This window comes from Dama dama, chromosome 7 (assembly GCF_033118175.1).
Source record: "Dama dama isolate Ldn47 chromosome 7, ASM3311817v1, whole genome shotgun sequence".
Lineage (NCBI taxonomy): Eukaryota > Metazoa > Chordata > Mammalia > Artiodactyla > Cervidae > Dama > Dama dama.
Window position 1 is genome coordinate 29,545,962 of NC_083687.1, and position 132,363 is coordinate 29,678,324.

General features: G+C 46.7%; 13 protein-coding genes, 2 non-coding genes and 1 pseudogene across 23 annotated transcripts; 9 read left to right on the forward strand and 7 right to left on the reverse strand.

Annotated features, from left to right (window-relative positions):
• Window positions 1-524: 524 nt before the first annotated feature.
• AIF1 (allograft inflammatory factor 1) lies at window positions 525-3,111 on the reverse strand. The gene is made up of 6 exons (XM_061147100.1): window positions 2,957-3,111; window positions 2,720-2,781; window positions 2,557-2,623; window positions 1,842-1,883; window positions 1,034-1,196; window positions 525-731 (listed from the first exon to the last, which is right to left on the reverse strand). The coding sequence occupies exons 1-6, from the start codon at window positions 2,979-2,981 to the stop codon at window positions 647-649; spliced, it is 444 nt and encodes a 147-aa protein (XP_061003083.1). The 5' UTR covers window positions 2,982-3,111; the 3' UTR covers window positions 525-646.
• Window positions 3,112-18,439: 15,328 nt separating this feature from the next.
• On the forward strand, window positions 18,440-25,862 carry NCR3 (natural cytotoxicity triggering receptor 3). 2 transcript variants are annotated; one of them, XM_061147105.1, is made up of 5 exons: window positions 18,440-18,566; window positions 18,699-18,755; window positions 20,153-20,497; window positions 20,685-20,792; window positions 20,926-21,045. In XM_061147105.1, exons 2-5 carry the CDS (start codon window positions 18,713-18,715, stop codon window positions 20,970-20,972), a joined length of 543 nt encoding a protein of 180 aa, XP_061003088.1. In that variant the 5' UTR covers window positions 18,440-18,566; window positions 18,699-18,712; the 3' UTR covers window positions 20,973-21,045. The 2 variants fall into 2 exon arrangements, with proteins under 2 accessions (XP_061003088.1, XP_061003089.1); XM_061147106.1 differs by lacking the exons at window positions 20,685-20,792; window positions 20,926-21,045 and adding an exon at window positions 24,372-25,862.
• Window positions 21,638-24,322, reverse strand: LST1 (leukocyte specific transcript 1). 3 transcript variants are annotated; one of them, XM_061147107.1, is made up of 4 exons: window positions 24,186-24,320; window positions 22,675-22,795; window positions 22,392-22,414; window positions 21,638-21,851 (listed from the first exon to the last, which is right to left on the reverse strand). In XM_061147107.1, the coding sequence occupies exons 1-4, from the start codon at window positions 24,258-24,260 to the stop codon at window positions 21,708-21,710; spliced, it is 363 nt and encodes a 120-aa protein (XP_061003090.1). In that variant the 5' UTR covers window positions 24,261-24,320; the 3' UTR covers window positions 21,638-21,707. The 3 variants fall into 3 exon arrangements, with proteins under 3 accessions (XP_061003090.1, XP_061003091.1, XP_061003092.1); XM_061147108.1 differs by lacking the exon at window positions 24,186-24,320 and adding an exon at window positions 23,191-23,357; XM_061147109.1 differs by lacking the exon at window positions 22,392-22,414 and having other exon boundaries at window positions 24,186-24,322.
• An 882-nt stretch (window positions 25,863-26,744) lies between the features above and the next one.
• Window positions 26,745-29,153, forward strand: LTB (lymphotoxin beta). 3 transcript variants are annotated; one of them, XM_061147104.1, is made up of 4 exons: window positions 26,745-27,334; window positions 27,724-27,775; window positions 27,979-28,090; window positions 28,232-28,507. In XM_061147104.1, the coding sequence occupies exons 1-4, from the start codon at window positions 27,140-27,142 to the stop codon at window positions 28,476-28,478; spliced, it is 606 nt and encodes a 201-aa protein (XP_061003087.1). In that variant the 5' UTR covers window positions 26,745-27,139; the 3' UTR covers window positions 28,479-28,507. The 3 variants fall into 3 exon arrangements, with proteins under 3 accessions (XP_061003087.1, XP_061003084.1, XP_061003086.1); XM_061147101.1 differs by lacking the exon at window positions 28,232-28,507 and adding an exon at window positions 28,514-29,153 and having other exon boundaries at window positions 27,031-27,334; window positions 27,979-28,050; XM_061147103.1 differs by lacking the exon at window positions 28,232-28,507 and adding an exon at window positions 28,514-29,153 and having other exon boundaries at window positions 27,038-27,301; window positions 27,979-28,050.
• A 1,846-nt stretch (window positions 29,154-30,999) lies between these two features.
• TNF (tumor necrosis factor) lies at window positions 31,000-33,771 on the reverse strand. The gene is made up of 4 exons (XM_061147110.1): window positions 33,404-33,771; window positions 32,775-32,823; window positions 32,533-32,580; window positions 31,000-32,222 (listed from the first exon to the last, which is right to left on the reverse strand). Exons 1-4 carry the CDS (start codon window positions 33,587-33,589, stop codon window positions 31,801-31,803), a joined length of 705 nt encoding a protein of 234 aa, XP_061003093.1. The 5' UTR covers window positions 33,590-33,771; the 3' UTR covers window positions 31,000-31,800.
• A 1,251-nt stretch (window positions 33,772-35,022) lies between these two features.
• Window positions 35,023-37,092, reverse strand: LTA (lymphotoxin alpha). Its single transcript, XM_061147111.1, has 4 exons — window positions 36,962-37,092; window positions 36,464-36,571; window positions 36,284-36,377; window positions 35,023-36,067 (listed from the first exon to the last, which is right to left on the reverse strand). The coding sequence occupies exons 2-4, from the start codon at window positions 36,560-36,562 to the stop codon at window positions 35,655-35,657; spliced, it is 606 nt and encodes a 201-aa protein (XP_061003094.1). The 5' UTR covers window positions 36,563-36,571; window positions 36,962-37,092; the 3' UTR covers window positions 35,023-35,654.
• A 10,072-nt stretch (window positions 37,093-47,164) lies between these two features.
• NFKBIL1 (NFKB inhibitor like 1) lies at window positions 47,165-57,652 on the reverse strand. 2 transcript variants are annotated; one of them, XM_061147114.1, is made up of 4 exons: window positions 57,506-57,652; window positions 56,079-56,355; window positions 48,072-48,293; window positions 47,165-47,944 (listed from the first exon to the last, which is right to left on the reverse strand). In XM_061147114.1, exons 2-4 carry the CDS (start codon window positions 56,341-56,343, stop codon window positions 47,355-47,357), a joined length of 1,077 nt encoding a protein of 358 aa, XP_061003097.1. In that variant the 5' UTR covers window positions 56,344-56,355; window positions 57,506-57,652; the 3' UTR covers window positions 47,165-47,354. The 2 variants fall into 2 exon arrangements, with proteins under 2 accessions (XP_061003097.1, XP_061003096.1); XM_061147113.1 differs by lacking the exon at window positions 57,506-57,652 and adding an exon at window positions 56,756-56,914.
• Window positions 57,653-57,807: 155 nt separating this feature from the next.
• On the forward strand, window positions 57,808-59,960 carry ATP6V1G2 (ATPase H+ transporting V1 subunit G2). Its single transcript, XM_061147116.1, has 3 exons — window positions 57,808-57,984; window positions 58,283-58,383; window positions 58,879-59,960. The coding sequence occupies exons 1-3, from the start codon at window positions 57,903-57,905 to the stop codon at window positions 59,050-59,052; spliced, it is 357 nt and encodes a 118-aa protein (XP_061003099.1). The 5' UTR covers window positions 57,808-57,902; the 3' UTR covers window positions 59,053-59,960.
• Window positions 59,961-62,345: 2,385 nt separating this feature from the next.
• Window positions 62,346-73,188, forward strand: DDX39B (DExD-box helicase 39B). Its single transcript, XM_061147112.1, has 11 exons — window positions 62,346-62,706; window positions 63,290-63,629; window positions 64,797-64,924; window positions 65,205-65,297; window positions 67,508-67,691; window positions 68,781-68,899; window positions 71,147-71,278; window positions 71,979-72,088; window positions 72,192-72,336; window positions 72,470-72,617; window positions 72,963-73,188. The coding sequence occupies exons 2-11, from the start codon at window positions 63,419-63,421 to the stop codon at window positions 72,977-72,979; spliced, it is 1,287 nt and encodes a 428-aa protein (XP_061003095.1). The 5' UTR covers window positions 62,346-62,706; window positions 63,290-63,418; the 3' UTR covers window positions 72,980-73,188.
• Window positions 62,760-62,838, forward strand: LOC133060044 (small nucleolar RNA SNORD83). The gene has a single exon (XR_009693710.1). It is a non-coding gene; the product is annotated as a small nucleolar RNA SNORD83 (small nucleolar RNA).
• LOC133060045 (small nucleolar RNA SNORD83) lies at window positions 67,750-67,826 on the forward strand. The gene has a single exon (XR_009693711.1). It is a non-coding gene; the product is annotated as a small nucleolar RNA SNORD83 (small nucleolar RNA).
• A 180-nt stretch (window positions 73,189-73,368) lies between the features above and the next one.
• MCCD1 (mitochondrial coiled-coil domain 1) lies at window positions 73,369-74,940 on the reverse strand. The gene is made up of 2 exons (XM_061146256.1): window positions 74,445-74,940; window positions 73,369-73,698 (listed from the first exon to the last, which is right to left on the reverse strand). Exons 1-2 carry the CDS (start codon window positions 74,604-74,606, stop codon window positions 73,369-73,371), a joined length of 492 nt encoding a protein of 163 aa, XP_061002239.1. The 5' UTR covers window positions 74,607-74,940.
• Window positions 74,605-89,629, forward strand: LOC133059258 (small ribosomal subunit protein eS25-like). Its single transcript, XM_061146257.1, has 3 exons — window positions 74,605-74,611; window positions 80,361-80,398; window positions 89,159-89,629. Exons 1-3 carry the CDS (start codon window positions 74,605-74,607, stop codon window positions 89,573-89,575), a joined length of 462 nt encoding a protein of 153 aa, XP_061002240.1. The 3' UTR covers window positions 89,576-89,629.
• Window positions 89,630-96,575: 6,946 nt separating this feature from the next.
• LOC133059679 (BOLA class I histocompatibility antigen, alpha chain BL3-7-like) lies at window positions 96,576-101,773 on the forward strand. Of its 2 annotated transcripts, XM_061147118.1 has the most exons (9): window positions 96,599-96,690; window positions 96,935-97,025; window positions 97,105-97,279; window positions 97,553-97,828; window positions 98,734-99,009; window positions 99,126-99,230; window positions 99,983-100,015; window positions 100,162-100,209; window positions 100,357-101,773. In XM_061147118.1, exons 4-8 carry the CDS (start codon window positions 97,573-97,575, stop codon window positions 100,176-100,178), a joined length of 687 nt encoding a protein of 228 aa, XP_061003101.1. In that variant the 5' UTR covers window positions 96,599-96,690; window positions 96,935-97,025; window positions 97,105-97,279; window positions 97,553-97,572; the 3' UTR covers window positions 100,179-100,209; window positions 100,357-101,773. The 2 variants fall into 2 exon arrangements, with proteins under 2 accessions (XP_061003100.1, XP_061003101.1); XM_061147117.1 differs by having other exon boundaries at window positions 96,576-96,690; window positions 96,935-97,279.
• A 3,054-nt stretch (window positions 101,774-104,827) lies between these two features.
• Window positions 104,828-109,006, reverse strand: LOC133059259 (tetraspanin-3-like; annotated as a pseudogene).
• A 14,992-nt stretch (window positions 109,007-123,998) lies between these two features.
• On the forward strand, window positions 123,999-130,257 carry LOC133059690 (BOLA class I histocompatibility antigen, alpha chain BL3-7-like). Of its 2 annotated transcripts, XM_061147142.1 has the most exons (8): window positions 124,109-124,265; window positions 124,581-124,850; window positions 125,052-125,327; window positions 126,606-126,881; window positions 126,998-127,102; window positions 127,535-127,567; window positions 127,709-127,756; window positions 127,920-130,257. In XM_061147142.1, exons 1-8 carry the CDS (start codon window positions 124,196-124,198, stop codon window positions 127,922-127,924), a joined length of 1,083 nt encoding a protein of 360 aa, XP_061003125.1. In that variant the 5' UTR covers window positions 124,109-124,195; the 3' UTR covers window positions 127,925-130,257. The 2 variants fall into 2 exon arrangements, with proteins under 2 accessions (XP_061003126.1, XP_061003125.1); XM_061147143.1 differs by lacking the exon at window positions 127,920-130,257 and having other exon boundaries at window positions 123,999-124,265; window positions 127,709-127,845.
• Window positions 130,258-132,363: the final 2,106 nt, after the last annotated feature.

Here is a 132,363-nt window from a genome sequence, read left to right on the forward strand (position 1 = left end):
GTAGCTTGCCTCCAAAAGGACCTCAAAACTCATTTTTGCTTAAATTATCAGCCATTATAGTGTTGTGACTCCTTAATTGAATAACACTAGTTCTTTCATCTATCCATCCATCCATTCAAGTTTTAAACATTATTGAGGGCTTATGATTTGTCAGGCACTGCAGGGTAGATCCTCTTATTCTCATTTTCAAATGAAAGACTGAGAGAGGCTGAAGGATTTTCTGAGGTCCAAAGCTTATAGTAATAGAGGATGTTGGTTCAAGTTAATCTTTGCTGTTCATCATGAGCTTGAGTGATTTTTTTTTTTTTGTCTATACATGTCTTTTCATCCCACTTAAAATTCCTTGAGGTCAGGCTATCTTATACATCCCCCCTGGTGGACAAAATCATCTGCTGTGTGGTAAACATACTACAGAATTGTTGATGGACTGCTCATATGGGCAAATCCTTGCTACCCTTCTCTCAAAGATGCTTCACCCCCTTCCCAAACCCAGGGGAAAAAAATCAAACAGTGACCAAGCTGAATTCATCTGAAGGAGGATAATTTATTTAAGTTAGTTTGGCTCTGGTTCACAATTTTGTCTTCATTTTCTATGTTGGAGTCATTAGAAGCCCCTTCAATCCCACCACATCTCCCTCACCACAAATCAGGGCAACTCAGAGATAGCTTTCTTGGCTGGGAGACCCGTTGGCTTCTCCTGTTCTTTTGCTTTCTCTTCATACATCAGAATCCTGGTTGAGATGAGAAGAGACACGGGGGTCAGAGGACAGTCTTCTCCAAAAGAATAAATCTTAGTGCACTGTGAAAGTCCAGAAAAGGATGAGGGTTGTAAGGGTAGGAAGAGAAGGAGAAAGGACAGGAGTGAGAGTCCTGTGGGGACCAGAATCGTGGATGAGAATAGGATCTGGGAAGGGTCTCTCAAAAGATAGAAGAGAAATTCATGCTGGATTATGTGTAGAAGGTGAGCCTGGGGATGGAGGCAGGAGGAAGAGAAAACAGTTAAGTATAGGAGAGGCTGGAACTGGACTCTCACATTTTTAGAATGGCAGATCTCTTGCCCAACATCATCTTGAGAAAGTCAGAGTAGCTGAAAGTCTCCCCAGAGCCACTGGATACCTCCATGATTAATTTCTTTAGCTCCAGGTGGGTCTTGGGGACCCCAAGTTTCTCCATCATTCGCTTCAGGGACATGATATCTGGAGGCGCAGAGGATGGGGGTGAGAAGAGGGAAGCCTCTTTCTCTCTCTGTTACCTCCACCTCCTCATTACCATTCCCCATCCTACTCTGGTGGAGAAGGAAATGGCAACCCACTCCAGTATTCTTGCCTGAAGAATTCCATGGACAGTGGAGCCTGGCAGGCTACAGTCCATGGGATCACAAAGAGTCAGACACGACTTAGCAACTAACACACACACACACCCACCCACCTAGGTCACTGTTGTCTCTCCCAAACCTACAGTCCATGGGATCGCAAAGAGTCAGACACGAGTTAGCAACTAACACACACACACACACACACACACACACATCCTAGGTCGCAAAGAGTCAGACACGAGTTAGCAACTAACACACACACACACACACACACACACACACACACACACACACACACACACACACACACACACACACACACACATATCCTAGGTCACTGTCGTCTCTCCCAAACCTACAGTCCATGGGATCGCAAAGAGTCAGACACGAGTTAGCAACTAACACACACACACACACACATCCTAGGTCACTGTCGTCTCTCCCAAACCACTGGAAATGGAGCACTGTAGGAAAGACCTCCCTCTTCCTAGATCTGCACACTTCCCCCAAATCACCCTTTTCTCACCGATACCTCCGTCTTCATTCAGGTCAAACTCCATGTATTTCTCTGGACGAGGGGAGAAAGCAGAGAGGGTCAGCACTGGCTGGAGGGTCACAGGCAGAGGCAGGGCAGGGACGGAGAAAGGGGTTGCAGATGGGAGAAGAGGAGGAGGAGGTGGGGCAGGTAGAGGAAGCAGGGTTCGGGGAGCTGAGGGGCCCTGTTACGGTGCAGGGAACTAGAGAGGGTCATGAGAGGGACAGCCCAGGGAAGGGACTGTTACTAGGGTGGCAACAGAGGCCACCTTCCTTTTTCCCACCTCAAAAGTAGACTTTGTGTGCTTCCCTGGTGGCTTGTGGTAAAGAACCGGCCTGCCGAACGCAGGAGACACGGGTTCACTCCCTGGCCCAGGAAGATCCCATATATGCCACAAAGCAACTAAGCCCGACCGCCACAACCACTGAGACTGTTCTGTAGAGCCCAGGGAACCGCAACTACTGAAGCCCTCTTGCCCTCAAAATGAGAAGTCCATGCAGCACAACCAGAGAGAAGCCCCTGCTCCCCGAAACTGGAGAAAAGCCTCCTGAGCAATGAAGACCCAGCTCCGCCAAAATAAATAAAAATAAATAATAAATAGATAAAATTATTTTAAAAAATTGACTTTGTTTCTTCTGTCCTCTTTCTTCCTGGAGAAATCCTACCCTCCTCACCCCCTTCTCCACCCCTACAGCCGTCCCCTCACTCTTAAAGGCTTCCAGTTTGGAGGGCAGGTCCTCATCACTGCTGTATTTGGGATCATCCAGGAATTGCTGTGGGGGGAAAGCAAGAACCTGGGTAGGGCCCCGCCCTGAACCAACACCACCATCCACCCCACCCACTGCCCTGGCCAAGGCCCTTTCTTTTACCTGGTTGATTTCATTGAGTCTCTCTTCCTGCTGGGCCTTCAGCAGCCCAAAGGCTTTTCCTCCTGAAGGAGCGCAAAGGTTAACGTAGCCTCACCCCCACCTTCCTCTCCTCACCCCCAAGCTCAGCCTGAAGCCATTACAGTTCTGCTTTCATAGGCCAGCTTCCCAGCGCCCCAACCCAGTACTGTCCAGCTCCTTTTTCCCATTTTAGAATCCTGCCTATTCCACCTTCCCTACCCTGTAAATCCCTGGTTTGGCTCATAGCTCAGCATGTGCTGGTTGAGATGCTGGAGGAAACAACCCAGACTGGATGCCTCTCTGTCTGTCAGCTCCCCTCTCCCATCAGCTTCCTGGAGGCCTGCCTCCCAAACTTCCCCTTTCCCCTCGTTCCCTCCTCCTCTAAGTCTCAGGCCTCACTTCCTCATCAGCTTCTGCTGACAGTAGCACCCAGGAAAAAGGGGGAGTGGGGCCTGGAAAGGAGAGGAGAAAACAACATTCTTAATTCCTCTAAAGGAGAGCCCAGGGTGTACATGTAAGAAATGTTCTGATAAACCATGGGGGAAGGTCTGTAAGACCCCAGGGGCATTGATTCTCAGGAAGAGAGGATCTCTAAACAGGTCTGGAGTGTCAGGTGGCTGAGGCCCAGGTTTCACAAGTCTGGACACGCAGGTTTAGATAGGAAGCTGAGGAAAGGCGGACTAAATTTTTCTGTACTCTGGACCGGAGAAGAACCTGAAGTCACTAGCAGATCTGGGAGGGTGGCAAGATGGGTACAGGGTCTGGAAAGGGAGAGACACTACACTTCCGGCCTGGTGGCTCCACAGAGGCACTTGGAAATACGGAAGTGTCTGACAAGGGAGTCTTAGTTTGTTTGCTTTAGGACATGCAATGTAATCCCTTCATCTTATCTCCTTTGAAATTTTGAGTGAAGTCTACAGATCTCTGAAATTTGAGAATTTAAGTAGATTCTTTGGTGGGAGAATTCCCTGATGATTCAGTGGTTAGGACTCCAGCACTCTCACTGCCACGGACCCAGGTTCAGTCCCTGGTCGGGGAGCTAAAATCCCACAAGCTGTGTGGCACAGCCAAAAAAAACCAGTGGGTTCTTTGGAGGCCTGTGGTGCTGAAAGAGTGTTGGTGGATACAAGAGCCAAGGGTGAGGCTGACATTAGGGGTGTGAGGGATGCTGGTCACTGTGGGTTCGACAGAGTGAGAGTAACTCCCCACTCCTTACTCAACAGAGTGGGCAGTAGCCCTGATAAATGCCCTCCTAGGCACACTCCTTTGGGCTAGTGGCTCTAGGGGAGACGAGGACTGTGCGTCCCCCTCACTGAGACACTTCTGTCTAAGCTCCCTGTGCAGAGCTCTAGCCACAATTTTAGCGTTGATGGGCACACCTTTCCTTTTCTTTGCCCCCAACCCCCACCCCAACCTATTTCCCCTTCTGCAGAGGGAGTTTTCACTTATCACTGCCCTTGCCCTGACCCATATGGGTTAGGGAGATGCTGGAGAGTTCTCTGGCCTCTTGAGTTCCCTTTATTGCTGCCTCTTCCTCTGCAGAGAAGACTGCAAACCTGCCCTTCCGAAGGTCTCGGTGCCTAGTGGGGGAAATCCATTTTTTAAATTCATACGCTCATTCAACAAATGTTTATTGAGCACTTACTATATGCCAGGTGCCTTGCTTGGCCCAATGAGCCAGGTAAATGTAAACTCTGGTTCTCATGGACAATCTAGGAAAGACAGATAAGAAAAACAAGTATGTCAAAGATAATAGGTACCTATGGAGAAGAGAAAAGTAGGGAGGGGATAGGAAGGGCTGCGTGGATTGCAGATTTAAATAGGGTGCTCAGGGGGACTTCCCCGGTGGCCCAGTGGCTAAGGCTTCGTGCTCCCAATGCCAGGGGCCCAGGTTTGATCCCTGGTCAGGGAACTAGAACCCACATGCCACAACTAAGAGTTCTCATGGTGCGGTGAAGATCGATGAGCCTGTGTGCCGCAACTAACATCCGGTGTGGTGAAATAAATAAATATTACTTAAATAAATAAATAAGGTGCTCAGGGAGGCTTCCCTAAGAAAGTGGTATTTGGGCAAAGATTTCAAGCAGGTGAAGGAACAAGCCTCATGGATATGTAGGAGAGGAGCACTTCAAGCACAGGGAACAAAAAATGCAAAGGTCCTAAAGCGAGGACATGTCTGGATGTCTGAGTATTCGTGAAGCAGCAGGAGGCCAGTGTAGCTGGAGCCGGGTGTATGAGGGGAAACAGAGGCAGGAGATGAGGCCAGATTGCCTACGGCCTTGTAGGCTGTTAGGAAGAATCTGGCTTTTATTTGGACTGCGATTGCCTCCCCTAGCTGTCTTTCCCTGAAGGTGACTTGGCAGACTACCAAGGTGAGATAGAGCTGAGATGCTGAGGAAAACTTCCTAGGAAAGAGAAAGTGACAGCTGCTCTGACCATGGGACAAAAGAACAAAGAATAACAAGATGCACAAATGAGTGAAACTCAGTGTCAACACAGATGTGGGAAAGCCTGTGAAGAGCAGCGATGCAAGAAGACACCTCCCACCCAAACCCAGGGACCTCCGCCCACCCCACCCCACCCCACCCTCCACAGACCACAGACAGTCTGCAGTCAGAGCTGAAGGGGAGGTGGGGCCTCTGGGCAGAGAGCTGCCAGGGAGCCAGGAATCCACCTTGAACCCAGAAATAAGGGAAGTAGGTAACTTTCTGACAGTGAGGCTGCAAACTCTCTCTCAGCAGAGGCAAGCAGTCTCCTTAAAGCAGTGGCTCTCGATGAGTGGTCCTTCCACCAGCATATGTCAGAAATGGATCCATCCCAGACCTACCGAATCAGAAACTCTACAGGTGGCATCCAGCAATAGCCTTTCAACAAATGCCTCAGATGATTCTGACACACACTCAAGGTTAAGAGCCACACGCTCTGAAGTGACTGAGTGACTCCCACAGCCTGCAGGACTTGCTGTACTCACCAAAGGTATAAACGTGGCTGAAGTATGCAACATTGGGCAGTGGGGCTGTGGGTCTTGGAGGCAGAAAAAAGGAAGAGTCTCCAAGGCCAAAGTTGTTAGTCTTCAGCCAAGCAGTCAGGGAGAGAATGCTGAGCTGGCTCAGGAAATGGCCCTCTAGAACCCTGTGAGGTTAGCATCCTTTATGAGCCTGGTGCCTTGTTGCTAAGGGGTAGGGGGGCCTTGATATGGTTCCACACTCTGCAGGGGAACTCTTGTTAGAACTAGGGTCCCTGTGTACCTCCACAAAAAATACAGTGGCCAGAAAGCTTGTCTGTGTGTGTGTATGGGGGGTGACATGGATGTCTTCTGCTTGCCCCCTCCTTTTTCCCTCTCCCACTCTGTTCTCTGTCCCAAGAGACTAACCTGTATAGACTATGTCAAGGGCACCTCTGACTTCTAGCTGTTTTGGCCGATGGGGAGCCTGGCAGGAAAAGAGCAGGGCAGGAGAACATTAAGTTAAGGGTATTCATTCCTCTGGCTCCTTTCCTACAAGGTCACCTCAGGCTGGCTGACACCTCCATCTATGGGCAATGCTCCCCTCCAGGCAACCTGCTCTACATGACTCTGTCCTTTTCCATGTTTCAGAAGTCCAGGGAATAAGTCTCAGGAGGTCTGTGGATTTGGAAAAGATAAAAAGTATATCCTCTTCTCACATCCAGCATCACATGTGTCACCTTGTCAAAGACCACTTCACAATTTAAAGCTATTTTTAAAATTAATTAATTGTGTTTATTTTGTTGCCCCAGGCTTTTAGTTGCAGCACATGGGATCTGGTTCCCTGACCAGGGATCAAACCCGTGCCCCCTGCATTGGGAGCACAGAGTCTCAGCCACTGGACCATCAGGGAAATCTTTAAAGTTCTTACTCAAGCCAGCAACAACGTCTTTTACACTGTATATCTTTATTAAAATCTAAGTTCAACTTGCCTGCATTTTAAATCTCTTGTCTTATCATGTGGTAGTAAGTACATGGTTTATTCTATCCCAATATTTATTGATATTTTGATAACTGAAACTTAGTGTAATGATTTTACTTTGTTATGTATTTTTTAATTTTATGTACCAGAATGCCAAAGATATTTGTGGCACAAAATAAGTTAGAACCTCTGCTGTGATCTCTTCCCTGCTCATCCCTTTGGGCCGGGGTCGCAATATCCCTTGTGATTCCCTAAACCCCTCTGTGCTGTGTTGTGCGTAGTCACTCAGTTGCAGACAACTCTTTGCGACCCCATGGACTGTAGCCCACCAGGCTTCTCTGTCCATGGGGGTTCTCCAGGCAAGAATACTAGAGTGGATTACCATGCCCTCCTCCAGGGGATCTTCCCAACCCAGGGATCAAACCTGGGTCCCCCTCATCATAGGCAGATTCTTTACCATCTGAGCCACCATGGAAGCCCCTAAATCCCACTACCCCTTTGTAAATACACTATCTTCTCAAACCCCACTACACCCTTGTAAATAAACTATCTCCTCAAATTAATCAAATTTGAGGATGTGATTTCCGGCTGGGACCCTGAATGATGTGTGTGTGTGTGTGTATGTGAGAAAGAGAGAGAGAGAGTTGGGGGGACTGGGAAGTAACGGGTCTCTGGTCTCTGCAGCCTTATTTCTTATTGTAAATAAACAAAAGGGCATCCTGGTGTTTGCACCTGACAGGGGAATTGGTTAACAAAAGGCTTTCCCTGAGGCCAGAGAACAAGTGAGGATTCTGAGCCGACAGGGGACAGCTCCATAGAACCATAACCAACTCACCAAGGTTGCTACTGCCAAAGCCTTCTCTTTTCTAAAAAGCCTCCTTGTGGAGCTTTGAGGGGAATGTGGCAGCAGTTTATTTCTAAATTTCTCTTCTCGACACCTGTAAAGAGATCGGAAACACACACACATACTACATTTTCAGTGAAGCTAGGAGATACAGAGTGCCTACAAGTTCCAATTTATGCATCTGTGTGACCAAATTCCCCACTGAGCAGGCAGTCCCAGGCGTCCTTCCAGAAAACCAGGTGAATAGGGAGGGTCCCAGTGACTGCTTAAAAAAAAAAAAAGCAAATATTCCTTCCTGGGAGGAAAGGCCTAACCCCTGGAGAGAAAAGCTGAGAGCAGTGCTGACTGAGCAGATTAAATACCAGTAAAGGTGGAGACAGAGTGCTTTTGTTTTTTAAAAAATATTTATTTGTCTGTGCTGGGTCTTAGTTGAGACACGTGGGATCTTCAGTTTTTGTTGTGGCATGTGGGACCTAGTTCCCTGACCAGGGACTGAACCTGGGCCCCCTGCACTGGGAGCGTGGAATCTTAGCCACTGGTTCAGTTCAGTCGCTCAGTCATGTCCGACTCTTTGCGACTCCATGGACTGCAGCACGCCAGGCCTCCCTGTCCATCACTAACTCCCAGAGTTTGCTCAAACTCATTTCCATCGAGTTGGTGATGCCATCCAACCATCTCATCCTCTGTCGTCCCCTTCTCCTCCTGCCGTCAATTTTTCCCAGCTTCAGGGTCTTTTCCAATAAGTTGGTTCTTCGCATCAGGTGGCCAAAGTATTGGAGTTTCAGCTTCAGCATCAGTCCTTCCAATGAATATTCAGGACTGATTTCCTTTAGGATTGTATGGTTGGGTCTCCTTGCAGTCCAAGGGACTCTCAAGAATCTTCTTCAACACCATTGGACCACCAGGGAAATCTGGGAGAATGTTTTAAAGCACCCAAAGGGACCCCGAAGCAGCCGATCTCAAAAAGTGTCAGAAAAATTCTCCTTTTAATATTAAGTTCATCACCTTAGGTGAACTTGGGAGATGGCAGCCTGTGAGCTCTTCTGTGAAATAAAGAAGCCTAAGGTTGGGGGTGGTCGGTAAATTCTTGCTTAATTTGGAGAGGTTCTCAGAGGTCATGGAGGTAGTGGCTATACAGAGGTACCAAATTTTAAGGAAATTTTGCCATTGTTATGGCAAAAGAGGGGCTTCCCTGGTGGCTCAGATGTAAGGAATCTGCCTGCAATGCTGGAGACCTGGGTTCAATCCCTGGGTTGGGAAGATCCTGGAGGAAGGCATGGTAACCCACTCCAGTATTCTTGCCTGGAGAATCCCCATGGACAGGGGAGCCTGGCAGGCTACAGTCCATGGGGTCGCAAAGAGTTGGACACGACTGAGTGACTAAGCACAGCACAGGGCAAAGAGAAGGAGTCCTTGAACTTGTAAATCTGGAAAGCCATCCTGCCCCCTGCCCCAAAAGTCCTCCTGCTAATAGCTTAGAAGAATCTAGCTCTTTTTTTTTTTTAACTTAAAAGTTTCTCTCTGTTTTTTTGAAAGACATTTATTTTTAGCTCTATTGGGTCCTTATTGCAGTGTGAGGGCTTCTCTTGTTGCAGAGTACAGCACAGACTGTAGAGGGTGGTCTCAGGAGTTGCGGTACCTGGGCTTAGTTGCTTCCACATGTGGAATCTTTCTGGAACAGGAACCGTGTCCCCTGCATTGACAGGCAGATTCTTAACCACTAGACCACTAGGAAAGCCCTCTAGCTCATTTGGATGAGTAACAAAAAGAAATGACCAAAGCTTCTGTTCAATTAACCATGAAAAAAAAAAGGTAAAGAAGAGGAACACAATTTTCCAAAAGATGACAACACACCAGAAATGTATTGCCAAAAGCAGGTGGAAATTGTTTCCCAAAATTCATCATGAATTGAAAAACAGCAAAACTTAGTGTCGACTTCTAGCAGTGAAGGAAGGACACATGTCAGAAATGCAAGTAAGCCCGGAAAAGATGATGGGTAGCATGGGGTATTAACAGGAACAGGAGGAGAGGTGTAGAAGGGAAAAAAAGACAGTCATTTCAAAAATATACACTAAATTTAATGAAAGAAGGAAACATTTTATATACAGTCCTGATTTTTTAAATCATAAATAACTGTTGTGAAATATTTTCTATTTTAAAAATCTGAGTCGTTGTTTATCATGAACAGCTTTTGTAAAATGCTTTAATTATCAAACCCATGCCCCTTGCAGTAGAAGCAAGAAGTCTTAACCACCAGGCCACGAGGGAATTCCCAGTTAAGTTTTATATTATTTAGTAAATTCTGGTTTTAGGTTTTTTAGGTCTGTTTTCTGACCACTAGGAAAACAGAAAAAGTTTTGTGGTGGTCAGAAAACAGAAAAAGTTTCTCAACTTACTTCACAAGACTAATATAACCTTGCTCTAAAAGCTAGGCAAGGCTTTTGAGAAAGAAAAATTATTAAACAATTTCCTTAATGAACATAGATGCAAGAAAAAATATTAATAAAGCTGGTAAAGAATCCGCCTGTAATGTGGGAGACCTGTGTTCAATCCCTGGGTTGGGAAGATCCCCTGGAGAAGGGAAAGGCTACCCACTCCAGTATTCTGGCCTGGAGAATTCCATGGACTGTATATAGTCCATTGGGTCCCAAAGAGTCAGACACGACTGAGCGACTTTCACTTTCAGGATAATTTTTATATGATTGGAGTGACCTCTGTTTTGATGGTTTTATAGCTATCTGGGCTTGGTGATCTTTTTGGTGGTTAAATTTTAAATTCAAAATTTAATGTCTGATTCAACTTCTTGAATGGTTTTAGGTATATCAGGCTTCCAATTTTTTTGAGTCAGTTATGGTTATATATTTTTCTAGAAAATTATTTTATCTTATCAAAATTTGTAATATAAATATCTAATGTATCAGATATTGCATTCCATATAAATTATTTTTCTGTATGTATATGTATGCCTTTTCTCTTCATTCTTTACCAATTTGATGGGAGATTTTGTAATATATAGTCTCTGTAAATATGTATTTTTCTGCTCTACTGTTTCTTTGTTTTCTAGTTCATTAATTTCTAAAAGTGTATTATTTCCATCCTAAATTTTGGGTCATTATTTTGTGTACTTTTTCTAATTTCTTGAAATATCTGTTCAATTCATTGATTTTCAAACTTTCTTTCCTAATCCTCACATTTACTTTCTTCCATGGATTGTTTTAGCTACATCTCACAGCAGTTTAGATAGGCCGTGTTTTCAACCATTCAATTGAAAATAATTTTTTTTTTTTTTTGCTATGCCTTACAACTTGTGTGATCTTAGTTCCTGGATGATCCAGACCCCAGCAATGAAAGCACTGGATCCCAAGCATTGGACCACCAGGGAACTCCCATTCAAAATATTTTAAATTTCATTATATTTTCTTTTAACATTTTAATTATTTAGAAGTATGTTTTTAAAGCTTATAAATATATTAAAAGTGCATTTTTTGAAAGGAAAGTTTGCCTTCTTTTTTTAAATCTTTACTGAGTTTGTGACAGTATTACTTCTACTTTATGTCTGGGTTTTTGGCCATGAGGCATGTGGGATCTTAGCTCCCTGACCAGAGATTGGTCCCACACCCCCTGCCCTGGAAGGTGAGGTCTTAACCACTGGACCACCAGGGAAGTCCCAGAAATGCAGTTGTAAATTTGCCAAGCCCATGATAAATATTCTTTGTTATTATTTTATGTTGTCATGGATGTTGGTCAGCAATTGTGTTCTAGATGATTTTGATTCTTTTTTTTAACATCTATCTGTGTACCTGAAAATAATGGATATTTTCTTAATTATTCTAATATTCTACGTAGTCCCATTTGATCAAGCTTGTTAATTGTCTGTTTCCACTCTTTCATGTCTTTAGTAATTATGTGCTTGTTTGATTTATCAGTTTCTGACAGATCTAAGTTAAAGTCTTCCTCTAATATTAATTTTTTTAAAAAAGGAATCCTTACACAAGAGTCTTCAGGCACCCAGAAGTGGTCCCAGCCAGCTAAGTGGCAGAGTTAGGAAAGGCTTCTCAGTGGGGGTGGTGGGGGCGGGGTGATCAGTCCCCAGAGGGAAAGGTGAGCACTTTGCCACCCTTAACTCATTCTCCCACTCAAAGGTAAATCAGGGAGAAAGAGGGTGAGAGGTGGAGTAGGAGAAAGAGGTGTCCTGATGGGGAGGGACAATGTGGAGAAAGATAGGAAAGTAGGAGATGCAGCATGCAGGTAGAGAGATAGGGAAGACACCAGTGATATTAATAAAGATGGTGAGGCAAAAAAAGAGTTGTGGACAGAGACATATGAGAGACAAGGAGAGAGGTGAGAGCAAGATCAGGGAGGATGAAGATAGGGTGCCTAGCACATGGAAGGCACTCAGTAAAGGCATAGTTGAAGAGATAGATGAGCCTTGATACTCAGAGAGGGAGATGTGGAATGGATATTGTGAAGAAACCCACTGTCCATCAGAGAAGCAATGTCCTAGTTTCATCTTGAGATGATGAGGGCCTTAGCTAGAAATGAGAACCAAGAGTCAGAGAAAGATGCTTAGCTATCCCAGAGGCTGAGTGGTTAGCACTTGGGGATTGTTTGGATGGGGAAATGGAAGGAGAAGGCAGCATAGGACATATCCCAGGATTTTGCTTTGAATGTCTGGGTAGATTGTGTTTCCATTCACTGAGGTGGGGAACGTAGAAGGCTGACCCAGTTTGGGTGGACCCTAATGATTTTGAAATGCCTGTGGAACATTCTGGGGGAGATGTCTAGAGGGCAGTTAGATATTCTGGACTCAGATTTCAGAGAAAGGTCTGAGGCAAAGGTTGCAGATTGAGATGGAGATATAGGTTGAGAATAGCATTAGTTAAAACTGTGGCTATGCCATTCCTTTCTCTAAGGGATTTTCTGAAACCAGGGGTCAAACCCTGGTCTCCCAAATTGCAGGCAGATTCTTTACCATCTGAGCCACCAGGGAAGCATCTTGAGAGAACTGCCTAGGTAAGCCCATGGTAGATGCTCAGTTAGTTGAATGAAAGTAGGAAAAACAATCCAAAAGTCTACCAACAGGAGAATGGTGTGAAAGCACGTGTGGCGGGTACAGGAGCTGGGAGGGACTCAGGTCTGGCTGCTTTTGTGTCCTTGAGAAAGAAGAGGTAAGATGGAGAAAAGATCCAAGGTATAGGTCATATAGAGTCAAGGTGATAGTTGGAGTAGACAAGGCAAAGCAACTGTGAAATTGGTGTATTGAAAAATAATTGGCAAGTTATGTGCAAGAATGTTCACAGGAGATGTATACATAGTATCCAACAGAAATAACCTAATACATCATCAAGTGAATGGATAAACAAGCTGTGATACATCCATAAATGAAATATCACTCAGCAACAAAAAGGAACAAACTACTGATATACCTGGATCAACACAGATGAATCTCCCAGGCATTATGCAGAATGGAAGAAGCCGGATACAGGAGTGTACGCTCTATGGTTCCATTTGTATGAAGTTCAAGAACAGATTAAACTGGGACTTCCCTGGTAGTCCAGAGGTTAAGAATTTGCCTTGCAATGCAGGGGACTCAGGATCGATCCCTGGTCAGGGAACTAAGACCCCACATGCCTCAGAGCAACTAAGCCCATGTGCCACAAGTACTGAAGCCCATGTGCTCTGGAGCCCTCGATCAGCAACTACTGAGGAGGTGCACCACAACTAGAGGGTCTGTGTGCTGCCAGAAGGATCTGGCATGACACAATGAAGACTCGACATAGCCAAATAAATAATTTTTTTTTTTTTTAAGAACAGACTAATCTATAGGAGTATAAATCAGTAGTTGCTTCTGGGAGAGGAAAAGGATTGACCAAAGAGGGGCATAGGAGAATTTTCTGGGGTGATGGAAATGATCTGTGTATCAGTTGCAGTGCTGTTTACATGGGCTCATATCTTTGCCAGAGGTCATCAAACTCTTCACTTAAGATCTATGTCCTTTACTGTAGTTGCGGCTCGTGGGCCCTAGAGTTCGGAGCTCAGTAGTTGTGGTGTATGGGCTTAGTTGCTCCGCAGCATGTGGGGTCTTCCCAGACCAGGGATCAAACCCATGTCTTCTCCATTGCAAAGCAGATTCTTATCCACCGGAGAAGTCCTTGGACGGAATTTTTTCAAAAGAAACGTTTACCAGCTACTCAAGAAGAAAGGCAAGAAGTATGAATAAAAAAGTTGTGGAATGGATGTACAGATATCTCTGGTTTGATAAATCTGACAGTGGTCTGCCTTGAGGGTGGTCAGGGCCAATAAACTCCCAACTTAGAACAGGAAAAGAGGTGAAAAAACAAACTCTAGGAGTTGGTGATGGAGAGGGAAGCCTGGTGTGCTGCAGTACATGGGGTTGCAGAGAGTAGGACAAGAATGAGCAACTGAACTGAACTGAACTTTACTGTATATATTTATATCTGTATATAAAAATATCATATACATGGACATTAAGTCTTCTAGAGAGATGACAGAGGTTGAAATAGAAAGCTGGAAAGCCAGAGGCCTGCTCTTGGTGAATGTGGGGGACTTGGACCATGACAGCGAGAAGGAAAGGCAAGAGACTTCCCTGGTGGTCCAGTGGCTAAGACTTTGTACTCCCAATGCAGGGGCTCAGGTAGGATCCCTGGTCATGGAACTAGATCCCACATACCTCAACTAAAGATCCCATGAGCCACAACTGAAGATGCTGTATGCCACAACTAAGACCTGGTGCAGCCAAGTAAAAAAAAATTTTTTTTAAAGAGGCCAAAGGTGGGGTGTACCTCTGAGAAGTCATGGTCAGAGATTGAGAGTATAACCTGGGAGCCATTAATTGGTCAAAAATATTTATAAGGACTTGACTGGAGGAGTTGGAACAGCATGGAACAACAGACTTGTTCCAAATAGGAAAAGGAGTAAGTACATCAAGGCTGTAGATTGTCACCCTGCTTATTTAACTTATATGCAGAATACGCCATGAGAAACGCTGGGCTGGAGGAAGCACAAGCTGGAATCAAGATTGCAGGAGAAATATCAATAACCTCAGATATGCTGATGACACCACCCTTATGGCAGAAAGTGAAGAAGAACTAAAGAACCTCTTGACAAAAGTGAAAGAGGAGAGTGAAAAAGTTGGCTTAAAGCTCAGCATTCAGAAAACTAAGATCATAGCATCCAGTCCCATCACTTCATGCCAAATAGATGGTGAAACAGTGGAAACAGTGGCAGACTTTATTTTTTTGGGCTCCAGAATCACTGCAGATGGTGACTGAAGCCATGAAATTAAAATTACTTACTCCTTGGAAGAAAAGTTATGACCAACTAGCCAGTATATTAAAAAGCAGAGACATTACTTTGCCAACAAAGGTCCGTCTAGTCAAGTATATGGTTTTTCCAGTAATCATGTACGGATGTGACAGTTGGACTATAAAGAAAACTAAGCCCCGAAGAACTGATGCTTTTGAACTGTGGTGTTGGAGAAGACTCTTGAGAGTCCCTTGGACTGCAAGGAGATCCAACCAGTCCATCCTAAAGGAAATCAGTCCTGAATATTCATTGGAAAGACTGACATTGAAGCTGAAACTCCAATACTTTGGCCACCTGATGCGAACAACTGACTCATTTGAAAAGACCCTGATGCTGGGAAAGACTGAAGGCAGGAGAAAAAGGGGACGACAGAGGATGAGGTGGTTGGATGGCATCACCGACTCAATGGACATGAGTTTGAGTAAACTCTGGGAGTTGGTGATGGACAGGGAGGCCTGGCATGCTGCAGTCCATGGGGTCACAAAGAGTCAGACACAACTGAGCGACTGGACTGAACTGAACTGAACTGACTGACTGGAGAAGTTACTCACGTCTCACCCTTGCCGGGAGAAGGCAATGGCATCCCACTCCAGTACTCTTGCCTGGAAAATCCCATGGACGGAGGAGCCTGGGAGGCTGCAGTCCAAGGGGTCGCTAAGAGTCGGACACGACTGAAGCGACTTAGCAGCAGCAGCACCCTTGCCAACACTAGAGGAGGAAACACTAAGTGAGATGGGGTCACTTGTGCTATGATTCCAGAAACTCTTCTGTTTTTTCACCTCTTTTCCTGTTCTAAGTCGGGAGTTTATTGGCCCTGACCACCCTCAAGGCAGACCACTGTCAGATTTATCAAACCAGAGATATCTGTACATCCATTCCACAACTTTTTTATTCATACTTCTTGCCTTTCTTCTTGAGTAGCTGGTATAAGTTTCTTTTGAAAAATTCCATTCAAAGACTCCCTTAGTGGATAAGAATCTGTCTTGCAATGGAGGAGACACAGGTGTGATCCCTGGTCTGGGAAGATCCCACATGCTGTGGAGTAACTAACCACAACTTCTGAGCCCCAGTTCTAGGGCGCACGAGCCGCAGCTACTGAAGCCCGTGCTCCTAGAACCTGTGCCCTGAAACAAGAAAAGCCACCACAATGAGAAGCCTGCACACTGCAACAAAGTGTAACCGCTGCTTGCTGCAACTAGAGAAAGCCTGCAGAAAGCAACGAAGACCCAGCACAGCCAAAAGTAAAATGATTAAAAAAAGAAAAATTCCATCCTTGAGTTTGCTGAGCTAATTAGCACAGGTTAAAGTTCTTTAGAGGCTCTCAGAGTTATTGAAAAGGGTCCTTAAATCCACACATACACCGGGATTTATTCTAGATGGCCTTTAAAAAAATCCAAGTACTGTCTTCAGAATCCACATTTTGGGATATTGGAAATCTTAGGTAGTAAAAAGAGGTGGAAAAAGCAGAAAACCTTTGAGTTCAGGCCCAACTGTACCACTGGTCATTCTCGCCCAGGACTGGGAGGGAGATAAAGGGAGATAACATACAATGACCCTCTGCTACAGTGGGGTCTGGAAACCAACAAAAGCTACTCCCATTTTACAGATGTGTAAGTAGTGGAACCATGATTCCCATTTACGTTACCTTGACTTCTAAGCCTCATTGCCCTGAGACATGGAGTAGTGCCATGTGATTGAGCCTGTGAATGACGGAGTTTTCTTCAGGCCTGTTGCGCATTCCAGCCCTTCATCCCCACTCCACTAGTGGTGACCTTCCCTCCTTCCCCAAACCATGGGATTCTCACAGGTGAGTGGAAGAGACAGTGTACTCCACATTCACCCTTTGGGTGTGAGGATGGGTTATTGACAGGACAAGGCAAGGTATGGAACAGAGCAAAAGCTACAATTAAGGCCCTGTTGTGAAAAGCCGTGTATTGCATGCTCTGTGACCACCAGGGGGCAGGCCTTGCTTGCTCTGTCACCTCATTTCCGCACCCTCTGGTTAGATGGCCCTGAAGAGGCTGCCACTCCACTCACTGAATGGCTGAGTCAGTCCTTCCCAGACTGTGAGGTACCCGTGTTTGTCTAGGTGGTTCAGAGAGGTTCAATAATTTGTCCAAGATTAGGTAGCTAGTTTGTAGGGGACCTGGCGTTTTGAATACAGCCTGACTCCAAGTCAGCATTCTTAACCATAAAATTACAACTTATCCAAAAAAAAGCTCCAGATCACTGCTGTGGAAGATGGAGAACTGCATGATCCATGAGTGTGTTGTGAAACAGCAAGAAACTTGGTCAGACAGAAAGAATATGGACCACTATAAAAGGAGTCACAGAGAAAATGTGTGGTGAGGGCTGGGCAGATTTCACCCAGCATTCGTATATGTCATCTTTCTTTTCTATGTGTTGTGTTATCTTTTGTAGGTATGTAATACATATACAGAAGTGTGTGGCACACTTTTACTAATCCATGTGTAACCTTGGACCTATGTGTAACACAAAGTGTCTTTTTTAAAAATAATTAAGTAATCTTGGCTGTGTGGGTCTTTGTTGCTGTGCGAGAGTTCTCTCTACTTGTGGAGCGCAAAGGCTACTCTGGTTGCGGTGTGCAGACTTCTCATTGAAGTGGCTTCTCTTGTTGTAAAGCACAGGGTCTAGGCGCGTGGCCTTTAATCACTGCAGCACATGGGTTCAGTAGTTGCAGCGAGGAGGCTCTAGAGTAGTTGCTCTGCAGCAGGTGGAATCTTCCCAGACCAGGGATTGAACCCTTGTCCCCTGCATCGACAAGCCGATTCCTATCCACTGTACCACCAGGGAAGTCCCACAGTGTGTCTCCTTTCCTTTGTGTCTGTAAAAAATGTATTTCCCGCAATGGGGGCACCTTGTCATTTCTCAAGAAATATTAGCTAATGAATGAATAAAATAATAAAGATAACTGAATTTACCTAAATCTGTGTAGAACACACTTGGTCAAGTGGACCTCTTTGAGAGGTGTATTCGTTTAATGGAGATCTGAATCTGAATGAATCCAAACCTCCATCAGCTGCACCCAAGTCAACACAGCCTAAGTGAAACAGGGTGTGTGTTAGTCGCTCAGTCATGTCTGACTCTCTGCGACCCCATGGAGTGTTGCCCACCAGACTCCTCTGTCCATGTGATTTTCCCGGCAAGAATACTGGAGTGGGTTGCCGTTTCCTTCCCCAGGGGATCTTCCTGACCCAGAGATCAAACCCGGGTCTCTTTACCATCTGAGCGACCAGCAAAACAGGGTGACAGACAAAGCCCGTGGCAACTCCCTGCCGCCGGCACCAGTCAGCTGACTTCTGCTAATCCTCTCGTTTACAGAATTTCTTGAGTAGCCCTGGCGGAGGGCACTAATACGGCCCTAACTCGAGGGGAGGGAATGAATGGGGTGGACCTGGGTGCTATTGCGCCAAGGGGAGGGGAAGTGGGTTAGCTCTGGGCTCAGAAAAGCTCTTGGAGGCTTATTCTTGGTAAAGGGTTAGTTTTCTTGAACCTCAGAAGATGGGGGAACCACATCCTGATCTCACCCGTCCACCCACCCACCTAAGCATTACCAACCATCTAAGCCACACCCTTCCCCTCAAACACTTATGCAACTGGCCCCCACTCTGCCCCCTCCTCCTAGCAATGCAGATATCACCGTCCGCAGCATCCTCTTTCCTCAGGGAGGGATGCGTTTGATGTCCGAGGTCCCAGGGAGTTAAGGTCCTTGGTAAGTGATGTGTGAGTCCTGTGTGTCATAGGAAGCTCCCCATCCCCCTCCAGTGACCAAAGGCCTGGTCACAAGTAGTGGGTCATTTTCCTCCACCCAGACCTCACTGCTCATGTCCCTCCTCATCAACAGGAACACCCTCCGACATGGCCCGGTTGCTGTTTTTCGTCTTTATCACCATCCATCCAGGTGACAGGGCTTTCTCCCAGGAGCCTGAGGGGCTGGGAGGAGGGAGGATGGGGGAAGATGGACATAGATGTCCTAGGGGAGCAGACTGGGTGGGGGCTGAAAGCAGGGGGTCCCTCTGTAAAGCTGAAACCCAGTGGACTCCTCCAGTTTGCAGTTCCCTCCGTATCACCCGCTGGGAGGGTCATTCCCCAGCTTCCATACCAGAACTCGTTTCTTCCCAGTGAAAGTTAGTCACTCAGCTGAGTTCCACTCTTTGCGTGACCCCATGGACTGCAGCCCTCCAGGCTCCTCTGTCCATGGGATTCTCCAGGCAAGAATACTGGAGAGGGTTGCCATTCCCTTCTTCAGGGGATCTTCCCGTCCTGAGGATTGAACATGAGTCTCCCACATTGCAGGTGGATTTTTAACTGTCTGAGCTACCAGGGAAGCCTTTTTCTTCCCAGCCACCTTCCTAACAAGATAAAGTCTAAAGAACCAGTAGAAAGGGCTTGAAGGAAGGGGTCAGATTTTTTTAAGGGGTCAGTTTTAATTCGATGAGTTTAATAAGCTTATTAAACTAGGCTTATTATCTAGGGTTTAGATATAATTAGGAGTTTAGGAATTTAATTAAATCTAATTTAAGTTTCTTAATGAAACTGATTTTAATTATCCGATCTACTCATTAACTAAATGCAGTGTGGATTCCAGACCCACAGCTTCAGCATCAGCAGGGACCTAGGGCAAATTCAAATATTTTATTCAGAACTACGGAATAAAATATTCTGGGAGTGGGGCCTGGGAATCTGGTTTAACAAACACTCCAGATGTTTCCAGTGAGCTCTCAAGCTTGAGAATCACTGAAACAGAAGAATGAGTGGTAAATTTCATTAACTAGAGAATTTAATCAAGAATTTTAATAGTTGATGTAATTCATTGACTTAGATGAATTCGGTAGGGATCCCCATCAATTATAGCCATGGCTTCACCTGGAGATTTACTTAATAATCTTTAACAAAAAAACAGTAGTAAGATGGTATGGTGCGGAATGCTATTAGTACTAAAATAGTACCTGGCATAATATAATTAATGATATTAGTTAACTAGGAAGCCACACTCATTAATGAGCTTCACTTTAACTGTGACAAGTTAAATTTCAGCAAAATGATACTATTGGACGGAGCTAGAGAATGATGGGAGAGGATAAGAGTTGGTATGAGAAAGAATTTGAAAAACTGTTTAATAAGCAATGTTGAGAAATTAGATTGGTATAAAGGGTTTAATGAGACATCTAAAGTGCTTGTCTCTGGGGGCCCTCTGGGGGTGGGGATATAGCAAAGACATTCTACCACAAGTTCTCAGGTCTTTTCTCTCTGGAGTAACTGGGAAGGCGCTCCTCTGGGTCTTTTCTCTGCCCCCAGGATCTTGTGTCCTCTGGGTGTCCCAGCCCCCTGAAATCCGTACCCAGGAGGGGTCCCCCGCCATCCTGCCCTGTTCCTTCAATGCCAGCCAAGGGAGTATGGCCATTGGTTCTGTCACATGGTACCGGGACAAAGTGGCCCCAGGGATGGAAGTGAGGAATGAGACCGCAGAGTTCCAGGGCCGCCTGGCCCCTCTCCCCTCTTCCCGCTTCCTCTATGACCACCAGGCTGAGCTGCACATCCGAGACACCCGAGGCCGTGACGCCGGAGTCTACGTGTGCAGGGTGGAAGTGCTGGGCCTGGGTGTCGGCACAGGGAATGGGACCCTGCTGGTGGTGGAGGAAGGTGAGGTGCCAGAAAGCCCTGTCCCCTTGACTGGAGGCCCCACCCTCCCTGATAATGGAGAGTCCCTCCCTGAGGCCCGCTGCCCTCCCCGAGGCCCGCTGCCCTCCCCGGCCTCTGCACACTTCTACCCAGGGCCTCCTCTCCTGAGCCCTTCTCTTCTTCCTCGCACCCTGCCTCCTACATGCAGGACCTCCTCAGCTAGCGGCTGGCACAGCCCTCCTCCTTCGGGCTGGATTCTATGCCTTCAGCTTTCTCTCGGTGGCTATGGGCAGCAGCATGTATTACCAGGGTAAATGTGAGTGTTGGAGCCGGGACACACGGGCGTGGAGATGGGAGGGCAAGTGAGAAGGCTGGAGCCGGCAGAGATAGAGACCAAGAAAGAGGAGGAGGGCTGCAGCACTGAGTGACTCCTGTGACCTCTCCTCCAGACCACTGTCACAAGGAAACACCCTGTCACTCCTTGGATGGCCTCTGATGAGTTATTCCAGACCCCAGTGATCCCAAGTTCTTCAAGAGACTCTAATAAATTCCTTTCTACCACACCGTCATCCTTCTTATGAGTCTTGTGTATTTCCTGCTCCATCTCTAGATGCTCCAATGTGTCCCATTCTGGATTCTCCCAACTCTTACCTCCTGCTACTAAATCTGGCCTGGAAGGGTCCAAGGAGGGAGCTTCCTAGCAATCCTGCCCCCTCCCACCACTATCCTGGGACTCAGCACTCCTCTCTCTCCTGCCCAAGAGGCTAAGGCCCTTTGTCTTAAGAAGAGCGGAGTATCTGACATGACTAGTTCTACTTGTCAATGGCCCACAGGCAAATACTCTTCTCTGAGCTTCAGGGGAGCTTGGGTCCCCAAACACCCTTCCTCACTCAGTGAATCCCCCTACCTGACTCCAGAATGAGTGGGAGGGTAAATCGCTTAGGAGTCTGTTTTTGTATTTAAGAAAGGCCACTTTATTATTATTTTTGGCCACTTGACCACTTAGTTCCCTGACCAGGGATCGAACCTGCGCTCCCTGCAGTGGAAGTGTCCAGAGCCTTAAGCACTGGACAGCCAGGGAAGTCCCAGTAATTTAGGTTTTGATCTTGGCCCTGTGGAGCTGGGGCTTGAAATAGATGAAGAAGCCTGAGACACAGAGGGTGGTGAGACCATGGTCTTTACTGGGTGAACCACAGGATGGCCCTGGGTTGGGGGAGGCATCTGCAGGTATTCAGGTGGGTTTGTTCTTGGCAATGCAGGCATAGTCCCCGCTGGGGTCCTCCTTGTTGCCTTCCCTTCCTTGGATGTCAGGTCCCTCGCGTTCAGGCAGCCTCAGCAAGGATGCATAGTGGAGCTCCTGTTTTGAGGCCTGGACCTGGGGCCCGGACAGAGGGCACTGACAGGGTCCCCAGGAGCCTCCCTACCCTGGCCACCCCCCTCCCTAAGTTCTTGCCCTGCCCCCACTGCCACTGTTTTGTTTTTTTTTTAACCTCATTGCCTCTCTTTGTGCTCCATCTATAGCTCTCTCTTCATCGCTCTTTCAGTCTATCTTGTCCTTTTCTCTTCGTGTCTCTCTCATTCTCTCATTTTCTCCCCCTTCATCACTCTTAATCTCCTTCTCTTCCTTTTTCTCTTGGTTTCTCTCATTTTCCCTGTGTCTCTCATTCTCTGATTTCTCTCTCTCACTCTGTCTCTGATCTCCCTCATTTCCTCCCCCTCTCTCTCCTTTGTCTTATTTCCTCTTTCCATCTCTACACCTTTCCTTTCCTCTCTTTTTCTCATTCCTTATTTCCCTCTTTCTGTTTCTCTCTTATTTCCTGTCTCCCTCATGCTCCTGTTTCTGTCTTTTCTCTTGCTTCCCCAACTCCACCCACTCTTGTTGCCCCATCACCCACTTCCCTGCCCCCAGACTCACCCAGCTTCTCTCCAGCCTCTTCACTGGAAGAAAAGAAGAAGCTCAGCTTGGCCCTGCCCCCACGCCCCTGGTGCCACTTCCCTGCCCTCCTCACTCACTCTCTCCACACCCACCAGGTGTCTCCTCACTTGCCACCCTCCCTGGGGTTCCCACGGCCAAAGCCATGGCCTCTCTCTTTGGACTCTCTCCGCCCCCCTCCATCTGACATCTGCCCCCTTCCTCACACAGGCAGGGTGAGTCAGGGTTGATGAGGGGAAATGAGGGAGGTGCGGGTGGGGCTCACCTCTCCTGTAGAGCCGATACAGGCAGATGGACAGAACGACCACAAGCAGGAGCAGGAGCAGGAGCACCCCCAGCCCTAAACCCCCATATAGGTAAAGATCCAAGTTTTCACAATGGCATTGCTGTAGGGAAAAGGGGTCAATATTAGAGGGACCTTTGTTCGCTTCATTTCACCCCATCCCCCTCGTCTGTTGCGAATCTCAGTTTCTCCCTCTAACAGTTTTAGAGACAAAAAAACATTCTCTCAGAGATTCTTCACCCCAGACTGTGTTGACTCACGTCTTACCATAGGTGGCCATCCCTCACCAGTTCCCTCACTCGTTCCCAAGACCATTCACCCTTCAGGAGCTTACCACTGCCACCCTTGCCATCTCTGGGCCTCCTCATGAAGTCTCTTGTTCCCCAGCACTGGTTGGTCCCCAGAGGCCCTGACCACCTACCCACGAACCGCACACACCACTTTTCACCCACTGTTCCCTGTGCACAACCACCCTCCCTGTGCAGAGGGCTACCTTACCGTATTCCCCATGCTTTCAGGACTGAAGACTGGCCTGTACACTGGGAAACCCAGCACACCTCTTCCAGGCTAAATGGCCTGGGGTGAATCACGTGCCCCAAGTTCCTCATACGTAAACTCGGGTGTCTCTGTTACAATAGTTTCCCAGGCTGAGGAGCCTTAGCTCTGTATTAACCCTGAACGGGGCACCTTCTGTTTGTCACTGCTAATCTGCATAACAATGTAGGGTACTATGGTGCCCATTTCCCTGGTGAAGCACCTGAGACTCAAGGCTGGATCCTGACAAGGACATCCAGCCCAGAAGAGGCAGAGTTGGGGTTCAAGGCCAGGTCTGTCCAGCTCCAGAGCCTACCACCTTTCCCCTACCCTAAGCTGACGAGCTGGTTCATAGCAGCCTTTCCAGCACCAGGTAGCTCTAGGTTCTGATGAGGGGGCTGAGGGAGGAGCCGAGGCCTGGCAGGAAAATAGGGAGGGCGGTGTCCAGCACCACCTGGCAGAGCAACTCAGGAAAAGGGGGGCCCCTGCTTGGCTGGTGTGGAGAGCCGCTTCCCTTGAGCAGATATTGCTGGGGCTAAAGTGGGGCATGGAGAAATGTCTGGGGCCCATAACTTCCCCTAAGACACTTCCTGTCCTACAACCACTGGTTCCTGTTTGAGGGCAAAGAGGGGGCTGCTGACTTCACCCAGAGCCAGATGCACTGACCAGTGTGTGGAAACTGAAACCAACCGGGTTTCCAGAGGATTCCTGGGATGTGTAGGGGTGGGGAGGCGAAGCACAGGTGGAGAGGAGGGCCTGAGGTGGCCATGCTGGGAAGTGGGGGTGGAAGAGGATGGTTTATACTTCTTTGGGGAGCAAAGACAGAGGCTGGACAGAGGGGTCCTCCAGGGCCCGGGGAACCTCAAAACTATATTTTCCCTTCCCTTATCTTAGACTCACCTCACTCTGGAGTATGACTGCCCTCTCCCTGGATTTCCTCCCTGAGGGTCCCAGCTTACCCAGAGCCTGTGGTCTGCGGGTGAACTGACTGCATGGCCGGAGCTGCCTTGGAGTGGTGTTGCTGCCTCAGACATTCCTGCCCCTCCCTTGGTTTAACTTCTCCCCCAGCCTGGGTGCCTCCCCAGCATGATCAGGAGAGGAAGTTAGGCTCTGAGGGTTGGGGTTACAACGTCTTTTCCTTTCAGACTCCCAGGACTGTAACTCAGCCTGTCATCTCCTTCCACCCCAGGCATCCTGTTGATTCTGCAAGTCGTCAGTGATCATGTACCTTCTAGATGCCTGCCCAGATTCACTTTTCCTAATTATACTGGGTCCCTGAGAACCATGATCCTGGTATGTGTGGACATACACCCCCAGCTCCCAAGACAAACTGGGAGTGCTGGTTGGTTTGGGTAACTCTCCTGATATTCTGGAGCTGTATCTAACAGGGCACTTGATTGACTGATGAACAACAGGAGAGTCAGAGACAGCCAGACTAGATCTACATGAGCACTGCTGATAGATCTAAGACAGAAAGTTGATGACAAGGTGGTGTTGGGAAAGGAGGTGCAGGTAACCCAGGTGGATTTCCTGCAGGGAGCAGCATTCTGATGTTGAGCACATAAGTAAGTAACGGCAGTAGTCGAAGGCCTTCTGGACAGAGACCTGGATGAAGGAGAGGGAGATGGATGCTGGAGGATGGCACACCTAGTCCTTGAGGAAGGTGAAGACTGGGGAGCTCACGTGGAAACAAGGACTGGAGAGAAGATCTGGTGCCTGGACCCATAAACATCTGCATTTCCTTCTCCAAATTCAGAAACTTTCTGCTACTTCTTTCCCTTCCGCCATCCACAGTGTTCCCCATGCAGGACAGTAGGACAATATTTTTTTTTAATGTTTTATTAAAATGTTCAAACAGAAAAAATTTGAAGGAATTATACAGTGAACTTATTCCTACCATCTAGATTCTACAATTAATATTCTTCCATATATTTGCTCTATCACATATCAATCCATTGCATTTTTGATGTTTTTCAAAGTTGCAGACATCAGTACATTTTACCTCTAAACACTTTACCATGCTTATCATTGACTCGAGTTCAGTATTTGTTTCCCCATTTCTTTTTTAGGGGGTTGGTGAGGAAGGCAAGATTTACATACCCTGAAATGGACAAATCTGAACTCAGCACTCAGTTCTTAAACTGTCTTGCGGTTAAGGGTATAGAGCCAGACTACCTGGGTTCAAATCCTGACTCTGCCACTCCTGTGTGACCTTATAGAAGTTCTTTAACCTCTCTGTGCCTCAGTTTCCTCTTAGAGTTTTTATCAGGATTAAAAGCATTATTATATAGGACTTCCCTAGCAGTCCAGTGGTTAAGAATTTGTGCTTCCACTGCAGGGTGCATGGGTTCCATCTCTGGTCGGGGAACTAGGATCCTGCATGTTGTACATTGTGGCTCCCCACAAAAAAGCATTATTATATATAAAATGTGTAGATCAGTGGCAGGCACACACCAAATGCTGTTTATATATATTATATAAATACATAATATATATATTAGCTACTTTATTATTATTATTATCTGAACATACAGAGTACCTTTGCCAACAAAGGTCCATCTAGTCAAACCTATGGTTTTTCCAGTAGTCATGTATGGATGTGAGAGTTGGACCATAAAGAAAGCTGAGTGCCAAAGAACCGATGCTTTTGAACTGTGGTTGGAGAAGACTCTTGAGAGTCTCTTGGACTGCAAGGAGATCCAACCAGTCCATCTTAAAGGAAATGAAAAGACTGATGCTGAAGCTGAAACTCCAATAATTTGGCCATGTGATGTGAAGAACCGACTCATTGGAAAAGACCCTATTGCTGAGAAAGACTGAAGGCAGAAGGAGAAGGAGACGACAGAGGATGAGACGGTTGGATGGCATCAATGACTCAATGGACATGAGTTTGAGCAAGCTCCAGAAGTTGGTGATGGACAGGGAAGCCTGGCGTGCTGCAGTCCATGGGATCGCAAAGAGTTGGACATGACTGAGCGACTGAACTGAACAGAACTGAACCCACAGAGATATCAAGAAAGGGAAATGATCTGGGACCATTTCCAACTCCCTTGACATGGTCTTTCTTCTCTTCATCTCCTACTGCTCTGCCTCCTATACCATTCATTTTGTCCTTACTGCTTTCTTTTGCTTACTCATTCAATCTTCTGTCCTTTCTTCACTAACACTTAGTCAGCATGGGGTTCATTCTAGACTGCAAAGCTCTTTGTGGGTGGGTGCTCATCGCACTCCTGTCTACACTCTGCGTAACAAGGAAAGTGATGCTCTATTTCCATCCCTCATCAGTGAGTTAACAGCCAGTGGTGAGGCTGAGGACCTCTTCAGCTGCCATTACCATGGACTGGCTTAGCTCTGTCTTTCTCACCCAGGTCTGGGGGCTTGGAGGGAGCAAGGAAATGGGAAAAGGAGGTCAGTCGAGCATGGGGACAAGTTCTTCTTAGGGACCCAGACACCCATCCCTGAAGACTCCAGTTCTCGTCCTCCTGTTCCAGCCCTTGGTGTCAGGGGTGTGGATGCAGCCTTCCCCTCAGCACCCACCTCTGCGGTACAGAAGATTGCAGACTCCACTGGCAATCTGGAGCAATCTATGTGTTCTCACTGTAGCCGTCCAACTTACAGCAAGCTAGCTTCCCTCCCAGGGCCTCAGTCAGTTTTCCTTCCCACTGAGTCAGAAGATCTCACAGTCCCCCTCTGGCTCTACCCTGAAAACCTGTCTCTTCACCTCCGACTCCTTCCCCAGTTCAGAGAACCCAGGCATCCAGCTGCCTCACCCCAGCTCTGGGTAAACAGGAAGCAGGGTCAGGGGAGCAGGGGTGTGCGGAAAGTCCCAGCCAGGTGTATGGGTCTTTGGGGAGAGGGTGGCCCCACCCCTGAGGTATGAAAGCCCCCCTGCCCTGGCCCTTGCTCAGTCTCCATGGGGGAACGGGGGCTGGAGGGCCGGGGTAGGAGGCCCCAGCGGAAAGGATGCCTGCTGCTGGCTGTGGCAGGAGTCACTTCCCTGGTGACCCTCCTGCTGGCTGTGCCCATCACTGTTGTGGCTGTGCTGGCCTTGGTGCCCCAGGAGCAGGGAGGATTGGTGAGTGGCTACAATAAACCCTCCACGAGCCAGGTATTGCCAATGCTCACTCACCTCTGGCTATGCCCCTTGCCTTATCCTGCTCAGCTGGCTTGGCTGTCCCCAGTGTGGGGATGTCTTGTCTGTCTCTTTGCTGGCCCTCTTTTCATGTTCGTGTGATGCTGTCGTGTCCCGATGTCACCAAGCCCCTTCCTGGTCGTCTGTATGTCTCTTCTCCTCCTCCCAAAACATACTAGGGCCTCTGTCTCTCTGCGCAAGTACAGCCACCTCGCTTGCTCTCCATTCCAGGGAGGTGTGTGTGGAGGCTGGGGCTGGTGGGAGAAACCCCAAGTCTGGAGCTTGGATCTATGCTGGGAATGGGAGGGCTGGTGGTTGGCATCAGTTAAGAGGGAACTCTGGGCGCTGTGACCCCACCCACTCAGGTAACAGGGACGGCTGACCCCGGCATCCAGGCACCTGCCCATCAGCGATTTGGTAAGAGCCCACCATTTTACCCTCCCTCCCCTGGCTCTGCCCCTCAGGGACTCCCAGGTCCCAATCATCTGCTTCCCCAGATACTCTCTTCCTCCAGGAATCCAGATGCCCCATCCCTGGGCCCTGGCACCTTGTCCTCTTGGGGTGACCATGCGTGGGTGGCCGCCCTGCCCCCAACCGTGGACTCATCCTACCCCTTCCAGAGTCCGGGGAGCTGCCTGAGGAGGACTCAGAAACTGATCTCAGCCCTAGGCTCCCAGCTGCCCATCTCATTGGTAAGGATCCCATCTCATTGATAAGGATCCCATCTCATTGGTAAGGACCTCACGGACTTGAAGGGTTCAGGGGTGCCAGTTCTGCTCACCCAAGGTTAGAGTCCCTTTGCTCTGTCACTGCGGTGCTCCTTTGCCCACCCACCTGACCGCAGCTATCCTGCCCACCCTTCGGCTCCACCAGCGTTCTAGCCTCCTGCTTCCCCGCCCCACTCCCGGGAGGAGGGAAAACCCGGCCTGGATCTCCCCACCTTAGCACTCCGCACCGCACACCCAGATGCCGTCAGTCCCAACTCGTACTCATTACAGGGGAGCGCCATCAGCCCGCTCCCCGACCCAGCTGGCTCCTGCAGGGGGTTAAAAGCCCCCGGTGTCCCCCATGCCCACCCTCCCAGAAGCCTCCGGCCTGGATCACTCCTTTCAGGATCTGATTTCCGAGAGAGCCGATGGGCCCGTTTCTCTGCAGGCGCTTGGACCACGGGGCAGGGGCTAGGCTGGGAGGCGAAGAAAGAAGAGGCGTTTCTGAGGAGCGGGACGCAGTTCTCGGGCGCAGAAGGGCTGGCCCTCCCGCAGGACGGCCTCTATTACCTTTACTGTCACGTCGGCTACCGGGGCCGGGCGCCCCCTCCCGGCGTGGACCCCCTGGACCGCTCGGTCACGCTGCTCAGCCGGCTGTACCGGGCGGGGGGCGCCTATGGATCGGGGACCCCCGAGCTGCTGCTGGAGGGCGCGGAGACCGTGACACCTGTCTCGGACCCCGCCAGAAGGCACGAATATGGGCCCCTCTGGTACACGAGCGTGGGGTTCGGTGGCCTGGTGCAGCTCCGGAGGGGCGAGAGGGTGTACGTCAATATCAGTCACCCCGACATGGTGGACTACAGGAGGGGAAAGACCTTCTTCGGGGCGGTGATGGTGGGGTGAAGGCTACCTGCATCCCTAAAAGCAACTACTGCCTGATGAGAGTATGTGAATGAATCAGCCCAGTTACTGGGGACCCAGACACCAGGGACCCCATGGCTATGTGGAAAATGTAGATGACTGTTTGGAAACTGATTTTTGAGACCGATGAAAATAAAGAATGTAAACTTTAATGCTGCCAATACAAATGCTGAGATGCTAAGTTGTCTTCATTCAGGGTAGGTACACAAGTGTGGGTTAAATATTCTCCATATTTTTCTGGTTGCTTGAAATAATTCATAGCACTTGGCATGGCCTCTGTTCCCTGGGGTGGGGGATCTGTGGGTTCCACCCACCCTTGCCTCTGAATGACTTTTCCCCGACATTAGCCCATTTGGAGAGTAAGAAGGAAAGGGCCCTCCACAAATGCCAAAGCATCTCCCAGCACCCTGATTCTCAAGGCCACACGGTCCCCCCAGACTCAGCACTGCACTCTTCTCTCTTGGGTCCATCCCAGTAGTGGGGGGGGAGGGGGGGTCATTGCAGGGGAAGGCAGGCACCACTCAGAATGGCCCAGTCAGCAGAGTAAACCTGAATAGGGCTGATAGTGAAGCCCTGAGCAGATCAGCACTTATTCTCTGCTAGCTGCCCCATTAGCCACAGTCAAGAGCCACAGCTGGGGGGTGGGGTGGTGGAATGGTGGTGTGTGTGTGTGTGTGTGTGTGTGTGTGTGTGTGTGTGTGAAGGGTGGGGTAAAGGGAGGGGGCTGAAGGCGAGAGTTGGGAGGGTGATTGAGAAAGGGAGATGCGGGGTGGGGGGGCGGTTAGTGCTTGAGGACACCAGGGAGAACCTGGAGAGGAGGGGGAGGAAGAAAAACTGATGCCACTTGGCCCAATGAGGGATGGCACTGCCTCCCCACTCATTCACACTTCCATAAGTGTGAATTCACACTTGTCCATAAGTGGGCAAGTGTGGGGGCCTCAGGGTGAGCAGCCCCCTCACTCCATGACTGACTTTCAGCCTGGGGCTGGAGGAGATGGAGGAGGAGCCAGGGCTCTATCTAGGTTACCCCAGTGGGTCACCCCACCTCTGTGGCACACCACATGGTTTTTCCCCTTGCCTGGCAACCCTAGCAAGAAGGAAAGCCCAGCCAGGGGTCCCACTCTCCGAGTCTTTATTTCTAACTCCATATTTGTCTTTGACTCTGTGTCCGGAAGAGGCTTCCTGGAGGGGCAGAATGCATTTCTCTTTCCACTTTACCTACCTCACGTCCCTTTCATCGTTCACCAAAAATCAGGGAGACCAAGCTGGCGTGGGGTGGGGAGCAGGGTGGTCCTTCACCTACATCTTATTCTTTGTTTTTTTTTTTTCTTTCTTTGATTTTGAATCTTCTTCCTCCTCTTCACTTCCATCCACTGAGAGATGGAAGCGGGTAGAAGATTGGAGCCTGGAAAAAGGGAGAAAGCCAGAAAGCACAGAGCGCTCCGTGAGGTGCTCTGGTGTAGTTTAGGTCTTTTGTTCATGTTTCTCATGTGGCCCCATGTGTGGTGGGGGTCCCTACTTCTCTTTGATAGATGAGGTTCGGTGACTGATACTGAACCTTTGGTAGACCGAGGTCCAGTTCAGTTGCACAGTTAGGACTGGATTGGAAGGGGGAGGGCCGGGGGCAGTCGATTCAAGAGCTCAGTTGCCCAATTAACTGTCTGAAAGTCCCTTGGCTGTGATTCAGGTGCCTGAGAATCTGGCCGCTCCCTGGCTCTTTCTCTCGGGCCACAACAGCCGGAAATCTCACCTGAGCAGGATTTGCCCCACCTAGATAGGAATTCCCAGAGTTGGAAATTCCCATGCCTTCAGGGAGAGGTAATTAAGTTCAAGTTCCTTTCTTGGGGTAGGTGCATATTCAGCTGGGCTTTGTCTTAGGTAGGATCTCTTGAGCCCCAGAAGTACGAGGAGTGAGGTCCAGGGATCTTAAGCCCTGTGGAGAAGAACTTCAGTTAGCAGCCTCTCACCCCCAAGAAGAGGCCCATGCAGAATTAATTTCCAGATAGAAGCATGTTTCTTTTCTCAGAACACTTTATTTCTCGCCACTGACCAGTAGGGCGGTTACAGGCATGACTCCCCTGGGGAGCGGAGGTTCGGTGATATAGCGACGAATCAGTCACCAAATCAGCATCATTTAGACAACTCGATCAGATAAATATTTTTTAAAAAACATAAGCAAAAGGAGGCACAAAGGCCAGGAGGCATGGTGGGAGCAACCTGCAGTTCAGCTCCGTTTTCACAGAAAACACATCTGAGCCAAGGCAGCCCTTAGTTTGTGTCTCCCAGGACACCTTGACCTCCCGAATAAATACATTCATTAGTAAATAAATAAATAATAAATAAATAATAAATAATCACAAGTGCAAACATAAACAGAGGGAGTTGGCCCAGTGGGGTTGGGGCTGGGCTTCCCACCTCAGGGGAGTCTGGGAACATTGGCAGGAAGGGAAAGTTGAAGTCCACTTATGTCAAGTTCTAGGTGAGATCTTCTCAAGGAATGTTGCGAAGGGTCCGGGTAAGAGCCCTGGCCCCCACATTCTGGGTGTCCCAGGTTGCATCCGGGAACCCAAACTTGTGGACCCCAGGGAGTTCTGGAAGTTCCAGTTCCAGTCCTTGATGGTGGTTGGTGCCCCGTTGTCCAGGTCTCACTTCCCTATATCCCTAATTTCTAAGTGCAGCTGTTATTTAAAGTTGTAAGCTTGGAGCCCAGCCCTGAGCCCTCAATTCCCTTTCTAAACCAGAAGGGGATGAGAAGGGTCTGAAGGATTAAATAATAAGGTAACTGAGGTGGGAGAGGATGGATGTCCTGTGCCCTCACAGAGCAATTATCCCAAAGTAGACCTGTCCAGACTCGGCATAGTCCAGGTAGTCCGGCAGGTTGATCTCAGCACTGAGGCGATCTCCCTTCTCCAGCTGGAAGACCCCTCCCTGGTAGATGGGTTCGTACCAGGGCTTGGCCTCAGCCCACTCTGGGGTCTCCCTGTGGCAAGGGCTCTTGATGGCAGAGAGGATGTTGACCTTGGTCTGGTAGGAGACTGCAATGCGGCTGATGGTGTGGGTGAGGAACAAGGGGGTGGAAGGGCAGGACTGGCCCCTGAAGAGGACCTGGGAGTAGATGAGGTAAAGCCCATCAGTAGGCACCACCAGCTGGTTGTCTTCCAACTTCACACCGTTGGCCATGAGGGCATTGGCACACGAATCCAACCACAGGAGCTGCCCCTGAGCGTTGATGTTGGCTGGAGGGAGGGAGAAGAACGGGGAGGGGTGAGTCAGTGTGACCCTGTCAGTTCTACTCTCCACATCCTGGCCCTCAAGTTCTGCCCACCCCCCACATCCGGTTCCTGTCCCCTCTGTGTTCCCACATCCCATCTGGCCGTGAGGTTCTGAGTATCCCCCTCAAGTTCTAAGTATCCTCCACCCCTCTTGAGCTCATGAATACTTCTCACACTGTCTCTGTCTGCCCTCAGTCTGGATTCAGCCCCAAAATCCTACCCCTCCCTGTCTCTCTGCTTCTTTGTGCCCCAGAGACATCCTCAGAACTCTTACCTACAACATGGGCTACCGGCTTGTTAATTGAGGCTTGAGAAGATGACCCTGAGGAGGAAAGAGGAAAGGAAAAGGTGAGACCCTTAAGCTTCCCAGAAAATATCCCATACTTTGACCTCCATTCCTTCTCCCCCCAATCCCAAACCCTTAATTTCCCCTACTGCTTCCATCCCAGGACTAAATCCCACCCACCCCCACCCACCCAAGTCCAGCATTAGAAGAGAGGTTGTAGAGACACTTACTGAGGGTCTGAACCAGAGGGCTGTTGATGGAGAGGCCAGTTGGGGATTGCTGGAGAGAAAAAAGGAGGATGAGTGTTAGAGCAAGTCACCCCTGAAGGAGAAACTGCTGGCTGCTTCTCTAGCTTGTACTCTATGCCCTGATGGGTCTTGTCTTCTCTCTCCATTCATCCATTTTTTTCATTCATTCATCCATTTAACACCTCTTTCATTGAGTTACTTCCACGTGCCAGACACGCTTAGCTTCATCTTTCCTTCTCTCTCTTTCATAACGTCTGTATCTTTTTCTGTCTCACCATCTTCATCCAGATCACTTGTTTTGAGTCTCCATCTTTCTACTCACACCCCTTATCTGTCTACACATCTCTCTTTATGTCTGTATCCCTGCTTACTCATTCGTCCAACAAATATTTAGAGGGCATCCCCCCTGTGCCAGGTGTCTTATTTCTCCGTCCTTCTCTCTTTTCCTCCCATCTCTCTCCATGTCTCCTCCTGCCTCCCTATCTTTCTCCACTATTTTCCTCCCCATTCTTGCCCATCAGCACACCTCTTTCCCCACCCCATCTCTCGCCCTCTTTCTCTCTCATTTCTCTCTGGGTGGGAGAATAAGCCAAGGCCGGCCAGAGACTCACCTCTTCCCTCTGGGGGCCAATTACCCCGAAGTGCAGCAGGCAGAAGAGCGTGGTGGCTCCTGCAACCAGGAGGAAGGAGAAGAGGCTGAGGCACAAGCAACTTCTGGAGCCCTGGGGGCCCCCTGCTTTCTTGGAGAGCGCCTCCTCCGCCAGCTCCACGTCCCGGATCATGCTTTTGGTGCTCATGGTCTTTTTCAGAAGGGTTCAAGTCCAGACGGGAGACAGGAGAGCCTTGTGGCAGGGTGTGTGAGAGAGAGCGAGTTGCCTGGCTGTCTGTCGGGGGTGTGTGGTCTGGGAGGTTATCTCCAGGGGGCTCTGCAGCAGCTTGTCTCTCTCTTGGCTGGTCCCCTGGTGTCCCCGCTCTGGGAGCTTCTGTTGGCTGGGTGTGCAAACAGCTGCATTTATACGCTCTGGGGTGAGAAGAGGGCGGGGAAAGGCTCTCATTCAACCAGCGGAAAACTTCCTTGGTGGAGAAACCCATGAGCTCATCTGGAGGAAGCGGTAGCGGGCCCTACACCTTCTGTCTCGGTTTCTTCTCCATCACGGGGGCGGGGGTTTGGAAAGTTGGGGACACCCAGGCATCAAGGATACTTCCTACATTCCCCTGCTCGGATTCTGAGTGGGCTTCAATAGGCCAGTTACTGCTGTGAATATGGGACCCTGGGGGCTGGACCCATTTCCCCTCTGCCCCCCAGCTCCCACTGTTTCCATTCCTTTGGGGTTGGAGTGAGTTCTGTGGTCTGTTCCTTCTGATTTCCAGACGGGACTCAGGTAGGGGTAGAATTAGAAATGGGAGGGGCTCTACAAAGCTTAGTCCTTCATGGAGAGAAAACTCAGGGGAAACTGTGCTGGGTCCTGAGATGTGTGTTTGGGACCCTGGGGGGGGGGGGGCGAGAGGAGCTGGAGAAAGGAAAGCTTGAGGCTCTGCAAGAACTGGGGGCAGATGGCAGGACCAAGCCTTGGATAGCCCCAGGGGCTGAAAGTAATGCTGGGAATTCATGAACTCCAGCACGGCAGGGCTTCTCCTTTCACTCTGACCAGGGACTCACCGAAACTCTGGGGCTGGTTTCAGTCTTGGTTTCCAAGGGAATGTGACTCCCCAACTTTTGCATGAAGCCCCCACCCTTCAGAGTCCCTGTGTGTGGCCATGTATCCCCAAGGAATCCCTGCTCCCTCCAGTTTTCTGGAGACAGCACTGCCCTTGAGAGCCCCCATGTGTGTGACCAGGTCTCCTGAAATGCCTCCTGTGTTCTCCAACCCCCAGCCTTGGAGGTTGTCCCATTTCTCGGGGCCCTGGCATGGCCATGTCTTCCAGGGGGCCCCATGATCCTCCCCCATCATCCTGAACACTCTTTAGCGTTGTCAGTGCTCCTTAGGAACCTCCTGTAACCCTCATTCCTCAAGGGGCCCCTGACTCCTGCTCCTCCAGACCTTGGACCTGCCTCTGTCTTTTCACCTTATCCTCTGGTTCCCCTGCAGTGGGCTGGCTGCACCACCCCGTGAGCCCACCGTGTGTCCCCAGAGGCCCTCAGGCCTCTCTGATTCCTGTCCTCCCTCCATTCCTCAGAGACATCTGGGGAATTCTCCCCTCCCCGACAGACAGAAACAGGCAGACAGCATTTCAGAGAAAAGAGGTTTATTTGGCTTCATCGAGGGTCAAACATCTTGTGGGGTGTCCAGTTAAGCAGCGGCTGGCTCTTAAGAGCTTTTCACTTCCTTCCAGAACCCCTTGGTCCCTCAGAGCCACACTTTCTATCTCTCACTGGGTCATCCTTGTGCCCACGCCCTCTCACTTGTCATCTCTTGGGTGTATTAGCTCTTTCTTCTGATGTCTCGCTATTATTCCCTTCTCTCCACGCTCCATAAATAAATAATTTAATTGTTTTCCCTTCATAAATAAGCACCCCCCACTGGCTTTAGTCATCCACCCAGGCTCCCTCATGTGTCAGCTACCCTCTCCATGTCCAAGACGAGGCCCCCTAGATGGCCAGGGCCGAGGAAGGGATCTGGGCGGGCATTTTGAGGCAGGCTTGAAGTCCTCAGCTGAGCATCTGGGGTGGTCCAGGGAGGTCTGGTCCCCTGGTGGGCCTAGAATTTCTTCTTTGGAAGCTCCAGTGCTGAGAACCGGGGTGGGGAAGACTCAAGACTGTTGGAATGGTCAAAGGAGAGGTGAGGTGACCCCTGAAGTGTTCAGAATGGAGGCAAAATGGGGAGAAGGCCTTGAAGCCTATTTGTTTCTTTCTGGATGTTTCTACAGAGCGAAGGCTCCAAAGAAGACACTACTGGGGCTGAGGAGCAGGTGGGAGATGCCGTCTGTGTGAGTGGATAGCTGGTCTCCCCGGGTGAGCAGGAATACAGCCCCCTGGTACACCGAGCGCACCCACGGTCCCTGTGGCCCTGGGCACACGGACTTCTGAGCGCTGAGGAGAGGCACATGGAAGGGGTACTGGGGGGAAAATAGCTGGACCTCATGGGCCAGGTAGAGAGGGGTGGGGGCGGCCGTGGGGAAGCAGCCTTTCCCAGAGAAGACCACTTGGGAGTAGACAAAGTAGAGGCCACTGGTGGGGACCAGGAGGGAGTTGTTGCTCAGAGAGAAGCCGTGGCGGAGGAAGGCGCGGTCCGTGTTTGCTCTCCAGCGCAGCGAGTCCTGGGTGCTGGGGTCTCCTGGGAAGAGCCAGAGGGGATGATGCTCAAGGACTTGGGGGTCAATGGTCTCAGTCCCCGAGGCAACAGGTGCTGGACTGAGTTCCCAGGGATGGCTGGGAGGACAGAGGGAGTGGGAGTGGGGTGAGCTGGGGGGGGGGGGTTGGATATTGGGTCTCTGAAAGGGGCAGGAGGAGGGCTGGGGGCTACGTGTTGGGAGGGCCGGTGGATGTTTACCAACAAGGTGAGCGGCGGGTTTGAGGGTGCCACGGGTGAAGGGCTTCGAGGGTTGCTGTGCAGCTGAGGGTGTGAGGCCAACGCCACGGAGCCCCTGGGGGAGAAGAGAGTCAGACAGGCTTTAAGGCCCAGGGTTGGGCTGGGCCGCCCCCCACGGCCCCCCTGGTCCTGCTGCCTCACCTGGGCCTCGGGTGGCAGGGCCAGCAGCAGCCCCAGGAGGAGGAGGAGGGGTGGGGTGCTGCACACCCTCAGGAGGTAGAGACGTCCAGGTGGTGTCATGGGGAGAACCTGCGGGGAGAGAGACAGTGAGCGGGGCGGGGCGCGACGAGGAAGACGGGCCTCCTGCCGGTGGAGACAGCCACCCCGAGAGACACAGCGCGACAGACAGAGAAGGGGACAAGGTGCAATCAGGGAAACCCCGAGGTGAGCAGGGGGAGAGAGAGAGAGACAGAGATGGGAGGGGAACAGAAAGGGCTCAGAACGTGAGACACAGACAGGGAGAAAGAGACTGACAGATGCAGCCAGAGAGAGGGGAACCAACCAAAACCAGGCCCGCCAAGGCCCGGGCCCTGGCTGGAGGGGCAGGAGGGGTTGGGGTGTAAGAGGAGGGACTGAACGCCCCCGGGGAAGGAGTCCACCGCCCCGGCAGCCCGAGGAGATGGGCTGGGAGAGTCTCACCTGCTGTGCGGGGGCCCCTTGGCCCGGACGCCTGGGTCCCTTTATAGAGGAAGCGGCAGTGGCAGCGTGGCAGGCGGCGGGCGGGTTCTAGGCCGGGGCTGGGGCCTGGGGAAGCCCCCAGGGCTTAGAAGATGCTGCTGTTTCAGTCGAAGGCAGGAAAGGCTGAGGCCTAGGACAGAACCGCAGGCTGGGGGCTCAGACGACTGAGTTCTGGGAAAGGGAGTGGGGTCAGGGGAACCGTGGGCTGGGAGGGCCAGGGAGCGGGGTCAGGCTTAGGAGTTCTAGAGAAGGGACAGTAAATTCAGAGGAGGAGAAGGGGAGCTGCTGGGGCGTGGGCTAGAGGCCCGGTTCCCTGAAGAGTGATTTTGTGTAACACCTCTGCACCCTTGACTGATTACAGCCTTCTCTGTGTGCAAGTTTCCTCCTCTCGTACCCCACATCTTTGTCCCAAAAGATTCAAGTCAACTTGTCCCGGTCTGTGTATTTTCCAGGTCATCTGGTGGGTTTCACATCAAGAAGTTTCATTATATACCCTCCCGCCTGGGACATCCTGGTTTATGCCTGTTGTCCTGGTGGAAACATTCATGGAGCTCCGTTCTGCTCTCAGAAGTGTCTTGGTTTGGAAAGTCCCACTCAGGGATGAGGCTATAAATTCACGTATGATGAGGTCTCATCTTACTGAAGGATGCCCTCCACCTCATCCCAACCTTAGGTGGGCTCGAAAGATCAGATTTATATAACCCCAAACAAACACATTCCAGCATCAAGGAGTGTGGCAACTGCTCAAGTTCTCTACACCGCAGGCTTCAGAATTCCATACAGGTGGAGCTCAAAGGTGGTGTTCTAGGATGGGGTGTGGACAGCAAAATGATCTGTCTTGAAGCTGCATTTGTAAAGTCAATACATTGTTTTATTTTTATAATTTTCTTCCTTCCTTTCATTATGGCTGCGCTGTCTTTGTTGCTGTATGGATTTTTCTCTAGTTGCGGTGAACGCGAGCTCTCCTCTAGTTGCAGTGCTTCTGCAGTGCAGGGCTTCTCACTGCAGTGGCTCCTCTGTTGTGAAGCACCGGCTCTAGGGCGCATGGGCTTCAGTAGTTGTGGCTCCTAGGCTCTAGAGCACAAGCTCAGTAGTTGTAGTGCATGGGCTTAGTTGCTTCATGGCATGTGGGATCCTCCTGGACCAGGAATCAAACCTGTGTCTCCTGTGCCTGTGTTGGTAGGTGGATTCTCTGTCACTGAGCCACCAGGGAAGCCCCAGTACACTGTTGTGAAATCATTAAGGATTTCCCATTTCTGTCAATATGGAACTCGGGTATAGTGAGGTGCACTTCTCCTTAGTAGACAGCCTGATGAAGTTTTCCATCTCTTTATAGCCATGCAGCCATCATCCAGTTCAACATATTTTTAGAACCTTCCCCAGAAGGTTCTCTCATGCCGTCTCTCAGTTCAAACCTCCCAAAGATAACCAACCAGTTTTTGACCTCTACAACTACAGATTAGTTCTTCCTATTTTTTAAAAAAATATTATCTATTTATTTAGCTGTGATGGGTCCTAGTTACAGCACATGGAACCTTAAGCTGTGGCATGTGGGATCCAGCTGCCTGACCAGGAATTGAAGTCAGTCACCGTGAACTGGGATCTTGGAGTCCTAGCCACTGGGCCACCAGGGAAATCCCAGTTCTTCCTATATTTGGACTTCATATAAATAAATCACACAGACAACTCATTTGTGTTTGGCTTCTTTCTCTTGTGTTATATTTGTGAGATTCATCTACATGGTTGTGTCAGTAGCAATTCTTATTTCATTGCGATGTGATGCTGTGTGAATATACTCTAATTTATTTATCCATTTTTCTGTTGATGGGCATTCAGTTTGTTTCTAGTTTTGGGCTAGTATGAAAAATGATGATATGAATATTCTTGAACACGAATGAGTTTTCGCTTAGCTTGTAGGTTGCAGGTCAAAAAAACAGCAACGTTTCTAAAGATGATTTTAATCACATTTCATAAGACTGAGAAAACAATTGGCCCCCTCAAATATTATTACTCTTATGACTTGTTATGCTTTCATGTGGAAGGTTTTGGAGGGGCTGGGGCTGAGGACGGTGGTGATGGAAACTCAAGCCCTTCCTCTGTTGCATTGGCAGAAAGTCCCTGAGGGGTCTTGGTGTCCTGTGGCAGTTAAGTCACATTTAGGGTATGTATGAGCTAGTTCTCCTGTTTTTCCCTTCCTACTTGAGGCCCTGCAACTTTGCCTTTCATGCCTTCCTAGTTTAATCTAATTACTTCTTTTCATTCTTTTTTTGGGGAGAGGGCATGCCTCGTGGCTTGCAGGATCTTAATTCCATGCATGACCAGGGATTTAATCTGGGCCACAGGAGTCAAAGTGCAGAGTCCTAACCATTGGACTGCCAGGGAATTCCCTCATTCCATCTCTTCAGCTTTTTCTCTATTCCACAAACATTAATCAAGCATCTGCACAAGGCATTTGAGGAAACATGTGTGGAAGACAGTCTCCTAACCTCTGGGAGCTCAAAGACCAGTGTGGGACACAGGTTAGTTATAACTACAGTAAAGTGTGGTTTTTCTGACAGCATGCTTATGGCAGCCCACAGTAAAGCCATCAAACTTGACCTGGGGGAGAGATGATCCAGGCATGAAGTATCAGGGTAAAGAAGATGATGAAGGGCATTCTTGATAGAGGGAACAGAAGGTGCAAAGCCTGGAGGTAAAACAGAGTACGAAGTGTGCTAACATGTGCGAGTGAATACAGATAGAAGGAAGAGAGATGAGGCTTGGGAGGCAAGCTAAGAACACATTCTGAGGGGTTTAGAGCCAAGAAAAGATTTCATTCTAATTGGTTTGGCTTTCATTCTGAGGGGAAGCCACCAAATTTTTTAAGTGAGAGAGGGATCCACCCAGATTGGTATATTTAAAACACGAGTCTGGAAGCTACAGGAGGAATGAATTGAGGTATGGGAGCTGGGGTCTGGAGGGGAAACCAGACAAGAGAAGACCAGTTGGGAAGGTTTTGCAACTCAACAAGGAGGTGACAAGAGCCTGCAGTATATAAATTGAAGCAGTAGCAGGAGAATGGGGAGGAGAGTTTCTAGGCAAAAATCTACAGGTCGTGGTGGTTTACCAGGTTTGATGGTGGAAGAAGGGTAGCCATAGGTGCCTCTTTTTAAGTATCTTGGTCTCTATTGGTATAATCTTATTTCTTTTAACCTTACTGTGTCCTGTGTCCCTGCTGGCCTCCCTCCTGATCTCTGTTCCTTGCCTTTGCTCTGTGCCCCTCTTTCTCTGGAGTCCCTTTTCCTTCCTGCTGTCTTTTTCTGCCTCTCCAATAGTAGCAGCTGATGGACTCGGCGACCTTAGCTGTATTATTAATAAAGTGTAAAATGATGTTGCAATTAATGGTGAAAAACAGAAGTGAGGAAAACTGGGACATGGAAGGGCGAAAAGGGGAAGGCAAGGAGGAGATATAGGGAGACATGAGAGGGAGGAAGGAAAGGGGAGAACTGGGTCTGTGCCACAGGCATTTGCGATGCGCTGAGGGACGCTCCTTGAGATGGACCAATCTTGGTTTCAATCTTAGTTTCGGAGGTTGTGTGAAATTCAGTTTCTTTCTTGAGGAGGCCAGCAGTTGGTTTGGGGCTTTCCCTGAGTGGGAGGGGTGATGACTAGAGTCTTGTGCTCCAAACCCAAGGAAGTACAGTTTCTACAGTGGTCTCTGTGGAGAAAACCAGTGAAATCTCTGAGCCTTCCAAATGAGGTTGAAATGATACCAGCCTCAAACCTGAACTTAGCCTCAAAACCTAAACTGGGATTTAACATCAACTTTGATCCTAACCCATATTTAACCTCAACCCAAATCACAACTCAAAATCAACCCTAACCTCAAATCTAAACACATCTCAATAATGAACCCCCTAAATAAACTTATGCACTAAACTAACCCAGCCCTGTTTCTAGAGCTCATCGTGGAATTAACTCATCTCCATTCTTAATCCTATAGTTAAACCTGACTCGAAACGTAAGTTCAATCTGAGCCACAAACCTAAAGTTGAGCTTTATCCTGCTTTTCCCCATTATTCATTCATGCTTCCATTTAATGAGTCTTTTTTGGGAACTTAAAGCATTGGACTTGACTTTGACCACCAGACAGTGATATTGCTGGTTTAGCCCAATCGCTTCACTCTTTCTGGAGCTGTTTCTCTGCTCTTCCCCAGTAGCATACTTTAACACCTATCTATTGGGAACTTACTGTTCCAGGCAGTAAGGATACAGTGGTAAACAGGTCAGACAACGTACCTGCCATCAGGGAGCTTCCCTTCTAGTGAGGCAAGGTAGAAAGGAAATACACTGAAGAAGAAAGCAGTAAGTAGTGCTACGAGGAAATAAGATAGGGATGTGTGCTAAGAGCGGCAGGGATCTACTTTAGACACCATGGTAGAAAAGTTCTTCCCGGGTAAATGGCATTTTAAGCTGAGACCTAAATGACAAGAGTGGCTGAGTGAAGATTTGGGGGAGAAGCAGTCCAGGCAAAGGGAACAGCTAATGCAAAGGCTGGAAGATGGAAATGAGCTGGGGGCGCTGAGGAACAGAAAGGAAGCCAGTGAGGCTGGAGCAGAGAGAGTGGGAGATGGATAAGCTCAGAGAACAGGGGCATGGCAGGGACCAGAGCACGCAGGGCCCTGCAAGGACAGGTAAAGCATTTGAACTGTCGTCAACCAGGGGAAGCTTTGGAAGGTGTCAGGGTGTGTCCATGTATGTGGGTGAGTGGGGGGAGGAGAGAGGGAGGTGTGAGGTAAAAGTGATTGGATTCACGTTTTTAAAAGATCACTGTGGCTCCTGTGTTTAGACTGGACTGTGGGGAGTAAGGCTGCAAGCGGGGACACCAAGACTGCCCAGGTAGTGCCTTAGGAGATCCATACACACCCCTAAGATCCCTTCGAGGTATTCATGTTTTCCTTCGTGATAAATGCAATGTATCTCCTATTCTAAATGTCAGAAGCAGCAACCTCTTCCTTCCGGAAGCAAAACCTTCCAGACTTAAGTTTTCTCTAGAACTCTCACTGGGATTTAACCTCCTTGAATTCGATCCCCTATCCAACAAAGGATGCTTGTAACAATCCATTCCACAATATTTTATGGAACTCCTCATATATTCAAATCCTCTATTTCACTTTTGAAAGCATCTTCCTCCGGGACATTGAAACCTGGCTTTTCCCTAATAGCTTTCATTCTGTGGTAAAGGCAGCTCTTTCTTCCACACCCATCACTAGGAGCTGCGGGCAGGAGTGGACACTGTTCTCCTCTCTCCCCTTGGCACCACTGATAACCTCCTCCTTTCTTGAAATCCATGCCTTTGCATCTTCCATGTTCTTCTGGTCTTCATAGCACAATCTCCTCCACCACCATCTCTACCACACATCTAACAATTTGTGTATCTAGATCAGTCTTTCTTCACCTCGCCTTCCCTACCTAATATTCTACCAATAAGATCTTGAGAAGCTTGATTTCCATTTACCCGGGAAGAAGTTTTCTACCATGGTGTCTAAAGTAGATCCCTGCCGTTCTTAGCACACATCCCTATCTTATTTCCTCGTAGTACTACCTACTGCTTTCTTCTTCAGTGTATTTCCTTTCTACCTTGCCTCACTAGAAGGGAAGCTCCCTGATGGTTTATCATTCTTGGGTCCTTCTCCTGGACTGCCAAGCATTGCAGGAGAGTCACAGTCTCAGAAGAGGCCTATTACGAATCCTGGTCATCTAACCTCATGAAGCCCTTAGGGTCCCCTAATCTTTGCTTGTTGACTTCCTTGTTCTACTCCTGCAGGAGTACTAAATCTTCTCCCCCATGTTCTAAATCTCCACACCTCCCTAGCTCTTTACTCTCAGTGACACTATCATCTTTTTATCGAACTTAAGGTCACCTAAGGAGTGCCTCTTTATTGCCTTATTTTCCCTTCATGTTTCCTTTTTCTTCTCAATTCAGTAGACTCGTTCTCCTAAGGTAGACTCTTTGTACTCTGATTTCACATCCCCATGTTTACCATACCCTTTCCCCTCTTCCTCGTTTTCAGTATCTCTTTCCACACACCTTCGTTTTATATACTCTACTTCTCAAAAATAAAAAGCCTTTCCTGGACTCTCTCTCCCCCTTAAATGTCCATTCCATCTCTCACCTTCCTTTTCTGTGTGATGTCTCAAGAAACTAGCCCTCTAACTAACCACTTTTTCGGGAACTGGTAAAATTTTCCTCACTGTAAAAATTGTGGGTTGAAATAGAGATGATTCTCGGTTACCTTCAGTATTCACCAGTCTGACTTTGTACTCAGCTCCTCCTTTTCCTCACCTCCCACTCGTTCCTTAACCTATGTAAAGCGGTTTCTACCCCTCCGATAAGTGGAAACTGTTTTCTCAAAATTTGTAATTGTCTAGTCCTGAACACAAAGGATCTTTTGAACTCTCACCTATTAGACTTCTTTGAAGTATCAGATGTGGCTGCCCGGTCTCTGCTTGGCACAGCTCTCTTGCCCTACTTTTCTGTCCCTTCTACCTCTCTCCTTTATTGGTTTCTCTCCCTTTGATCCTCCTCAAGGTTCTTCTTATCACCCTGTATTGGAGGGATCCTGTCCACTCAGAAAAGGATGCCCAAATCTGTCTCCAGCAGCTCCAACTTTCCTTTTGAGCTCCAGACCTGCCTGCTGGAAAACTGCACCTGAGTGTCATGCTGTTACCTCAAACCCTGCAGGACATTCTTGAGCACTGTTACTCTAAGCAGGTGCACCTCCCGTCATCACGTGGCTGGTGCTTATTTGTACACGGGAGAACCCTGGAGAAATCCCTAGGATTTCTGTTAGCTTGTTCCACCCACATTAGATCGTTTGGTTCATTGTAGCCTAAATGTGAAATGTGTGCTCAGCCACATCTGACTACCACCCCATGGACTGTAGCTTGCCAGGATCATCTTCCATGGAACTTTCTCCGTAAGAATCTTGAAGCGGGTTACATCTCTTGCTCGAGGGGATCTTCTCGACCCAGGGATCAAACCTGTGTCTCTTGCATCTCCTGCACTGGCAGGTGGATTCTTTAACACTGAGCACTCCTGGGAAGCCCAATTGTTTGTATATCATTTCATTAGACTGCAAGCCCTTTGAGGGCAGTGACTTTATTTCATTTATATTCATTGTCTAGCAGAGCACTCTGCTCCTATCAGGTACTTAACAAAAATGTGATTGTCTGAAATCAACTCATTTTCCCCTCAGCCACATACCTCCTTGGTTTAGGTTATTCTGGTCTTTCTTATGCCCTTGGCTCAAAACTTGGAGCCATCTAAGGACTCTTCTTCCCTCACTCCCACCATCCAATCAGCTAGCACATCCCAATGACTTATCCCTCTCAAAGTTATAAGATTTGTTCCTTCCTTTAATGCCACTTGGAGTTATTGGGACCTAAGTAGAGAGTACACAGGCTTTGGGGTAAAATGAGTTTAATGCTAATTCCACTACTTTGTAGCTGTGTGACTGTAAGTTACAGTACATTTACGAGCCTCAGTCTCATCTGTATAACGGAGATCTTCTGGACAGTTGCCGGCAGGATTCTGATGTTGGGAAAAGGGTGTGACATGGTTAACACATAGTATGTGTCCCCCCCACGGCCCAAGGCATCTGTTTCCTTTACTCCTTGTCTGTACACCTGAAGCAGCCCCTGTACCCCGCTTCTCTACAGCCGTCACTGCCACTGCCTGCCAGGTCCACACCCCTTACCATGACATTCTTTGTCCTTTCCTCAACACATGCTCCCTCACACCTGCACTCCACCTACCTCAGGATGCTCGCCTTTCCTGAACATACACTGTTTTCTGACCCTAAGCCGCTGCTCAAGCTGTTCCACTCCTCTCTGGGGCCCTTTCACTCACCCCCTCCCCCAGAAATCCCACCTGTTCATCAAATGCCCTCTCCTCCTTCAGAGCCTGCTGGGTGCTTACAGATGGAACACCCACCCCACCATCCCACCTTCTACATCCACTGTACCTTACTCTATCTAGTTCACTCAGCATGCCTTGAATCAGTTGATTAGGTCTGCCTCCCCTACTGGACGGCAAATTTGAAGCAGAGTTCGCATTTATCTTTGGGCTACTTGATGCTCAGCTGAACTGCACTGAAGACAGTCCCTCCCACACCCTTTTCCAGACTTAACCAGACCTGCCCCAACCCCAATCTCCCAAGGGACCCTCTTCAATCTCATCAGTCTCTTTCCCAACCCCGTGTCTCTAACTGAACCCCAATACACCCTCCACTGAGAAACAATTCCTCATCCCAGCTCTAGAGCAAGGCTGAACATGTCCATGTCCCCAGGGTTGCACAGAAGGCCCTGAGTCACCCCTTGGGGATCCCTGCTTCCCCTCCCCACCCCAACTGTGGAAGACAGGATGCCTGCCGCCTGGCCCCAGGGGGTCAGAGGAAGCCAGGGCCTCTAGGGCTCAGTATTTTTATCAGCTTAGGAAATAAGAGACACAGAAGCGGAAACCATGTGGTCAGAGAAAGTGAACAGCCCTCATCTCAGGGGAACCCCCAACCGGGCTGGGGGCCAGACACCAGGGAGAGACGTTGAAAAGAGGGAGGTATGGGGGCCAGACAGTGGGACTTATTTTGCTTTGGTTTGATGTGACTCTCACAGAGAGGCCAATGATGTGCTTAAAAACCAGACTGTGTCTCCTGGGTGAAGGAAGAAATTTGGACACCAGCGTTTTCTGTTGCTCACTTCTCAAGCCCCAGCTTAAAGATCCTCACCCCACCTCCGCCCCCGCCACTTCGAACTTGAGCTCTTTGCATGCTACTTCCGAAATCTCCGGCCTGAGAGGAACCGGACGCTTGGGTTGCTCACAGCTCAAGTCTCTTCTCTGAATCACGGCAGCTTCCTCTCACAGGATCTTTCTCATCAGCCCTCCCTCCTCCTGCCCCCTGAACATCTGCCGGGTCCTGGGAGACCTGGGGCCTGCTGGCTCTCTGTCTTCTCTGAGGGCCTCACACACACCTCATGTGCCCATACTTTCAGAGACTTCCCCTCCCCGTCCCCCATCACCCTCTGCTTCCACACCTGGGATTCTCCTGTGTAGACCGGCATTCCATTCCAAACCTGAAAAATAAGTTCTGATTCACAACATTCTCTGATGCAGACATGTGTGGACTGCGCACGTGCCGGCGCACGCCCATATTCTCCTGAGTCCTGCCCTTGAGTTCCTGCTGTGTCCCGCCAGTACTGTGGGATTCCGCCGGCGGCACAGGGTCTGGCGCCGTCTCCAACTTCCTACCCTAGTTCAAGGGAGCTGAAGAAGGGACTGAGTTTGAAGAGTAGAAGTTGGTGCTCCCCCCACCCTCCTGCCTTAGAAACCCTAGACCCTCTCCCACCACCGCCAGGACCTTTTCCTCAACCTCAGGAAAAGGAGATGTTTATCTGGAAGGTCAAGACTGGGCTGCCCAGAGATGGAGCCCAGGTTTGAGATGGGGGCAGAAGCTGACTGGAGGAGTTGAGAACTGGAGCCCTGAAGGAGGAGAGTCAGGACTGAGAAGCCCGAGGGGACTGATGGCTTCGGGTGTGGATCTCTGGTTGCCCAAGAACAGACAACCCAGGTTACATAATTTGGCTCTTTCCGCCTCCTTCCCCTGCTCCTAATTTTAGTAACTGAAATTCCACTCCCCCACAAGGACTCTTCCCCTCTCTTCTCTTCTATCCCCCATCCTCCCACCACGTTCTCATGGTCCCCCAGCTCCAGCTGCCCCCAATTCAGATCATTCAATGACTCAGCAGAGGGAAAGCCCTGTGTTGGGGGAAGAGGGTGTTAAGTGGGGAGGAGGATGTGGTTCCGGCTGGGGAGGGGAGGGAAACTAGCTTTGTTCCCCTTTTTGCCTCTGTTCACATCTATTTCTCCAACCGCTGACTGAAGAGTGGAGAGGAGCCCAGCATGGGAAGTGGAGAGACTGGAGGGCAGGCAATCCAGGTCCTCTTAGCACCACCCTTCTCGGTGGGTGGGCAGGGGGCTTCTAGTCTGCAGCAAAGGGCACCAGTCATTGTGTGCCTGCACGGTGCAGGTGAATAGGAGCTGTGGGTTTTGGCATGTGGAGTGGGAAATGAGAAGTCATGGGTGATGAAAACCACAGTGATGGAAAAAGGCAGAGGAGACACCGGGTGTGCAATGTGGAACCAGGTCTTATTAGGAAATGGCAGAGTCAAGGAGCAGGGTGGTGGCCCGTGTCCCCCCACCCCCACTCATTACAAGTTCTGCTCCCACCCCATATCCTCTGCCCTTTGGTACTGGCCTCCTGACCTTAACCTTCCTACTGTTCTGCCCTTCCTGCAGTTTCTCACTCTCCCCTCAGGGTCACTTGAGGGCTTCTGCGTGGCGATTCAGGGCCTGAGAAAGGGCTGTCACGGCTCCCATCACTCGGCCCAGCTCCCAGGTCTCAATCTGGCTTCGGAATCGCTGCAGGAAGCGGTCAGGGTGCCAGCGGACCTGCTGGACCCTCAAGTACCTCCTCAGAGCCCCCTGTTCCTCCAAGGGGGGACCCCTGGCCACCAGTGCTGCAGCCATGGCTTCTGGGTCCCCTCCCCCAGGGCAGGGCCAAGGCACATCACCAAAGCGCCAGAGTCTGCCCCGCCCTGCGCCTCTGGGGTGCTCTGCCCGGGGCCCGGCTCTGGCTGGCTCCGGAGCTCGATCCCCGAGCGCCTCCTGCGCCCTCCTGGCTCGGCTCTCACGCAGTTCTTCCTCCTTGGCCCGGGCTCGCTCTCGGAAGAGCCGCTGCTCCTCCTCCTGCTGCCGCCAGCTGTGCCCGGAGCCCTCAGCCCGTGGGGGTCGGCAGGCTCCCTCTGTCTCACGCTGCTGCTGCTGGCGCTTCTGGGCATGTTCCCGAGCCATGCGATCTGACCAGGCTGAGAAGGACTCGGGTTCCTGGGTCTCATGGGAAGCATCATCTGTTTGGGAGGGCAGGTGGGGGTGGTCTCGGAGAGGCCGTGAGGAGGTGATGGGCAGCACGGGAGAAGGGAGCACAGGAAGCCAGTGGGGAAGAAGGGCGGCTGTGGATGGAAATGGCATCCTTACCTTCAAATCTCCCGATGACCTCCTGCCACTCATCCTCCAGCTCTCCCTGAAGCTTCTGTCTCCATTCCCGTTCCTTAGAGGCCTCATCTTCCTCCTCCTCCTCAGCAGAATCCCAGGGGGGTCCCCAGCCCAGAATCTGCCCTGGGGTCTCCCCATCCTTATTCTTTATTCCCATGGCAGAGGGACAGCGACTCAGCAGTGGCAGGAAGAAATCCGTGTAGGCTGTTGACAGGAGAGCAGTGAGCACAAATTAGCTGGGAGGGCTGCCATCTTGAATCCTGCCAGTCACTCACTCCCTTGGTCTTAGAGCAATGGAAGGGTTGCCCACATGGATGCCTCCTGGGTACTAGGCAATCACTGTCACTGACAAATACTTATTGATACTTTTCATCATTAGTAAGTGCGGTAGTTTAAAATACTCTGTCCTTGCAGGCCAATTTGGTGTCCTGGGAGCTCCACTATGTCAAATGATATTTTCTAGCTTGCCTCCCTTTGACTGGATATTCCATTTTTTGGCTTGAAAAATACTGTTACTTTATACTTTTTATTGTGTTTCTCATCCAAAACTATATCCTATATAGAATACCTGAACACCCTGATCTGTACCATTATAAATATTCAAATACACAATATTTTTCTTTTTATATCACTTTTCAATAAACTGAGAAAAATAAATATTCTCAGGGAAATTTCTCTCAGTCAGCCTTAGCCAGGGGATGCTGGGAGGGTAGTGGAGAGGTAGTCCAGTAGTGAATTTAAGCCACTGAAATGTTCCCAGCAGCAGGGTAAACTCTTTCCAAATGACTGCTGACCTAAGGCAGGGGAAAGGGGTTGAGACAGAGGGTCCCAACCTGGCTGACAGGAGGCTGGGAGAAACCAGGAAAGGGACTGTCATGCCTGAGCGCCCCTCCTCCTGAGTCCTGACCTCAATGCACCCGCTCCATTATCAGCTGAGGGTCAACACTGTGCACCTACCAGTGCCCCCTGCCACAGCCACCAACCCCCTCTGCACTCCCAGGACAGAGTGAGGTGAGTGAGGCACCCTCCCTTCCTGTAGACCTACTTTTTCTCCCTAGGGCAGGAGGAAGTGGGCCAGCAGTCTTTAAATCTTTATTCACTGATGCGAGAACATACTGGCTGCCTGGCAAAACAATGGGACAGAGGAAGGGCTGTCCTGTCAGTACCAGGAAGGTGCAAGATAGAATGGGTCCAGCCTTGGCTGGCCAAGGCCCACTGCCCCCCACCCACCTCCTGGCACACCTGAGTGTCACTCAATGCAAACCACATCAAGATGAGGGGTGGGGGAACTTCTCTTTAGTACTGATGTGACCTGTCACAAGCCCTCCTAATTTGTCCCACCCAGCAACTGGCCTTGTCTTTCAACAGCTTATTTCCCACCAGGGCTCACAGCAGGTGTGAGGGTGGGTGGGTGCTCAGGTTTGCATGGGAGGTTTTTAAATTCATAGGTTTGAAGGGGTAAGGCCTCCAACTATAAAACACTATGAGTAAAATCTGGTACAGAATATTAAATAGCCACTAAAGATTATGGTGGTGTGGGGAAAAAGCAGGCTGCAAAACTGTACATAGGATCCAATCACAATTGTGTGAAAAAAAGAGACCAAATCAATGGTTGAAAAAAAGATTGGAAAGAAATACGTAAAAATTCTAGTTTCAGGGTGGTAGACTATGAGTAGCTTTCCCCCCAAGTCTTACCTGGTATTTTAATGTGAAAGGGACCTAATTAATATGAAATTTTCTTTTCTTTTTAAAGATTGAAGAATAAATTTAATCACTGTTAACACCTAGGTATGGTCCCTTTTCAGTCCTGTCTTGGTGTATATAAACACATATGCATGACAATTTCTTTTCAAGAGTTACATGTTGTTTGGTAACTTGTTTTCATTTAGCAGTTCATTTATAATTTCCACAGGAGTATACATAGCCTACCTCATTCTTTTCTGTGACTGTGTAGTGTTCCGTTGTGTATACGAAACAAATCTTCCCACCCCCAATAGAAAGACTTTGTTTCCAAAAATGATCAGTCTTATACATATGTGTTTGTGGACTCCTTACAGTACTTCTGTGGGGTAGATTCTCAGAAGGGGAATTTTTGAGTCAAACAAAATGTGCAATTTTGCCAAATTGCTTTGAAAAAGTTTGTGCCAAGGTACACCCCATCAAGAAAATAGGAGTGCCTAATGAAATTATAGTTTTACCACTTTCAGGAAACTTTTTATATGTGATAAGGAATATTATTCCATTATTCTTGAAATAAACTAGGTAATTATAAAAGTATTTTAAAAAAGAATATATGAGTGCCTGTGAAGTCCTTTACCAAATCTGAATATCTCCAACCCTTTAAATTTTGCCCACCTGATAGATTAAAAAAAACACTTTATTAATGAAAGTTTTTCATATTCATATTCTTTCTCTACTTTTCCCCTGGATAATATACGGATAGATATGAGAGTTGCTTATATAATATGGATACCCACCCTTTGTGTTTATTTCACATATATTGTAAATATTTTCCTCTATCTTTTCAAAATTTTTGTCATTAAATCTGTGTCTATTTTCAACTTATAGCTTTTAACTTTATTTCATTCTTAGAAGGGTTTTTCTCCACTCCAAGATTATGCCCTTCTGTTTTTTCCTACTATATTTATTCCTAGAAAAAAAAATTTTTTTTTTTTCAAAAAAGGAAAAAAGTACAAAGTACAGTATGATAAGCAACCTAGTCCTACCACAAGGTATGTTAATATATTTTCATTTTTTCAACATAATTTTACTTAAAAAAACCATCAGAGATAAAACTAAAGTTTTCTTTGATTCTGTCTTCCAAGTTTTATCCCCCCAGAGAAAACCCTCCCGTGAATTTGAGCCCTTCCTGTTGCATTTAGATGTTTAATCTGCTGTAATTTACTTTTGAGTCAGGTGTAAGGTAAGACTATTTTTCTCCAGAGAAGACAAATGGTCTCGTATCATTTATTAAATAGTTCACCACCACCCTCTCCAGTTATTTGAAACACCAAATTTACTGACAATTTAACAGTACAGATCAACTTTTCCCAATGTTCTTTAATTCATATGTTGTACTTTTATATTGGGAAAAATAAATGTGAAAAAAAAGCTTTCTGGCGTAAACATGTACTTCATCATAGTGATGGAAGCACTGTTCTACTCCCCAAAACGAGACATGATTTCTGTCTTAATGAGATGTTGATACTAACTGGTATAGAACACTTTTAAAAAATGCCAGATCAGAAGTTTACGTTTAGTGATGATTGAGATGCAGAGGAAGACCAGGTGACAGTGGGCGGGCTGGTTGGAGAGGGCTTCTAGCCTACACTGGGGGTGGGGGCCTACACTGGGTTGTGAAGGGAGAATAACTTAGCAAGGTGGAAAACTTACTAGGGCGGGCAGGAAGGTGACAGGCCAGAGGCAGATAAAAGACAGGTATGCTTGTTGAAAACAGGCTTGGGGTCACTGAAGACAGAGTCATGGAGCAGGAGTCTCAGGTTTGTGGGTGTGCCGTGGGAGGTTAAGTTGGAAAGGCAAAGGGAACGTAAACCGGATGGCTCAGTCATCTGTAAAGCAGGGCCACAGCCTACTTCTACTGAGCAGATCAAAGTGGGTAATGGATGGGAAATGTCTCATACTGTGCTGGCACAGAGAGGTGCAGTGAATGCTACAGTAAGGAGATAAAAACAAAAAATCAAGCTGGCTTTGGACTTATTCTTTTTGCAAAGATGGTGACAAAATGACCCTGTTTGTCAATGTTCACTCACTCTTGCTGAAGGCAGAGAATGGCTATTGTTGGATTAAGGTGTGTTTATACAGGGGTCTCTGACAGCTAAGACCACCTCCCTAGGAGGTGTTACCAAAAGCCTCAAAGGTAACGGCCATTCACTGGCCTCTCACTGGGTGTGACAACCCAGCCCAGCCAATTCAGAACCCTGGGACCCACCATGGGAACTGAAGGGAAATCTACCCTCCCCGAGAAGATTCTGGCTCATTTCATCTATTCAAAGAAAATACCTGGATTTTAAGGCAGAATGGTCTCCAAAGATGGGCCTTCCCACCAAGGAGTTAGAAGGCCACCTGGTGGTAAGGATGGCGGGGACCAGGAGGAAGGAAAGCCTGAGAAGGCCTGGGAGTGACCTGAGTGTAGGCGAAATTTCAGCAAGGTACTGAAGGTTCTGGGCCCTGTTTTCCTCATCCTTAATGGAATCATAATATCACTCTCACATGCTTCTTAGAATTCAATACAATGAAGGAAGAACCTACCATAAGAGACATTTCTGTCACTAATGAAGCCTTAACTGAGTAATAAAAAAATAAAAATAACAGTACTTCTCATCTTTTGTTGTTGTTTAGTCACTTAGTCGTTATCTGACTTTTTGTGACCCCTACAGACTCTAACCCACCAGGCTCCTGTGTCTGTGGGATTTTCTGGAGAATACTGGAGTGGGTTGCCATTTCCTTCTCAAGGGAATCTTCCCAACCCACGGATCGAACCTCCATCTCCTACACTACAGGTGGATTCTTTACTGCTGACCACTAGGGAAGCCCTACTTATCATCTAGTGAATATCAAAACTGCACCAAGTGCTTGCCTCACTTGCCACAACCTCCATTCTAGAGAAGCAAATTAGGTTCACACAGGCTAAACTGGAGAGGGCTTGTCACATAGCCCATTAAGTGGCAGGGCTGGAACTTGATGGGGTCTGAGGTCTGCCTCAGGACATTCTGCTCTGTTGTCATATACAGTGTCAACGGTCAAGTTAGGTGCCTGCACTTTGTAAACCTCCTCTCTTTGTTCTAAGTTAAAAAAATATCTGAATAGGTCAGCCTATCTCGCTATGTTAGGGGATTTTTGACTATATGGGGGAGGTTTCGGGGTGTGGGTGAGGTTCCTGTACATTCTTGGGGAGCTGGGGGGGATGACAATAGCAATCAAGCTGAGTTCAGATTGCTCATCCACCAAGAGATTTTCATCTAACGTTCTTACTCTAGAAGGAAAGTCTCTAAAAGGGGAAACGGCGTTTCACCTGTTATTTTCTTAGGGAGAGCTGTACCTCTTCGGAGCTGCCTCCACTGCCACCACAGTATCAACAAGCCCCCATCAATATCAAAGGCTTTCCAGAACGCAGATATTTGGGGAATTTGATAAGAGCTAATCTGAAAGTACATATAGTTGACCCTCCATATCCTCAGGTTCCACATCTGCAGAGTCAACCAACCACAGACCTAAAATATTCAGGGGAAAAAAAAAAATTCCATAAAGTTCCAAAAGCCAAACCTTGAATCTGTAGTTTGCCTGCAACTATCTACGTAACATTTCCATTGGATTAAGTATTTTAAGTAATCTACAGGAAGATAGTGCATGGGTTATATACAAACATCACATCTTTTCATAAAAGGGACATGAGCACCTGTGGATTAGGGTATCCTGGGAGTGGGGGTTTCTAGAACCAATCCCTCTCAGATACCAAGGGACAATGGTACACTATATATCAGGGAGTCTGGGAGAGCATGGCTAGCCCCGGTAACCAAACATGTGAATGTTTCTGCAATGAAATGTATGAATATTGACATCAGTAGGATAACAGCATATCATGAATAGCTTAGCCTCAGTTTAGGTTAGATTTTTGTCACCAAATGAGTTTGGTGGCAGGCTGATGAAAAAATATGGTTCTCAGAGTGTTTCTGAGTTTCAGAACTGTGGGTAATAAGGAGTATGGATCTCTTAATACCCACAGGAACAATGGCCAGTATCTAGAGTGCTTGTCATGTGCTGATCACAACAAACTGTGGAAAATTCTGAAAGAGATGGGAATCACAGACCACCTGACCTGCCTCTTGAGAAATCTGTATGCAGGTCAGGAAGCAACAGTTAGAAATTGACATGGAACAACAGACTGGTTCCAAATAGGAAAAGGAGTATGTCAAGGCTATAGATTGTCACCCTGCTTATTTAACTTACATGTAGAGTACATCGTGAGAAACACTAGACTGGGCGAAGCACAAGCTGGAATCAAGATTGCTGGGAGAAATAGCAATAACCTCAGATATGCAGATGATACCACCCTTATGGCAGAAAGTGAAGAAGAACTAAAGAGCCTCTTGATGAAAGTGAAAGAGGAGAGCGAAAAAGTTGGCTTAAAACTCAACATTCAGAAAACTAAGATAATGGCATCTGGTCCCATAACTTCATGGCAAATAGATGGGGAAACAGTGGAAACAGTGTCAGACTTTATTTTTTTGGACTCCAAAATCACTGCAGATGGTGACTGAAGCCATGAAATTAAAAGATGCTTACTCCTTGGAAGGAAAGTTATGAACAACCTAGACAGCATATTAAAAAGCAGAGACATTACTTTGCCAACAAAGGTCAGTCTAGTCGAAGCTTTGGTTTTTCCAGTAGTCATGTATGGATGTGAGAGTTGGACTATAAAGAAAGCTGAGTGCCGAAGAATTGGTGCCTTTGAACTGTGGTGTTGGAGAAGACTCTTGAGAGTTCCTTGGACTGCAAGGAGATCCAACCAGTCCATCCTAAAGGAGGTCAGCCCTGAGTGTTCACTGGAAGGACTGATGTTGCAGCTGAAACTTCAATACTTTGGCCACCTCATGCGAAGAGCTGACTCATTTGAAAAGACCGAAGGTGGGAGGAGAAGGGGACAACAAAGGATGAGATGGTTGGATGGCGTCACCAACTCAACAGACATGATTTTGGGTAAACTCCGGGAGTTGGTAATGGACAGGGAGGCCTGGCGTGCTGCAGTCCATGGGGTCGCAAAGAGTCGGACACGACTGAGCGACTGAACTATCATGTGCTGGGTGCTTCACTATGTACTGTGTCAGTTGATGCTAAAAACATATGTCACAGCATGGGTGCTTTGAACACAGGTGTTATCACTTTGTAATTCTATAAAGTACCACAGAGCAGAGACTATCTAGTTAGGCTGCTGGGATACAATCCTTGCTCTACCACTTAATAGTTGTTCAACTTTGGCAAATTATTTCTCTGTGCTGTTTCCTTATCTGAGAAGAGAAGAACGATGTTAGTGTTTATATCTTCACAGGGTAGTTGTGAGGATTAAATGAGTGGCTTTGTGAAAAGTGCCTGTGTGCTTAATCCCCCAGTTGTGTCTGACTCTTTGCAACCCCATGCACTGTGGCCTGCCAGGCTCTTCTGTCCATGGGGATTCTCCAGGCAAGAATACTGGAGTGGGTTGCCATACCCTCCTCCAGGGGATCTTTCCAACTCAGGGATTGAAACCAGGTCTCCCTCACTGCAGGCAGATTTTTTACCATCTGAGCCACCAGGGCAGCCCTAAATGAGTTGCTTTGCGAGAAGTGCCTGGCACACAGCAAAGGTTGCTACTAATTAATTTTGCACCGGGACAAATTAAGCATCAAGAAAGTTTAGTTACTTGCCCAAGAACACACAGCTGTTAATTGTGGAGCTGGGATTTGAATCCATGCATTGTAACTGCAAAGAGTACCCTCTATCTTACTTTTCATACTACAGGCAAACAACCAGCTAAGAGAAAAAAGTAGCTACTAACCTAGATATTGTGGCTCAGACCGTATAGAATCTGCTTGCAATGCAGGAGACCCGGGTTCGACCCCTGGGCCAGGAAAATCCCCTGGAGAAGGGAATGGCAACCCACTCCAGTATTCTTGCCCGGAGAATCCCATGGACAGAGAAGCCAGGTGAACTACAGTCTATGGGGTTGCAAAGAGTCAGACCGACTGAACAATTAACACACAACAATCTAGAGAGATGTGAAGTTTGAGTACTAGTTGCTGTTTGGGTAATGTTGGGCTCCTCAGACAGTGGTAGCTCAGTAATGTGAAGTCATAAATGATAGCCATAAGCCAACTTGGTCAACTACTTGCCTGAGTCCCAGGACCAAATAACTAGCTTATTTTTTCAACCACTGGCCTTCATCTCAGACCCCATCAGTTGCTCATGACCTTGTTCCCCACGAGGCAGACTCACCATCAGGGCCCTGACGGGCAGCGGCATGCAGCGCCGTGTCCCCGTGGCGGTCCTGGTGGGCAGGGTCAGCCCCAAGCCGAAGCAGCAGGCACAGGGCAGGGGCATCGTGGCGGGCGCAGGCCCGGTGTAGAGGTGGGGGCTGCCCAGCATCTACATCAAGGCCCGGGTGTCGCTGGAGGAGGGCTTGGGCCCGGACCAGCCGTCCTGCAGACAAATAGCGACGGAAGCGACGCTCTCGGCGTTGGCGACGGGAAGTGGAGGCCATGGAACTCTTGGGCTGAGGAAGAAGGATAAGAAGGCAGCAGTCAGGACCCCAGCCTTGGATGGTCCCTTCCCCTCCATCTCTGGCATTCTGTTTTCTCCCTTTGGTTCCCCATCTCTTCTGACAATTTTCAACAAGAAATGAGGCCAATCTTAACCCTCATCCCTTTACCAGATGAGAAGTTTGAAAAAAATTTTGAGGGGCGCTGGGGTCACATTTTTTTTTTTTTAATGTAAAATTTGAGAAAAGGATAAATGATTACTTAAAGGCTCATTAGCCCAGGTAAATTTCCATAAAGGATTTTGTTATTTAATACAAAACAGAATGATGGGGGAAATTTTTATCAACAGATATCTGAATTTTAAAAAGTCATAGACAATTTCAAATAATGATCTAGAAATTGAATATAATGTACCCGGCAGACAGATGTAGAGGCTTCTCCCTCTGGGACTTGGGGGGAGGGGTTACTCATCAGACCTGCCCCCCCCCCGCCCCCAAAGTACCCCCGGAGCAGTAGGCCCGAAGCCTGTGTTTAAGACGCTCAGAGGAAAGGAGGCGGGAAGGGCGGAGACACTCTAGACTGACGGAAGTGGCGCAAGCCGAGAAGCAGGTAAAGGGCGGAAATGAACTGTGAGGCGTGTTACCGGATGTCGTTCCTCCCCGAGGGGGCAGGAGGTGTTTCCTTGGCCCAGCCTCCGGGGGGAAACTACGGAACTTAAGATAAAGGGTCCGTCTGAAACCGGAAGTCTGGAAGACAGGCGAGGAAAAGGAACAGAGAGCGGCAAAGGCTTTTGGGGAGTTTAACCCCGCCTCCCTCAACTGGGAGGAGAGAGGAGATGGTTCAGTGATAGACGAGAAGATGAGACGAGAGGGAAAACAAAGGAGATAACAACAAGAAAAAAACGGCAGTGAAAATGCAAAACTAAACCCCAAACCACAGTAAGGCCAAGGAAGGGACAGATCATAGAAGAAAAATACAGTAAAAGACAAGGGAAACAACTGTAGGACAAAGCAAATGAGATGAATGGAGAAATTTGGAATTGGAAAGATGTTGCAAAAAAAGATGGAAATGGGAGGGAGAAAAAAGAGGGGAAGAGAAATTGGAAGAATTCAGAGAAGCCCAGATATTCTATTCCCAACATACCACACATGATAATTTCCTTACCTCCTCACCCCATTCTCAATCTCTCTCTGCCGCCTTCTCTCCTAAATACTCCTCTCCTCTCGGCCGCCGCCCCCCATTCCTTCCAACTGGGAACGTTCTGCACCTGCTGTAGTCAGCGGGCAGCTTTGGATCTGGTCTCTGCTGCCACCAGGCGGTAATTCTGAGTACTGCCAGCGTGAGAGGTGGGAAAGGAGGACCAGCCATCAGTGGGAGGATCAGTTTGGGGGAGACACCCGGTTCAGGAGGCAGAGCGAAAAGGGGAGCACTAAGACCCAGGGGGAGTGAAAGGCCGCAGCAAACAGCTGGAGGAGGATTAGGCGTTGTGGGGGGAGGGAAGAGGGGGAGCCATCTGGTACCTTGGTGGCTTCCGAAACAAACACCATCGGTCATAACAGAAATGGCCAGTCAATCCCAGGGTATCCAGCAGCTCCTGCAAGCCGAGAAGCGGGCGGCTGAGAAGGTGGCAGATGCCAGAAAGAGTGAGTCTCATTTCGTCCTTAGGAATCTGGAAAGAAAATTGGGGGTAGAGAGACAGCAAACATTTGAGTCCTTGGGATAACCCAAGACTGATGGAGAGAGAGTTGGGGGCTGCGGTTGCTTTTAGGAGGGAAGAAATGGGTGGGTGGTGAGAATCCAGTTCTTGGCTGACAGAGAGAAGGCAGTAACTTTGGGGGAGGGACTGACCCCCTACTCTCACAGTGTGTGTGTGTATGTGCGTGTGCGTGTGTGTGTGGCAGGGGTCCTACCCCCCCTTTCAGTCCTTTCTTCTGCCTCCAGGGAAGGCCCGGCGTCTGAAGCAGGCAAAGGAAGAGGCACAAATGGAAGTGGACCAGTACCGCAGAGAGAGAGAGCAAGAATTCCAGAGCAAGCAGCAGGCAGTGAGTCGTGGGGGAGTTGAGATGGGACCCCCAGTGTGCATGTTGGTGGGTATATCTGGTGGGATGTGTACAGGGTGATTCCACATGAAAAAAGGTGGTGAAGGGTCGAAGGGGACCCTGGTGAGGTCAAGCTTAGTTGTATATAAGAGTCTGGGAGTTTTGAAGAGGGATGGCTGAGGTCTATGTAGGGTATGATGACATTTGGAGTGGAGGGCAGAATTTTATGGGCACAGGTGGCGAGGATCCTACAGTCTGCTGTAGGATGATGCTGCATGTCAGATCTTAAGAGGAGAGGGCATTATGTTGGTCTCTTTGGTGTCCAGATATTTCCGTGGATGCGAGTGGTGTCTATCTAGATACTTCCGTGGGTGGGCATGACTCTGGAGAGGGCCTTGCTTCCTGGCCTTGCTCTAGGACCCTTCCACGTGCCTGGATGCTTCTTTCTCTGTTTCTGCTTTTTCTTTTCTCTCTTCCACCCTTTCTCCCACTCCCCAGGCCATGGGCTCCCAAGGGAACTTGTCGGCTGAGGTGGAGCAGGCTACAAGGCGCCAGGTGCAGGGCATGCAGAGCTCCCAGCAGAGAAACCGCGAACGTGTCCTGGCCCAGCTTCTCGGCATGGTCTGCGACGTCAGGCCCCAGGTCCACCCCAACTACCGGATTGCTGCCTAGGACCTAACCTAGGGCCTGACTCCTCCTCCCAGTTCCCTCCTGCCAAGAAATCCCTGAGTCAAAATCAACTTCCACCATAATCCTTCTCTCCCTTGCATTCCCTAGAAATTCTAGGAAGCAGGATCCAATAATTATCCTGTGAAACTTAAACATACCCTGCTCAGACCCAAATCTCCTTATTGCTCTTTCACTGGGACCGTGTAAACTGCCAAGTCACCTTCACTCAGATCCTTTGTGAATTTTGTATCTTGGAGAAGTAGGGATGTGGAAAATACTGACTTCAGGGCCAGGCAGGCTTAGGTCTCTCTCCTGACTTTGCCACTTGCTGGCTGGGCAACCATGACAAGCTACTTAAACTGTAACCCCCGTGTCCTTTGTAAGGCTGGAATAATACTACCTTGTTGTTGCATTAATTAGAAATATTTCTGTAAAGAGCCTAGCATGGTTTCTAGTAGCTGGATTCAATAAGTGACAAATCTGTGATATTATAATGACCACCTGCCCATCTGCCCAAACCTAAACACAGCTGTTTTCTCACTTCTGTCTGTGGCTTTCTAATTCTACTCATTCATCTTGTGACCCTCCTAATTCTCTAGAGAATTGGTTCTTCCCATCTTTCTTTTCCCACAGACCTTATGATCCCCGAAAAGATGAAATGATAGCTTTATTTAGCCTGTCTATTGTGGTTCCAGGAAGATGTTTGCATTTTTTAGCCTTTTTGTCTCTCTTAAGTTGGTCTTTCTCTTTATTGGCTTTCCCCCTTTTCCTATTTCCCCAAAGAACCATCAGATGCTTACTGCTTCCTGAGATCTAAAGTGATGTTGTGTCCCCTTGTGTGCATGACCTTCCTTTTACATCTTCAACACCATACTTTCCCTTTGTAACAATAAAAGTGTCAATAAAATAATTATGGGCAAATCAACTGGTGGGTCAAGTCAGCGTCCTTTTGCTTCTCATTTCCCATTTTCAGTCATTTTTGTTCCTTACTTATGTATTCTACACTCAAAAGGGCTGTCCTGTGAAGCTTGTTGGAGAAACAAAAGCAAATGGCACATAAGTTTTTCTCTTAAGTGAGAAACACGTGGCTCCTCCTTTGCAAACCTGAGGACTATAGATGGTAACTAGAGAGAAAATCTGAAGGGTAGTAACACTGCTTTGGCATTGCTTTGTACTGCCATTACTTCTTAAAGTAAAGTAAAGGTAGTAACATTACTTTGGCCACCTGATGCGGAGAGCTGACTCATTTGAAAAGACCCTGATGCTGGGAAAGATTGAGAGCAGGAGGAAAAGGGGACGACAGAGGATGAGATGGTTGGATGGCATCACCGACACAATGGACATGGGTTTGGGTGGACTTCAGGAGTTGGTGATGGAGAGGAGGCCTGGCGTGCTGCGGTTCATGGGGTCGCAGAGTCGGACACGACTGACCGACTGAACTGAACTGAAAATTGCTTTGTTTTCCTTCATAGTGTTTATCCATACTTGACATGTCTCCCCTGTTAAGTGAACTCCGTGATGATAGGGCTGTTCGTTGCTATGTACCCAGATCTTAGGATAGCACTTGACGCAGGACTGGCAGTTGATAAATGCTATTGAAAAAAAGATATTGTGTGTTGGAAAAACTGCCCTTCTGTAACATCTACCTTGAATCACTGTTATTTCTTTTGGCCACAGAAAACGAGCCTTGAACCAATGAGGTTATCTGTAGTGTATTTACTAAGCACTCTTTAATCAGGGAGATGGGATACAGTAGAGAATAAAGAGGTGTCTACGTTCTGGCTCTGTCACCTTGTTAGCTGTATTACTTCGGACATGTTGATTTATTTCTTTTAATCTCTTTGCTTGATATAGAATGAGAATAATGGTACACCTTGGTGTTAAATGATTGTGATAATAGGTAAAGGGTCAAACGTTTGTCATCAGTTTTGTTAAGTCACATCTGACTTCTGTAGCATATAAAAGCGAGGCGAGAGATATCAAATGTTTCATTCAGGAAGACTATCCAGGATGAACCAAGGGAGGGGTTATTGGGTAAAGGGTTAAGCACATTTTGGTTGAAATAACAACACCTATAAAATATTATATAACACTCAGGTTTCCCTGGTGGCTCAGTAGGTAAAGAATCAGCCTGCAATGCAGGAGACCTGAGTTCAACCCCAGGGTGGAGAATATCCCCTGGAAGAGGGCATGGCAATCCACTCCAGTAGTCTTGCCTGGAGAATCCCATCGACAGAGAAGCCTGGTGGGCTACAGTCCATGTCGTCGCAAGACTCTGACACGACTTAGCGACTAACCCAACAGCATGTAACCCTCATAACCTCGTATTTATCGTTAACCCTTGGGGCAGAATCTAGACCCCCAGTCCTGCAGTCAGTGGCTTCAGAACACCTTCCTGACTTACAGCCCAAACCCACGGCCCTTAGGACATCAGATACATCAGCCAACTATTACTTTGGGTAAATGCCGCCCACCGGCTCCAAGACTGGGGAAAAGGTAGGGGGTAGGATCCGTCAGAACTACTCACTACCCACACCTGGCGCTGGCCGTTCCCTAACTCCAGCGCCAGCGCCCCCAGGTCACCTTGACAACCGGGCCAAGGACCCCGTGGGAACTCGAAGTCCCGCCACCTTGGGTCCTCCTGCGCCCGCGGAGGGGTGCCTAAAGAGAAGACCTGAGTGGCAAGAATCTAAATGAAGAGAGAGGCGCGGCAAAGAACTGGACAAGCGGAAAAAATATAACAATGGGAAGGATTATAGTTTCCTTGATGTGTTTCTGGTAGTAGCGAAGGAGTAAGAAGTGGCTTAAAAAAATTTTTTTTCACGCAGGCATTTTCTAAAGGCAACCCTGGAGCGCGCAGAACTACACAACTGTGGAAGGCCCGGCTTCCGGTTCTTTGCGCCTGCGCGTTCGCATCAACGAAGGCGGGAGGCCGGGGTGGAGGGAAAACCGGGAACCGGAAGTGAAGGCAGATTCCCTTCTTCGTCGCTGTTGCTGCCGCCATACGTCTTTGCCTTGCTCAGGTAAGCTTTGGCCTTCGGCACCATCCGCCTCCATCTGCGTTTCTCTGCGGCCATCCTGCCGCACGAGCTCCTGATAGCCCTTGTACAGGCCATGGTCTGATTGCTGGAGTCTGATTGGGTCGTTAGTTCCATCGCTTGCATCTTTTTCGAGATGAAGAAACTTTGTGGGGGAGGGAGGGAGGGAAGCTAGGGGGGCCCAATCCAAGATGGTGGCCCCGGCGCCATTGTGTTTCCTTTGCTTCTCGCTCCTTCGGTGGGCCCCTCGATTACTCGAGGCCCCAGTGACATTGAGAGGCGGCGCTAGGCGTCCTCTGGTCCTGGGTATTTGCGGAGGGCGGGGTCTTCTCACTTTCCCGCTTATTTCTGGGTCCTGGGTCCGCGGCGGGAATACGAAGAGGAGCCGGCTTCTAGGCCTACCTGGACATTTCTCACCTCGATTTGCCCACCGTTATTTGGAGCATTTTCTAAATGTTTACGGGTGGTGTCATTGTGTGTTTTTCGGAAACGAGTCATACCTGAGGAGTAACGCAATGGTGATGTGACTGATGGAGGAGTGGGTTTTTTCTCCTGGCCGAGCCATTCTCTAGCCTCTACCCTCCTCCGCCACCATCACCGAAGGATTTTTTACGCGCAAGTATGAAGTGTCTGAGGAGTGGGAGACTGGAGTGTTGGGAGAGATGGATGGCAGCCACATGATGTTTCCATTTTGAAAAGTGAGCGCTTTGCGCAATGACGACCGTAAATCTATCACCCTTGACTGATGGCTGCTGTCGACACCTTGAGATTATAGGGAAAGCACAAGGTCTTTAATTGAGAATTTTTCATTTTGTCACTTAACATTCTCCAGTCTTGTAAGTTGTTAGTAGTAGTCTGTTTTTTATGTGTTTTTAATTTTTTTTTCCTTACTGCTGTCCCGGAGCAGGAATTTAGAAGCTGGCCTTGCCTTTCTAGCTTTCGGGTTTCCGCTTCTCCGATCCTCTTTTTGGGAACCTGTGTCCTAATCACCACCCCTGGGGAACACATTTTTCCCATTCCGTGTGTTGTGTTTGCCTTTTGTTTCTTTGTCTTGTGTTTTTTTTGTTACTTTTTTCTTTGTTACTTTTGTTTCTAGGTACATGTGTCATAGTTTAGGGAAAGAAGAGTGTGGGGATGGACAGGATAGATGGTGAAGGCTCTGCTCATGACTGATGTCTCCTCCCTGTTTTTTTCCCCCCCAGCTCTTCTGTCAGAAACTAGTGTGTTTCTTTTCCTCTTCTGTTCCTCAAGCCCCCCGCCCCTCCTCTTGTCTTCCTTTATTCTGCGTTAACCCATCTGGAGACCCTTCCCCTTCGCCTGCCGGCTCAGTTATGGCGGAGAACGATGTGGACAATGAGCTCTTGGATTATGAAGATGATGAGGTGGAGACGGCAGCTGGGGGAGATGGGGCTGAGGCCCCTGCCAAGAAGGATGTCAAGGGCTCCTATGTCTCCATCCACAGCTCTGGCTTTCGTGACTTCCTGCTCAAGCCAGAGTTGCTCCGGGCCATTGTTGACTGTGGCTTTGAGCATCCTTCAGAAGGTAAATTTCCTGTTGGGCATAGAGTACTCATAGGTGCTTTAAGGATATAAGAAAACAGATAATAGCTATGGTCCTTTACAGATTTATATATTGGATAGATCAGGAAATAAGTACCAGAACCTATTTCAGCAGTAGAAGATGTTGATATAGGTTAGTCTTTATTCATGATAGTATGTAAGTGCTAGTGATTTCAAAACAACTTAAGAGTGTCTCTTCTCCTTGTCTGCTTGTTCTAAATTTTGTCTTTTAATTTAAAATTTCCAAAGAGGAGCTGGTTGGACCCTTGGACCAAGTCAACTCTGGTCTCTGCAAACCTTTATGGCTGGTCTAAAGATAGGCTTTTGGGTCAAGTACCAAGTTCTTCCCTGGTGGCTCAGACGGTAAAGCGTCTGCCTGCTATTTGGGAGACCTGGGTTCAATCCCTGAATCGGGAAAATCCCCTGGAGAAGGAAATGGCAACCCACTCCAGTACTCTTGCCTGCACAATTCTGCTGACGGAGGAGCTTGGCAGTCTACAGTCCATGGGGTCGCAAAGAGTTGGACGTGACTGAGCAACTTCACTTTCACCAAGTTCTTCATTTTGCCCAAGGTTGCAGAGTTGTGTCATCCAAAGCATGACAGTCTGAATAGGAGAAGTAGCCTGTGACAGGCACTCAAAAGTCATGGATTGTTACAGATTAAGGAACATTGGGACAGAGGAGCACCTAAGATGACCAATTGGTTGATACAGGACTTTGGGCCCTGGAGTTAGAAGAGGCTAATACTAGAAGGAACTGGGAAGGTCTTGATTTGGGCATCACTTTGATCGACGGACTTCCCTGGTGGCTCAGTCGGTAAAACGTCTGCCTACAGTGCGGGAGACCCGGGTTTGATCCCTCGGTCAGGAAGATCCTCTGGAGAAGGAAATGGCAACCCACTCCAGTACTCTTGCCTGGAAAATCCCGAGGACGGAGGAGCGTGGTAGGCTACAGTCCATGGGGTTGCAAAGAGAGACACGACTGAGCAACTTCACTTTCACTTTCACTTTGATGGAGCAGAGAGAAAGGGGTATGGAAATTGACAAGAATTAAGAATTGAGTGGTGAGAAATGGGTTTGGCCTGGTGCAAAAAGGTGGTGGAGTTCTCTGGATATTGGAGTCTAATTTATCTTTTCTTCCCTACTTCTAGTCCAGCATGAGTGCATCCCTCAGGCCATCCTGGGAATGGATGTCCTATGCCAGGCCAAGTCAGGCATGGGAAAGACAGCGGTGTTTGTGCTGGCTACACTGCAACAATTGGAGCCAGTTACTGGACAGGTACACTTGGGGAGAGTGCTGGGCAAGGCATCTTGGCTAGTAGTGTTCAGGAAGGGTGTTGTCTCAGCTACATGATGCTTTCAGAGCTGTGAGTTCTTAATGCTAAGATGACGTTTATCATTTTTGACTGAGAGCCCTGGGGAATATTCTGTAGTAATCATGGGGTTAATGATTTAGATCCGGAATTGTAGCCACTTGTAATCTGCTGGGTATGCTTTTGTGACATCCCTGGTGAAGGGATATACTGTCTGTGTCTCCATCTACTGTCCCCCCACCCCAGGTGTCTGTACTGGTGATGTGTCACACTCGGGAGTTGGCTTTTCAGATCAGCAAGGAGTATGAGCGCTTCTCCAAATACATGCCCAGCGTCAAGGTAAGCCAGGGTAAGAGACTTGGGGGAATGAGGGTGTGGGGAGTTGGAGGCATTGGGGACTTGCTAGATCAGTAGTCTTCACGTCACACAGGTATTAAATACCTGTACACAAATAAACGTGTAGGATGTAGTAAGTTCCTGCAACCTAGGTGTGTAAGAGATTTACGTTTGGATGTGAATTATACTTTTAGAGGTGCCTGCTATATTCTGATTAAGGAGAAACTTGTTTTCCTTTTTTAAAAAAATTATTTATTTTACTTTACAACATTGTATTGGTTTTGCCAACCATTGACTTGAATCTGCCATGGCTGTACATGTGTTCCCCATCCTGAACCCCCCTCCCACCTCCCTCCCCATTGTTTTGCTTTTTACTCCATTGTATTGGTGTGTGTATACACTGTGTCAGTATGCGTGTGTATTGTGTAGCTGTGATATTCAGGGTGTGGTTCCCAGACCTGTGGTTTCAGTGTCACTTGGGAGTGGTTGGAAATGTAGATAACATGGGTTCCACCCCAGACCTATCCAGTATGAACATGCATTCTAACAAGATTCTCAGGTAATTGGAGTTTGAGAAGCATATGTATGTGCTTAATGTATATAATTTTTTATTCTCTTTGGGTGAAAAAATACAGTTTTGTTCAGATTAACAATTTCCTCCTTAATTATTATATTTAGAACTAGGAATATTTGAGTAGTAGCCCTAAATTAAAAGTAATTTGTTTAAAATAGTAGTACTTGGGCTTGGTAAAATGGTAGTTAATCCAAAAGATCTTATGATGAATTTGTGTTCTCCTGTCTAATCATACTTCACAGAGTACCACTTGTTAACTTTTTTTTACTTCTGTTGTTTTGTGAAACCAAGTATTAGGCACTATTTTCTCAATTTGTCTTAAAAGCCATTTTGACCTTTCATGTAAGACTGTTTAGCTTGTCTACACTGTTCTTTTTCCCAGAACTTGGGGAAGCTATTTAATTTTCTAAATATAGTCAAAGCTCCATGTGTATGTGTCAAGCATATCTGTGTTCTTACATTGTCAGTTTCGTTAGCATTTACTTTCTGTCCTTTTAGCAAGTAGTCTTGTTTATAGGTTGAAAACAAAACAGTTTCCATTGTTATGACTATGAAAACATTTGTTGTTGTGCTCAGTAGAAAGCTAGGATGTAGTTCCACCGCTATAGGTCTAATTCATCACCTTGTGGACTCAAAAGAGGATGTTTTTGGTGTCAAGATCAAATATAAATTTGATGAGAGAGTCTTTTTGTCCTTTTGCTCAATATTATGCTTCAGTGATTTGATAAAAGAGATTGGGCTAGTTCTGCAGAATGTCCTACCTCTGGATTTGTCTGGTTACTCTCCTGTCTGTGGTGGTGTTTTAAGTTGTTTTTCACTCCCAGTGTTTCCTGTAAACTGAATTTTTTTTTTTTTTTCTTTCTGCTGTGCCACCTAGCGTGTGGGATCTGAGTTCCCCCACTAGGGGTCAAACCCATGCCCCCTGCATTGAAAGTGCAATAACCACTAGACCACCAGGGAAGTCCCTAAACTGAAAGTTATGTTTGAAAGCTTAACTGATTCAAGTTAAAGATTTTTGGCCAGAGTTCTTCATAGATGATGCTGTGTATCTCCTGTTTTGTTGCAAACCACTTGTCCCACAATTAAATGGTTTTAGATTTACCCTAGACTTAGGGCTATGACGGTCTGATCCCTTGATTGGTCTCCCCCTTTTGAAACTAAAAAAGCAGTTTCTGATGCTGTATTAAAGGCTCAACAGCCATTTCCCTAGTGGTTTTAAGGTGGAGTAACATGTGTAGCCTAAATAGGGTTTATTCAAAGGAATTAAAAAATATAGGGTCAGTTAGGAACACTTGATACCCATGAGCATTTTTTTGGTACTTGACACTGTTAATTTCTTGCCATCCTCATTTTTACAGTGAAGCCTGGCTTTGGAGTGGAGAAGGAAAATTGTTAGATTAAGTCAGAACTAAATACTAGTCCTCAGAGCCATGATCAGCCATGTACTTTAGAACAGGTCACTTTTGTTTCTTAGATTCAATGTTTGGGGGATACGATACTTTCAGATTAGGTGATCTCATGTTCCATTTAGCTCTGAAATGTTCTGAGGATTGGTTTAGAGCAAATTGAAAGGATGTGAACCTTGGGAAGGTTGACCCGACCTTTCCTTGTGAAATATTGTTCTCTTCTGGGTTGGCAGGTCGCAGTGTTTTTTGGTGGTCTGTCTATCAAGAAGGATGAAGAGGTGCTGAAGAAGAACTGCCCGCATATCGTCGTGGGGACCCCTGGCCGCATCCTAGCCCTGGCTCGAAATAAGAGCCTCAACCTCAAACACATAAAACACTTTATCTTGGATGAATGCGATAAGATGCTTGAACAACTCGGTGAGTTGTCCCAGTCAGGCTGGGGCTGGTCTAGTGATCTGGGAAGTTGCCTTTTGGAGCCAAATGATGCTTATTTGATACTGGAGCACTTTAGTGCCAGGACGACTCTTAATCTATCACCCATGACTGATGGCTCTGGCTTCCCTGGTCAGTCTCTGTTAGGCTTGTTAACCTTCCTTGGTGATCAAGGAGAAGGGTATCATGTTCTTCCTTTTTGTGTTAGATGTTTATCTTTGAGAGGAGGGACTTAGCTGATCTTGGATGTTAGTCACACCACCATTGTGTCCTTTATAAATCTCTATAGTGGGTGTCATAGGGAAGAAAATGGAGCTGGAAAAGGAGACGGTCTGCTTGTTTGGCATCCTCAACTCAGCGTGTATCATCAGATTTATAGCTGAATAAATGTTTCGACTTAAGTTCCTGAATGAATGTGGAGAGTGTGTGTGGGAGTCTGTGTGGTGTGGTGTTCTAGTGTGCCAAGTGCTGTGAAGAAAGGAAGATGTTTTATGAGAACTCAAATTCGGTGAATGAGACTAGGGACGGACATATACCCAGGGATAAGTCATTCCAAATGATCTTTGGCTATTCTAGATGGCGAGCTATAAAGTGGGCTCCAAGTAGAGATGTCATATTTGCCTGACTGGATAGGACAGTGTGATCCAGAGGAAGCGTGGAATGGACTCTGACAGCTGGAATGTAATAGGTGCGCGATATTGGTAGACAGTTGGAGCTTGGGGAGAGAGAAGTAGGGAGAAGGGCTTTGTAAGGACTTAATCTTTGTGAGCCTCTGCGGTGGGCTTTATCCCCATTTTCTAGTTGTGGGCTTTGGGGTTTCATTTAATTTCTTGTGTGGTTAAAATACACGGCTGGAACCTGGTCCATAGTCACTGTTCTTCCCGCTGTGTTATAACCTTGGACATGATTACATGGCGGTTGGAGATAATAGAGTAGAGAGAGACCCGAGGCAAATCTTAACCCTGACCCGCAACTCTCGGCTCACCCATTTCCAGCAGTCCTTACCTGTCTCTGATCTTCATTTATGATACATGTCTCTTTATTACTATAATTTTTTTTTTCTTTCTCCTGTAGACATGCGTCGGGATGTCCAGGAAATTTTTCGCATGACCCCCCATGAGAAGCAGGTCATGATGTTCAGTGCTACCTTGAGCAAAGAGATTCGTCCAGTCTGCCGCAAGTTCATGCAAGACGTAAATACCCTTCTACCTTCTCTCCCTCCACTCCCCGCCCGCTGCCTTCTCCCCCTCCGCGCCCTCTTCCTCCAGACTCCCTTGTCCTTCAAGCGCCAAGAAGGGGGCACGTGCCCATTTGAAAGTGATGACTCCTTGAAGAGACACACAGAGGCAGAGACAGTTAGTGTTAGGGTCTGCGCGGCGCCAGGGAAACTCCGGAAGACTTGGTCGGGTTAATGTGAGAGCGGGTAGTGTTCGACGTTTTTTTTTTCATCACAGCATTTTTGAACCTCTTCTCCCTTTTGGGGGAGGGCAGGATTTTCTGCCCTACCACCCACCCATCGTCTTCTACATACCCCCTACAGCCACGCACCCTCAAGGTGGCATCGAGCATACAGCTGGAGCCTTCTGCTCCCCAAACTCACAACCTCCCGGTGGCAGGAGAGCAAGAGAGGGACAGACAGATGGCAGGGCATGTCCAAAAGAAGAGCAAACAGCACACATGAATCCGCTCCCTCCCCACCTCCAGGGGTGGGGGCCTTTGGCACCTCAATCCCCGAGTCCATACTCCTTCCTACCCGTACCTCCTCGAACCCGTCGGAACCTCGGTTGATGTGAGCCGGCAGCAGAGAAGCACCGTGGCGCGGCGGGGGAATGCGGACGCACCCGGCGGTGGATGGCGGCAGCGGAGGCCGCGGGGAACCTGACCAGGAAGCTGAGGACCAAACCAGCCTCTTTTTCCGTTCCCGGTTTTTTTCCTGAACCCAAGGCGTGCCGTGCTCCCTGTTTCTTTCCATTTGTGTTGGTGGGGAGGGGTGTTTTGAGTGGGGTGGTAGATTTTTTTTTTCTTCTTTTTAACTCTCTTAATATTCAGAGGGATATGGAAAAAGTAAAGTGAGGAGCTCCACTTGGGTGTAACCAGGTGGTGGTAGGGTCTGGGCCAGGCAGGCCTTTGTGTAAGCAGTGGAGTGTGTTCTTTCCCTCCCTCCCTGCTGTGCTCCTTCCCGTGGGACTATAACTCTTATCTTTAGCTATATTTGGCATTCAATTTAGATAGGAAGGAAGCCATGGAACTTCTCTTTGGAAATTCTTCCTTTGCTAATCTGCATTCTGAAGTTCGGCTTCTGGTTTTCTCCTATAACACACTTATCCTTTTCCCAAATCTTGTACCCTGGGGTTTTACGTTAACCATGGCTTCATGGTGGCTCAGATGATAAAGAATCCACCTGCAATGCGGGAGACCTGGGTTGGGAAGATTCCCCTGGAGAAGCAAAAAATTACCCACTCCAGTATTCTTGCGTGGAGAATCCCCATGGACAGAGGAGCTTAGTGGACTTCAGTCCATGGTGTTACAAAGAGTCAGACACAACTGAACGACTAAGCACAGCACACAAAGGGAAATTGGGTTTTAGAGTTGACTCTTGTGCCAGTTACCACTTTTTTTTTTTTGGTAAATGCTATCTACCTTCCCTTCAAGGGTTGTGTGTGTGTGTGTGTGTGTTGTTTTTAAAGATGACTGAGTAACTCTGCTGCTCTGAATTTGCTTCTTAGCACCACTCATTGTACCTTCCTCATAACACTGTAGATGGTTTGATTTTTCGTTCAGAGACCAGTCTCATCTAAAACTATTTCCTTGTGGTCTGAGGGCAAGTTGCTACTCATCTTGAGTAATCTTTGCCTCTCTTTTCATGGCATTTTGACCTTAAGTCCATTGAAGCATTCTGATCTTCCACCTTCCTAATGGAGATATGGGAAGACATTTACCTTCCTTATGGAGATATGATTCTCCTAGTTGAGAGAATATTCGAATGGAGCTCTCCCCTCCTCTCCCCCATATTAAACCAGCTCGGATGGAATTATTCTGACCTCGAGTCACTGTTGCCGTGATTTCCCAGGTGTTTGCATCATGTTCTCGCTTTGAGAACCATTTCCCTTTGTTTCTTTCCTCCACCACCTCTGTTTGAGGTAATGGCATCTCGCCATTAGATGGTTGGACTCTGCCCTTTCCTCCCTGCAGAGTTCTTTCCCATAACAATTTTCAGTTGGGAAAACTCAACTGATAGGAAGGAAATCAAATCTAATGTACAAAAGACCACATTAAAATGTGGGTATTTTTGGGGGTGGGGCTGGGTTTTCAATCTTCTCTCTTCTCCCCATCCCCCCATGGGGTGTATTGGAGATCAACTTCCTCCACCCCCCCAGGTTTAACCCCCCCACTCTGCCCTCCTCCCGTTCCCCACCCCTTCCCTTCCCCCTCCCCCCCAGCCAATGGAGATCTTCGTGGATGATGAGACGAAGCTGACGCTGCATGGATTGCAGCAGTACTACGTGAAACTGAAGGACAACGAGAAGAACCGGAAGCTCTTTGACCTTCTGGATGTCCTTGAATTCAACCAGGTCAGTTGTCCAAGGTCCAATAGGGAGAATGAGTACATCTCCAATTGTTGGCAGAAACCTTTTTATTGAGGAAGCCATGTATGCCATGTGAAAGAGAATGGTGGAAAAATTATTTTAAATGAAAGAAAGACTTAAGGACTGAGCGTGAGCATGATGGGAACTGCTTTTCTGTTCCATGCCTGACACAGAAAGTAAATTATAAAATCCTTGAGTCTTAATAAAGTTGGTGAGAGTCCCACAATAATTAGACATGTTAGGTTCTTAAATTTGTGTTTTGCACTGCTCACCTAGGGAGAAGTGTTTCATCACTTTACCTGTTATGTGATTTGCCTGCACTAAAAATCATTTTCTATAAGCTCTTACTGTGTTTGATGTTTTGCTGAGTTGGGAATATTGGTCATATCTTTCCAGACTTCAGTTCAGATTTTTACTGTTCTCATGTGGTGGCTTCATTCTTGTCTCCTAATGTATCTGGTAGTTTTGGTTACTGTTTTCCATATCCTCTGCAGCATGTTTGCTCAGGAAAAGTCAGAGCCAAGGGGGAAAGACTTAGTATTTAGAGCAGAAGAGGAAGTATGTGATGGGGACTAAAGATTTCTTTTAGAAGAGTGTAATTACTGAGAACTCCTGCACGTAATCTTTCTCACACCCACATGGACGCACATCCCTCCAATCTCATACACACCACGCACGCACACAGGTGGTGATATTTGTGAAGTCTGTGCAGCGTTGCATTGCCCTGGCCCAGCTCCTGGTGGAGCAGAACTTCCCAGCCATTGCCATCCACCGAGGGATGCCCCAGGAGGAGAGGTGAGTCAGAGATGGGCGAGATGTTTTGTGTCCTTGCGAGCAAAAGGTACCCTTGAGAGAAGAGAATCTCAACACTTTTTTTCTGCTTTCCTTTCTCATAAAGGCTTTCTCGGTATCAGCAGTTTAAAGATTTTCAACGACGGATTCTCGTGGCTACCAACCTGTTTGGCCGAGGCATGGACATCGAGCGGGTGAACATCGCCTTTAACTACGACATGCCTGAGGATTCAGACACCTACCTGCATCGGGTAAGCCTCACACCTGAAAGATATCCCAGTGTCCTTTCCCACCCCTTCAGTTTCTTTATCTTGCATTTCATCCCTCCTTTTGTGTGTCTTCCTTCTGTGGGGCCTGCCCGTCCTATCACGTGTCTCCTTCCAGGTGGCCAGAGCAGGCCGGTTTGGCACCAAGGGCTTGGCTATCACATTTGTGTCAGATGAGAATGATGCCAAGATCCTCAATGATGTGCAGGATCGTTTTGAAGTCAATATAAGTGAGCTGCCTGATGAGATAGACATCTCCTCCTACAGTGAGTAATGATCTCATGAAGCTGCTTCCCCTAGTCCTTTAGATGCTCTTCGTTGCTTAGTGGGTTTTTTCTTAAAGCCCCTGGTGCATGGTGGCCACTTGACAAGTTCATCATCCATATTTCTGCTGCCCTCACCTTGATGCTCTGTTGGGATGTTTAGTTGACCTGTGTATGGGGGTCTTTTGTCATCAAATTATTTCTCTTTCTGTACCCCCAGACCTATACTCTGACCCACACACCACACAAACATCTGGATGTGTTGGGAGAGGGTTGTTTGTGCCTACTTTGATTTTTTTAAAATACTTTTTCCCACGTTCTAGTCTAACTGCTGTATTTTCTCTTCAGTTGAACAGACACGGTAGAGGACTCACCCACCCATTCTGGAATGTGACAGTTCCTCTTCAGGAGACCGTACCAGGCGTGGGGGTGAAGGAGACACTACTGCTACCAACCCCGGACAGCCCCAGTCCCCCACCCCATGACTTCCCTCTGGCATCACCACCACTCCTAAAGCCCATTTCCCCGATTTGGCGGAATTTTTTTTTTTTTTTTAACAAAACTAAAAAACTCATGTGTCTGTGGTGTCTATAAGCGTTCCATCCCTTTATTGGATTTGGGGTGAGGTTGTTCTGGGACATAATCCAGAGTAAATTCCTGTGGGGACTGTGTGCCCTGCTGTGAGCTGAGGTCAGTGGGAGGTGTTGAACTGGGATGTGAATGTAAAGACTGCAGAAGCCATGACTTCTCATGACTATCCAACTTCTGGCTCTTTTGTGGCAGTTTCTTCTGTTTTCTTAGGGCCTGGGAGAGGCTGGGATGTTGCTGATCCAAGGGCTGGGGAGGGTGACGTGCAGTTTTCAGGGCTGGAGGGTGAAGGGGCCACTGGTGGAAAGCTTAGGCGACTTCTCCCAGGCTCTCTGTGTCTCCGCATCTGTTCCTTTAGCTTCTGTGTCTTGAGCACCAGGGCCTGGGCTTCCCAGGCCCCCTCTTGCCCTTCCACCAGGGCCTGGTACAGCTCCAGCTGCTGCTCCAGCAGCTCCTCCGCCTGGGCCAGCTCAGCTGTGGGGCGGGGCTGGGGCTCCTGGGGGGGTGGGGGTAGGGCATTAGGGAGAGGTCATCAGCCAGGACTGAGGGCTGAGGCTCCCTGGAAGGGAGGAATTCTACCTCAGCCCCATTAATTTGAGGTCATCTTACTGCAGAGCCAAAGCAGTTTCCTCTCTTGGGCATAGTCCTGGAATGGGGTGTGGGGTGGTGGTAGTTAGAGATCACAGCCCAGGGGGCTGTAACTGGACTTTACGGTGCATTTGGGAAGGGGAGAACTGGCTGTCCCAACCCTCCTGAGAAATGATTAACTGTTAGATGAGGGGAAGTTACTCTGTTCAAGGACTCTGTGAACTGCAAGGAGGGTAGGGTGCAGATAGAGGGTGTCTTGGGGTCGCGAGTGGGGTGGGGGCAGGGAGGGTGCTTTAGGGAACTGAGGGTTGGGACTAGGCCACAAGCGTTGGGGGTGGGGGCATGTGCTGTGCTGTGCTTAGTCACTCAGTCATCTAGGACTCTGCGACCCCATGAACTGTAGCCCTCCAGGCTCCTCTGGATAATCCATGGGGATTATCCAGGCAAGAATACTGGAGTGGGTTGCCATGCCCTCCCAACCCAGGATCTTCCCAACCCAGCCATTGAACCCAGGTCTCCTGCACTGCAGGTGGATTCTTTATCATCTGAGCCACCAGGTCTCCTTTCCGCTGACCTGTGGTGACATGGAGGGGATTCTCTGCCCCCTGGTACAAATTTGCCCTCATGCCCTCCACCTTCCTTGGTGCCACTTACCCTGGAAGGTGACATCTTCCCACTGTGTGTGGAGCTTGTCTCTTCTGTGCTCCTCCTGGGACCCTGGGAACAGCACCTCCAGGAGCCCTGAAGTGTGGGGGCCCAGGATGGCAGGAGGAGGTGACGGCAGCATCGGGAGAGCCAGGCTAGAGGGAGGACCATGGCGGGTGAGGCAGGGAGCTGTCTGAGCCACCTCACAGCCACCAGGAACTGGCTCCCTCCGGGCTGTGGCCTCGCTTCAGTGCCTGGCCCTGCCCCTGCCCTGCTCTGTTGCACCCACCCGCCTCCCAACCTGGCCCCAGAGTCCAGGAACTCAGGTTCCCTAGTGTGAAATTGTTCCTGCCAGGCAAAATTTGCTTTAGAACTCTGGTCCCCAGCCTACCGTGTCTTCTGTCAGTAATTGTTAGCACTGTGTTTCTTACTCATTCCTCTCAGTTCTGCAAGGGAGAATGAATTATGTTACTGCTTGGCAGATGAGGAAATGCTCAGAAGTTCATTCAGCACGCACTCATTCAGCAAGTATGGGCTGGGACCTTCTCTGGGCCGGATGTGCTCAAGGCTCCACAGCCTGTTGGAAAAGCCTAGGTCTGCCAGACTTGAAAGCTCACACCCTTGACCTGGCTCAAGTATTTTCACTTTATTTCCCTTTCCTCTTCTTGCCGGTGACCTTTCTCTTGTCCCTGTTGTGCATTGTACATTGTTGGGGTTTGCCTCGTCTTTTAAGTCAGCACCGTACACGGGTACAGGTTTCAAGCTTGGTTGAACTGGTGAGCACTCCCATCGAATCCACACTAGAACAAAAGCCCTGTCCACTTACTGAGGCTTGTATACTAGACTTCCTGCAGTGTGTCCTGAAATGTCCTGTTGTGGCTAGAGGGCACAGCCATACCCCTGGCTCACAGAGTGGATGGTTCCAACTTTGATCTTCTAGGAAAAAATAGGTCCTCAGAAAAACATGCCCCAGAAAGCAAGGTTGCTGGACAGTGGACAGCTGCAGTTTCTCTCTGGGACATCACACTGAATTTGGAGGGAAGATGGCCTCTGCCATAGCGTGGGGGTCAGAGGAGCAGAGAGGGAGACCTTCCTGGAGGTCAGTGGTTCTTGAACTTGGATTGAAGCAACTTTAGATGAAGTCAGAGATCTCTGGGTTACCCATTAGTTGGCAGGTACCCATTTTTTTGTGGAAAAAGAATGGAGAGTTCCTGTACGATTTTGGAGGAGACAAGCCTTCCCTCTTCTCTCTCAGTGATCGGGTTATATGTGGGGGCTCATTTTTGAACTGCAGTGTGTGCACAGCTTAAAGTCTTAATTGTTGAGACATAAAAGGCCCAAACTACTGTTGTTACAGATAAGGGAAACTAGTACAAGTTTAGACAAGCCACAAGTAACATTGAAGTGAAACTAAGCACATTTATAAATTAAAAGCAAGATTAGCAGCTATTAATTGAGAAACTTCTGGAAGACAGTCTAGATGATGCACTAGTAACAAAGTATCCTACCTGAAGATTAGCCATTTCAATCATCTGAATTTCTATTTCAGGTTATGAACTCCAAAATGGACTAACATCCAGTGATTTGCAGTAGGCAGTCCAAAGCCATGAATTATAGTAGAATCTGGATTTGGCTTTGTCTGTGAGAGCTAAAGAAAAGACTGATAGTTGGATCAGTTCAGATCTATTGGATGAGCTGTGGATCTCAGTCACGGAAACGAAGGGATGAAAATAGATAAATGTAAACCTAGACTTATGTTACTGTATATATATATTTTTGTTATTCCTGAGGGGCTAATAGTCTTTTTCTTTATGTGGTGCAGTTTTATATATGTCTCATAGTTTTAATCAAATGAGAGGTCTGGCTTGGCCTCTGCAGGAGGGGCCTGTCTTCTGCCAGGGACAAGCAGAGGATTATGGGAGGTGTCTGGCACAAGGTCGAGGGGCTGCTCTGCTGATTCCACCTTTACTATAGCATCCTGCCCAGTGGATGGGCAGGCTTGGGGGGACTGATGTGAGTCACGTACCCTTTATGTGAAACCTGGGGAGATGGGTACTTAGGTATATTTAAGTTCACCCACTGCATTAATGTGAGAAGTTTACTGAGAGGCACTTTTTGTTCCTGTCACAGGTGACCTTCATGGTAACTTTTCAAGAGAACTTTCTCATTTCACTTTTTTTGGCATGTGAATGTCCAGTTGTTCCAGCACCATTTATGTATTCTATTCCTGGGTTCTCTGTCCTGTCCACTGACCTACTTTTTTTTTTTTTTTTCACCAATACCACGTTGTCTTGATTAGCATAGCTTTATAGGAAGTCTTGAACTCAGGTAGGGTTTTCAAGTGTCCACTGACTGTTCTATAGTGTGCTGACTGTTCCAGCTCTCTGGCCTCTCCATATGCATTTTAGAATCAGTTTGTCAATACAGGCATTCCTCGGAAATATTATGGGTTTGCAGACCGCTGCAATAAAGTGAATATTGCAATAAAGTGAGTCACATGAATTTTTTGGTTTCTCAATTTAAATATATAAAAGTCATATTTATACAATGTGTGCATGTGTGGGCTCAGTCACTAAGTTGTAACCCCATGGACTGCACCTCACCAGGGTCCTCTGTCCATGGACTTTTCCCAGGCAAGAATAGTGGAATGGGTTGCCATTTTCTTCTTGAAGGGATCTTGCCCACCCAGGGATTGAACCTGTGTCTCCTGCATTTCCTGTATTGGCAGGCAGATTCTTTATCTCTGAGCCACTGGGGAAGCCCATATATACTTTATACTGTAGTCTGTTAAGTGTGTAATAGCATTATGTCTAAAAAAGCAATGTGCATACCTTAATTAAAAAATAATGCTGTTGGAAAAATGGCGCTGGTAGACTTGCTTAACACAAGGTTGTCACAAACCTTTGATTTGTAAAAAATGCCAGTATACTTTATTTTTTATGGAAGTATAGTTGAATTACAATGTTGTATTAATTACTATACAGCAAAGTGACTGTATATATATATTTTCATATTCTTTTCTATTATAGTTTATCATAAGATATTAAATATAGTTTCCTGTGCTATACAGTAGGACCTTGTTTATCCATTCTATATACACCAGTTTGCATCTGCTAATTCCAAACTCCTAATTCAACCCTCTCCCACCACTCTCACCTGATTCTATTTCTTTTTCATAGGTTCAGTTGTGTCATATTTTAGATTCCACATATGGATGATATCATAGGGTACCTTTCACCCAGCTTCCCTTAATGTTAACATCTATCAAAACTGTTGAGATCAAGAAACTAAGAAGTTAAAATTGGTACAATACCATTAGCTAAGCTATAGACTGTTTGGATTTCACCAGTTTTTCCACTAATGTCCTTTTTCTGTTTCAGGACCCAGTCCAGGGTACCAGGCATTAGGTTGTCATGCCTCCTTAGTCTCCTCTGATTTGTTGAGTTTCTTACTCTTTATCTGTTTTCATGAACATTTTGAAGAGTACCAGACAGAACGTTTGGAGAATATCACTCAGGTTGGGTTTGTCTAATATTTTCTCATGATTAAATTGGGTTTATGGGTTTTAGGGAAGAGCACTGTAGATGTGAAAGGCCTTTCTTATCACATCATATCAAGGGTACATGATATCAACATGATCTTTATCTGCCAAGTTTCTCCACTCAGTAGTAGTTTTTCCCTTTCCATTCTCTATTTTTGGCTTCCCAGATGGCTCAGTGGTAAGGAATCTGACTGCCAACGCAAGAGACACAGGAGATGCAGGTTCGATCCCTAGGTTGGGAAGATCCCCTGGAGAAGGAAATGGCAACCCATTCCAGTATTCTTACCTGGGAAATCCTGTGGACAGAGGAGCCTGACAGGCTACAGTCCAAAGGGTCACAAAGAACCTGACACAACTGAGCGACTGAGCACACAGCACATTCTATTCTTTGGAAATGAGTCACCTAGTCCACACTCAAGGGGAGGGAAATTAAACTCCACCTCCTGGACTTGGGATTCTCTTCATATATTACTTGATATTCTTCTGTAAGGAAAGTGTGTCCTTTCTTTGTCCCTTTAAAATGTTTTCCAGTCATTTATGTATTTCAATATGAACTTGAATATTTTTTAAAAAATTTTATTTGACTGTACCAGGTCTTAGTTGTGGCATGCAAACTCTTAGCTGTGGCATATGGGATCTAGTTTCCTGACCAGATATCAAACTCTGACCCCCTGCATTGGCAGCATGGAGTTTTAGCCACTGGACCACCAGGGAAGTTCCTGAACTCAATATTTTTTATTTTGGGTTATAATCCAATATTTATTGTTATTTTGCTGCTGAAATTGTTCCAGCTTTGTTCATAGGGAGCTTTTTCAGGTTGGCTTCTGTGTCCCTTTGACATACTCCACATTGGGGAATTATGCCTTCCTTTCTGGCATTACAAGGCGTTCCAGGCTCATCTTGTATTTTTTTCTGTTTTAAGCCTACAATCAGCTATTTTTCTAAAGACCCATGGTTCCTTTTATTGGAGGGTGTTTTAGCCAAGATCTGGGTATTGAGTGCTCATTTCGCTTTTCTAAAGAGGACAGAGTTTCCAAGAGCTGCCCAAGCTCATATAGGCAAATGAGAGGCTATCCTTTCAGCGCCACATTGGAGCTTATTTAGTGCAAACTTTACTACCCTACACAATGGCCAGTTTTCCATATGTGCCTTCATTCCTTAAAGTTTCTGTTTTGTTTTTTTGTTTTTAGCCTGTAGGGCTGAAACATTAATAATTTAATTTCCTGATATTTGTAGACTTCCCTGAAAGAAAAATTTCAAGTTTCATTAAGAAGTTCCACTTACAAAAGTAGAGTGGGATGGCAGAAGGAATCAGTTACATTTTTCTTCCATTCCTGCCGCTATTTACATGTCTCTGGGCCGGGCAGGGTGGGGGGCGGGGGAGGGGAGGGGAGGATGGCTCTCGGACTCTGAGAGAAAAATAATGATATGGAATCGCCTTTCCCAAACCCCTTGATTTCTGCCGCCTTTCTTGGTCACTTCCCCAAACCCCTTGATTTCTGCTCTGTCTGTGCCCATCCTCTCTCCCAGTCGTTGGCCTTTTCCTTCCTCCAACCTCAGCTAGAGCCCAGCCTCTTGCCTGGCACCTGCTCCTCAGGGAGAAGTGAGCCATTCTTACCACTGGAGGGCAGAAGAGAAGAAGAGAGGTCAGGTCCTGGGGATGTGGGAGAAGGTGCCGCAAGAATCACTCATAGAGAATGGACATGTGGACCAGGGAGGGAAGGGGAGGGTGGGACACACTGGGCGATCAGGACCGACATATATACACTACTATGTGTACAACAGATAGCTAGTGGGAACCTACTATAAAGCACAGGAAGCTCAGCTCCGTGCTCTGTGATGACCCAAAGGGGTGGGTTGGGGGGCCCTGAGAGGGAGGTCCAAGAGGGAGGGGATATATGAATATATATAGCTGATTCTCTTCATTGTACAGCAGAAAGTAACATGACATTGTAAAATGATTATACTCCAATTAAAAAAAAGGTTAGAACTGGAAGGGCTTTCAAATGAGGGTGAAATGTGAGTGACCAGAGGGCAACTGAGGACATTTCCAACGTCTCCATTGAGGAGGGAAGGGAGGGCCCTTGGGTACAGCAGCAGAGCCTTGCCCGGGTCTGGATGAGATTCACCCCCACCCTCACCCATCCTCTGACAACATCTCATCCCACGTCACACTGAGGGGCCCCTTCAGGCCCAGGTGCTCCACCAGCCAGAGGTATCTCAGGTCTTCTTCAAGGAGGACCCCCACAACCCCCACTTGTAAGTCTTGTCACCCCTCCACGGTGGGTCCCTGAGTCCTGAGTTCCTCGTCACTTCCCTCCCTTCCTGCAGCCGGGTCAGCACTCTGCCGACAGTTCAGCCTCCCAGAGCGTGATTGCCCTCAGGGTCCCCCTTTGTCGGTGACCACGACCCTGGGTGGACGGTGAGGGGGGTGGATCCAAAGAGAGAGGGCAGAGAGAGGGAGGGGGAGTCCCACCTCACGTCCTGCCCCACCCCCAGTCTTCCTCCACAAGCAGTGCCTTCTCCCTCCCCCACCCCAGGACTTTCAAAGGCCAGAGCAGGAAAGAGAGACCCAGGACCCCACACCTTTCTGTAAGAAGTCTGTTCACAAGGGTGCCCACCTCCAATCCCACTGCAGTTTTACTGCCCACCTGGGGCAGTCCTGGGTATGCAGAGGTTGATCCAGCAATGCTCTTCCTTCACATATCTGCACGACTCGGTTCCTCACCTGCTTCAAGTCTGCTCAGCTGTCACCTCCGTGAGGCCCACCCTGACCACCCTCTTTTAAAGCGCCACCTCTCCCGTCACCTTGCAGTGACTGTTGACTTTGTATTATTTTTTCTCTGTATCCCCTATCATTTTCTAACATATTGTGAAGATATCTTTTCCCAAAGAGGACCTCAACAGCACCGCCCCACATGCTCTTTTACAATTGACCTCTCCATCCCCTGTCTACAGCTGAGGGCTAATTCCTCTCTTCTTGAATCAACAACCTGTAAGCATCAGGAAAGCAAGTGTTTTGCCTATTTTGATTAAATAGCCATCAGTCCTAGAACAAAGCCTGGCACAGAGGCACTCACTATTTGTGAAGGGATGAATAAATGCTGTGACAAGATTCCTTAAAGCTGGGTCTGAGGCTTGGAAGAGGGGAGTTTGCTGGTGTTTGGTTTTGGAGGTTGTCTTAGTCTGCTCAGCCTGCCATAACTAAATACCCCAGGCTGGGTGGCTTAAGTGACAGAAATTTATTTTCTCACAGTTCTGGAGACTAGAAGTCCGAGATCCAAGTGCTAGGAAATTTGGATTCTGGTGAGGGCTCTGTTTTTGGCTTGTAACTATCTGTCTTTTCGCTATGTCCTCACATGGCTTCTCCTCTGTACAAAGTGGGGGTGGAAGGGAGGAGAGCACAAGCTGGTGTCTCCTTCTAACTGCAAGCTTTACCAGACTAGGGCCCCACCCTTATGACCTCATTTAACCTTGAGTGTTTACGCTGCCATGTCTGACTCCTTGTGACCCATGGACGGTAGCCTGCCAGGCTCTTTGTCTGTAGGATTCTCCAGGCAAGAATGCTGGAGTGGTTTGCCATTTTCTACTCCAGAGGATCTTCCCAACCCAGGGATCAAACTCGTATCTCTTGTGTCTCCTGTGTTCGCAGGCAGATTCTTTAATACTGCTGCCACCTGGGAAGCCTACAAATGTAAGATGGGAAACCACAAAAGTCCTAGGAAAAAACATAGGTTTAACACTCTTTGACAGAAACTGTAGCAATATTTTTTTTGGATCTGTCTTCTAAGGCAAAGGAATAAAAGCAAAAATAAAGGGGAGCTAATTAACATTAAAAGCTTTTGCATAGGAAAGAAACCACCAACAAAATGAAAAGACAACCTATAGAATGGGAGAAAATATTGCAAATAAAATGACCAGTAAGTTAATATCCAAAATATATAAACTGCTCATACAACTCAACATAAAAAACACAAATAACCCAATTAAAAAATGGGTGGAATACCTGAATAGACATTTTCCCAAAAAAGACATACGGACAGCCATAAAAAGATGCTCAACATCACTAATCATTAGAGGAATACAAATTAAAACCACAATGAGATATCACCCCACACCTATCAGAATGGTTATCATCAAAAGGAACACAAATAACAAATATTGGCAAGGATGTGGAAGAAAGGGAAATTCTGTAAACTGTTAGTAGGGATGTAAATTGGTGCAGCCTTTGTGGAAAACAGTGTGGATGCTTCTCAAAAAACTAAAAGTAGAACTACTATGTGACCCAATAATTCCACTCATGGATATATATTCAAAAAAAGAAAACTAATTGGAAAAGATGCATGCACCCCAATACTCATAAGCATCATTATTTATAATTGCCAAGGTATAGAAACAACCTAAGTGTCCATCAACAGATGAATGGATAAAGATGTGATACACATATACAATGGAATACTACTCAGCCATTAAAAAGAATGAAATTTTGTCATTTGCAACAACATGGATTGACTTGAAGGGTATTATGTTAAATGAAATAAGTCACAGAGAAGGAAAAATAATACTGTATGATAGTATTTATATGTGGAATATAAAAGAAGCTAGTGAATATAACAAAAAAGAAACAGGGATTTTCCTGGCAGTCCACTGGTTAGGACTTGGCACTTTCACTGCTGTGGCCCAGGTCGAATCCATGAAGTGTGGCCTAAAATACAAGCTAGAAAGAAAAAAAAGAAATGGACTCACAGATATAAAGAATAAACTAGCGGTCACCAGTGGGGAGAGAGATGGGAATAGGGGCCAGACAAGGGTGGGGATTAAGAGGTACAAACTACTACGTATAAAATAAAGTACAAGGATATATTGTACAACACGGGGAATATAGCCAATATTTTAAAATAACTATACATGGAATGTAACCTTTAAAGTTATGAATCATGTTGAACCCCTGGAATTTTTATTGTACATCAAGTATACCTCAATTAAAAAACACAATCGTATGACAAAACCCACTGGAAAAAAAATAATAATAATAATAATAATAAAAAAAAAAAACAACACAATCACACGGAGGGGGTTAGGGCTTCAACATATGGATTCCGAGGCCACAACTCAGTGCATCAGGGTCTCCTGTGATGTGTGTTTGTTACCCACCAGTTGATCTTGGTTTCCTGAGCCTCTCCTCTCTCAGTGTCACCCCGAACTCTTGGTCTTGCCACATAAGCACAGCAGACAGGCTGTGTCTGTGTCTTACCCACCATCAACTTCCTCTGACCTCTCTTGGGCCAGGGAAGGGGGGTCCATCTAGATTGTGGGGTCAGGGGTGGCTGCTGTCCAAATTGCAGCCTGGTTCAGCTGCCGCACAGGGGCTCTGGGGAACCCTTCCTTGGCTTGTGAGCCCCGTGTCTGCTCAGGCTGCTGTAACGGAATATCACAGAAGATGAGAAGTCCAAGATCAAGGTGTCAGCAGATTTGGTGTCAAATGAGGGCCCTCTTCCTGATTCACAGATGGCTGTCTTCTCACTGTGATCTTCCATGTGGAAGGGGAAAGGGAGCTCTCCGGAGCCTCTCTTTGATAAGGACACTTATACCATTTATGAGGGCTCCACCCTGGTGACCTGACCTCCCAAATGCCCTACTTCCAAATACACTGGGGATTTGGTTTCAACACAAGAATTTCGGGGGATACAAACATTCAGTCTATAGCACCTGAAGTCCTGGATCAGTCATCAGGGTAGAACTGAGACTTGGGGCTGGGGTTGCTGAACTCCCAAGTTCAGGGGGTGGGGGTAGCAGGGAGCAGGGCCTGAGGGGTCCAGTCTGAGGGATCTGGGTGCTTGGGTCACCAGAGAGGAAGGAGGTGGACTCATCCCAGAGTCCTCTGGAAGTGAGCTGTGGAGGGTGTAGGGACCGCCACTAAGAAGTGGGTATTTTTGGTCATCTGGGTCTCATTGCTGAGGTCCCTGAAGCCCATGGTGGTGTCTGGCCCCCACAGCGTGCTGAGCACTTGATCCCCAGGCGCCCCTTGACCTGGTATGGAAGCTCTGGTTGTCTAGGGGATGGAGGGAATAACTGAAGAACATGACAAGCCATTCCTTGAGGCTGGGCTCAGCAGACATGGCAGTGAGGTCCTAGCGCAGGAAGTAGGACCCTGGAAACCCTGGGAATTTGATGCCAGAGTTGGTCCCCACAGGGACAGCCCAGCACCTGCCCTTCACTCTCTATGGCCCAGCACCCAGAAACCCGCTCCAAACAAAACCCGCAGTGTCCCCTAGACCAGCCTTTCTCAGGTCATGCTCCTCCCTGGCTCCTTCCTCTCTCCTCCTTGTAACCTTCAACTCCTTGATGTCCTTATTTCTGCCCTACGCTCACTCCCCCTGGAGCATCGGCTCCTTCCTGAACCTAGCTCACTGGGAGCTCTTTCCACTCCGGGATCCCATCCCCTGTCCTGAAACGCACTGGACTGATTCCCAGGTGCAGAGGTCCTCCAGCTCAAGGCAGCAGCAGGGACAACCAAGCGATAAGGACTCGGGAGGTCTAGGTCCCATCTCAGGAGACTGAGGGCATCGTTTTTCTTGTGGGGTCCACCTGGGACCTGGGAACCAGTGGTTATGGCCTGGAGGCACTGTGCTTTGAGGCAGAGTCCACGGTGACTCAGTGGGAAGGAAACGTGTGTCAGTGTGGAATTTGGGAAACACCTCATACTCGCCAGACTGACAGAGGATGAAGGCCCCCTCTTGTGTTTAAAGCCGTATTCCGGTTCTGGGAGCCGCCAGAGACCCTGGGAGGGTCCTGGCTGAATAGGAGAGAGCCACGTCTCCTGTCCTGAGCCCTGTGGCCACACGGGGGCGCCAACACACTGCTCTGCGTGGCCTGGAAGGGTCTGGGCTCTAGATTAGTCAGAGATGGCTGTCCTCAGGACTGAGTACCAATGTGGGGAAACAGCTTCTGAGCTGCTCTGGACTCCACTGGTGTCAGGGTCAGGGGTGGTCCAGGGACGGAAGGAGAATAGAGTTCTTATACTAACTCTGAGGTTACCACCCTTACCCTGTGACTCTCCTGCCTCTTGGTGACAACATCTGGGAAAATGGAAAAAAGAGCATTTTCTTCTACACTATTTCTTTTCAGTACTCCTTGATGTAGCAACAGTAACAATATCTATATAAGTTTTTTCTCAGGAAGAATATGTGAAAAATTGATAAAATGCTCACCTCTGGCAGAGTACCTAGGTGCCAGGGATCTGGGGAGGGAGGAAAATTTTCCACTTGCAAGTCTTTTGGAATATCTTGAATGATTTTTGAAAAATATGTTGCATTAAAAATCCCTCTTGGGGGAGGGTACATGTGTATATCTATGACTGACTCATGTTAATGTTTGGCAGAAACCAACACAATTATATAAAGCAATTATCCCTCAGTTAATAAATACATTTTTTAAAACAAAACAAACAAAAATCCCTCTTGGGAATTCCTTGGCAGTCCAGTGGTTAGGACTCTGCACTTTCACTGCAGAGCAGCCCAGTTTCAATCCCTGATCTGGGAACTAAAATCCCACAAACCACAAAACATTCACACACACACACACACACACACACACACACAATCCCTCTCAGTAACAATAAGGAAAAATGTAAAGAAAAGAAAATCTATAAAAGAAAAAAATCTTTCTCATTTATGAGACTCTTTCCTATTTACTTGCAGTGCACACGCTGTGGTCCTCTGATATGATTCAGGCCTCACATGTGTGGTCCCTCCAGCACTCGCAGGGTGTTCACACCTCAGAGCCATCCAGGCTGTTCTCTGGCCTGAGAACTTGATCCCCAGACAGCAGTTCTCTCCCGAACATTCTCTTCAACTGTCCTTACTGAGAGCCCCTCCCTGCGTGGCTCACCGCATCTGGGTCTCCAGCCTCTCTCTACCCACTGCCCTGCATTGATTTTATTTAAACCCTAGTTGTTGTTTGTGGCTAAGTTGTGTCCGACTCAGTGACCTCATGGACTGTGGTCCAACAGGCTCCTCTGTCATGGGATTTTCCGGGCAAAAATACTGGAGTGTGTTGCCATTTCCTTTGCCAGGGGATCTTCCTGACCCAGGGATTGAACTTGCACCTTCTGCATTGGCAGGTGGATTCTTTACCACTGAGTCACTTGGGAAGCCTCACACCATGGTCACTAATGCACATTTTCAAGAGACGTTTCTCTCCTTCCTCTAGAACATAAGCTTTATGAGCACAAGTGTAGAGACCTTGGTTGTTCACAGCTGTATTCCTATCTCCTTGAATAGTGCCTGGTTGTTGCTTTAAAAATACTTATTGAGTGAATGAATGGGTGAGTGAATGAATGAATTAGTGAGTGAATGAATGAGTGAGTGAGTGAATGAATGCGTGAATGAATACACAAGCAGCCTGGCGCATTCACAGACACACACTGCCAATCACCAACACACACAATACTGTCACCCACACTGACACATACACAGAACACACATACATACATTGTCACACTCACACATTCTCACATGCACATACTCTTGAAGCCGAATTTTCATTCAACATTAGGTTGTGGACATTTCCCATGCATTATTACTTCTAAAAGTTTTCTCAAACTTTTTGTGAAACATTTCAAAGATACCTCAAGTTTGAAAGAATAGTACAATAGCCATCCTAGATATAGTGATGTTAATATTTTGTCATATTTTCTTTGTGTATGTAATAAATTGTATTTCCATGATTTTTGCTGAAATCCTTGAAAATCACTTGCCAACATCATGCCAACATCCCTAGCTATTTCAGTGTCATCTCTTGAAAAGGAAACTGTCTTCAAACAATATTATCATACTGAAAAATAACTGTAATTCCCTAACATTATAAAATGTCAAAGTAATATAAAATTCTCTTAATTATCCTCCATCTATCTTTCATTTGGAGAGAGGAACGCTTGGTTGTGCTATCTCTGAATTTTCCTTCTCTTCTCTCTCTCCAGCCTCTAATGACAACTCCAAAGAAAACTGAAAAGTAGAAACATTTTTTTTCTACTTCTTTTGCAGCTTTTTGACACTCAGTTTTCTGACACAAATCATCTCTTGTTTGGGAACAACATCTCAGTGTCTACATAAAATCCCACAGTGTGATGAGCATCTTGGGACAGTTGGGACTTGGGACAGTTGCCCTGCGCCTTCTGTTCTCCTTATGAGGGCAGAAGAGGGGCCCCTGTGCCAGGGTCACCCCTGGTTCCCTGAGAACTCACACCTCCAACAGCAGGTGTCAAGGCGGACCTGAGCCCTCAGGGTGACAGTGAATTCACGTAATCCTCGAAGACCCCTCCTCCCCTTCAGGCGTTCCATCCCATAGTCAGGGGATCCAGAGGGGTCCACACACAGGAACCAAGACCCAGCCACCTCAACCCTTGTCATCTCCACCATCTTCTTCACCCCAGAGCCCAAGTGACAGCCCCAAACCCCTGATCCTCTCCACCTTCATCTCCCTGTCAGCTGCCTTGACCCACCAGGACTAATCTCATTATGCCCTTCCCGTTTGTCTTAGTCACGACAAGCCCCCAAATAGTCTGGCCTCTCATCTGTGTTAGAGGCTCTGCACACCTCTATTATGTCTCCTCTTCCACTCCTCCTCAGCTCCTGAGTGTTTCCACAGCAACCCCTGGTCTCAGACGCTGACCAGCAAAATCTCTAAAGTCCTCCTTCAGGATGTTCCCTTCACCCCCCCAGCTCTGACAGAAACCTGGGTCTCCCAGAGGACACGGTCCCTCTGAAGTCCTCTGATACTGTTTCCTCGTCCATGGATCTTGTACCCCTGTACCTGGGGGTGGGTGGGGTCCTTCTCCTTATGACTCCCTACAGACCTTTCTCCCGCCCCCTTCCCTAACATCCTCTGGTCTGACATCAGGTTAGAGCCCCCACTCTGCTCGTTGTGGGCCTTCCCCATGGACACCCAGCCCGTTCCCCTCATTCCTTCTCTCTCACAGCTCCTGACTCGCCATCACTGACTCTGACAATGTAGCTTCTTGGTCTCGGGTGATTTCAACATGAGATGTATAGGCTGAATAGTGGCCCTCAGTGTGGTCCATGGCCAAATCCTTGAACCTGTGACATGTTCTGTCTACACAACTCTGGGTTTTGCAGGGTAGGAGGTCTCAGTTCCACAAAGGGGGCACTCTTACAAGGGGACATGACAAGGGTCCCATTGAACCATACCCTATGACTGCCACCCAGCAAGCTCTGGAGTCCATGTGCCTGAAGACCAGCAGGTGAGAGGAGGGGTCCTCTCTTCTCTAGGCAGGAGCGATTGAGTCTGGTCCTCAGGAGAGACGGAGTTGCTGCTACATAACTGGTGCAGGAGGACTACATGGGGAACTCAGGTGAGAGACTTGGGTGCCTGCTGCTTCTCCCTGTCCCAGTGAAACCATGAATGTTAGGTGCGGTGACCCAGCATGAGAAGGGTTTGATTTCCAAGGGTCCAGACGCCTCAGGTGGGAAGGTTTAGGACACATCCCCAGGTGAGGCACAAGGGCTCCTGCTCCTGTCTCTCAGATCCAAGGCAGCATTTATGCATAGACCCTGCTTCCCCTGGGCTGTTTCCAGACAATGACAGGTCGCAACAGTGACCCTATGGGAGGTTCATTTCCGGGAGACACAGGGCTCCTCCTGAGGCCTTCTGTGGCTCAAGAACTCTTCTGTGGCCTTGCTCAACTTCACTTCCATTGCCTAGGGGTCTAGGATAGTCCAGTGAACCTTCTCTCCTGTCTGCCTCTAGGGGTCAGATTGTATCTCAGTCCTGCGGGCTCTCCCAGTGTTTTCTGCCCGCCTCACATTCTCTGACAAGTGTTTCCCCTAATAAAACACTGGCGAGTTCAGTCTCATCTTGGCAACTGCTTCTTGGAGGACAGGGACTAACAAGATCATTTTCATCTGTGCACCAATAACCTATTACTTATTTCATCTTATAAAACCTTTCTCTTTATCCAGCTTCTCCGACCAACATCTGCTTCATTTCGCTTGTCTTTTTAGTATGTTTGAGTTGTATTTGTTGCTTTAAGACACTAAGTTTTAGGGTAATTTTCTGTTCAATAAAGCTAAGTAATAAAGCTCTAATTCAGTGGATATTGTCTAAATCTGTTCTATTTCCTTGCATTTTAAAAATGCTATCTACTTTTTGTCCGACATCTTAGCGAGGCGGCAGTGGTCACAGTTGCTCTCCGGCCTTCGCTATACTGCCCAAGGACGACAACAAGAAGAAAGATGCCGGAAAGTCGGCCAAGAAAGACAAAGATCCAGTGAACAAATCTGGGGGCAAGGCCAAAAAGAAGAAGTGGTCCAAAGGCAAAGTTCGGGACAAGCTCAATAACCTAGTCTTGTTTGACAAAGTAACATATGACAAACTCTGTAAAGAAGTTCCCAACTATAAGCTTATAACTCCAGCTGTCGTCTCTGAGAGACTGAAGATTCGTGGTTCCCTGGCCAGAGCAGCCCGTCAGGAACTCCTTAGTAAAGGACTTATTAAACTGGTTTCAAAGCACAGAGCTCAAGTGATTTACACCAGAAACACCAAGGGTGGAGATGCCCCAGCTGCTGGTGAAGATGCATGAACAGGTCCCACCAGCTGTACATTTTAAAAAATAAAACTTTATTAAATAAAAAAAAAAAAAGCTATCTATACTTAATATTTCCAATTGCTCTCCTCTTGTTCTCTCTTTTACTAATTTGGACTTTTCTTTTTCTTCTCCTCCTCCTCGGCTTTCTTCCTCCTTCCTTTCTTTCTTTTTAATATGAGGACTCCAAATATATAAATTAATACTATATGGTTGTGCTAAAAGGAAGGATTCTCAGGACCCATATGCTGAAAGTGTGATGCCATTTATATACACATTCCTTTTCTTTTTTCTTTTTTTAAAAAAGTTAAAAAAGATAATTTTATGTGTTGATTGGTTGTGCTGGGTTTTTGTTGCTGCACAGGCTTTTCTCTAGTTGCAGTGATCGGGGGCGATTCTCTAGTTGCGGTGCACGGGCTTCTCATCTCAATGGCTTCTCTTGTTGTGGGGCACAGGCTCTAGGGCGCTCAGGCTTCAGCAGTTGTGGCACGTGGGCTCAGCAGTTGCGGTTCCTGGGCTCTAGAGAACAGGCTCAATAGTTGTGGTGCACTGGCTTAGTTGCTTCACAGGAGCGATCTTCCCAGACCAGGGATTGAACCCATGTCTCCTGCATTGGCAAGTGGATTCTTCACCACCGAACCACCAGGGGAGCCCCAACACATTCTTTTTCAATTAACACCACACTGCAATTCAACAATACATCAATAAAATTAAAATTTAAAAGTACAATGCCAGATATACGGAATAAAACTAAAAGAAATGAAGTTATTGTTAGAGTCAGAAAAATATGCCAGGGTGATCTGCACTGCAAGTGACTTTCAACACAGGAAGTGGGTTTTACCTCTTGCTTTCTGCCTTTCTGCTGAAAACAGCTTCCTCTGACCAAACACATGAACAGCATGAACACTTACACAGCCCTAGTGAAAATTTAAATTGAATTAAATTAAATTAGCCTTATCTAGAATGGTTACAGTACATATATCATACAACCCAACAGTATTACTCCTGATCATTCACTCTGGGGGGCTGCTTGCCTATGTGTCCTAGGAGACATGTACATTAATGTTTACGGCAAAAACTGAAACACCATATGTTCATCCAAAGGAAAATAACTGTGATACAATCACAAACTAAAACTTTTCCAGCAGTAAAATGAGTGAATCTTTCTATCAGTTATCAGATAACTCACCTACCCATAACATTGAGTCACAGAAGAATACACGCCTGTATGTTTTCACTGAACAGGAAGGTCAAAAACAGGCCGAACTAAATAACATTTGGTTTGGGGGTATATGCACTTACTATAAAATCATTAGAGAAACTCAGTAAACACAAATTTCAGGATAGATGTTATACACGGGAGATGGGATTGAGAAGTGGCATGCGGGATCTTAGTGCCCCAACTAGGGATTGAACTCATGGTTGCTGCAGTGGAAGTGTGGAGTTTTAACCACTGAACCATCAGACAAGTCTCCTTAGCTTCACATCTTATCTCAGAGGTGGGTCCCGAGGAGTATCAGAACTCCTTAAACTGATATTTTTGAAACTGGAGTTTGTGAACCATTTCGGATTAATTTTTTTTCAATGAAAGGGAAAATTACATACTGAAGTTTATTTCAAGGATCCTTAGTAAGACCTACTCACAGTGGAACTAACCCACAGCCAAATACTGTGAACCATATTAGAGAGAGAGGATCCAGGATGCCATAGAAATATCTTTGTCTAGGTCATTTGCTCTTTTGTTCTCTGGCATCTCTGTCAGTTTCCTGCTGCACAATGTTTAATCTGATGCTTAAGGTCTTGTGATGGCTTACACACGTCACTTACATTAACTTCACATTCACCTGGCTTAAATACATTTACGGAACAAAAAAGTGCATTTTGCTCAGTGTAAATTAAGCTGGAAAAATATAAAGGAATATCATCTTTGATAATATTACCTGATGAGATTTCATTTTAACTAGAAAAATAAGAATCTCATGGGATGGAGATGGGAGGAAAGTTTAGGAGAGTGGGACGTGGGTGTACCTATGGCTAATTCTTGTTGATGTGTGACAAAAAAAACCACAAAATACTGTAAAGCAATTATCCTTCAATTGAAAGGAAAGAAAAAAAAAGAAAAAGAAGAATCTTTTACTTTAGTCTCCCTCCCCCTCCGAGCTTAGTATCATGACAACAGTTTTGATGTGACTCATTAGACAGGAATGGCTAATTTTGATCTAGGAACAAAGTTTTACCTAGATCAGAATCATCCCTTGGACTGCAAGGAATCCAACCAGTCCGTCCCAAGGGAGATCAGTCCTGGGTGTTCATTGGAAGGACTGATGTTGAAGCTGAAACTCCAATACTTTGTCCACCTGATGCAAAGAGCTGACTCATTTGAAAAGACCCTGATTCTGGGAAAGATTGAGGGCAAGAGGAGAAGGGGACGACAGAGGAGGAGATGGTTGGATGGCATCACCGACTCAGTGGACATGGGTTTGGGTTGACTCTGGGAGTTGGTGATGGACAGGGAGGCCTGGCGTGCTGTGGTTCATGGGGTCACAAAGAGTTGGACACAACTGAGTGACTGAACTGAACTGAACCGAATTGTCCATAGCTACCTAATCATTTACATATAGCTATTATATGTTTCCAGTGTATAGAATTTGCAGGGAAATCTTAGAGACCTTGGGGTATCTCACTTCTCTGTCTCAAACTTTTATTAGTAGTAATAGCGTTAGTCACTCAGTTGTGTCCGACTCTTTGCAATCCCACGGACTGTAATCCGCCAGGCTCCTCTGTCCATGGGATTCTCCAGGCAAGAATACTGGAGTGCATTGCCATTCCCTTCTCCAGAGGAACTTCCCAACCCAGGGTTCGAACCCTGCTCTCCTGCATTGCAGGCTGTTTCTTTATCGTTTGAGCTACAGGGAAGACCTGCAAACTTTTATTATTATGTTCCAAAAAGAAGTTTGAAGCACTCAAAAATAATTGACAAAAGGAAGCATTTGATTTACAAAATCCTGAAAGAATATTTAATTTTGATTTTAACACGTGGGTAAATTCTTTGATGTTCCTCCCTTCCAGAAGTGGAGCTTCATTTTCTGCTCTTGAGTTTGGGTTGGACTTAGTAATTCACTTAAAAATTTTCTATTTGTTTGGCTGCATCAGGTCTCAGTTGCAGCATGTGGGCTCTAGTTTCCTGACCAAGGTTCCAATCTGGGCGCCCTGCATTAGGAGCATGGAGTCTTTGCCACTGGACCACCAGGGAAGTCCCAATGATTCCCTTGTAACTGAGAGAACAAGCTGACGTGATGATGTGTGACTCTGGGCCTATGACATCAAACACATTGCAGCTTCCATCTTGGCTGCCCTCTCTCAGATCACTTGCTCTGGGGGAAGATAGCTACCTAGTCATTAGCTGCTTTAAGGAAAGTTGGTATGGCTCAGAACTGAGGCCTCCCAGGACCATCCAGGGGGGAAATGAGGCCTCTTCCAACAGCCATATGGGTGACCATGTTTAATGTGAATTTCTTGCCCCAGTTAAGTCTTTGGATGATTCAGCCCTGGCTGACAGCTTCATCGCAACCTATAAGAGGCCCTAACCAGAATTCAAGTAAACCTCTCCTGCAATTCTGATTCTGGAAAACTGTGGAACATAATAATTATTTGTTTTTTAAAATTCTCACTTTTACAGCAGTACACAGTTATTACAGCATCCAAAGAAAATAATAGATTATTGCATTTTATTTTTGATCTGTTGTAAATTAACAATAGGATGTTAAACATAGGGCTTTCCTGGTATATCAGATGGTAGAGAATTTGCCTGCAATTCAGGAGACCTGGGTTTTATCCCTGGGTCAGGAAGATCCCCTGGAGAAGGAAATGACAACCCACTCCTGTATTCTTGCTTGGAGAATTTCATGGACAGAGGAGACTGGTGGGCTATAATCTGTGGGGTCACAAAGAGTTGGACACAACTGAGTGACTAACCCTTTCTATTAAACATACCATTTAGTTTTAAGATTTAAGAAGAATTCCCATGGTTAAATGGACAGAAAGCATGTTATTACTATTCACAAAATTTTATTTATTTGAATTTCCATTACCAACTGTAACCCAATTAAACCCAAAGGAAGAACAAGGCTATATTAGGCAGATTCTAAGACATCCAGCAATAACCAACTGCTGGTTATTCACCTTCTCCCACTTGTTTGATCAAACACTAACACAAGTGGCACTGTGAAGGGATTTTTCTTATGTGGTTAAGGTTCATATCAGTTGAGTTTACAACAGGGGATGATCATGGGTAATCCAGACCAAATCAAGTGAACTCTTAACCAGACTAGGTTATTACTGAACAAAGAGTGAAAGGGATTCAATGCGAGGGAGGGCTTGAAATGGAGGGGCCCACATAGGAAGACATGCTGGTGGCCAGAGGTGCTGAGAGCAGCATTCTCCTGACCTCAGGAAAGGAAATGGGGACCTCAGTGCTACAACTACAAGAAGTAAAATTCTGCAAAGAGTTCTGTGTGAGCTTGGAGGAGGACCTTAAGCTCTAGTTGCAAACACAACCTCATGAAATGCTGAACAGAGACCCTCTCCATATCGCACCTGGACTTCTGATCCACAGAACTGTGAGCATTGAAGTGGCCCTTGTTAGAGCCCACTACATTTGTGGTAACATTTTATGCAGTAGAAAACTAATGCACAGGCTCAATTGTGCAACATATAAAACATTTTCTCCACTGGAATGAATTTATGAACTCTCACATATACTAGTTGAACAACATAAGATCTTTCCTAATTTCTCTACTTTAAAAAATTTTCTGATTTGTATATGATGCCATCAGACTTCAATACAATCAGGCTTGTTTATTTCATTTGTTTCAACAATGATTAATTTAGTGCTCACTATGTACCAAACATAGCTTTATATGCTGGGGGTACAGCTTTAGCCAAAACAGCTTTAACACAAAGCCCCTGTGCTCATGTGCCTTACATTCTAGAAGCTTTCCAAGAGTGAGATGGAGCCACTGGAATATTAAAAAATGTCTGAAATGACACGCCTGACCACTGTGGGGGGCATAGTCCATGGGTGGCAGCTGAGGTGGTGGCTCTTGTGCCACAATTCAGGGATGAGAAGTTGGTGGAGACTAACGGGAGAAGAGAGCCTGAGGGATGAGAGAGACAGAGAGAAGGGCTAGAGAAGCAAGAGGTGTGGAAAAGAAGCAGATGTAAAGAATTCTAAAGCAGTGACACTCTCAGATTTAAATACATTGTTACATTGATTTGCTTAACAGGTATTTTTTGCATCTTCTATTTGCTCTGTTCTGTGAGGCTGCCTAAAAACCAAATGTCTCCTTATGTCAATCAGGTTAAAGAAAATAATACCAAGTGCCCAATAAAATGTGCACATCACTTAGGTGTGGATCACAAATATAGATGATGCAGGAGTGTTCGTGAAGGGCACTTTGATTGCACTGAACACTTGCAACTTTGAGGGGATTAAAGTTTGTACACTCTGGTTGAAATATAATGTGTTAATAATATTTCTTATTTTCCGTATTCTTGATGCTCTGCCATTTGTGGTATGGATAACTGGGGAGAGACTTGTGCTATAGAGCTGACCAATTCTTAGAGACAGCCAAGGGCTTGCCCAGGAGCAGCCTTTTCTTTGCAAACTAGACAATCCAGAGTCCGTATCTGGAATCACCCCTTCTATAGCAGAGCCTGGCGGGCTGCAGTCTATGAGGTCGCCAAGAGTTGGACATGACTAAGCATGAACACACACACACATACACACTTCTATCAGGTCTTACATTCCAGGAAGCAATGTTCCTCTGCTCTCATTATCCAGGGCCAGGTACCAGGCACCTAGAGACAGGCCCTGTCTCCCAGAACCTGCCAATGACCTTATTCAAACCAGCCAATCCTAAGATGTTTCTCTAGCCCTCCTTTGCTTTCCCCTCAGCCCTGAGGAAAACGCCATGAAAGTTTCTGAGCCATGCTTTCTCCCTCTCCCTGACCTTCTGGCCAACCTTGGTGCTTCCCCCTGTGGCCCTGTGTGGTGTGCCATGCCCCCTCCTCTCTGAAAGTGTAATTAGTACAAAGTCTTCTTTCAATGGTTTAGCCTCTCCTGTCATCACCTAGTCACTGTAGTAAATTCCCGCCTAGGCACGGGTCTTAGGCAGGAAGAAACTGTGCTTCCACGTGCTTTTCTGTATTGACCATGTGCTGAGACTCCGACAGGAAAACTCAGGGCTATGGAATAAAGGTAATTTTAAAGTATAAAAGCCTGGAGCCACAGTTTGGGAAAGTGAAGTTATGAACTTTGGTTATTGCAGAGGTTATTTGAATGGTTATTCCATTCAAATGGGAAGGGTAAAATCATTACTTTTACAGATTAGATGCTCAATCATTCAGGGGACATCAGGATTATGGTTAACAAGCAAACAGGAAACTGGTCTCTATAGGAATCTCTACATATACAACTGCCCCCAGTTTAATGAGTATCCCATTGTTTCTTCACCAGCTTTCCGAAGACCAGATTGCTCTCTGGCACCCTATTCCTTGGAAGTTTGTTTTTCCTAAGAGAGTGCCCGAGGGATGAGTGAATAGGGACGCAAGTCAGGGAGAGGGAACTGGGGAAGGGAAGACAAAGGGGCTGAGTCCAGCCTGGGGGTTTCACCTTGGTTTTCTCAAACAGTCCCAACGCTAGGGAGACTGTGACAAAGGGCTCTTGGTGCAGCCTCGAGGAGAGGGGCGGGCCACAAAGTCCCAGGTGCCCTGGGCGCAGCGCTCAAGGTCTCAGGTTCTAGGGTCAGGGGTTGGCCTCTGGGACACCGAAGCTAAGCACTGGCGATTCCCCATCTCCCTCCCCACAGTTTCACTTCTCTCTCTCACAACCCGTGTCAGGTACTTCTTCCTGGACACTTATGACGCTGCTCCGGGCCTCGGTCTACTGGTTTCTAGAGAAGCCAATCAGCGCCACCGCGGTTCCCTGTTATGAAGTTCTCAGACTAGTCCGAACTCACATTCGCCCCAGATCCCAAGAATGCAGGTCACCGAGCCGCGAACCCTCCTCCTGCTGCTCTCGGGGTCCCTGGCCCTGACCGAGACCTGGGCGGGTGAGTGCGGGGTCGAGACGAAATAGCCTCTGCAGGAGAAGCCAGGGGACCGCCTGTCTGGGGCGAAGGACAGCCGGGGAAGACGCGTTTCTATGGCCCCGAGACCAGACTCACTACCTCGCCCCCGTCCCGTCCGGACCCTCCCCTGTCCCTTCCGAGCCTGCAGCCCTCTCCTCTCACCACTCGAGTCTCCCACCGGGCCTTTTCCGTCTCGCACGCCCTCTCGTCCCCTTCTCCCTTACAGGTCACATTCACCTCGGACATGGGGACCCGCGCCCGAAGGAGCGTCGGGCCGGGTGGCAGCCCCTCCCGGTCCCGGGGGTCCACTCCTTGAGGTACTTCCACATTTTGGTATCGCGTCCTGTCCTCGGGAGGGACCTTTATCAATCTGTCGGTTACTTGGACGACACACAGTTCGTAAGATACAACAGCGACGCCGCGAATCCGAGGGTGGAGCCGCGGGCGCCGTGGATTGAGCAGGAGGGGCCGGAGTACTGGGACTGGCACACCAGCATAGCCAGAGAACATTCGCAGGATTCGCGGTCGAACCTGCAGGTCATCGTTGGCAACCACAACCACAGCGAGTTGGGTGAGTCTCAAGCCCTGCATTCCGCTGCGATGAGCCGAGGTCCCCATGAGTTCCCGGGTCCGAGGTTTCGCCCCGAGGTCAGGAGATCCTCCGACCTCTCTTCGGTCTGGGAAGAGCACTGTAGGAACTAGGATTCACAGGGATTGCGTTTTCAATTTAGAAGAAAAAAACGGGCTCTGAGCAATCACTGCCCGTGAGTCTGGAGCCGGAGGGGGGCTAGGTTGAGCGCTGGGCGGGGCAAAGTGGGCGGCGCTAACCGCGGGGGCGGGGCAGAATCGCACAGTTTTCTTTGGATGTCTGGCTGCGATGTCGGGCCGGACGGCCGCTTGGTCCGAGGGTACGAGCACTTCGCCTACGACGGCGAGGATTACATCACGCTGAACGAGGACATGCGCTCCTGGTCCGCGGCGGGCACGGTGGCTCAGATCATCCGGCGCAAGTGGGAGGCGGAGGGAGTCGCGAAACAGTATCGGGAATACCTGGAGACCGAGTGCGTGAACTGGATCCGCAAATACCTGGAGAAGGGGAAGGAGATGGGGCTGCGCGCAGGTACGAGGGGCCCCGGGCCCTCCCAGATCTCACCTCAGGTTGCGGCTGTACCTCCAACTAGCCCAACCTACAGGGGAGAAGCATAGGCTTGACACTAGAATTCTTCCCCCTCTCCCCCACCACTTGGATCCTTAGAGTAAGGCTTACAGATTCTTACCCAGTGTCTGAAATGACACTCCTGACCACTGTGTAGAGAATAGTCTATCGGTGGCAGGTGAGATGATGGTTCTTGTGCCACAATTCAGGGATGAGAAGTTGGTGGAGACTAAGGGGGATGAGCGATGTGAGAGACAGAGAGAAGAGCTAGAGAAGCAAGAGGTGCAGAAAAGAAGCAGACGTAAAGAATTCTAAAGCAGTGACACTCTCAGATTTAAATACATCGTTACATTGATTTACTTAACAGGTATTCTTTGCACCTTGTTTTTGCTGTGTTCTGTGAGACTGCCTAAAAACCAAATGTCCTTCTCAGGACAATTAAAGGATTCTGTCTCTCTGGATGTGGAGGTCTCTGAAATAATTTATTAACAGATTTCTTTGACTTTGGCCCAAGTCTTAGTGCTTCACTCTCTCACCTTTTTCTCTGCCCCATGCCTTCTTCACTGGCCACCTGACTCCAGATTTTTTGAGTCAACTCGGTCTTCACCTAGGTCAGGACCAGAAGTTTGTATCGTCTCACTCAGAGACCTGGAGCCTCCTACCCTGGGCTGTCTTATCCTGTTTCTAGAACTTCTCAAAACATAAGAAGTTTTCCCATATCCTAGGGTCCAGGCTCATGTCTGGCTTCTGCACTCTCACCTCTCACACCATTTATTCCCTCCGTTCTCAGAATGGTCACAGAAGTGCCCGCTCATGTGGCCTGTTAGAGTTAATACAAAGTTCCTAAATTTTCTCACCTTTCTCCTCAGTTCCTCCAAAGACCCATGTGACCCGACACCCCATCTCTGACCGTGAGATCACCTTGAGGTGCTGGGCCCTGGGCTTCTACCGGGCGGAGATCTCACTGACCTGGCAGCGTGACGGGGAGGACCAGACCCAGGACATGGAGCTTGTGGAGACAAGGCCTTCAGGGGATGGAACCTTCCAGAAGTGGGCAGCCCTGGTGGTGCCTTCTGGAGAGGAGCAGAGATACACATGCCGTGTGCAGCATGAGGGGCTTCAGGAGCCCCTCACCCTGAGATGGGGTAAGGAGCAGGGTGGGGTGGAGCTTCCTCTCAGATAAAGCAGGAGCCCTTCAGGACTCAGTTCAGTAAGGTCAGGGCTCAAGCCTGAGGTCAGGGCCCTTCCCTTTCCTCCACAGAACCTCCTCAGCCCTCCATCCCCATCATGGGCATCATTGTTAGCCTGGTTCTCCTCGTGTTGGCAGTGGTTGCTGGAGCTGTGATCTGGAGGAAGAAACGCTCAGGTAGGGAGAAGAGTGAAATCTGAGTTTTCTTGTGCCCCCAGGGGGTTTCAGGACAGAAAATGTCCAGTCTTTTGCCTCAGTGCTGGGAGGCACCACCTACATAGACATACTTACCCAGTCTGAGGTCCTGTTTCTAACACTCTTTTTAAAAAATAATTTTATTTATTTATTCATGGCTGCGTTGGGTCTTTGTTACTGCACAGGCTTTTCTCTAGTTGCAGAGCCGGGGGCTACTGTCTAGTCGTTGTGTGCCCGGCTTCTCATTGCGATGGCTTCTTTTGTTGTGGAGCACTGGCTCTAGGGTGTGTGGGCTCAGTAATTGCAGCTCCTGGGTTCCAGAGCACAGGCTCAAGAGTTGTGGCTCAGGGACTTGGTTGCTCCACAGCATATGGAATCTTCCTGGACCAGGGATCGAATCTGTGTCTTCTGCATTGGCAGGCGAATTCTTTATCACTGAGCCACCAGGGAAGCCCTCTAACACTCTTTTGAAAGGCATGTGTGTAAAAGAGGATTACATTCTCACTTTGATGATTCCCTTAATGGGGATCTGATTTCCAGCAGCTAAGTATAGACATCCAGAAGAGGATTGGTACAGTTCCCATAAACCCTGTTTCCTCATGTTTCTCAGTCCTGCCCTGGATCTGCATTCACAGTTCTGGAAACTTTCCTAGGATTCAGGACTAAGGGCTTCCTATAGAACCTCATGACTCTGCCTCTCCTGAGGCCTCTCACATGATGTCTTTTACCCACAGATGGAGATGGAGGGAGTTATACTCAGACTGCAAGTAAGTATGGACAGGTGTGTGTGTGGGTGCACCCTGAGACCCTTGAGATAGTGTAGATGGGAACCCCCTGGGGGGTTCACCCACCCTGTATTGTCTCCTTTAGTCTTAACTCCCGTGGGCTCTGACCAAGTTCTGTTCTATCCCAGGAGAAGACAGTATCTGAGGCCCTAATGTATCTCTCATGGCTCCTAAAGGTGAGACTCTGGAGGGCCTGAAGTGGGAGAGGGGTTGGGTTATGGGGATGCTCTGGATTTGAACATTTTGAGTAGTGGAAATTTGTCCAGAATGTCTCCACCTATGATGACTGACCTGAATTTATTCTTGATTATTTTCTTCTATAGTGTGAGACTGATGGCTTGTGTGGAACCGAGCAAAGAAAGCTGTGTTCACGCCCCCACTCTATGACTTTAGAACCCAGACCTCTTTTCGTAGAGGTGTCTGAATGTGTCTGTGTTCTTGTACTGTAATGTGAGAAAGTGGGGAGGCTGACCCACCCCTGCCCGCAATGGCCTCCATTCTTCCCCCCACCATTGTGCGATGGTATCATAGGTGTTTGTGTATCATCATATTATTTATTTACATATGTGCAGTTCTTTGTTGTATATCAGTGCTACCGCAAAAAATATCATTTTGAAAAACATACTTTGAAAGTGGCTGAGTGGTTCCTAATTTAGCCATTGCCTTTTGAGATCATATGTTAGATTGACAAAGTCCTTGTAATTTTTATGTATTTTATTTTTAAAGTAAATTATTCACTCTACTTTCTGATCAGAAATAATGTTAACTTTGAACTTCCCTGAGGTCTAGTGGTTAAGACTCTGTGCTTCCACTGCAGGGGGCATGGGTTCCATCCCTGGTCAGGGATGTTCCACATGCTGCAGTGTGGCCCCCCCCTGCAAAAAAAAAAAAAAGATATAATGTTAACTTGAAATCTTAGTTTGAGTAGTTCAACTTTCAGCTAATTATGTGCAATCCTATCTGACAGAAGTTGTGTGTGTACAGTGAAGCTTAGAGAATATCAACAAAAAGTGGATGTGAATCTTCAGTTCTTAAATTACAGACAAAAAGGAAAGTTTATAAATCACAAGTCTTGCTGTTCTTTTCTGCTAGATCAGCTCAAGATAGACAAATTGACACCTGGGTGTGGTTTCCATGTGTATATGGTTTCACCTCCTCTTTATAAATAGCAGGAAGCACAATTAATGGGTTGTATAAGCATATGTTTAGTTTTGTAAGAAACCGCCAAACTCTCTTCCAAAGTGACTGTATCATTTTGCATTCCCATCAGCAATGAATGAGATTTCTTTATTCTCTGTATTTTATTGGCATTTGGTGTTTCAGTGTTCTGCTTTTTGGCTGTCCAAATAGCTATGTTGTAGTACTCTTGTTGTTTTAATTTGCACTTTTCTGATGACATATGGTATGGAGCATCTTTTCATGTACTGTTCTGCCATCTGTATGTCTTCTTTCATAAGGTATCAGTTAAGGTCATTGGCCCATTTTTTAACCAAGTTTTTTCTTATTGTTGAACTTTAAGTTCTTTGTATATTTTAGATAACAGTGCTTTGTCAGTTATGCATTTTGTAGGTATTTTCTCCTAGTCTATGGCTTGTCTTTTCATTCTTTTAAGCATTGCTAGATTTAATATTTAAATGTATAATTTAAAAAATATAGTAGTACAGCAAAACTATTTATAAAATACCTCTTCGATAGAAAACTATACTTAGAAAGTTTTCTCACTTTATACCAACTCTGTAATTGGAAAAGTACTTTTATTTCATATATGAATAAAAAATTTTTTTGAATAAAAATTTGATACTATTTTTCTATACTCATAGAGAACAGTGATAAATGTGTCCTTTATATAATTCAGATATTTGATTAGTTTCCCAGTATAAGAAAATGTTACCCCCAAAGTAAGTTTCAATAACATTATTTTTGTTGAAATAGGGTTTGTTCCAAAGGTAATAATAACAAGAAAGCTGGGGATTCCCTGGCTGTCCTGTGGTTAGCTGTTCAAGCTCTCACTGCTGAGGACCTGGGTTCAATCCCTGGTTGGGGAATTAAAATCCAACAAGCCACCTAAGGTGGCCAAATAACAACAATAACGAAGCTATTTTATTTTTTTGAGGGTAATACAGAGTTTATTGAATTAGATTTTTCTAGTTAAAACTGAGATCACATTTACATACTATTTTGCTAGTCTACATGGGTACATTATTTCTAACAAGTTTAGACTTGTTAGATTGAAATGGGCTCAATAATACAAAGCCACATGCACACACCCACAAAAATTGTTTTTAAACAGTAGTGCATACATTACACTCCTTGGACTTCCCAGGTGGCTCAGTAGTAAATAATCCACCTGCCAATGCAGGAGACACAGGAGACAGTTCAATGCCTGGGTTGGGAAGATCTCCTGGAGGAGGAAATGGCAATCCACTTCTTGCTGGGAAAATCCCAGGGACAGAGAAGCCTGGTGGGCTACAGTCCATGGGATCACAAAGAATTGGACACAACTGAGTGACTGAGCAGACACACACACAAAGCCAGCTTTGCTTAAAAACCGCTAGTTCTAAAGATCAGTCTGTTTTGAAGATTAACCAAGACACACACCATATGATTCTAAAATCTATTTTAGCCATTTTGTAAGATAGCCATTGAGCTAGTTACTGGACTGTGATATATATTTTTAAAAAGGACACTGATGAGGGGCACCATCTGGTATTAAAATAACTTTTACCAGACAGCTGACTGCCTCCCTCTCCTGTCAAAAACCTCTGGCCAAAAACCTCTGGCTCCCCTGTGAAGACTGAAAGGACCTGGCGATACTTCAGCAGCAGTTCCCTTACAGCTTGATGGTGACAGAAGCAGGCCCATGTCCGCCTTTAATTCTACCATATTAAGCAATTCGCAAACAGTTCTGAGATTAGAACATTTACCGGGGTACTTACACGCTCACTGACATGGAGAGTCTGCTAGAACAGAGGAAAAGTCATAGGTGGGTAAGCAGGAAGGTAGACACAGGAAGAGCCAAGCTGCTCTGTCCAACACCTGTGTGTGTACCTGTGCTTTAACTAAATGAACTCAGGAGGCCAATAGCAATTCAATTCAGTTCATTTCAGCCCCTTAGTCGTGTCCGACTCTTTGTGACCCCATGAACCACAGCACGCCAGGCTTCCATGTCCACCACCAACTCCTGGAGTTTACCCAAACTCATGTCCATTGAGTCAGTGATGCCATCCAACCATCTCATCCTCTGTCATCTCCTTCTCCTCCCGCCCTCAATCATTCCCAGCATCAGCGTCTTTTCAAATCAGTCAGCTCTTCGCATCAGCTTGCCAAAGTACTGGAGCTTCAACTTCAACATCAGTCCTTCCAGTGAACACCCAGGACTGATCTCCTTTAGGATGGACTGGTTGGATCTCCCTGCAGTCCAAGGGACTTTCTAGAGTCTTCTCCAACACCACAGTTCAAAAGCATCAATAATTCTGCACTCAGCTTTCTTTATAGTCCAACTCTCACATCCATACATGACTATTGGAAAAACCATAGCCTTGACTAGACGGAACTTTGTTGACAAAGTAATGGCTCTGCTTTTTAATATGCTATCTAGGTTGGTCATAGCTTTCTTTCCAAGGAGTAAGCGTCTTTTAGTTTCATGGCTGCAGTCACCATCTGCAGTGATTTTGGAGCCCCAAAAATAAAGTCAGCCACTGTTTCCACTGTTTCCCCATTTATTTGCCATGAAGTGATGGGACTGGATGCCATGATCTTAGTTTTCTGAACGTTGACCTTTAAGCCAACGTTTTCACTCTCCTCTTTCACTTTCATCAAGAGGTTCTTCAGTTCTTCTTCACTTTCTGCCATAAGGGTGGTGTCATATGCATATCTGAGGTTATTGATATTCCTCCCAGCAATCTTGATTCCAGCTTGTGCTTCATCCAGCCCAGCGTTTCTCATGATGTACTCTGCATATAAATTAAATAAGCAGGGTGACAATATATAGCCTTGACGTACTCCTTTTCCTATTTGGAACCAGTCTATTGTTCCATGTGCAGTTCTAACTGTTGCTTCCTGACCTGCATACAGGTTTCTCAAGAGGCTGGTCAGGTGGTGTTCCCATCTCTTTCAGAATTTTCCACAGTTTATTGTGATCCACACAGCCAAAGGCTTTGGCATAGTCAATAAAGCAGAAATAGAAGTTTTTCTGGAACTCTCTTGCTTTTTCAATTATCCACTGGATGTTGGCAATTTGATCTCTGGTTCCTCTGCCTTTTCTAAAACCAGCTTGAACATCTGGAAGTTCACGGTTCACATATTGCTGAAGCCTGGCTGGGAGAATTTTAAGCATTACTTTACTAGCATGTGAGATGAGAGCAATTGTGAGGTAGTTTGAGCATTCTTTGGCATTGCCCTTCTTTGGGATTGGAATGAAAACTGACCTTTTCCAGTCCTGTGGCCACTGTTGAGTTTTCCAAATTTGCTGGCATATTAAGTGCAGCTCTTTCACAGCATTGGCTTTCGGGATTTGAAATAGCTCAACTGGAATTCCATCACCTCCCCTAGCTTTGTTCGTAGTGATGCTTCCTAAGGTCCACTTGACTTCACTTTCCAGGATGTCTGGCTCTAGGTGAGTGACCACACCACTGTGGTTATCTGGGTCATGAAGATCTTTTCTGTACATTTCTTCTGTGTATTCTTGCCACCTCTTCTTAATATCTTCTGCTTCTGTTAGGTCCATACCATTTCTGTCCTTTATTGAATGGACTTGCTCAATTCACCTTCCAAATCAGAACAAGACTAAAAAGCTCAGGTGAGTTTTCTATGTGCACAGGTTCCTCCAGTGATGAGGAGCTTGTAAGCAGGCTCTCTACTCCTTCTGCACAACAGGATGCAGGCACAGAGCCCGACCAGTAGCTGGAGACCTGCAGCTGTCACTGCGCATAGATAACATGCCTCATGGTTTCTGGTGGTTTCTTCACAACTTCCGGTAGCCTCATACCCTGCGGCATAGAGATCAGAGGGGCGGGCCAGACTGCCATGACAACTGCTGGCAGTCTCCTTGCAATAGCTAAGAGGGACATTCTGAATTTTGGTTTCTTTGAACCAGTCTGTATTTTCTTAGTGAGAAGAGTTGTGAATGAGACAGCAGGGCAGCTGTCTGGGAACATAATAGCCCAGCTAGCAGCACAGGGTTGGTTCCACCGTAGGTTTTATATATTTTCCAAATGCTGCGATCAACCTCATTTTCCACCTTCGCTCTGTAAACACATCCCCAAACCACTGCAACAACTTCTGTGACAAAAATCTAAGAGTAGGATGACGACAAACGTGGCAGGTCCATAGCGGCTTTCCTGGATGGTGGCATAGCAGCCAATCAGCCCGGTAATGAAGAGCCGAGCTCCTACAGCTACGATCAGCACAGCAGGGAGGAGAGGGTAGACATCTTCAAAGAAGTGGTCGTACTGGTTCTAAGGGATGAAGACATATGCTCCCACACCAGGACATGAGGTTGAGAAACACCAGTGTGGTCTTGGAGTAACTGATGCCACACTGGCCCTTCTCATGGATGGGACACGCTCACTGACGGAGGTTGCAATGGTGACACTGCCTCCCTGATGGGAACCGCCCAGCCTGCAGAGGAAGGCGGGCCCCACCCCGCCCCCGCCCCCCAACCTTCCTCACATCGCTCACTCCAAGCCCCAGCCAAAGGTTTGTTAACAATGATGGATGGACTGAATTTTTAAAAAGCGATAGCAGACCCTTTGTTTCATTTTTCTAATGCTGCCCTGTCCACATGAAACAGTTTATATTTAAATCTATTAAAATAAAATAAAATTTAGAATTCAGTTCCTACATTGAACTGGCCATGTTTCAAATGCTCAAAAGTCCCATGTGGTCAGTAGCTTCATAAGCAAAGTGTAGATCTAGAACATTTCTATCATTGCAGAAGGAAATTTTGGACAGCAGCAGACCAGTGGATTCTTCTTTCATAGACAGAATCTTGAGTATAGTTACAGGATAATGACAATGCGGAGTTCCAATTCCTATTCATGAACTCTTTTCTGATGAGTGAGTGTCCATCTCCTGTGTGAGTAAAGGTTAATTATTCCAACTAGACAGAAATAGTTAATATTACTTTTAACAGTTTTACATTGTAAATTGCAACCAATAGAGGGGTATGTAAAATATATTTGGATTTACTTTAAGTGAAAAAATTTTTTTGTTTTTTTTACATATCATATTATATTAATTTACATACATCTATTTTCAGGTGTACCACATAGAGATCCAAAATTTTTATAGAGTATAATCCATTTTGGAGAAGGAAATGGCAACCCACTCCTGTATTCTTGCCTGGGAAATCCCATGAACAGAGGAGCCTGATGGACTGCAGGCCAAGGGGTCACAAAAGAGTTGGACATGACATAGCAAATAAATAACAACAATGTACTTCATTTAAAGTTGTTACCAAGTATTGGTTAAATTTTCTTTGCTGCACAATATACTGTTGTAGCTTATTTATTTTATACACAGTAGTTTGTACCTCTTATTCCCCTACTCCCATCTTAACCCCTTCCCATTTCCCTCTCTCCAGATTACTAGTTTGTTTCTGTATCTGTGAGTCTGTTTCTGTTTTGTTATATTCATTTGTTCATTTTAATTTTTAGATTTTACATGTAGCGATAACATACAGTATTTGTCTTTCTCTGACTTATTTCACTAAGCATAATACTCTCCAAGTCCATCCATCTTTTAGGATTTGAAATAACTCAACTGGAATTCCATTACCTCCACTAGCTTTGTTTGTAGTGATGCTTCCTAAGGCCCACTTGACTTCACATTCCAGGATGTCTGGCTCTAGGTGAGTGATCATACCATCATGGTTATCTGGGTCATGAAGATCTTTATTGTATAGTTCTTCTGTGTATTCTTGCCACCTCTTCTTAATATCTTTGGTCCATATAATTTCTGTCCTTTATTGAGCCCATCTTTGCATGAAATGTTCCCTTGGTATCCCTAATTTTCTTGAAGTGATCTCTAGTCTTTCCCATTCTATTGTTTTCCTCTATTTCTTTGCATTGATTCCTGAGGAAAGCTTCCTTATCTCTCCATGCTATTATTTGAAACTCTGCATTCAGATGGGTATATCTTTCCTTTTTCCTTTGCCTTTAGCTTCTCTTATTTTCTCAGCTATTGTAGGCCTCCTCAGATAGCCATTGTGCCTTTTTGCATTTCTTTTTCTTGAGGATGGTCTTAATCACTGCCTCCTGTACAATGTCATGAACCTCCATCCATAGTTCTTCAGGCACTCTGTCTATCTGATCTAATTCCTCGAATCTATTTGTCACTTGCACCGTATAATCATAAGGGATTCACCTTAGGTCATACCTGAATGGTCTAGTCATTTTCCCTACTTTATTCAATTTAGTCTGATTTTGGCAATAAGGAGTTCATGATCTGAGCAACAGTCAGCTCCCAGTCTTGTTTTTGCTGACTGTATAGAGCTTCTTCATCTTTGGCTGCAAAGAATATAATCAATCTGATCTTAGTATTGACCATCTGGTGATGTCCATGTGTAGTGTCTTCTCTTGTGTTGTTGGAAAAGGGTGACTAGTGGAAATGCTATGACCAGTGCATTCTCTTGGCAAATCTCTATTAGCTTTTGCCCTGCTTCATTCTGTACTCCAAGGCCAAATTTGCCTGTTACTCCAGATATCTCTTGACTTCCTACTTTTGCATTCCAGTCCCCTGTGATGAAAAGGACATCTTTTTTGCGTGTTAGTTCTAGAAGGTCTTGTAGGTCTTCATAGAACCATTCAACTTCAGCTTCTTCAGCATTACTGGTTGGGGCATAGACTTGGATTACTGTGATATGGAATGGTTTGCCTTGGAAACGAACAGAGGTCATTCTGTCATTTTTGAGATTGCATCCACATACTGCATTTCAGGCTCTTTTGTTGACTATGAGGGCTACTCCATCTCATCTAAGGGATTCTTGTCCACAGTAGTAGATATAATGGTCACCTGAATTAAATTCGCCCATTCCAGTCCATTTTAGTTCACTGATTCCTAAAATGTTGATGTTCACTCTTGCCATCTCCTGTTTGACCACTTCTAATTCGTGGACCTAACATTCCAGGTTCCTATGCAATATTGCTCTTTACAGTATCGGACTTTACTTCTATCACCAGATGCACCCACAACTGGGCATTGTTTTCACTTTGGCTCCATCTCTTTATTCTTTCTGGAGTTATTTCTCCACTCTTCTCCAGTAGCATATTGGGCACCTACCGACCTGGGGAGTTAGTTCATCTCTCAGTATCATATCTTTTTGCCTTTTCATACTTTTCATGGGGTTCTCAAGGCAAGAACACTGAAGTGGTTTGCCATTCCCTTCTCTAGTGGACCACATTTTATCAGAACTCTCCACCATGATCTGTCCTTCTTGGGTGGCCCTACACAGCATGGTTCATAGTTTCATTGAGTTAGACAAGGCTGTGGCCCATGTGATCAATTTGGACTGATCAGTTTTACATCATTTAGGTCTTTATTTTGAGATTATTTTTGTGTATGATATGAGGAAATTTTTTTTATCTCATTCTTTTACATGTAGCTGTCAGTTTTCCCATCACCAATTATTGAAGAGACTGTCTTTTTTTTCCATTGTATATTCTTGCTCCCTTCATTGTAGATTAATCGACTAGATGGCATAAAAACAGACATATAGATCAGCGCAACAGAAGACAGGGCCAGAAACAAAGACACACCTCTAGTCCCAGAACTGTTGTACTGCTGCTGGTGAATGGGGCTGATGCCTGCTGACTGGTTTGTGAGGCTGGTCGTGAGGCTGGTGTGTGGTGCTGGGCCCAGAGTATCCTGGGGCTGGTGCCTGCCCACTGAGAGGTGGAGCTTGGTCCAGGGGTCTCTGGCTGCAGGGCCCTGGGAGTCTTGGGTCGAGTGCCTGTGCCAGTCTGTGGGGTGCATCCTGGGCCCTCTAGTGGAGGGCCATGTTCAAGGGTGGCTGTGGGCTCAGGGATTTTTAAGGCAGCTTGCCTGGGAACTCACATCCCCTCATTCACACCAGCCAACCCCCCCCTTACATACACACACACACATAATGATTCATATGAGGTCTGTGCAGTGTTGCATTGCCCTGGCCCAGCTCCTGGTGGAGCAGAACTTCCCAGTCATTTCCATGCACTGGGGGATGCCCCAGGAGGAGAGGTGCATCAGAGATGGGGAAGAAGTTTTGTGTCCTTGGGAGGAAGAGGTAAAAAAGAAGCCTTTCAACATTTTTCTACTTTCCTTCCTCACAAAGGCATTCTCAGTATCAACAGTTTAAAGATTTTCAACAATGAATTCTTGTGGCTACCAACCTTTCCTCTGTGAGCAAAGGGGAATTGAAAAGGAGAGGAAATTCCCTGATGGTCCAGTGGTTAGGATGCCATGCTTTCACTGCAGGGGGTAGAGGTTTGATCCCTGGCTAGGGAACTAAGATCCCACAAATTTCGCTGAGCATACCAAAAAAAAAAAAAAAAAAAAGTGAGGGGTGGTGGGAAGAGAGAGAAGGAGAAAGCTATCCCTGGTGCCTCTTTTTTTTTTTTTTTTATAAAGATACCAGACCTATCCAGGAGTTGGTGATGGACAGAGAAGCCTGGCATGCTGCAATCCATGGGGTCACAAAGAGTCGGACATGACTGAGCAACTGAACTGAATGGAACCAGATCTATCATAAGGCCCCAGATCTATCATTTTGGGGCAATCTTTACCGTCTTATTTAGCCTCAATTACCTCCTTGAGGGCCCCATCTTCAAATTCAGTCTCATGGGTCTTAAGTATTCAGCATGAGAATTTGGTTGGGAGGGATGTAATTAAGTCCAGTAACAGAAGTGTTGATTTGATTTCCAGATGCCCAGACTCATGAGGTGTGAAGCTGTGGTCACACTCCTAGGTAAGGTACAAGGGCTGGGGTTCTGTGCTCTGAAATCCACAGCAGCATCTGTGCAGAGGCTCAGCTTCCCTGGTGGCTCAGATGGTAAAGAATCTGCCTGCCATGCAGGAGATGTGGGTTTGATCCCTGGGTTGGGAAGATCCCCTGGAGCAGGGAATGGCAACCCACTCCAGTGTTCTTGCCTGGAAAACTCCACGAATGGAGGAGCCTGGTGGGCTACAGTCCATGGGATCACAAAGAGTCAGACACGACTGAGTGACTAACACTTTCACTTCACTTTACTTCACTTCACCTGTTCCCCATGGGTTGTTCTCAGACAGTAACTGGTCTCAGCAGGGACACCAGGGGAGGCTCATTCCTGGGAGACATGGGGTCCCCAGATGACCAGCTGTGACTTGAGTACTCCCTCTGGCCTTGTTTAACTCTGGTCAGATTGTCTGATGGTCTTGGAGAGTCCAGTAAACCTCTCCTTCTGTCTGTCACTTGGGATCAGAGTTGAATCTTGGTCTGCGAGCTCTCATCTTTACTGATGCCCTCTCCATATTCTCTGACAAGTGTTTAATAAAATTCTGCTGATCCTAATCCCATTTTGGCAATTGTTCCTTCTCCTTTTAAAAAATATTTATCTATTTGACTTCTTTGGGTCTTGGTTGCAGCACTCAGGATCTTTTGCTGCAGTGTGCAGACTCTCTAGTTGTGGTGTGCAGACTTAGTTGCTCCGCTGCATGTGGGATCTTAGTTCCCTGACCAGGGATCCAACCTCGTCTCCTGCATTGCAAGGTGGATTCTTAACCACTGGACCACCAGGGAAGTCCCAGCACTTGTTTCTTGGAGGACTGGGACTAACAAAATAATTTCCATCTGTATACCAATACCAATATACTTATTCCATTTTGTAAAATCCTTCTCTTTTCCCAACTTCTCCTACCAGTGTTTGCACCATTTTGCTTGTTTCATATTATCTCTTTGAGGTAATAGATGATTTTTTCCAAAAAATTGAAGTATAGTTAATTTACAATGTTGTGTTACTTTTCAGTGTAGAGCAAAGTGATTCAGTAAAAATATATATATATATGTATATATATATATTCTTTTTCAGATTCTTTTCTATTATAGGTTATTACAAGATATTGACTATAGTTCCTTGTGCTATAAACTAGATCCTTGTTTTTTACTTATTTTATATATAGTAGTTTTTAACCTGTTTTATATGTAGTAGTGAGTATATGTTCATCCCAAACTCTTAATTTATATCTCCCCTCATCTTTCTCTTTTGGTAACCGGAAGTTTGTTTTCTATGTCTGTGAGTCTATTTCTGTTTTGTAAATAAACTCATTTTTCTCATTTTTTTTAAGATGTCACATATAAGTGATATTGTATGATATTTGTCTTTCTCTAACTATAGATATTTATTGTTTCAAGCTACTAAGTTTTAGAAGTAGTTTGACACACAGCAATGGATAACTAACAAAGCTCTCGTAAGTCTCTATTATTCTATAGGCATTGCCTAAATTTATTTTATTTCCTTGCCACTTGAAAATGTTATTTATACTCATTTCCAATTACTCTCTTCTTCTTTCATTGTTTATTTTCTTTTGTCTTTTCTGCTTCCTCCCTTCCTTTCTTCCTTCCCTCCTCTCCTCCTTCCTTTATTCTTATTTTTGGATATTTCAAACATATAAAAAAATACTATGTAGGTATACTAAAAGGAAGCACTATTTGTATATACTAAAAATATAATGCCAAGATATATGGAATAAAAGCAAAATAAAAGAAGTAACTAGCTGTCTGAAAAGAAAATGCTTGGTTGATTGTGCAAACAAGGAAGTGAGTAACTCTTACTTCCTTCCCTTAAGCTGAGTTTGTTTCATTTTTAGAACAAACACATCAGCTACATGAACACTTAAACATTTCTGATAAAAGCTTAAGTTGGTACTAGCACTTTTTTGTTGTTGTTTCATTTTGCTTAATTATAATATAGTTGATTTATAATGATGTGTTTGGTAGTAGCACTTTGGAAATCAAAATAGTATGGTTAAAGTGTATATACGATCTACTCTAGTATTTGACTTTAAAAATCCTGAAAAAATATTTAATTTAAATTTTGGTTTTAGCACATATATGAAAGCTTTGATGACCCTCCCTTCCAAAGATGAAGCTTAATTTTTTTTCTTCGAGTGTGGGCCACACTTAATGGTTCACTTCTACTTGAGAGAGTAAGGCTGATGTAATGGTGTGTGACTTGGAGTCTAGGACATAAAACTCACTTCAGCTCCCATCTTTGTTGCTCTCTCTCACTCAGATCACCTGTTCTGGGGAAAGCCAACTGGTATGTTATAAGCACGCTGGTGGGGCTACTAGTACAGAATCTGCCTGCCAGTGTAAGAGATGCAAGAGACATGAGTTCGATCCCTGGGTCAGAAAGATCCTCTGGAGTAGGAAATGGCAACCCACTCCAGTATCCTTGCCTAGAAAATTCCATGGGCAGAGGAGGGTGGTGGGTTATAGTCCATGTAGTCGTGGGGCCACAAAGAGTTGGACACGACTGAGTGACTAAGCACAAACATAAGCAACATGTTATAAGCAGCCCTGTGGAAAGGTCCGTGTGGCTGCAAATGGAGGCCCTATTTCAACAGCCTGCAGGCCCAGTCAAGCCATCAGATGATGCAACCCGGGCTGACTGTTCCCTTTCAAGAGGCCCAGAACCAGAGACCTTCTGGGAGATGATACATGTTTGCTGTTTTGAGCAGCTGATTTTTGAATAATTTATTATGCAACAAGAGGCAACTGATACAGTGTCTCAGGAGGAAAACAAATTATTGTACTTAAATTTTTGTTTGCTCTAAATTTCTCTAAATGCCTACTCAGGTCCAAGATGTACTGAAAGAGCATTGGATGGGAACTTGCAGACTTGGATTTTGCTTGAACTATGCTAACTGAGCCAGTTATTCGACCTCCATAGTTCTCTGCTTGTTTCCTGTAAATGGAGGGTTAGAGTATGACCCTGCAGGTCTCTCCTGGACCAGCTGTCCCAGAGTCTGAGTGCACATTCCTGAGCAGAGTCACAAAGCGCAGCATTCACGTAAGAGGACACCCCGCTCGGGACACTCATCCTTCAGGTGCTGAGATGCAAACAGCTCAACACTAACAAACACCAAATTTGTGCTGAGAAAATTCCTGAATGGGTTTCAGAATTAAATACAAGTAATTCTGGGGTTGCTTTCCTGGTGACCCAGCAGTAAATAATCCGCCTACCAAGGCAGGAGACACAGGTTTGATTCCTGGGTCAGGAAGATCCCCTGGAGATGGGAAGGGTGATCCTCTCCCTCTCTCCCCCCTTGTTTCCCTCTAGCCACCAGAGGAGACAAGGCTTGAGCATCAAGTATGTGCCAGACACTGTTCTGAGCACTTCATATATCAACTCAGCCAACCCTCACCACATCCCTAAAATGTCACACATTATATTAAAGCCAAATCATGTCTCCTCAGGCTCCTTTGGCTGTGACAGTCCCTCTCACTTCTCTTGTGTTTGATGACCTTGATCCTTTTGAGAACTCCTCAGGGATATTATAGAATCTCTCTCTATGTGAGTTGGGTTTTTGTGAAGAAAACCACAGAAGTGAGTGACATTTTCCACACATCAAGGGTATATACATGTCCACTCAAATACCACTAATAAGTTCACCTGATCACCTGGCTCAGGTACAATTTCCAGGTTTCTCTTTGTGAACTTTTTATTTTTAGTTCCCTATTTCCCATACTGTAACCTTTAGAAGGAAGTCACCATGTGCAGCCCACACTGAAGGGGGTACCTGCTGTAAACACTGGCGTGCAGGGGTTTGTCTAAATATAAGTTTTCCAATGAGTTGGGGAAACACTAGATGAACTGGTAGACTGGATGAAGAGCACATGTGTACCGTCATTACTCTCTGGTGTGCAGGGAAACGATGCTTTTGAAAAACGACCCAAAAACTCCCTGTGATTGTAAAACCCTTGACTGATCATCTTCAGATTACATGTTAGGACACGCATTCTCTGCTCCAGGACCCATCATATTTTGACTCAGTTGTTCTGCCATAGAAATTCTATCACTGGAAAAGATGGGCTGGATTCTACCCACTGCAAGTAGCTGAAAATGCCATGTAATGTACAAAGACCATATTAAAAGCATCAAAGAGTGATGGCGTTCTAATAAATGATGACACTCTAAAAAGAAGGGAAAGAACCTGCTTGGCCTCCACAGAGAACTCAGTCCTGAGAAGAGAAGAGAAGGCTGTGACTCCCCAGAGCTCAGGAATGGAGCCCAGCAGGTCCAGCTCTGTGTCCCCAGCTCTTCACTTTTCTACCTACCTGCCTTCCTTCTTAATAATTTAGACAAACCTTTATAATTCTGATTATGATGTATCTGTGTAATTTATGATATATGTTTAATCTATATTCACAGTAAAACAAGAAATAAAGTGTTTTTTTTTTTTGTAATAAAGTGTTGAAAGAGATAAATGACAAAGTAAAAAGAACTGTAATCTTCATGTTGGAAATATTTTGTTCCATTGTGCTTGTTTTTTTGTTTCTTAGGCATCCTCCTGCTGTTGGAAGTACTGGAAATTTCTCTGTCTAAGTTGAAGAGCACAGACCTCAGTGGCCCCCACCCTGCACTCTCCAGATGCCATTTCCCAAGTCAGCTCACTCTCCTGAGTAAGAGGGGATTTTCAGTTCTACCTCCCTCCTCAGGCCCCTCCACTCCTTCTTTTTTTACTTTGTCTAAAAAATTAATAATTTTTTTTCTATTTTTTTCTCCTTATTTTTTCTAAAATAAAATTTATTTATTTGACTGTGTTGGTTCTTAGTTGCAGCATGGCGATCTTCCTTGCGTCATGTAGGACCTCCTTTGCAGCACAGACTGTGGCACACGGGCCGCAGAGAACACGGGTTTCAATAGTGGTGGCATATGGGCTTCACTGCTCCATGGCAGGTGGGATCTTAGTTCCATGAGTAGGGATCAAACCAGCATATCTTGCATTAGCAGGTGGATTCTTAACCACTGGACCATCCAGGAAGTCCTGTCAAACTCAAAGTCCTGTCTTTGAGTTTGAATAGGAGCATGTGCTCATATCAATATCTTTGTGAGTGTCTGGTTGACACAGACGATTTATGGTTTTTTATGATTTTTCATCTTTGGGTCACACAACTCTATTCCCCAAGTGTAAAAAATTCATGTATGTTTTTGTCTACAAGAGAGGGGTCCAAGGGTGAAGGGGAAAAAATTGATTGAATTTGAGGGGAACGTATAGAAGAAGTTAAGAATTTTAAGGTGGAGCTTTCCTGGTGGTTCAGTGGTAAAGATTCCACCTGCCAATGCAGGAGACAGGTTCAATCCCTGGCTGGGGAAGATTCCACATGCTGGGGAGCAACTAAGTCTGTGTGCCACAACTACTGAGTCTGTGCTCTAAAGCCCGCATGCTGCAACTTCTGAGCCCACAAGCTGCAACCATTTAAGCTCGAATGTCCTAGGACCTGTGCTTTGCAACGAGAAGCCACCACAGTGAGAAGACTATATATACACTGTAACTAGAGTGTAGCCCCCATTCCCAGCAACTAGAGGAAAGCCCGTGCAGCAATGAAGACCCAGCACAGCCAAAAATAAATACATAGATAAAATTATTTAAAAAAAATAAATTTTAATTATTATTAATTTTATTATTATTTAATTTTTAATTATTAAAAAATAATTTAGAGGTGGTGGATTCTAAGGTTACCTCTTCTGCTTTAATTTTACAGGTATGTACAGGCCCTTCAAGATATTTGATATCTGTTGTGTTCAATAAATACTTTCTCTTGGGCTAGGTGAAGACTTCTGTGTCTAATTATGTTTAAGTAGGTTAAAGAAACAGGTTAAGGAAAACAACAAGTGCTCAGTGCAATAAGGACAAGGATTATCTCCAGTGATGGGCAGTTTTGAACTCTTATGACCTTAAGGTGATAAACCAGGGTTTGCTTAATGTCTGAACATTCTCGTTGTTAAAATACACAAGACCTGCATAGACAAATCCATGATTTCCATGTGAAGATTGCATTTTAATATACATCAACCTGTGAGTCACACAGTATCTTTTGGAGGAAGAGACTGAAAATTAAGAATACTCTGGATATGCACTGGCCAATATGCTAGTGACAAGTCATACATGGCTATTTAAATTAAATAAAACAGAAACAGACTCACAGATATAGAGAACAGACTTGTAGTTGCCAAGGGGGAGGGGAGTTGGGGAAAGAATGGCCTGGGGGTTTGGAGTTAATAGATACAAGCTATTATGTATAGAATGGATAAACAGGGGACTTCTGTGTTGGTCCAGAAGTTAAGAATCCACTTTGCAATGCAGGGGATGAGAGTTCCATCCCTGGTCAGGGAACTAAGATCCCACATGCTGTGGGGCAACTGAGCATGTGTCCCACAATGAAAAGATCCCACGTGACACAACAAAAATCATTCATGCTGCAACTAAGACCAGACAGAACCAAGTAAATAAGAAACAAATATTAAAAAAAATAGAATGGATAATAACAAGATCCTACTGTATAGCACAGGGAACTGTATTCAAAACCCCTATCCTGAACCCCCCTCCCACCTCCCTCCCCATCCCATCCCTCTGGGTCATCCCAGGGCACCAGTCCCGAGCATCCTGTATCATGCATTGAACCTGGACTGGTGATTCGTTTCACATATGATAATTTACATATTTCAATGCCATTCTCCCATATCATCCCGCCCTTGCCCTCTCCCACAGAGTCCAAAAGACTGTTCAACACATCTGTGTCTCTCTTGCTGTCTTGAATACAGGGTTATTGTTACCATTTTTCTAAATTCCATATATATGCATTAGTAGAGAAGGCAATGACACCCCACTCCAGTACTCTTGCCTGGAAAATCCCATGGACAGAGGAGCCTGGTAGGCTGCAGTCCATGGGGTCTCGAAGAGTCAGACATGACTGAGCAACTTCACTTTCACTTTTCACTTTTATGCATTGGAGAAGGAAATGGCAACCCACTCCAGTGTTCTTGCCTGGAGAATCCCAGGGATGGGGTCGCACAGAGTCGGACACGACTGAAGTGACTTAGCAGTAGCAGTAGCATACTGTATTGGTGTTTTTCTTTCTGGCTTACTTCACTCTGTATAATAGTCTCCAGTTTCATCCACCTCATTGGAACTGATTCAAATGCATTCTTTTTAATGGCTGGGTAATATTCCATTGTGTATATGTACCACAGCTTTCTTATCCATTTGTCTGCTCTTGGACATCTAGGTTGCTTCCATGTCCTGGCTATTGTAAACAGTGTTGCGATGAACATTGGGGTACACGCGTTTCTTTAAATTCTGGTTTCCTCAGTGTGTATGCCCAGAAGTGGGATTGCTGGGTCATATGGCAGTTCTATTTCCAGTTTTTTAAGGAATCTCCACACTCTTCTCCATAGTGGCTGTACTAGTTTGCATTCCCACCAACAGGGTAAGAGGGTTCCCTTTTCTCCACATCCTCTCCAGCATTTATTGCTTGTAGACTTTTGGATAGCAGCCATTCTGACTGGTGTGTAATGGTACCTCACTGTGGTTTTGATTTGCATTTCTCTAATAATGAGTGATGTTGAGCATCTTTTCATGTGTTTGTTAGCCATCTGTATGTATTCTTTGGAGAAATGTCAGTTTAGTTCTTTGGCCCACTTTTTGATTGGGTCATTTATTTTTCTGGAATAGAGCTGCAGGAGTTGCTTGTATATTTTTGAGATTAATTCTTTGTCTGTTGCTTCATTTGCTATTATTTTCTCCCATTCTGAAGGCTGTCTTTTCACCTTGCTTATAGTTTCCTTTGTTGTGCAGAAGCTTTTAATTTTAATTAGGTCCCACTTGTTTATTTTTGCTTTTATTTCCAAATAAAATTATTCTGGGAGGTGGGTCATAGAGGATTCTGTACAGCAGAAATTAACACAACACTGTAAATCAATTATACCTTGATAAAATAAATAAAAATATTTTAAAAGTAAACTCAGTAAATAAAATTAAAGTGCTCAGCACAATAGCCACTTTTGAGGTGCTAAGTAGCCACATGCAGAAAGTGGCTCCCTGACTGGACAGCACAGATATAGAACAATTTCTTCATTACAGAATGTTCTGTTGGACAGGACTGCCCTTCATGCTTTGTGGGCCTCAAATCAGATGCATTAGCCATGTGAGTTGAAGCAGTCAATATTATTTCTCTTAGACACTATGTCAGATTTCTGTCTGGGATATGAATACATAGTAAGTTGGTGTGAAACAAAACCAAAATTAGTTATAAGAGCATGTGGTGTCTTCAGGCACAAACTGTCCCAATCCCAAACAGGAAACACCTGTCTCCCCACCTCCCTTCCCAGACTAAGAACACTCTCTGGCATCACTTTCTAGGGGGTGAGTGCTCTTCCAGAGCAACCCAGGGGCAGGACCTTCAGCTGAGTTTGGGAAGGCAGGAAGTCCAGTTCAGGGAGAAGGATTTTCCAAAATGAAGAGGAGGCAAAGGCAGGGATCATTTGGGAGACTCACTGGTTTATTCAAAACAGCAGTTCTCAGACTGTGGTCTTTGGAATCCTTGACATCACTTAGACTCTTTTATGAGACCCATGGGGTGCTACCTACTTTCACAGTATTATTAAGATATTATGTGACTTTCACTATGTTGATATTTGCTTTGAGGCAAAACTTCGCAATATTGAAGACTATGGCAGCAAACTGCAATAGTAATTATTTTCACCACAACTTACTTGCACAGAAAAAAAGTAAATTTGCTTCAAAACATCCTGATTGACACGTTAAAAATTCTTTTTTTTTTCATAAATAATTATGGAAAAGAATATGAAAAAGAATATGTATATATATACAAAGTTGAATGACTATGCCATACAGTACAAATTAACACAATATTGTAAATCAACTATAATTCAGTAAAATAAATTTTATAAATATTAATAAATGAAAATTCTTATCTTTAAATTCACATTTTTACAAAAAAAGTTATTTCTTTTTTTTTTTAATGTACTTGACTTTATTGATGTTTCTCTATTTCCCAATGCACCAGTTTGAAAAAGCAGTTATTTCTTTATTTAGGCTGGGCAAGGTCTTAGTTGCAGCTCGTGGGTTCTTTACCTGCAGCAAATGGGGTCTTCAGTTGGCATATGGGATCTTTAGTTGCAACATGTGAGATTTATTTCCCCAATCAAGGACTGAAATCGGGCCTGCTGCCTTGGGAGTACAGAGTCTTAGCCGCTGGACCACCTGGAAAGTTCTTTAAATTCACATTGTAACAAGTATCTTCTGTAGCCACTGAGGTGCTGGAGCTCCTGGAAGCCCCTCATCCTGAGGAAAGGGAAGGTGGAGACTGAGATGATCCCCAAAATATGACACTCATGGTGAAGGAGCAGGGCAAAGTTGAAAGCATCACTCTTCAAGTAGTCTAGAGACAGCCCCAGGGCACTCCTGGAGTCTACCCCCAAACTGATGCCTGGTACCAGCATGAGCCCTCTGAGCCCCTCCTGCTTCTCAGGATTCCCAGGTGCTTAGACCTCAGCCCCACCAGCATCCTTCAGCAGAAGGAGCGAGAATGTGGAGAAATGCATGTGAGAGGTCGTGATGGGTCAGATCTGAAAGGATACACACCGGGTCCTCTCCTGCTCCATTGACAGCGACATGGTCCTGTGGCGACAAAGGAGGCTGGGAAGTCTTCCCCATGTGTCCCCAAGAGGGCAGAACAATTAAAGTCGTCAGCAGCAGTGAGTATTCATTTCAGTTTATTTAGCTTTCAAATGTTTAGTGACTGTTTACCAGACACCAAGCTCTGTGCAAAGAATGGCCTGAGAATTGATTGAGCAGCATCTTGATCAGAGAGAAGCTCTGAATCCACAGGAGAGAAGACACGGTGGGAAGTGCCTGCCATCCCAGGAGAAAAGGATAAAGAGAATGTCTTCTGTAAGTTCATAGAGTGATTCTAGATTGGAAGGTGCCTGGACATGATAGGATTTGGACTCTACTTTCAGAGAAGAACAGGATACTGGTGGGAGAAGCTAGAACAGGAGCTTTAAAGTAGGGCCTTTAAGTACAGGGTGTCATAAGAAATAGTATGATATTGAATTCATTAAATTTGTACACTGTAAAGTTATGAATGATTGGAACAATTATTCATATTAAATGAAAGAGTCAAGTAAGATAAGGGAATCCAATTTTTTGGAAAGCTATATAAATCCAGATGAAATCATAGATATGTTGAGTGATAGTTTTCTATTTTCTAAAGTATTTTCTTGTTAATATAAACAGAAATGTGCCATAAACTGCTTTGCTTAGATAGACTAACTTCTCCCCAGCAGACCATAAAGCTGGGATGTAGATAAGTGAACTCAGCACCTTTCTACCCTCTCTCTGCAGTTCCCCTGAGGCAGAGACCTCCTCTCTAATCTCCCCTGTGGAACCAGCTCTTGACTCAGGGGCTCAATCAACACTCCCCAAAACACTACACTTGGCAAGTGGCCTCTCGTGTCCTAGTCAAGACAGTAACTTTCTCTAGAAGGCACCTCCAAAATACCAAAACTTACAGAATTTGGTTTGCTCTAACAGGATGACTGTGATGGTGGCAAGTTGGAATATGGGCTTCTTTTGCTGATTTGTCAAGGAGCCCTGCAGCACTCACATTGCCCCTAGAGGACAGTGTATTGCTGCTTATGACAAACACACTGCCCCATTCCCTTGATGTCCTCTCCAAATTAGCCTTAATCAGAGTTTTATAAACGTAGAGGATTTCTTTAAAGTACATCGATTTGCTTTTCTTCTTTAACCTCTCTTGGAAGCTATTGAAAGTCCACTACAGGTAACAAATATAAGATGTGCCCCTGACATAAGTTGTCTCTGTGACACACAGACATGTAAAACTATGTGTCCAGTCCCTCATCTGTGCCCACCTCTGTCCTGCCCTGTCTCTCTCTATCATCTATAAACATCTATCTGTGTAAAACAGCTTTTGACAGTCTGTGTAATGTACTAGAGATGTTTTTCAGTCATGTTGCCCCTGCTTTGTGATATGAGTCTTTGGGGACCAAGTGGTCTGCTCAGAAGACATACCATACCAGGGAATGTCCCTGGCACCTTAGGAGACCACGTGAAGGTAGGCAGTAGATCTCAGTGGAGTCAGGCAAAGGGGGAGGTCTGCTGAGCAGAGCCAAGGTCCGTACTGTCTCCTGTCCCCAGAGCACAAAGTCTGCCTTCCTGGGGAAACTTTGCAAAAATCCTGTATATTCTAAGAAACAACAGGGTGAGAATAATGAGCAATGGTTGTAATAATTGTGAGAGAGAGATGAGGTGATGATTCTAGTTATTGGTTTGTTCTCTGCCAGCAACAGCCTACACTATATTCCATTCTAACCAGTGCTCAGCCATGTGAGAGCATTGATTTTGAGTGTATGACAGGCCTCCAGCCCAGCACTGGGCAAAGCAGACATGCCAATACTGCTGAATGAACACATTTGGGATCAGGACCTGACAGATTTGAGAATGTATTTGAAATCGGGACTCTCCTGGAGCTGTCTTGACAGGAGGACATCATAAATCAGCTGCCACCTCTCCTGCCAGGTCTGGGACACTGGAGAGCCTTCCCATAGCACCCCTCAGCCAGGACTCACCTAGTTCCAGGTATTCCCCAGATCAAATCTCTCCATCTGCTTTAACTTCTCATGCTTACTTTGGCCTCCTTGATAGTCCTACTGTGTGTTGTCCACTCTAGGGATCTGGGGACACCTCTGATACCCTTAGTAAACTAACACCAGATCCTATGGAGCTAAAGCTTAAATACGGGATTTAATTGACAGGAAATAATTACATGGACAAGTAAAGTTCTATATGACTCTATCTTAATGCAGCTGCTTTCTTGAACAAGGAGTGGTAACCTGATGGCATAAAACAGGTGTGTGCTTTCTTTGAAGTGAGCAAGCTTGGTGGATGTCGCACTTTCTCTGATGATGCTCTAAAAGGCCTGATGCTCTGCAATAGGACAGAAGTAAAGTATGTCATGTTATAATGCACTATAGAATGGTATGATAATTCTAAAACCTTCTATTATTCACTTGTGCTAGAGTGTGAATAGTGGTCTGTTAAACTTCTCATGCTTAGATGAAATTCAGAAGATGGTGTTCTAATCTTAACATGTATCTTGCACAAATATTGTTAATGTTGCATTTCTTATTGCAAAAATGAGCTGCTTCCCTAAGGAAAATCAAAAGTTAATGGTCACATCTCAAAATGCTAATAAATAGTTCTTTTTCTCAAAAAACCAAAAGTATATAAAAAAAAAACAAACCAAAAGTATCTTCTATGATGACATGGGAAGTACATATCAAGAGCTTCTGCTACATTCCAAAGTCCTGTGACTCAAGGAAAATAATCTGTATGAGCTGAACTACCCTCTCTTGCATGGAGTACAATCTTCACTTGAAAGAGTGAATGGGGACTTCCCTGGTGTTCCAGTGGTTAAGACTTTGCCTTCCAATGCAGGGGGTGCAGGTTCAATCCCTGGTTAGGGAGCCAAGATCTCACATGCCTTGCAGCCGAAAAAACAAAACATAAAGCAGAAGCAATATTTTAACAAATTCAATAAAGACTTTAAAAAAATAAGAGTGAATGACACTGGAAGATTTATGTAACTTAGTGAAACAATGTATTACTTACAAAAAATCTTATATTCATATAATAGATTCAATATGGAAAAAAGCCTTAGGGATTTTGATGTAACAGAACAGTAAATAGACAGTGATAAAAGTTCAGGTCCACTTTGAAAATAACCTTTAAGAAACTACCAGTTGTGTAGTTTTAGATTTGTATCAAAGATGAACTTACATAATTACCTGAAAAGGTTATTAAAAATATTACTCCTACACACATGTGGTGGTGGTGTAGTCGCTAAGTCATGTCCAACTCTTGCAACCCCATGGACGGTAACCTGCCAGGCTTCTCTGATCACGGGATTCTTCAGGCGAATACTGGAGTGTGTTGCCATTTCCTTCTCCAACATATGTGTGGGCCTTTTTATTTTCATAGATTTCAATCAAAATAACAGATTCAACGTAGAAGCAAACCTGAAAATCCTGTGGTCTTCTAATGAGAAGGCAAGAAAGGGAATTGCAAAAATATAAAAAATGTAGAAAAATGTAGGTAGCGTATTAAAAAGCAGAGACATTACTTTGTCAACAAAGGTCTGTCTAGTCAAGGCTATGGTCTTTCCAGTAGTCATGTATGGATGTGAGAGCTGGACTATAAAGAAAGCTGAACGCGGAAGAATCGATGTTTTTTAACTGTGGTGTTGGAGAAGACTCTTGAGAGTCCTTGGACAGCAAGGAGATAAAACCAGTCAATCCTAAAAGAAATCAGTCCTTAATATTCATTGGAAGGACTGATGCTGAAGCGGAAACTCCGACAATTTGGCCACCTGATGCGAAGAGCTGACTCATTGGAAAAGACCCTGATGCTAGGAAAGATTGAAGGCGGGAGGAGCAGGAGATGCAGAGGATGAGATGGTTGGATGGCATCACCAACTGGATGGACATGAGTTTGAGCAAGGTCCGGGAGTTGTTGATGGACAGAGAGGCCTGGCGTGCTGCAGTCCACAGGGTCGCAAAGAGTTGGACACGACTGAGGACTGAACTGAACTGAAAAAGCTTCACTGTTCTCACTACCATGTTTGTTTTGGGAAATAACTTATTTTTCATATTAAATGCATGGGTTACTAATATTACTCTAAATAAGTTAATTAACGAATTCAAACTTTATAATCTCTACCATGGAAAATGTCGATTGGACATTTCAGTGTGGCAAGGAGCTCTCGGCGCCGTAGGAGGGGAGGCATCAGGGCAAAGTCCCAGGTGCCCACCGAGGGCGAGGCTCTGAGTCTCAGGGTCAAGGGCTGTGTCTGGGGCGGGGACGCTCGGTCTTCAGGTTTCTCGTCTCCTCGAGTTTCATTTCCTTTTCTTTCTTCTTTTTTGTTTTTTGAGTTTCATTTTCTTGTCTCAACGAGTGTCGGGCCCTCCTGCCTGGACACTCGTGACGCGGCCCCAGTTCTCATTCCCATTGGGTGTTCGATTTCTACCTGCCAGTATTCGTCTCCGCAGTTCCGGGTTCCAGTATCTGTCCACCCGCCGAGTCTCTTCCTCCCAGATCCCCGGAATGCGGGTCTTGGGTCCGAGAGCCCTCCTGCTGCTCTCGGGGGTCCTGGTCCTGACCGAGGCCCGGGCCGGTGAGTGCGGGGTCGGGAGGGAACGGCCTCTGCGGGGAGGGGCGAGGGGACCGCCCGAGGGTCGGGGGAGGGGCCAGGACCCCCAGGGAAGGAGTGACCCCCGCCGCCCCCGACCAGACCCGGGGCCTCCGCCAGGTCCCGTCCTGTCCCTCCCTTGCTTCCCGTCCCCTCTTCTTTCCCCACAAGTCCTGGTCCTTCTCCGACCTTTTCCGTCTCACGAGCTCCTCTCTCCCTCCCCTGCTCCCTGCCTGGTCACCTCGGACCCGGGACCTGAGCTGGGAGGAGGGTCCAGATCTCACCCCTCCCCGCCCCCAGGCTCCCACTCCCTGAGGTATTTCTACACCGCCGCGTCCCGGCCGGGCCTCGGGGAGCCCCGCTTCATCACCGTCGGCTACGTGGACGACACGCAGTTCGTGCGGTTCGACAGCGACGCCCCGGATCCAAGGATAGAACCGCGGGCGCCGTGGGTGGAGCAGGAGGGGCCCGAGTATTGGGATCAGGAGACTCAGAGAACCAGAGACACCGCACAGTTTTTCCGAATGAGCCTGAACACCCTGCGCGGCTACTACAACCAGAGCGAGGCCGGTGAGCGACGCGGGCCCGGGTCCAAGTCACGACCCCCATCCCCAGGGACGGCCCGGAGTAGCCCCGAGTCTCCGGGTCCTAGGGTCACCCCAACACTGCGGGACCCGCTCCGCCCCTCGATCCGGGAGGAGCTCGCGGGGGCTTGACCCAGTTTCATTTTCAGTTTGGATTTAATGACCGCGTGTGGTCGGGGCGGGTCAGAGTCTCACACCCTCCAGGAGATGTATGGCTGCGACGTGGGGCCGGACGGGCGCCTCCTCCGCGGGTATGACCAGTTCGCCTACGACGGCAGAGATTACATCTCCCTGAATGAGGACCTGCGCTCCTGGACCGCGGCGGAGACGGCGGCTCAGATCTCCAAGCACAATGCTGAGGCGGCCGGTGATGCGGCGCGTGTGAGGAACTATCTGGAGGGCAAGTGCGTGGAGTGGCTCCGCAGATACCTAAAGACAGGAAACGACACGTTGCTGCGCGCAGGTAAGAGGGGCGCAGGGCCTCCCTGATCTCCCCTCGGGCTGGAGCTGCCTGGCTTCCCACGAGGAGAAGAAAATGGAGTCTTTGTGGGAACAGCGCCGCAACGTCAGGAGAGGGAGGAATCCGCCCAGGTTTTCATATTCTGTACAAGACGGTGACTCTCCAGTGGCCCCACTGGTTATTTAGTAGCTCAGTCGTGTCTGACTCTTTGCGACCCCATAGACAGAAGCACGCCAGGCTTTCCTGTCCATCACTAACTCTGGGAGCTAAGCTCAAACTCATGTCCATTGTGTCTGGTGATGCCATCCAACACTTTCATTCTCTGTCATTCCCTTTTCCTCTTACCTTCAATCTTTCCCAGCCTCAGGGTCTTTTCCAATAAGTCGGCTCTTCACATCAGGTGGCCAAAGTATTGGAGTTTCAGCTTCAGCATCAGTCTTTCCAATGAATGTTCAGGGTTGATTTCATTTAGAATTGACTAGTTTGAACTCCTTGCTGTCCAAGGGACTCTCAAGGGTATTCTCCAACACCACAGATCAAAAGCATCAATTCTTCAGCACTCAGCCTTCTTTATGGTACAGTTGTCACATCCATACATGTCTACTAGAAAAAAACATAGCTTTGACAATATGAACCTTTGTCAGCAATGTGATGTCTCTGCTTTTTGATATACTGTCTAGGTTTGTCATAACTTTTCTTCCAAGGAGCAGATATCTTTTAATTTGGTGGCTGCAGTCACTGTCCACAGTGATTTTTGGAATCCAAGAAAATAAAGTCTGTCACTGTTTACATTGTTTCGCCGTCTATTTGCCATGAAGTGATGGGGCTGGATGTCATGATCTTAGTTCTCTGAAGACAATTAAGGAATCCAGCGTCTCTGACTAAGAAGAAGTAAACCATCCCTGAAAAAGTTGGTTTGACCCTGGCCACCGTCTTGTGAACCATGACTTTGTCTCTCAAGGCTTGTTCTCACCCTGATAACATCTTAGGAGCCCTGACTCCAGCTTTTCTAAGTCATTCAGCCTGCTCCCACGTCAGGACCATTACTCTGAATTCTGCCTCTTACACGGAGCCTCCTCCCTTAGCTGTCACCCTGACTCCAGAACTTTCCAAGGACTAGGAGCTGTTCCCAGACCCTGGAGTCCAGGCTGATGTCTGGTGTTTGTGCTTCTTCTTTTCAAACCCACTCTCCTGTTTATTCTCAGGATTGTCACCTGATGCTGCTTCCAGTGGCCCATGGGGGTAACACAAAATGTGAGTTTTCTGATTCTTCTTCCTCAGACCCTCCAAAGGCACATGTAAACCATCACCCCATCTCTGACCGTGAGGTCACCTTGAGGTGCTGGGCCCTGGGCTTCTATCCCGATGAGATCTCACTGACCTGGCAGCGTGATGGGGAGGACCAGACTCAGGACATGGAGCTTGTGGAGACCAGGCCTTCAGGGGATGGAACCTTCCAGAAGTGGGTGGCCCTAGTGGTGCCTTTTGGAGAGGAGCAGAGATACACGTGTCATGTGCAGCATGAGGGGCTTCAGGAACCCCTCACCCTGAGATGGGGTAAGGAGGGGGTAGGAATGGAGCTTCCTCTCAGATAAAGCAGGAACCCTTCTAGACACAATCAGCAAGGTCAGAACTGAAGCCTGAAGTCTGGGCCCCTTCCCTTTCTTCCACAGAACCTCCTCAGCCCTCCTTCCTCACCATGGGCATCATTGTTGGCCTGGTTCTCCTAATGTTTGCTGTGGTGACTGGAGCTGTGATTTGGAGGAAGAAGAGCTCAGGTAGAGAAAGGAGGGAGGGATCTGAGTTTTCTTGTCTCACTGGGTGGATTTCTGGCCCAGATGGAAGTTTGCCTGCCTCCTTTCTGGAAAGTACCCTCCACACACTTGTGGAATCTGAGCTGATGCTAAGACTGACCCTTTTGTAAAGTACATGTGAAAATGAAAGACAAATTTTTCATCTTCATAATTCCATTTGGGGGCCTGTTTCTCAGCATTTGAAGGTCAGGAGGGAATGTCCCTCCTGAGGGCAGACCTCCAGGAGGGCAGGTGGTCCAGTCCCCCCGTGTCTCCTTCTTTCATGTTCCTGAGCCTGTCCTGGATTTTTGGTTACAGTTCTGAGAAGTTCTTTGTCATCCAGGACTAGGGAGTTCCTCTAGGGTCTCATGACTCAGTCTGCTCCATGGTCTCTCATGTGATATTTTCTTCTCACAGGTGAAAAAGGACGGATCTACACCCAGGCTTCAAGTAAGTACAAAGTGGGTATGATTCCCGAGACCCTTGTGAGGGTGCAGAAGGGAGGCCATGGGGGGCTCACCCTCCTCAAAGTGCTTTCTCTAGTTTCTCTCCTGTGGGTTCTGACCACGTCCTGGTCTTGTTCCCCTCCAGGCTGTGACAGTGTCCTGGGCTTTGATGTGTCTCTCACGGTTCCTACAGGTGAGACCCTGGAGGGTCTAGATTGGGAGAGGGGTTGGAGCAGAGGGGACACACTGGGTGGCAGGGGTCTTTGAGTGGGACATGTGAGCGTGTGGGGGGCTGTGGAGAATGTCAGCCCTTACATGACCGACCTGAACTGGTTCCTGATTCTTTTCTCTCACAGTGTGAGACAGCTGCCTTGTGGGGACTGAGTGATGCTTCATCCCACTAGGTGACGTCAAATCCCCAGACCCCTCTTTCTGAAGCTGCATCTGAATGTGTCTGTGCTCCTATTAGCATAACATGAAGAGGTGGCGAGACTGCCGACCTCTTCCAATGCAAATTCCTGGATTTATAAAGCAATGCCTAATAGTCACAGCAGGTTGGAATATGTGACCTGTCAGCCTCTGATCTTTCCTGAAGAGAAAATATCGTTATGTGTAGAGTGCAGACTGGTTGGTGTGGGAGGGAGGGGTGATCAGCTCTTGTGGGGAAAGTACAGGCTGCATTGATGTGAGTGAATGCATGTTGTTCTGTAGCTGCAACGAGAGAGCAAGTGGCCTGAGTTCACTTTAATAAAGATAGAATACAGAGGCATGTACAGTGATCTTTCCTTAATCTGATATTTGTTGTGTGCCAGATAGATGATGCTCTATTTTTGCATCTGTGAAACCTCAGTAAACTAAAAACAGACACACTCTGTTGGCCTCGTGCCCTATGTTCTGGTGAGAGGGGGCAGAGTGAGCCTAATAAGTGAGGAAAGTGTCTGCCTAAGGATTGGCAAGTTCTTTGATGAAGGTGACCTAGAGTATGTGTGTGGGTACAGGGAAGGTGGCTGTTTTACTAGGGTGTCAGTGTAGGCCTCGTTGAGGAGATGATATCGGAGTAAAGATGTGAAGGACGTGAGAGAATGTCTACTAGGATGTCTGCGGGAAGTTCTCTCCAGGCAGAGGAGCCTCCAGTGCAAATGCAGGAGGGCAGGAGAGTGTATGTGATCAAGGAAGAGCCAGGAGGCAGGTGTGTGTGGAGGAACGAGGAATTGAGATGAGATCCAGTGTCTGGCCAGGTCATGTGGGCCTCCAGCATATTGGAAGGTGTCTGATGTCTGTGAAAGATGTGGACTCATAAGATGGTTTGAATAGAAGATGACCTGGTGTGACTGCTCGCTAGGAGCATCAGTCTTAACTGCTGTGCAGAATCAGAAGGTGAAGGGAGAGCGATCCAGTAGAGGAGCCTGTAGGATTAGTGCAGGGTCCAAGTGGGGATGCTGGTGCTCCCTGGACCCTCATTAAATCTAGACAGTCGGGAGTAGAGCCTGAGAATCTGCATTTGTAATAAGGTTGGTGCTGATGCTGCTGGTCTCCAGGTCACACTTTTAGTAGCAGGAACAAATGTAGACCAGGATTCCCACATGCTGTGTATCAGCCTCACACACAGAGGTTGTTAAATAAGCAATCCCTTGGTCTTGTCCTAATACTCTGAGAAGGTGGTTCTGGGGAGAGGCTGAACATTTTATAAGAAGCCCCACAAGCAATTCTGATGATCAGCCAATTTGGGAACCCCTGAGGTATATGAGAGCGAGTGGCCAGAGAGGGGACTTAAATGCACATTTAAAAGCGTATTTTTTCTTCAGAAAGAAAAGGGAATTTATATTGACAATTCATATTGTCAATTATGAGGTGTGATGTTGAGAAATAATGTAGTTCTTATTCCACCTGAAGACTTAGGCAGTGGTTCAGAGTTCAGTGTAATGAAATCCTTGCTCTCTGAAACTATTCTCCAGGTTGAGTTCTCCTCACTCATTCTTGGAGCTAACAATGGGATCCAAATTAAGTTAGACATACACTACTATATATATGTATGGCTCCATGGGAACAGGACCCACAGTGTCCACTCCAGGCCAGATCCCACAAAGGAACTTTCGCCCCCGCTGGGGCACAGTGTCACTGCTCACACAGTGAGCCCCTCGTGCTGGACGTGGACCCCACGCTGAGGACGGCTATCACTGAGGCTCCTGACAACTGGAGGTGGTGTGACTCCCACTCTCAACACCCTTGTCAGATGCATCCTGCATAGTTCCAGCTTCTCTCTGTCACAACGGCCTGAGTAGAGTCTGACATGTGGTCACCTGAGTGCTGGGACTGAAGCTTTATGCTGTGTCCTCTGGCAAGAGTATTAGGGAAAGTGGGTTTTCTTCTTTAATGGAGGAAGGTGGTCTCTGCCTCCTACCAAGACTCTTTCAGTGTGGAATTCTCCTAATCTAGAAATGCTCCTAGTGAGGGGGAGAGAGGGATGGACAAGAATGTCAAATTTCAATTGTTAGAGCAAAGATCTGGAACTGGAACTTGATCTGGTACAATGCAGGCTCTTGGGTTTGGCTGAAAGAACACGTGACTAATAAATGACATCCAGGGTAGAGATCTGCTTGCTTGCTTGTTTGTTTTGTTTTCATTGGAGTGTAATTGATTTACAATGCTGTGTCACTTTCTGCTGGACAATAAAGTGAATCAGCTGTAAATATATCTAGTCTTTTAGATTCTTTCCCCATATACGCCATTAGAGAGTGCTGAGTAAAGTTCCCTGTGCTATGCAGTATTCACAGCACTTTAAAGTGCTGCCCAGGTGGTGGAGGGAGATCCTAGGAGGATGGCTCTACTCCAGATGCTGAAGAATCCAGACCAGGTGGGAGCATGTCAGAAGGGTCCTGGATGACATTTCCAAAAAAGGAAAAACTGATGGAATATCCAAAGTATCCACACTTCTTGGAAGAGTCATGCAAACAGAGCAATCATTAGAGCTGAATTCATGAGAGCTTCATAGAACACAGTCAGGAAAAGCAAAGCCTCATCAAGAGGCTCTTTAGTTCTTCACTTTCTGCCATTAAAGTGCTATCATCTCCATATCTGAGGTTTTTGATATTTATTTCTCCTGGCAATCTTGATTCCAACTTCTGATTCATCCAGCCCTGCATTTTGCTTGATGTATTCTGCATATGAGTTAAATAAGCAGGGTGACAATGTACAGCCTTATTATACTCCTTTCCCAATTTTAAACCAGTCTGTAGTTCTGTGTCTGGTTCTAACTGTGCTTCTTGACCTGCATACGGGTTTTCAGTAGACAAGTAAGATGGTCTGGTATTCCCATCTCTTTAAGACTATTCCACAGTCTGTTGTGATCCACACAGTCAAAGGCTTTAACATAGTCAGTGAAGCAGAAGTAGATGTTTTTCTGGTATTCCCTTGCTTTCTCTGTGATCCAACAAATGCTGGCAATGTGCTCTCTGGTTCCTCTACCTTTTCCTTTTCTAAACCCAACTTGTACATCTGGAAGCTCTCAGTTCACATACTGCTGACGCCTAGCTTGAATTTTGAGCATGATTTTGCTAGCATGTGAAATGAGTACAATTGTACAGTAGTTTAAACATTCTTTGGCATTGCCCTTCTTAGGGATTGGAATGAAAACTGACCTTTTCCAGTCCTTTGGATCGCTTCACTTCCTCATATGTAGAAAAGCCTTAAGTCCTTTCACGGTGAGGTCAGCTCCTTGTGACTAGCAGAAAACCTTGGGAAGATAAGTACCTGATTGCACTGGATTCCCCCTTCACCAAAATCATATATACTGACCTCCCCTCCCTACCTCTTTGGAGCTGTTTCTTAGAGCTATCTGAGGTGCTGTCTCCCAGGCTGCAGTCCTCATTTTGCCCCAAATAAAAATTCACAAGTCTTAAGTTGAGCATTTTGTTAGTTGACTAGTGTATTAGTCATGGAAAAGAAAAAGCTGATTGAACTAAGTATGATCAATATATAAATAAAGTGGGAAACTGAAGGAATGGGAAGAGTGAAAGAAAGCAATGACTTAACTATTGCATTAGCCACTGTGTAATGGGACAGACAGTGGCTGTGACAGAAAAATCAAGCAGCAGTTCTAGTAAGGCACTGTGTTTAGAGATTTGGAAATAAAAGCCAAAAGAATCAGCTAAAAATTATTCAAAGTGGTCGCCAATGGGAAAGCAGAAGTTGAGAAGATTCAGGATTATAAAAAGAGTCTGTATCATGAGAAATCATGCACAGATATTTGACTTCTTAATTTACAGACAATTGTGCCTTTGATTAATCACATAAGAAAATGAATGAGGATGAAAGTTTATGCTTAATGAAAGCTGAGTACAACAAATGACACTTGGGAGTTTACTAAAATGCAAGAATACTCTAATGGAAACTTGCATGCACAACTGCGTGAAAGATGTTAACTGTGAATAAAACCATGAAAGAATATATCATCCCATTCGGATAAACAGATATGGACTGAGTTCTCTAGTCCCATTACCTTACTGTGCATCATGTGCATTGTGTGCACCAGGCAGGGAGGGAACAGGACCTGACCTGGGAGAACCCTTTGTCTCCCTCTTGCTTCTAGTCCCGTCCTGCTGCAGAAAGTGCTCCTGTCATCTGTCTCGGGTCTGTGGGAGGTGCCCCTTAGAACACACTGCCACAAATGCTTTACCTGGATGGGGCTAAGGTGGTCCTGACCAAGAAGAGCACCGCTTACCTGTGTGCCCCCAGATCAGAAGTCAGGAACGACTGAGAGTCCGATGGAGAAGTCTCACCTCCCGTCTGCCCTGTGGAAAT

Bases quoted from the DNA above. Each gene is read 5' to 3' on its own strand.
- AIF1 (XM_061147100.1), bottom strand. From the start codon at position 2,981: ATGAGCCAAACCAGGGATTTACAGG. The intron at 1,197-1,841 runs GTGAGAAAAGGG...CTGCGCCTCCAG, and splicing joins GAATGAAGACGGAGGTATCG to ATATCATGTCCCTGAAGCGA. The intron at 732-1,033 runs GTGAGAGTCCAG...CATCTCAACCAG, and splicing joins AGATCTGCCATTCTAAAAAT to GATTCTGATGTATGAAGAGA.
- NFKBIL1 (XM_061147113.1), bottom strand. From the start codon at position 56,812: ATGAGTAACCCCTCCCCCCAAGTCCCAGAGGGAGAAGCCTCTACATCT. The intron at 56,356-56,755 runs GTACATTATATT...CTTCTTCCTCAG, and splicing joins CCTCTACATCTGTCTGCCGG to CCCAAGAGTTCCATGGCCTC. The intron at 48,294-56,078 runs GTGAGTCTGCCT...TCCTGTCAACAG, and splicing joins TGCCCGTCAGGGCCCTGATG to CCTACACGGATTTCTTCCTG.
- LOC133059690 (XM_061147143.1), top strand. From the start codon at position 124,196: ATGCGGGTCTTGGGTCCGAGAGCCCTCCTGCTGCTCTCGGGGGTCCTG. The intron at 124,851-125,051 runs GTGAGCGACGCG...GGGGCGGGTCAG, and splicing joins CTACAACCAGAGCGAGGCCG to AGTCTCACACCCTCCAGGAG. The intron at 125,328-126,605 runs GTAAGAGGGGCG...CTTCTTCCTCAG, and splicing joins CGACACGTTGCTGCGCGCAG to ACCCTCCAAAGGCACATGTA.
- LTB (XM_061147101.1), top strand. From the start codon at position 27,140: ATGGGGGAACGGGGGCTGGAGGGCCGGGGTAGGAGGCCCCAGCGGAAA. The intron at 27,335-27,723 runs GTATTGCCAATG...CCACCCACTCAG, and splicing joins ATAAACCCTCCACGAGCCAG to GTAACAGGGACGGCTGACCC. The intron at 28,051-28,513 runs GTAAGGATCCCA...GTTTCTCTGCAG, and splicing joins CCCAGCTGCCCATCTCATTG to GCGCTTGGACCACGGGGCAG.
- LST1 (XM_061147107.1), bottom strand. From the start codon at position 24,260: ATGTCTGAGGCAGCAACACCACTCCAAGGCAGCTCCGGCCATGCAGTC. The intron at 22,415-22,674 runs GTGAGCCCCACC...CTTTTCTTCCAG, and splicing joins GTATCGGCTCTACAGGAGAG to TGAAGAGGCTGGAGAGAAGC. The intron at 21,852-22,391 runs GTGAGTCTGGGG...TCCGGGCCCCAG, and splicing joins AGAGGCTGGAGAGAAGCTGG to GTCCAGGCCTCAAAACAGGA.
- MCCD1 (XM_061146256.1), bottom strand. From the start codon at position 74,606: ATGGTCCTCCCTCTAGCCTGGCTCTCCCGATGCTGCCGTCACCTCCTC. The intron at 73,699-74,444 runs GTAAGTGGCACC...CCACCCCCCCAG, and splicing joins GGAAGATGTCACCTTCCAGG to GAGCCCCAGCCCCGCCCCAC.
- LOC133059679 (XM_061147117.1), top strand. From the start codon at position 96,618: ATGCAGGTCACCGAGCCGCGAACCCTCCTCCTGCTGCTCTCGGGGTCC. The intron at 99,010-99,125 runs GTAAGGAGCAGG...TTTCCTCCACAG, and splicing joins GCCCCTCACCCTGAGATGGG to AACCTCCTCAGCCCTCCATC. The intron at 99,231-99,982 runs GTAGGGAGAAGA...TTTTACCCACAG, and splicing joins CTGGAGGAAGAAACGCTCAG to ATGGAGATGGAGGGAGTTAT.
- DDX39B (XM_061147112.1), top strand. From the start codon at position 63,419: ATGGCGGAGAACGATGTGGACAATGAGCTCTTGGATTATGAAGATGAT. The intron at 65,298-67,507 runs GTAAGCCAGGGT...CTGGGTTGGCAG, and splicing joins AATACATGCCCAGCGTCAAG to GTCGCAGTGTTTTTTGGTGG. The intron at 71,279-71,978 runs GTCAGTTGTCCA...GCACGCACACAG, and splicing joins ATGTCCTTGAATTCAACCAG to GTGGTGATATTTGTGAAGTC.
- LTA (XM_061147111.1), bottom strand. From the start codon at position 36,562: ATGACACCACCTGGACGTCTCTACCTCCTGAGGGTGTGCAGCACCCCA. The intron at 36,378-36,463 runs GTGAGGCAGCAG...CTTCTCCCCCAG, and splicing joins CCCTGCCACCCGAGGCCCAG to GGGCTCCGTGGCGTTGGCCT. The intron at 36,068-36,283 runs GTAAACATCCAC...GGCTCTTCCCAG, and splicing joins ACCCGCCGCTCACCTTGTTG to GAGACCCCAGCACCCAGGAC.
- NCR3 (XM_061147105.1), top strand. From the start codon at position 18,713: ATGGCCCGGTTGCTGTTTTTCGTCTTTATCACCATCCATCCAG. The intron at 20,498-20,684 runs GTGAGGTGCCAG...TCCTACATGCAG, and splicing joins CCTGCTGGTGGTGGAGGAAG to GACCTCCTCAGCTAGCGGCT. The intron at 20,793-20,925 runs GTGAGTGTTGGA...CCTCTCCTCCAG, and splicing joins CATGTATTACCAGGGTAAAT to ACCACTGTCACAAGGAAACA.
- TNF (XM_061147110.1), bottom strand. From the start codon at position 33,589: ATGAGCACCAAAAGCATGATCCGGGACGTGGAGCTGGCGGAGGAGGCG. The intron at 32,824-33,403 runs GTGAGTCTCTGG...TTTTCTCTCCAG, and splicing joins TTGGCCCCCAGAGGGAAGAG to CAATCCCCAACTGGCCTCTC. The intron at 32,581-32,774 runs GTAAGTGTCTCT...TTTCCTCCTCAG, and splicing joins CCCTCTGGTTCAGACCCTCA to GGTCATCTTCTCAAGCCTCA.
- LOC133059258 (XM_061146257.1), top strand. The intron at 80,399-89,158 runs GTGAGGGGGGTG...CCGACATCTTAG, and splicing joins ACCACGACCCTGGGTGGACG to CGAGGCGGCAGTGGTCACAG.
- ATP6V1G2 (XM_061147116.1), top strand. From the start codon at position 57,903: ATGGCCAGTCAATCCCAGGGTATCCAGCAGCTCCTGCAAGCCGAGAAG. The intron at 57,985-58,282 runs GTGAGTCTCATT...TTCTGCCTCCAG, and splicing joins GGTGGCAGATGCCAGAAAGA to GGAAGGCCCGGCGTCTGAAG. The intron at 58,384-58,878 runs GTGAGTCGTGGG...CCCACTCCCCAG, and splicing joins TCCAGAGCAAGCAGCAGGCA to GCCATGGGCTCCCAAGGGAA.